The sequence below is a fragment of the Canis lupus genome, chromosome 38 (assembly GCF_011100685.1).
Source record: "Canis lupus familiaris isolate Mischka breed German Shepherd chromosome 38, alternate assembly UU_Cfam_GSD_1.0, whole genome shotgun sequence".
NCBI lineage: Eukaryota > Metazoa > Chordata > Mammalia > Carnivora > Canidae > Canis > Canis lupus.
Window position 1 is genome coordinate 18,126,088 of NC_049259.1, and position 144,179 is coordinate 18,270,266.

Genomic DNA, 144,179 nt, shown 5'->3' on the forward strand with positions numbered 1-144,179 from the left:
CTCCTCTCTGTTCCCACAGCGTGGTGACAGGGCACAGTCGTGTTTCTCCTGTATTATCCTATATGAGTTCAAGATCTGACCCTCATAATAAAACAGAGGGCATCCAATTTTTCTGCTGTGAATTTGCCAGGATGAAATAGGATCCTGTGTCCTATGAACTACTCCTGGGAAATATTTGCTCCTCTCTTTTGCCACCACCTTCCTCAGCTCTTGCCTAATGCACTGCTCCTCCAATGTGCCCCTCCTGGGCCTCTGGCCTCTTGTCTTACCCATTCCAGCTCATCCCCCTCAGCACCACCAGAATGATTTGCATAAACAGTTCCAACCATGTCATTTCTTACCACCCCTTCAACATCCTTACCTCCCCTTCTACTTCTACACACCCAAGGGTAACCATCACACTGTTCTATGGGTATGTGCAGCCCACTCATGCAGCTGTGCTGATGCATTTTCAAATACGTAAATTACATCACTTTTCAACATTGGGATGCAGGGTTGAGGGAAGATGCTGAAGTCATCTTGCGGGCTCAGAGTGGAGAAATTTTAAACTCACTGGTTTTCTATGCTGATCAAGTTCTATTCAGCTAGAAGCAAACAAATCAATCGCATCATTTTTCACTTAATTAGTCTTGAAGCTGCTGGCCTGGGCATTCTCCCTGCCAAACCAGCGCAGGCCATGCCTGCTTCATCCTCCTCCCCATTAGTCAGCAGAAAGTGTTACCCCTCTACTGTTAGCTCCTAGTCCTAAGGCCACTTCCTCAGGGCTCCCGTAGCTCTTTGCTCATGTCTATACTGGAAGCTTCTCTCAGTCTGCCTCACGGACAAGGTATCTGTCTCCCCACCCCATCTGAATTCTGAAGGGGCAAGGGCAATGCTCACTCATGATTTATCCCCAGGACCTGGCATAGAGTTAGTGCCCAATTAGTTTTTGATAAAGGATATCACATCCTGAAGCAAAATTCCCAAGAGCCATGCTTAAGAATTAAATTTAAACTTCTCATTCCACTGCAAAAACTCAATAAGGGTCCTGCTGGGCACCAGTGCAAGGCACTCTCTCCAGCTTTTCTCTTTAAGTAAGTATACAACACTCTCCATGTGTCCAGCTATCAGAAGTTAAAGCCATGGCCCAACATCTGACCAGTAGCTTCAACTCAATCCATGTGGATAAACTCCTCTTTGGGTTGTTAAAAAAACAAAAAGTAGTAATCAGCCTAAGCTCTTTCTAATCTTAGGGGAAGTCAGAGAGTTAAAAGACAATGATAGATGTCGTACAGAACATGAGTATTCTTTTTATGGGTCAGAAGTTGGTGGATGGTCCTAAGAAGAATACAACCCATAGCTCCTCCTTGATGCTAGTCTGAGCATGAGCCAATGGTTGCCAATAATAACTCTGTCTGTATTCCTAATTTAAGGCCAACCCTCAATTTATGCAGTGGATCCTATTCCCTGTCACTTATGGAAGGACACCACTCTAGCAATTTTTCTTATTCTCTCCTGTGTTATTATATTTTTCTATTTACTGGAGTATTTTCATCATTATACAAAAGCACTGTATGGGGTGCCTGGGTGGCTCAGTGGATTAAGCATCTGACTCTTGATTTCAGTTCAGGTCATGATCTCGGGGTTGTGAGACTGAGCCCCGAGTCCAGCTCCTTGGTCAGCGTGGAGTCTGCTTGTCCATATCCATCTATCTTTGCTCCTCCCCTTCACTCATGCATACTCTCTCACCCTCTCTCTCAAATAAATAAATAAATAAATTTTTAAAAAGCACTGTAATATCTCCAGTATTTAAAAAAGAAAATCCTCCCTTGACCCCATGTCTCCTTCTAGCTATATTGTCATCACAAAGCAAAACTTAGAAGAGCTTTCTGTACTCATGGTCTCCACTTCCTCTCATCCTCTTCTTTTCAATCCATTGTGATTGAGCTAATCCCCAACATCACACCAAAACTGTGCTAATCAAAATCACTAAAGACCCCAATTGTGTCAAAACCAATGCTAAAAAACCAAACCAAGACCAAAACAAAACAAAACAATGCTACTGACTGCTCAATCTTAGTTAACAAGACTCACCAGCAGCACTTAATATAGTGAATTACCCCTCCTTCCTGAAACTTCTCTCACTTTGATTTTGAGATACCAATCTCTTGGCTTTCCCCCTCCATCACTAGTTATTCTTTCTTAGTGACCTCTCAGCCTCATTTGCTACTCCTCTTCACCTCCCTAGTTGTTCATATTGCAGAGCTTCAGGATCAGTCCTTAGACAACTTGTCTGCCTAAGTGATCCCATCCAGTCCCATGGTTTTAAATATAATATAGTATCAATGACTCCCAAATTTATGTATCTCTTGCTTTACATCTTCCTTAAGCTTCAGACTCATCTAATCAGCTGACTAATAGACATCTCCCTTTGAATATATCCAAACAGAGCATTCCAAACCTCATGTGACTGCTGGTAACTGACTTAAGCCTATTTGGTCACACATAACACTCTGTTTCTCTTTGGGAAAAAAAAAATTACATATCAGCATGAAATGACAGGAAATTCAACAAATATTGATAAAACAACTAGTTTTTCATGTGGAAGAAAATCAAATTAGAATCACTAAGAGAAAATAAGTATGACATCTTAATGATATTGAGATTTAAAAAACATTTCTTAAACACATAAAATCATGGATCATAAAAGCAAAAAAATCTAACTGAAGTATAATTTAGAACATCTATACAACAAAAGTTACCCACCAACAAGAGACTGAGATGGAGAATAATGAATGAAAGCATAAGTTAGAGGAGGTGATAAAGGAAGGCATTTCAAAATGGTGATGTTTAAGATGAGATTGAAAGGACCATGTGAAGAGCAGGAGAGAAACTGTTTTAAGCAAAAGGAAGACCATGTGCAAAGCCCCATAGGGAGGAAGACCCTGGTAGTTAGGAACTAAAAAAGACCAGTATTACTGGAGGTATAGGCGGAGGAGAGTCATGAACTATAGAGTTGAAGAGATAACAAAGAAAAGTGCCCTGGGGCCTTGTGAGCCACCATGTGAAGCATGGACTGACTTGGGGTGTGACAGGAAGCTGCTGAATTGCTATGAGCAAGGAGCCCCATGAGTGATCATATAGGACAAGTACATACAGTGCTCATCATGACTGAAGCCTGGCTGATAAGGAGCTCTGAAGACTTGCCCACTCCACACAACCAGACCAAAACATAAGGACACATTCTCTGTTGTCAGAGATCTCACAGGAGAAAGAGAAGGTCTCCACAAATGATGTTCCCCCCAAATACATACTTATGAATCTGAGCTTAGTCTGGAGTGTCTGAAAACTCAAGTCACAGAGGTGGGGGCCAGGGCTTAAGGGGTGAGGATTCAGAGTGGGAGGGCTTTGGTGGGTGGTAAGGAACTGGCCTGGACTGTTAGGAATACAGAATATGAAAGTTTAACTAAATTCTGTTAAGATTATTTGAGGGGATTTTGCTATTTAGGTAAATAAATTTAGGTGGGAAAGCTGAGCTCAGGACTCTTGCTCTGAGCCAAACCTTCTAGGTATGCTTAAATGGTCCAGTTTCTGGGCAACCCTTGTCCCCTGTCTAAGAAAAGCAAAAGCAAACCATCTCTGTAATAAACATCCTCATGCTGGGCCTATAGAACCTCCACAAACTAAGATCAAACAATGAGCTCAAATTTTTAAAAGCATTAAGTACAGGAGAGGCTACTATAAGTGAGAATCAGTACTTAAACAATAATTATTAGATTTAGATACCCAGAACCTCAAGGATATGAGAATGTATTTTTTAAGTTATATGTTTACGTTATGTTAAAAAAATAAAAGATCCAATCACAAAGATGAGCAGTCCGTAAGAAACTATTAGGAAAGAAGAAACAACTTTAGGGGGAACAAATAAATGGAACCATTAAAAAATTTTTAAATACATAAAATCAAAATCTCAAAAGACTGGCAAAAAAAGCAATTCAGATGCAATTTAGGAGAGAATTAATGAAGTGGAAGATGTCCAGAGAGATGTCAGAATATAGTAAAGATAAATGAAGAAGAAGAAAATATAGAAGAGGGGCTCAGAGGCAGTAAGAACAGAATGAGAAAGTCTAACTTGTGTGCAACTGGAAACCCAGGAGGAGAGAATGAAGGAGAGGCAATATTTAAGATGACAATGGCTCCATAAATTTGATAGATCTAACGACAAGTAATGATTCCAAAATTGAGAAAGTAAAACATTCCAGATATGATTTAAAAAAAAGGAAATCCATACCTAGCATAGTAGTAAAACTGTATAACACAAAAGACAAAAGACAAGATCTTGAAAGCAGCCTGACAACAGATTACTTACAAGGAAGTGGTCATTAGAAAGACAGCTAACTTTTCCATGGCAACAACAGAAATTAGAAACAGTGGAGTTACCACTTAAAAACGTTGAAAGGAAAGAGCTAACAATTAAAAGTATGAACCCAGGGGCACCTGGGTGGCTCAGTTGGTTAAGTGACCAACTATTGATTTCAGTTCAGGTCATGATCCAGGGTCAAGATATCAAGCTCTGCATCAGGCTCTGTACTGAGTGTGGAGCCAGCTTAAGATTCTCTCTGTCCCTCCATTTCTGCCCCTCACCGCCCTCCTTGCTGTCGAAAAAAAAAAAAAAAGTATGGACCCCACAAAATTATCTTTCAAGAAAGAGAGTAAAAGAATAACATTTACAGAGAAGCAAAAACTGGGAGAGTCTACTAGTAAAAAACTTATCTAAAGGGCATACTTCAAAAAAAAAAAAGAAAAAAATGAAGGAAGGAAGGGAGACCTAAGAAAAACAAATACTAAGTAAAATAATAATCATGTCTAATTTGTGGGATTAAAAAGGTTAGAACTAAAATAATGAAGAAGCATAATATATAAGTTGATGGGCAAAGGATGGAAATATAGGGCTATGAAATCCTTAAAGTATTTGGAAGCTAGGGTCAAGATACTGTTTAATTTGTTTTACTGATGTAAGAGTGGCAAGACTGATGAGAAGAGACATGGGAAGAGCTGACTGTAGAAGTCCAGAAGGGAAATAAGGGTTTCCTGGTCTAAGATGTGACATTGAGGATGAAAGGAAACAGTTTCAAGATTTATTTTCAAGGGAGAAGGGATTGGAGGACCCAAGGATAACTTGTACATTTTGCATTGAGTCACTGGGTATATGGTGGTGCTGAGTGAAATGGAGAAGCCGGGGTCAGTTGGGTAAGTGAGGGACAGGAAGTCAAGTATTCCCCTTGGACAGGATTAAAGAAGTCTGTGAGATGATCAGGAAACTAGGTAATGGTCAATTCTGTAGTTTTAAGTAGAATTCTAAGCTGAAAGGTCAATTTGGCCATAATCAGCATAGAGATGTCTTATTTATTGACTGATTGATGTTTTTTTGTTTGGTTGTTGTTGTTGGTTTTTTGTTTTGTTTTGTTTTGTTTTGTTTTGTTTTGGGTTTGTTTGGGTTTGTTTGGGTTTTTTTTTTGTTTGTTTGTTTGTTTTGAGTGAGAGAGAGAGCATGTGGGAAAGGAGGGGCAGAGGGAGAGAATCTTAAGCAGGCTGCATGGAATCTGATGCAGGGTTTGATCTCACAACCATGATATCACAACCTGAGCTGAAATCAAGAGTTGGACGCTCAACCAGGTGAGCCACCCAGGTGCCCCAAGATATATTTTTAAATTAATGGAACTGGATACAATTCTTCAAGACAAGAATTTAGAGAAACATTGGAAAATGACCCAGGGCAAGTCCTGAGGTTCACTGGCCTCTAGAGGTCAGGTTCAGCAGAAAGAATTAGTCAATAGGCAGGTGGGGGGAAAGCAAGGGAAGAAGAGGAGGGAGGTGTCACCAGATCCAAAAGGGAAGAGTGTTTCGAGAATGATTTCACTGTGGTGGGAGGTCAAGAACGATGGGGACAGAACCAAGTATAACCTTGACAAGAGTTAATTTAGAGAAATGGTGAGGGGTAGAATTGAAGGAGGTGGAAGGAAGCGGGAAATAGCTGAGACCTGTTCATAAGGGACGGGTATGAAATGAAGCAGAGAGATGTAATAGTACCTGGACAACAGTGAGGTCTGTGGAGGGTTTGTTAGATTGGGAGTTGTCAGAGTGTCCCTGTAGAGCTAAGGATGATTCAACAGAGAGACAGCATTTGATGGTGCAATGCTAGAGAAAAACAAATCATCAGACAGGTGTGATCCTTGAGGAATGAGAAGAGATCTAGAGAACAGCGGAAAGATTGGTTTTTAATGGGAAATAAATGCATGCTCTGTTGCTAATACGGGGAAAGAAACTGTGTTTGAGTTTTTGAGATTTAGCGGTAGGAAGATGAAGGAGTTCCTATCTGCCAGCACCCGTTTTCTCAATATGGCATGAGGCTCCGTGATCACCTGGGGGCGAGGAGAAAGAAGCTCCAGTCCTTGAGGGAGAAAGGTTCAAAAGATACCCCCTTCCCTCTATATCACAGCACTCCACTTATCTTCTTTGTGGTAGTTATAACGATCTCCAGAATTGTGTTTATTTTGCCATTATGCATTTATTATCCACCTCCTCTACTAAAATGGAAGCTCCCAGAAGGCCAGGAACCGGCCTGCCTTGTCCACTCAGATCCAATGTCTAGCAGAGTGCCCAGCCACAGGACATCCTGGGGGAATATTAGCTGAGAGCTGAATGAATAAACATATTCGTGTATCCATGCTCAGTGGCTGCTGGAGAACAAAACACTGCTACGTGGGAGCTGTTGTTCTGCTGAGTCCCTAACCAGAGCTGCTCTGTGACCAGGAGGAACATCTGGAACCCTGCTGACAGTGACACGGGCAGCCCAAGCAGAACAACTGCCTTGACTGAAACCAAATTACCCTCCCTGGGAGCCAGAGAGGGGATTTATACCCCTGTCTCCACCTGGCCCAGCACAGCAGCCTCTGCCCGCCCTGGGTGGGGAAGGAAGAGAAGCTACTAATTGCATCAGGGCCCTTTAATCCAGTCACAATCTAATCAGGCTTGGGGCTGTCAGCAACAATGCAGCTTTCAAAAGACACTTTGATCTCCTGAGCTGTCCCTGCCAGAGCTGCCCACATCAATCTCTCTGGAGCCAGAAGCTACCAGACTCATGTACCCATTAGACCAGGGACTGGCAGAGAGGCTAACATTCCAGACACACCAGACCAGATGGGAACAGTCCCCAGATGATGAAATTGGGCACAGGCCCCTTAGGGAAGCACGTGACAAGAGGAGCAAGCAGCTCTCTTCTGCCTCCAGGAAATAAGTATTTTGCCTTATTTCTAATTATTAACACTGATGGCCACGTACACTAGAAATGACAAAATTTTTCTCAATAAAAAGGCAGAAACAACTCCAAGGAGAGTGTCTTCCTTTCTTTAAAGTTAAGCAGGACAAGTACAGTAACTCACCTCCCCAGGCTCCAATTTACCCTGTCTCCAATCCACCCTTCAAAAAATAAATTAACTTGTCTAACAAATCCCATCTGAGCATCCAATCTGTGAACCATTGAGGGACAAGATGAATAAGCCTGGAAACCAACATGAAGCTGACCATTCGATATAATATTGGCAACAATGGGCATGTGAACCTTGGGCACCCAGGAAGTTCAGAGGGTCATGCCACTCTCCTGTCCAAAAGCTTCCAAGCACATCCCATGTCCTCCCTAACTGTAGCAATCAAGATTCTCTTCACCAACATCCTTGTTCTCTTCTTTCCATGTCCACAGTGGCACTGTCCTTCCCCTGCCTTCCCCATGACCATATGACTTCCTTTCATCAATACATTGTAAGTGGAAGTGACATGTTACTTTTGAGTGGAAGCCTTTAAGCACTGATGTGCAAATTTCCATGTCCCCTCCCTCCTACCATAGCAAATTACAAGATTTTAATTGGTGGGAGCTTCACCATCACTAGCCAGAGTGAGGAGGACAGGGAGCAGGTTCCCTGTTGACTGGAGGGGGATTTGTAGCATGAGTTAACATTAAGCATTGTTGATTCAAGTCTCTGTGATTTTAGTCTGGTCCTACAGCAGACTACAGTCCAGCCAAACTCCTCGGGTTGGCATTGAAGGCCTCTTCATGTATCAGAGCACCTACCCTTACAGGCTTTTCTTCAAAATACTTACATGAATCCTACACTCCAGCCAAACTGGTCTATTTACCATGCTCCAACCATATCCAGCAGCATCCGACAAGCAGGCCCTTTCTCATGTTCATCCCTTTGCCTGAAATGCCATCTTCCCACCTCAATCCTACCAGCTTACAAAATCCACATAGCAACAATCTCTTCAAGAGACCCTCCTGTTGACAAAAGAGGAAAGAATATCCACTGGGAAAAGGACAGTCTCTTCAATAAGTGGTGTTGGGAAAATTGGACAGCCACATGCAGAAGAATGAAATTAGACCATTCTCTTACACCAGACACAAAGATAAACTCAAAATGGTTAAAATATCTAAATGTGAGACAAGAATCCATCAAAATCATAGAGGAGAACACAAGAAACAACCTTTTTGAACTTGGCCACAGTAACTTCTTGCGAGATACATCTATGAAGGCAAAGGAATAAAAGCAAAAAAGAACTATTGGGACTTAATCAAGATAAAAAGCTTCTGCACAGCAAAAGAAACAGTCAACAAAACTAAAAGACAACCTACAGAATGGGAGAAGATATTTGAAAATGACGTATCAGATAAAGGGCTAGTTTCCAAGATCTATAAAGAACTTATTCAACTCAACAGCAAAGAAACAAACAATCCAATCATGAAATGGGCAAAAGACATGAAGAGAAATCTCACAGAGGAAGACATACACATGGCCAACATGCACATGAGAAAATGCTCCGCATCACTTGCCATCAGGAAAATACAAATCAAAACCACAAGGAGATACCACCTCACACCAGTGAGAATGGGGAAAATTAACAAGGCAGGAAACCACAAATGTTGGAGAGGATGTGGAGAAAAGGGAACCCTCTTGCACTGTTGGTGGGAATGCAAACTGGTGCAGCCACTCTGGAAAACTGTGTGGAGGTTCCTCAAAGAGTTAAAAATAGACCTGCCCTACAACCCAGCAATTGCACTGCTGGGCATTTACCCCAAAGATACAGATGCAGTGAAACACTGGCACACCTGCACTCCGATGTTTCTAGCAGCAATGGCCACAATTGGTGGACACAATTGACATTCCAAACTGTGGAAGGAGCCTCAGTGTCCATCGAAAGATGAATGGATAAAGAAGCTGTGGTCTATGTATACAATGGAATATTACTCAGCCATTAGAAAGGATGAATACCCACCATTTGCTTTGACATGGATGGAACCGGAGGGTATTATGCTGAGTGAAGTTAAGTCAATCAGAGAAAGACAATCATCATAGGTTTCATTCATCTGGGGAATATAAGAAATAGTGAAAGGGGTTATAAGGGAAAGGAAGGGGAACTGAGTGGGAAAAATTAGAGAGGGAGACAATCCATGAGAGACTCCTAACTCTGGGAAATAAAAATGTGGAAGAGGAGGTGGGTGGGGGATTGGGGTAACTGGGTGACAGGCACTGAGGAGAGCACTTGATGGGATGAGTACTGGGTGTTACATTATATGTTGGCAAATGGAACTTCAATAAAAACAAATGAAAAAAAAAAAAGAGGCCCTCCTGGATGACCTGAGTTAAAAATGTGTCCTCTGATGGATTCCAATAACGCCTTCAGTGTCCCATTTATGGAGTTTTCTAGATAAATTGGTCATTTTTGACTGTGTTCCTGCTAGACTACGAAGTCTTTGAGAACAGGGTTTTGGGTCCCATTGATCTTTGTGACCCACGCTCCATGCAACCCACACTTTGAGTGCCTTACACATCATTTGCACAGGCTGGAACACTCCCTAAAACAGTGTTCATGCATCTAGATAGAAAATATGGTGAATTCTCTTAGTCACATTATAAATCTAAGCCACTACTAAATTCAGCCTTCCAGGCTTTATCTTAAATTTCTATTTTCTGTCCCACTGTCTTAACCTTCACTTTTCCCTCCATCATCAACACTAGTTGTTGCTTTCTTTCAAAGAGGTCATTTTTCATCAAGACACTCACTAAGCTGTTATCATTTAATGAGTTATGATTTCTTGATAGGTTGAGGTGCAAGCACAGATCAGTGAGAAAGCCTCCCTCGCCAGCTCAGTAACTCCCTCTGACCCCAGTCTCTCAGATTCTGCTTTGACAATACCACAGATTGCTGCACCCCATGGATCCCCAGGATGCTCAAGAATTGTTGGAACTATAAGTGATAAATGCTGTAATTTCCACCTTGCAGGGTTCTTGTAAGGACTGGAGATTAGTCTGGGCAATGCTTGGTACACAACAGGCACCAAAGTGACAAGTGGCAGCCATTGTTACAAGGTAGCCTCAGTCAGGTCAGACATGGACACACAGGTGGCCATGATGAGATCTAAGGGATGACCAGTAAGGCCCCTGCTCTCTCACATGCCCCTCCAGCCCTGGTACTTGCATGTATGTGCTTGCATGCACATGCTCTCTCTTTCTCTCTCTCTCTCTCTCTCACACACACACACACATACACACACACACTCACATGCTAGTCGCCCCCACTCCCTGTAAAGTGTCTGAAATTCCAACACTAGAAATTCTATCATTTATGTTTGGAAATATATCTGTCCCAGAAAAGCCCCAAGGAAATGAAAATAAGTTTATGTGACAAGATAAAACTTCATTGTCTAATATCTAATAGATTTGTAACCAGAAGCAAACCTGGGAAATGCGGCATAGGATTAGGCCTACTAACCCATTGTTCAGATAATGGAGAGAGAGAACCAGAAATATGGAAAGAGAATCATTAGCCTTTAGACCTCAAAGAGGACGGAAGACCTTAGACATCACTTAGGTCAACTTCTCATTATGTATATGAGGACTCTGAGTCCCAAGGAGGTGAAGTAACCTGTCCATAGTCCCAGATCCATTAACAAGGATGCTGGGTTCCCTGTCCTAGACCTCCTGACCCCACTTACTGCTCTTCATGCACCATGCATCTCCTGGAGACTGGAGATGGAAGGCTTCAAAGGCCATTTTGCTGGGGCCACCCTGCACTACCATCCCTATCTCTTTCTCCCCCTGATCTGGCTATCTTTACCCCACAAAAGTTCACACACCCACAGCAATGTCCTTTCCTATATTATCATCATTGACAGAAAATTCCAGTAGTTCAAAAAGAAAAGAAAGTTGGTAGGGAGTAGGGAAGAATGAACAAGGGGCTTCCCACATGTACGAAGCCCTGGCAGGCCTCAAGCAAATATACAGTGGCTCTTGCCTTCTGATTTGAGCTATTAGCAGGAATTCCAGAAATTCAGCTGCTAACAGCAGCAGCGGAAGTCTTGTCTGCTCAGCCTCCCACATCTGCTCCCAGGCTCCAGAAGGGGGAGAGGAGCCCAGCCCAGGAGGCCTGCAAGCAGATGGTAGCTCTGTACCCTGCGGGTGACTTCACCGGGGTAATTACGACTGATGAGGGTGTTGGGAAGCCTCCTTGCTGAGGGTAATTAGTCAGGATAAATAAACTGTGCCCTGCTTAGAAGTCTGGGAGAGCATAAAATATTAATAGTAGTAGCTGCTGGTCATGAAGCACCTACTATGTGCAGACACTTCATAAACCTTTTTTTTGGTTAATCCTCTCTATGCCCCTATGAGGTATAGGTTTTGTGATCTCTATCTTACATGGGAAAAAAAAATGAAAGCTCAGAAAATACTAAAACAACATGCCCAAGATCACAGAAGCAGTAGGTAGTAGCTTCAAGGTTCAAACCTTGGTCTGACCAAAGGGGGAACCCATATGTTTTCTGGGGTACCACACACATACCATGTTGCCATGGTGGTCCCAAAATGGGAGTCTCTTTAACCAATATAAATCTAGTCTCTGTTCTGTGACAGACACTAAAATGGCCCTCAACATCGGAAGACAAATAAGACAGCATCTCTCTCCCAGCAGCTCATAGTCTAGAGGAAAAATAAAAACAAAGACATCAAGAGTAATTGTACCATCAAGTGGGAGAGTCCTTCACAGAGGTGGGTAGTCACCTGGATGACATTTTTTAGTTTGCTTCTTTTCCAGTGTCCTCAGAATCCTAAAGTGTCATAAGGGCGATGGATAAATAATAAAAGAAAGACATAATAAACACAGGAAAGAAAACAAGAGAAAAGGGAATTATATATCTATGGGTAAGCATAGGAATCCCCAAATGAAGCTTAGAGGATACAAAAGCGCACTAGTCACAACCACTCAGGTCCTGGGAGAATTGACTACAATAACCAGGGCTTCCTCCCACAGCTCTAAAACATTTATGGCATATAAAACATAACTCAGGTCAGATATCCATCTCCCTATTTGACAAGAGACCCTACGGCTTAACTCATCTCTTCCTACTATTAGTCTCAAAAAGTCCTCAGGTCTCCCCATTGCAATAATCTTTCCCCTAAAAAGTAAGAAAAGAAGTAGAGCAATTTCATACTCCTGTCAGCTACTAGAAAGAAGCAGCTTCCTGCACTGAACAAGTCCAAGGATTAAATAATCTATAAGGTCCTGCTTCACTCTGAGGGTCCTGTGCTATGTAAGGTGATCCCAGGCAAAGGAAAAGATGACAGGAAACCCAATCAAGGTTTTGCAGTTATTGGAAGATGACAAAGGACCAAAAAAGAAAAGGTCAAGAATATAATAGGCCAATCGTACCTGTGAATCTATTTACTGAGCACTCATCATTTACCAGCCAGAAGTTCTTAGAAGCAGTGACCAGCACAGACCAGAAAAATTCACTGTCAAGGCACACACATTTTAGTGGAAGGAGATAGACAATCAGCACATAAACAAACAAAAAAATGTAATAAAGTAATTTCAGGCACCACTAAATCCCAAGAAGAAAATAAAATAGAATGATAGAGAGGCATTGAGAAGCTGCCTAACCAGGAAGCTCAGGAGTCCATTCTCCAAGAAGGTGACATTTGAGTTGGGTTATGGCCAATGAGAAAGAGATAGCTCAGAAAAGATCTGCAGGAAGAACATGCTGCATGACAGAGAAAGGTTAGTATGTTTAAAACCAACACGGCTGGGTGGTTCAGTTGGTTAAGCATTTGCCTTTGACTCAGGTCATGATCTCAGCATTCTTAGATCGAGCCCCACATTGGGTTCCCTGCTCAGCAGAGAGTCTGCTTCCCCCTCTCCCTTTGCCTCTCCTCCTGCTCCTGAGAGAGTGTGCATGCACGTTCATTCTCTCTCTCTCTCTCTCTCTCATAAATTAAAAAACAAAAAAACCAACCCTGCTAAATCTAGGAAACAAGGGGCAATGTGGAGGGAGAGCTAGGTGGGAGTTAAACAATAAAAGGTCATAGAGGTCGAAGAATTTTATCTTATTCCCATTACAATGGAATACTGGAGGTGTTTAAGCAAGAGAGTGACATGCTCTGATTTATGCTATAGAAAGATAATCCTGGCTGTTTTGTGCAGTTTGGACCTCAAGGGTAGAGGCAAGACAAATTAAAATATTACAAACGGGATTTAGTACATCAAAAAATAATCCTCAATAATAAAGCGAAGTTTATCCCATAAATATAAGGTAGTCCAATATTAAGAAATCTATGAGTATATCATGTCACAAAAGTGTAAAAAGGGCATTTGAAAAAAAATTGAATGCATTCTAAATAAACATTTTTAAGATGTGAGACTAGATATGTTATTTCTCAATAGGATAAAAAGATTCTATTTCCAACTGACATAATTATGTATAAAATGCTAGAAGCCCTAAACAAAGATGCCCAGCATTTTTATTGCAGTCTATTATTTTGTTCGTAAAGTTCTAGACAATTCAATAAGACATGAAACAGAAATAAAAGGCATCCATTTGAAAAGAATAAATTCATCATTATTGATAAAGAGTATGTTTCATTTTTCTGCTGAGAATCTAACCATTGGCACAAGCCTACTGTGTGCCAGGTGCTTCTGATATGTGACCTCTCTGAATCCCACAACATGTAAGGGGTGACATCTTTCTTCTCATTTGATAGGTAAAGATAGGTCGTCTTCCTCACTGTTAAGCAGGGAAGCTGAGATTTGAACATAAGTTTGTAATTACAAGGCCTGTGTTCTTACACCATGTTCCCAAAATATCAAAAGATAAAGCCAGAAGCTGCCAGCATTCCTTCTTTCTTGTGGTCCCAGAGCTGTGAGAATTTCAGCTCACCTGCAGGATCAAGGTAGGAGCTAGAGCTCCCCAGCATCTCAGAAGTCTTAGTGCCAGAGGAAGGCGGTACAGCTGGCAGCTGTCTCGTTCCCTGCATCCCATGGGCTGTTCCAACTGGGAAGAGGCCCCGGAACTTCAGCTGCTCAGTATAAATAATGCCGAGGAACTTCATTTAAGTGTGAGTCTTGGCCCTTCCAGGGAATATTTAAATTTTAAAGAAAGAACATTTTTTTTTACCCAGATGAATCTATAATTGGGTGAGTTGTGTGAACAATATTTTAATGGAGGGGAGGGAAGGGTGGGTCTTTGTAGTTTCTCTTGCCTCCTCCATGTAGCTGCCAAAGTCACTTCCCCCTACACTAGTAGAAGGTATAACCTTGGCCCCCATCTCTGGAAGTGCACCAACCCTGCCCAGAAGTCACACGTTACTGCATAATGTGACTTGAAGAAAGAGCCCAGGCCCTTGAGATATGACTGCACAACCTGATTGGTCTCTTCAGACTCCATGGAGGCTCAACCCAACACCCAGGGATGCTGAGAGTTGTCTTAAACCAAAAAAGTCTGCTGCCCAAAGCTCCAAGTTCCTGCTAGGACCACAGAACTTTCTCTTTCCATTTCTGATGACAACATCAGAGTAAAGTATATCTATTCCCATTTTCAAATGAAAACCTCAATTTAAGGAAGTGAGGCCTATTGCATGAACTGACAGCTCTACATTTTCCTCATTTCTCTTGAAATTCCAGTGTCAGGTGTAACAGGCATTCCACTAGCTGCCTCATATCTGCCTGAATCCAAAGTTGGCAGGCTCAAATGGCCTCTTCCTGGTTGCCAGTCACTTTGAAGCTTTTCTATTCCTTTTGGATGTTTTCTTTTCCTCCCACCCTGAACAGCACAATACCCACCTGCAGGCAAGCTGCTTGGCCCTTCTCCCATTCCAGCATGTAGCAGGTGTGAAGCTTGGATATGGTAAAGAGGAAATGGGAGGGACAGATAGGGCATGGGGAGAGGGAGAGAAAAAGAGAAGAAAGGAAGAGGAGGAGTATCTGGAGAAGGGCCAAGAGGGCACCACCAGAAGACTCTGAATCCACAGGGTGGTGGCACATGGCACCAGCTGTGTCTTAGAAGCACAGGTCTAGAAGTGTCCCTGTCGCAGCCTGAAGCACCTGTTGCTGTACCATGAGGGCCAAGCTGTTGCTAGTTGTCTTGATTCATGCTCCAGCCCAGCAGCTGAGCACTGAGGAACGTGGCACTTAGGAAATCTGCCCTCCAGGAGGGCTCCCATTTCCTCCTGAACAAATCTTGCCAGGCCCCCTGGATGGTGGGCCAGCAGTGCCTAAGCAGCCCCGTTCCTCCATCCAGAACCGTGGACAGCTCCCCGCCGCCGGGGCAGCCCATCCCTTTCAGATTGACAACAAGGCTGGGCAACAAGACTTCTCTTGGGGTCCAGCCACCTAAACAACAAAGACAGATTTTTAAATTATTATTCATGAGATACAGAGACAGAGAGAGAGAGATAGAGGGAAAGAAAGAGAGAGAGAGAGAGGCAGAGACACAGGCAGAGGGAGAAGCAGGCTCCATGCAGGAAGCCTGACGTGGACTCGATCCTGGGACTCCAGGATCACACCCTGGGCTGAAGGCGGCGCTAAACCACCAAGCCACCCAGGCTGCCCACAGACAGACTTTTAAAAATAAATTTGGGGCCACCTAGTCCACAAGCAGTCTGCAGAACAAGTCTCTTTAAACATGGCTCCCACGTCCTTCTCGAGCTGCCCCATTTATCATTTATGACAAGATATTTATTAGTAGCAGAGCAGTAAACGGTGAGTGAACATCTGAAAACAGGGCTATAAAATCCTGTAAATCACAACTCTGTGCAGGCAGCCAGCAGCCCTGGGACGACCCCTCTCTCCCCGCCTCTGGAAACCACGGCAGACCCCCATCTGCAGTGAGTCATGTACCCTGTTCAGGTGCTGCGTGGTACCATGTGAATGGTGTTTCCCTAGGTGGATTCACTGTGTCCCCTCCTCACTATGTTTGCCGAGCCCCTACTCTGTGTCAGATGCTGCACTCAGGGCCAGGACCTGAAAATGGCCGCAGCCTCCCAGGAGCTAATAAACCATAAGCAAGAGGCAGAGAGCCAATACCACGGTTGCATCCCTTGCTCTCAGAGGGAGCCAGTCCCTGCTTCTTTCTGTGTCCGATCAGTCACCATGCCCCCTTCATCAGCACAGGCAGCTGGGCTCACTGCGGCAGCTGCTTCTGGTCTCCCTTGTTGCTCCAGGCTCGGCATGGGAGTGTACCCCACATCTCACATGTCATGCACCCCAACCCCCACGCTGCAGGACCTACTGAGTCCCACCGAGCCGCTATGCATACACACTGGCTGGCGCACAGGTTTCTGCTGCAGGCAGGCAGGGAGGGAAGGTGTGCTGCTGCCTCACATCACAACCACAGGCTCTGGCTGCCCCTGCAGCTGCCCACAGGGGCAGGAAACACAACCTGGGAATACAAAGGAATTAAGGCCTCATGGGGTAATCATGGCTGATCAGAGCAGGAAGATAGGAAGGAGACAATGGATCAATTCTTCTCCTTTCCTCCTCCCAAAAGACTACAACCAGACTATTTCTTTATTATTGTTACATGAAAGATTTTATTTATTTATTTATTCATTCATTCATTCATTCATTCATTAGAGGTAGGGGAAGGGGCAGCATGGCAGTGAGCAGACTCCTCACTGAGCACAGCCTAACACAGGGCTCAATCCCAGGACCCTGAGATCATGACCTGAGCCAAAATCAAGAGTCAGACACTCAACTGACTGCACCACCCAGATGTCCCAGACTCAGGATTTCTGTACGACCCCTCTGGAGGCTTCCCATTTGATGGATCAATAGTAATCTTCTTGGTTAAACTGTAGCTAGTTTGGTAACACTCCTCCTCATATTTGCTCTCCCTTCCTCCTTGCATCATTTCGCTTTACCCTCACTCTAACTTCCCCACCGTTGCATTTTGCACCCCTGTGAGCATCAGATCATAAGTTTTGCCTCGGGCTCTGTTTCCTAGGGAACTCAGGCCAAGATCCTTCTCAATCATAACTGACCAAAAATAACTTCCTGACAACCTCCTAACTGCCCTGCTCAGCCTGTCTCCACAAAGCCTGCTTCAGACATTGCCTCAGAGCCAGCTACTTGCTATAGGGTGGACAGGAAACCAGGAATTCTTCAAATGGTGTCACAATGGAAGGTGAAGAAAGTTTTGTCTTTGATAAATAGAGTAAGAGCCTTTATCAACCTGGTAGGCCAGGCCCCTCATGCCCCAAACCAAGAAATTTAGCTTATGACTTACAGAGTGCTATCTTAAGTTCTCAGGGAGGAGAATGGTGTGGGGGGTGGGGGATAATGCAGGGAAACCATAAGGCTTCCTTCCATTTAGGACACCATGAGAAGCCACTTCCCAGCTGGCCTCTGATGGAGCAGTGCTAGCACTGGTGGGTCCTTACGACATGCTTGGCACTTTACTGAAGATACAACAGAAGATTGTTCTTGACTTTTAGAAGCTTAGATTTCAGTAGAGTGCATCAAGCTTCAAATTCAAAAATTCAAAAATTAGCTATCCTTTGCATGTACCCCCAAAACCTTATCAAAACTGATTCAAGGGCATGTGGGTGGCTCAATCAGTTAAGTGTCTGCCTTCAGCTCAGGTCATGATCCTGAGGTCCTGGGATCCAGCCCCACATTGGGCTCCCCATTCAGTGGGGAGTCTGCTTCTCCTTCTCCCTCTGGTGCTCCTCTTGCTTGTGTGCTCTGCTCTTGCTCTCTATCAAATAAATAAAATCTTAAAAAAAAAAAAAACTTATTCAGACCCAAAGTCTCATCTAGCTCCTCTTGTGATAAATGTCATGCTCTTGCAATACAACTGTTTATGGGATCCCTGGGTGGCGCAGCAGTTTGGCGCCTGCCTTTGGCCCAGGGCGCGATCCTGGAGACCCGGGATCGAATCCCACGTCGGGCTCCCGGTACATGGAGCCTGCTTCTCCCTCTGCCTGTGTCTCTGCCTCTCTCTCTCTCTCTCTCTGTGTGTGTGTGACTATCATAAATAAATAAATAAATAAATAAATACAACTGTTTATGATATAAGGTAAAGAGTCCACAAAATGGCCCATTGACTGAGGTAAGGTAAAGGCCACATTTGCAATATGAATTTATTTTTAAAACATGTATTCTGTGCTTATATAGAGGCTAAAAAGTACCATGATGAACAAGACTGAGATCCTGACTTCACAAAGTTTAAGTCTGTTCTAAAGCACCACCATATTCAGTTTTAGTATGATATGCTATCATAATGGAAATGCATATTAGGAGCAAAAAGGAGGATATCTAGTCGAATCAGGAATGCTAGGCTAAGTATTGAGGGATATATAAGAGGCAGTCTGACAAGAGGTGATACAGGGAAAAGGAATGGTATGTGAAAACGCTTGGAAAGGGGCACCTGGGGGGCTCAGTTATTGAGTGTCTGCCTTTGGCTCAGGTCATGATCTCAAGGTCCCATGATTAAGCCCCATGTCAGGCTCCCTGCTCACTGGAGGGCCTGCTTCTCCCTCTTCCCCTGCCTGCTGCTTCCCCTGCTTTCTTTTTCTCTCTTTCTCTCTCTCTCAAATAAATAAATAAACAAACAAACAAATAAAATCTTTTTAAAAAATAAAAAGAAAATGCTTGGAAAAATGAAACCATTCCAGAGTCTCTTAGCAAACATTGCTCCCAACCTTCCCCACTGGGAAACCCCTTCCTGCAGCTGCCAGTGCTGTGACTACCCTACCATCAGCCACATCTTACAAGGGCCTCATCTCCAAATCTATGAGGGATACCGCTTACCTCTGGCCATTTCTCCCAAAGCCTTCATGAGTATTTAACTCTACTTGTACATGGCACAGTGATAGGTCAGACAGATCCATAAGTGGCCTCCACATTCCCATCTGCAATGATGGCTTTGCCAAGCAGTTGACTGTCAGTCTTGGGGGGACAAGTGACAAGGTCAGATATTGGAGTAAATCTGAGGGCATTTACTAGTAAAGCCATGAGGCACTTGCTCGGAAAATAGAAACATTCTATTTCATGATAAGGATGTGGGATGCAGGGGCATATTGATCTGTCAAAATTGAACTGGTAAAATTTATCCATTTCAGTGTATATAAATGTTATAACTGTATAAGGATAATAAAATGGAGTGTAAGTTGAGGAATAGGTAGAGGGATGGATGAAACAAGGGTGGCAAAGTGTTGATAACTGTTGACACTGGAGGATGGGCATGTACACTGTTTACTGCGTCTATGTCAAGACTATATTCTCTGGCATGTGCGGCCACCGACTGGTCTGTTGGCTTGGTGCTTAGCTAGTGATTTGACATAGATGTCCTTAAACACCTGGAGGCAGAAAAAAAAAAGTAAAGTAAGAAAAAATTGTCTGTGGGGCACTTGGGTGGCTCAGTCATTTCAGCTTCCACATCTTGATTTTGGTTCAGGTCATGATCTCAGAGTCGTGAGATCCACGCTCAGCATGAAGTCTGGTTGAGATTCTCTCTGCCCCTCCCCACTCCACTCATGCACATGTATGTTCTCTTTCTCTCAAATAAATAAATTAAATATTGTTTAAAAGATTTTATTTATTTATTTATTTGAGAGAGGGATTGGGGCAGAGGGAGAAGCAGACTGAGCAGGGAGCCCAATGTGAGACTTGATTCCAGGACTCTGAGATCATGACCTGAGCTGAAAGTAGATGCTTAACCATCTGAGCCACCCAGGTGTTCCTAATTAAAATATATTTTCTTAAAGTATCCTGATTTGGGACACCTGGTGGCTCAGTGTTTGAGCATCTGCCTTTGACTCAGGGCATGATCCTGGAGTCCTGAGATCAAATCCTGAACTGGGCTCCCCAGAGGAAGCCTGCTTCTCCCTCTGCCTGTGTCTCTGCCTCTCTCTCTGTGTCTCTCATGAATAAATAAATAAAATTATTTTTTTAAAAAGTATCCTGATTCTTGCATATTGGCTGTGTGTTGCTCCTTCTGTACTCAGCCAGGCATTTACGACTCTGACTTAGCCTTCTCTTCCTATAGGATGGAACCTAAAGGTTACTCAGAGGTGAAAGCTTAGGGTCTTCTCAGGTCTTTCCTGAGCATGGGTCCGGCCCTGTGCATGTGTGTGGCCTTCCAGATGCCTTAGTAGACAGGAGCCTTTTAAAGCCCTTATTCTGTCTCTCCTCCCTCAGCCCTTTTCTTTCTGGGATTTCCTGTCTGTCTCAGCCTGCCCTGACTATCATCTCTTGCAGCAGGTGACTACAGCTACTATATTTGCCTTTTAAAGCTTTCAGCAAACACCACCTAGGGAAGCTGCTTCAGCCCTGAGAGAGCTCAAAAGCAAGAGAAACAAAAGCAAGGCATTCATCCTATCTTCAGGAAGCCACCAGACAGGTCAGAACATCGTCCACAACCCTCTGAAAATAAGGTTCATGGGAGTGCCTGGATGGCACAGTTGGTTGAGTATCTGACTCTTGGTTTCAGCTCAGGTCTTGATCTCAGGGTGGTGAGACTGAGCCCCATGTCAGGCTCTGCATTCAGCAGGAAGTCTGCTTGGGAATCTCTCTCCCTATCCCTCTGCCCCTCCTGCTCATGCTTGTGCTCTCTTGCTCTCTCTCTCCTTCTCTCTCTCTCTCTCTCTCCCTCTCTCTCGTAAATAAATTTTTTAAAAAAAAGGAAAAGAAGAAAGAAAAGAAAGTCTGCATTGCTCCACCTAGCACCAGCAGCCCAGATGAGGAGTGAGGGGTTGGAAAGTGTCTAACTTAACACAACACTGGTCTTCCTGAAATTCAGCAGCTTCTTTCTTCATTTAGCACTCCCTTAGTCATGGTAAGTTTTTTATTAGGGTTCCAGAGTTCTGAAAAGGTAGATTCTGACATTATTTGCCTTCTTGATCATTGCTGTAGTCAAGAAACACTGTCTGGGTTCTCCATTCCATCATTTTTGATGACGTCACTCCTGTTTATTCTGTATGTGTTTCAATTTTTCTATAATAAAAAGCTTTTTGTAAAACCTTCAGGTAACTGATGAATCATAACCACTTCCCCTCATCCAAGCTTTCAAAACTCACTAGTTTAAATGAATCCTGGCTTTCTTCTTTTTGGTTTGAGCAACTTTAACTCACTGGCCCACTGTGGTTGTTTGAGGCTAATCAACCCTAGAACCACCACTCATCAGTGTCCCCTTTGCCCCCCAAGTCTCCAGGCATCTCCTGTTATCCTCTGGGTGGACCAGGACACCCTAGGTAATCCAGCTGTGGCTTCATCTACAGCTCCAGAGAATCAGAAGCAATCAGGCATTACACAGAGTGCACAGACCAGGACTACCCAGCTGGGGCCAATTTTCCTTCCTCCCAATGCCGAGCACCCTGGATTCAGCAATCCTCTGCCCTTCTTCTGTCTGTTTTCTCTTGTGAGAAGCAGCACACAAGAGGAAAATGAGGAAATTGTCCTCTGATAAGCACATCTGCAGTCTCAAGGACAATTCGTTGCTACACCATTTTGTTTTGGTTTTAATGGATGTGGATGTTCCTCACTCCCACTTCCCAGAATCCCCACCAGACCCTTGGCAGATAGGCACCGAAAAGATTAGGCCTTTCTCCTCTTGAACACACTCCGAAGAAATCTTTCCTAATAGTCACAAACAGTGCTAAGCAGCAGAGTACTTTTGAACGCTTTCTCTTTTTATTTTTTTTTCTTTTTCATTTAAACCATTATAGGAGCTGTTTCTGGCCACCTAGAGAGAACTCAAGAACACACAGGTCTCCATGTGCTTGTTTTTCCTAAGCCAGATGCATGCAGCACCTGGCAGCTGAGTCAATTGGGAGAGACGGCTCCTTGTCACAGCTCTCTGCGCTCCACAGCCCAGGGAATCAGGAGGGATTTGGGAAATGGTGGCATGGAGCTTGGCTGGGCCACTTCTGACTTCACAGAACTATGAGGAATGTGAAGCACTGTCATCCTTCTCCTTTTGTACAGCTTCTTGGTTTCATCTCAGGACAAGATGGGAGTACTTTCCTTCTACTTGTTAATTAATGTATAACTCTATATATCATGCAACTCTGTGCCCAAGAGAAACTTCAATACTGCCCCATTGCCAGCAAATTAAATCCAACATCTTTTCAGTTCTCAGGGCAGCTGTACCTGACCTATTTTTCTAATTCCATTTCACGTTGTGTAGGGTGTTGTGCTGCAGATAAAATCAAACATCGTTTGTTTTCTGAACTTGCCCCTCATTATTGCTCCTGAGCAATTCTGTTCATGCCAGCCCTTCCACTTCAAGTCCCCTCAAGTCCTCACTGGGCCTACTGAGCATCTAGCCATCCTACCGGAGGTGGCACTAACTCCAACCAACCGAGAGCTCACCTCCACCTGACCTCCACAGCGCTTCAGGGGTTGGGGGAAATCAGGCAACCGAGGGGTGGGGGGAGGCTTGCTTACTGACTCTCACATCTCACTTCACGGCACAGTTACTGAGCAGTCTGTCTGGATCTTGTACTGTGTTAAAAGTTTCTGCCAGTTAGGGAAGGGAGTAGAGCTGCTTTTGTCACTGACTTGTCTGTACTAGGCACTCAAAACTGCTCTTGCAAATGAATAAGTATTAAGTGAAAGGAAAATGAAACGGCATGCCTGTCGTCTCTCCTGGGCATCGAGCAGCCTCCCAAGTAAAACCACACCAATAACTGCCTCCTTGCGGTCATCTGTTTAGTACCTGTGAAGCTGCTGACCTTAATTCCCCATCCAAGTTCTGACCAGGCAGTGTAGTGCTCATGGAATTGATGGATCAATGCCTAAGGGATTAGAAAAACTCCTTTCCAGATGCACTGCCTCTTTTCTTGCTAATTATCTTCAGTGTCTCCTGAACAAATTGCTCCTTAATCAGTAACTTCATCCTCTGCAGAACAGGAGCCTGGGTCTAGCTTGACCCTCTACCATCTCTACCAGGGACAAGAGGACAGTCAGCAGCTCTGAGAATGGGGTCTCGGCACTCAGTGGGCTGGGCACACAGAAAGGAAAGCTGCAGGAGCCCACAGGGAGCTCTGAGACTGCCCAGCCCAAAGCTCTCCTTTTAGGCACCAGAAAAATAAAAGGGGAGGCTCGGGATGGAGGGGCACTTGTCCAAGGTCATGTGGCTCCGTAAGGGTAGAAATGGGACCAGCACCCCAGAGTCCTGATTCCCGGAACTGTTCTTGCTAATCACTAGGCCAGTGTTCTTCCAAATCCGTGTGGCACATAAATCACCCAGCATTTTTGTTAAGAAGAAAGAATCATCAAAACTTTGTTACCACTGAGTTATTATGGATGATAAAGAATGCAGGCTGAAAGTGACTGAGGCTTCATGCTTAGGAAGCTGGAAAAGAAGAGGGCTTTAAACACAGAACAGGAAACCATAGGCTGATGCTGAGTTGCAGAGGGGAGCAGAGAGGAGCTCAGTTTTGGACACGTTGACAGCTGCCAACCAGGCCCCGAGCTGGACACTGCAGGGAACACAGAAGGGCAGCAGAATGTTTTATAATCTAATTGTTAAAAGCTAGACTAGAGTACGCCATGCCAGTGGCTCAGAGCGAAGCCTTCCTGGCATTTGGAGAAGAAACAAGCGTGCTTACTGGATGATTAGCAAAGGCTTCTTGGAGGAGGTAGCAATGCTTGAGCTAGATAGACCTTGAAGAGAGACCTGGTCTCAGCAGTGCTGTGGGAGCAAGGAGCTGGGGCAGTGGGCATCTGAGATAAGCCATCACCAACAAGCAGTCAGGGAGACTTGAGAAAAATGTTAGAGTCCTTCTCTTGCAGTTGTCTCATCTCTCCCCTCCTCATGGTGCTGCTTACACAGCCTTGCACACCAGCTCCCCACCACCATCCCATGTCACCCGGTATCTGCTCTCAACAACGCCCCACTTGGACCTGTCCTGCCCTAGACAACTCCTGATAGTCCCAACCTTCTCAGCCTTCTCCCCATCTCCCACATAGACCAGACCCACTCTATTTCTGATCACCACTTGGCCTTTCCAAATGGCTGGCTGATTAATTAATACCTATGTGTCGATGATAAAGAGTAACTTAATATTCCATTAATAACCAGTTAACAGGGGATCCCTGGGTGGCGCAGCAGTTTAGCGCCTGCCTTTGGCCCAGGGCACGATCCTGGAGACCCGGGATCGAATCCCACATCGGGCTCCCGGTGCATGGAGCCTGCTTCTCCCTCTGCCTGTCTCTCTCTCTCTCTCTCTCTCTCTCTCTCTCTCTCTCTCTCTCTCTGCGACTATCATTAAAAAAAAATTATTTAAAAAAAAAAACAGTTAACAGTTACTGAGGGCTTCCTATGTGCCAGGGCCTGTGCCAAACAAAGGACATATAGGATCTAATTTAGAACTCACAATTTAGGGGGTGCCTGGATGGTTCATTCAGCTAAGTGTCCAACTCTTGATTTCAGCTCAGGTCACAATCTCAGGGTCATGAGATTGAGCCCCGTGTCAGGCTCCATGCTGGGTGTAGAGGCTGCTTGTGATTTTCTCCCTCCCTCTGCTACTCCTGCCTCCCTCTCAAAAGAAAGAAAGAGAGAGAGAGAGAGAGAGGGAGGGAGAACTCACAGTTTATACTTATAATGGATTATATTATTATTGTTGTTAAACAGAAAAATAAATCGGGTGTGGTACCCCAGATTCTTCCCCCATCAAAGAGGTCCACATCCCAATCCCCAGAACATATAAATATGCTACCTTGCCTGGCAGAAAGGACTTTGCAGATGTGATTAGGTATCTTGGGATGGGGTGATTATCCTGGATTTGTTGAGTGGGCCCAGGATAATCACAAGGTTACTTACAAGAACAAGGTAGAAACATCCAAGTCAGGGAGGAGATGTGATGGAAGAGAGAGGGACTGGAATAGTGTATCTCATAGGTGGAGGAAGGGGCTGTAAGCCAGGGAACGCAGGCAGCCCTAGAAGCCAAAGAGGCAAGGGATTTGATTCTCTTCAAACCACTGAGAAGGATTGAAGCCCCACCAACATCTTGATTTGAGCTCATCAGACCCAGTTCAGACTTCCGACCTCCAGACTGTAATGATAATAAATCTGCATAATTTTAAGCTACCAGGTTTGCATGAATTTGTTACAGCAGCAACAGAAAACTAATACACTGAGTTTACACAACATTCACACTTGAACAGAAATCTTTACTATCTTAACTCAGGGGCATTTCTTCAAACAGAGGAAATCTTTGTCAAATCTGTCAGGCCAGTGGGGGAGATGTGTGAGTCTGGTGTCTGTCTCATGGGGTGTAAGCGGAAGAGTGTTGTAAGGAGGGGCTGTTGGAGTACTTGGATATTCACTGAAAAGGCAACAGTCTGTTCTGCCGGAGAGAATTCTAGGGACGGCTAACACCACACCCAGGATGCTAACACCACACCTCAGACCCCAGTGCCTAAGGAGACCAGGCCAGAATGTACCCCGCAGAGAACCCACCCCTCACGGGGCTCTTGGGGCTCTCTTGTCCTCTCGCTGCCTTTCTACAGGGAACCCATGGCTGCAGTCTTTGTTCTCGGGGAGCCTGCTGCCAACCTGCCTAATTAGGATGGTGCAGTGATCAGAAACAGGAACCATAAGAGGAAAATTGCTGAGCGGCTAGCTGCTCATTAGAGAAGGGCTGTGCCTATCACTCCCCATTAATGAATGGAAGGTGGGACTTTGTGTCAAATCTCAGCTCTAACGGTGCCTAGCTGCTTTCGCTGGCCAAAAGCACTTTATTATGCAAGATTTGCTTTGCATCCAACAAGACAAAGTCAAGTTGTTCCATTGGTAGGTAGCTGGTGGTGGTGGTGGTGCAGTTTGTTTTCTTGGAAAATATAAAGAGTTACGGGGAAAAAGAAGTAAAATCTACCCTATGACATGATGAGAGGTAAGTGACTTTTTACCTCTGTGGTTCTCCACCCCCAAACCCATATCCCAGTTGAATTATGAGGAAAGACATCAGACCAATCCCAATTGAGAGATAATCTACAAAATATCTAACCAAATCTCAGAATTGCTGTATGTATGGCCGCTATAGACACTGCCATCCGCACAGCACGTGAAAACTGTGGTTCATGCCCAGAGGTCCCCCTGTGCCCAGGAGATCCAAACACTGTGGCCTCAGGATCCAGGTGGGCAACTCTCCTATCTTCAGAAATAACCAAAGAAAATGAGAGCCTAGACATTACCTTGAAGGCATGACCTTGAGGAGGTCATCCCTTTCCAGCGCCATCTCCTCCTCTGTAAAATGAGGCAGTGAGTTAGGTCAGTGGTGGTCAATCTCTAACTGCAGACGAGTCACCTGAGGACCTTGTTCAAGGCAGATTCTGATTCGGGACATTTGGGGTGGGGCCTACATCTTCATTTCTACCAAGTTTCCAGATGAGGCCAATGCTACTGGGCCACTGGCCACATTTTGAGAAGCCAGGGGTCTGGGTCCGCAGTTCTCAAAGGGGCAATTTTGCCTCATAGGAGACAATTGGCAATGTCTGAAGATATGTTTGCTTGTCACAACTGGAAGGTGGGTACTATTGGCATCTAGGGGGCAGAGACCAGATGCTGCTAAACATCCTACAAGGCACAGAACAGCCCCATAACAAGACCAAAACGTCAGTAGTGCTGATGTGGAGAGACGTTGGTCTAGATCAGCGCGGTCCAGATCCGGCTTCGTGTGCATGAGAACCACGTGGAGGACCTGTCAAAATGGAGAGCCGGGCCCTCCCCCGAGTTCCTGGTTCGGCAAGCCGGGGTGCAGCCTGAGAATCTGCCTCCAGAACAAGTTCCCAGGTGGTGTTGATGCTGCTGGTCTCAGGAAACACTTTGAAAACCGCTGGCCCAAGCTCCCTACAGCGATGACATGCCTTGCTCCTCCCCTGCCTCACACAGGAGGCAACAGGTCCTTACCCACAACACCCCAACACCATCAGAACTTGTTGATTCCCAGGTAGGAATGGGCATGGTGCCCCGAGACAGCGTTAGAGCTCAAAAGAAAGCAGAATTAAGAGGGTGGACTTCTTCAAGTCCATCTTGAAGAATCGTCCTGATACATCTGGCCTCATGTTTAGGTAGATCCACTTTTGAAAGAAACTAAGGACGATCCTTCTCCAAAGGCTGAAAACAGTATTGGGAGCGCAGTCTCCCCGCAGCTCTACTGGCTCCCTCCATTCTTGTCTGCCAGGAGTGGACCATCAAATGTCAGAAATGTGTACAGGGACTCAGCTCTTGGCCAGAGTTGGCTGTCCATTTAGGAAAAGATCTTGGCGGGCCCATGAGGTGGCACACTGTGACCCAGGGTTTACAAACTGTGAATGAGAATGAAAGAACTACTTTGTAGGGCTATGGTGGGGAGTAGCATCTGAGGTGACAGGTTATGGATCTCCCTACTATATGCCAGCACCATTCTAAGCATTGGTGCTACAACCATGAACAACAGAGAAAAATTCCTGCTGGGCCGGCCCAATGTAGGCCCTCGAAATTGTTTTGTTGAATTTACCCAAGGGAAATGGATGGGGGCATTAAGAGATCTATCAAACACGGTCCCCAGGCCACTCACAAAGTAAAGCTCCAACAGGCAGGACAGCTAAATCAGAGAAAATGCAGCCCAGTGCACTATGCCTTCCCCAGGATGAGGTATTTTTAGCTCAATATGGTACAGGGCTGTGGCAATCTGAGCTTTAAATATTCAGGGTTGCATTATGACTATTTCATTAACCCAAGCAGTACGTTGTTAAGAGACAAGGTGGCTCAGTGTGACCAAGGCAGGAGGTGAGGCTGGCTGGTGTCTGAAGCCTAGTCCTGCTGGGGCCGGTTGAGAGCTCCTGGAGGGCAGGACCATGTCTTGCTCATCAGTGCCATCATGTGGAGCAGGCCCTCACTTTGCGCCAGGCAAGGCTGGGTCCTGGGGACGCGGGGGGCACTCTGGGAATGAGTGTTGAGTGACTGGCTCTGCAGCAGACTCCCAGAGCTGCCCCAGAACCATCGAGCACCAGAGTTCTTTCTGGATGAAGACTTCTAAAAAATGGTTGTGAGCTTCTGGTCAGTCAACATAGCAGACTGGTCAGGACCCAACATCATGGGTTCAGTTCATGGGGCCAGCAGCCCTAAGCCAACCCTGGCCCTTGCCTCCCTCTTGTCCTCCACCACCATTCCTCTTGCAGAGCCTTACCCGGCCCCACCACACCGCTTCTCCGTTACCTCTTTCTCCCAAGGTAAGACTTCTCCCATGATCTGGGCCTTTCTAGCCACATCTTTCGATGCCTCCCCAACTGGTGTCTTTCTCTCTGTCCCTTTCTTGCTGTCAATAGCTAACTAGCTGTGATCAGCTATCCCCGGGGTGGGGTCAGTGGATGCATGTAGCTCCCCCCAGACCCTGACTCAGCAAACATACACAGAACTCGCCTACAGATCTTCTGCAAACGATTTCTGAACCCAAGGGAATAACAAACGTGAACATTGCAGCACCGTATAAGAAATGTAGGGGAATGAAGGCAGGATATGGGGTGGGGGGAAGGCCTGGAGATGCTAGGCTTGCCCAGCTCCACCCCTGAACTCACTTTGGCTCCTGGACCCCAAAGCTGTATTCTGTGGGGGTGGAGTTGAAGCAGGGAGGCTGGTGTTCTCTGCCAGGAAGCACAGCATCCAGGATCCAGGGAGCAACCCTATCTGAGAGCAGCTGGCCCTCCCCCCACCACCCGTGCCCCCATTCAACTCCCCCCCCACCAGTCCCCCGGGGCCTCCTGAAGCCTCACTGGCCAGCTGAAGCAGGTGTCAGCCTCACAGCTGGCAGCAGCTGGAAATGTCAGCCCTCCTGGGTCCCGGTGGAGTCTTAACAGCCATCCTCACGTTGCCACACTGGGGAAATAGGGACGTGGCAGAGAGAGAAGCCGGGCCTCTCCTACACCCAGAGAAGTTTTTGACTCCCCCAGTGCTTTTTTTCTGTTTCTTATGCAAGACTTCCCACTAAGGCTGCCTCTCATTTCTTGGCTGCTGGCGGTGGGAAGGGCTGGCTGGCTTCAGGGCCCCCTGCCTGTCTCTTTTCAGCAAGGCAGCTTAGCCTCAGCTGGGGCTCTGGCTAATGGGCTCCCCTGGCTCTTCCTAGCCCCAGCCTCAGCTGACAGTTGGGGAGGGGTCCCTAGTACCCTTTTTGGTACCTCCCCCCAACTCTGGCCACCCTCCTCCAGCCCAGCGCCACCTCATTCCTCCTCCAAACTGGATTTCTGTGTCTCAGACCCAGTGCCTTTGACTACTGCGTCTCCACCAGCACCAGAGCAGACCTGCCGACGCTTTCCTCCACCCTCCCCTCCCTGGACACATGGGATGACCACACGGCGCCCACACGTGTAGGTAGCAAAATGGAAAGGGCCTGAGGCTCAGAGTCAGCTGGTTCCAGTGTGACCCCCAGCTCTGCCTCTTGTTAACTGTGTGGCCTTACTCGGGACATGCCATCCCTAAGCCTCAGTTTACTCACCTGAGAAAGGGAGAGGAAACTAATGCCTCCCTATCTCACAGAGTTACTGTGAAGGTCAAATAAGATCATGCATTAGGGGGCAAGTAAATAATGCCCCTCCGGAGTTGAGAACTACTGAGAAAAGAAGACAAAGATGAAATCGTTTTGTTTTTTTAAAATCAGGTTTATTGGAAGAGCTGAGGTGGAGAATTTAGACTTAATTTATGGCCAAGGGTGGGGGCCCTACTCGATCCCTCATAGGTCCCCCCTGAATGAGGATGTGGAAGAGGAAGGAGTCTGTGGTTGGCACTCTGGGCCTGGGGACCTGCCCCGCTATCTCCAGTACCACTGACCAGCCCCGAGGCAGGCATGACTGGCATCAGTTACTGATGACGGGACAGGGGCCCCCAAGGATTTGGTAGCTCAACTAAGCTCATGCAATGAGCAAGCCACAGAGCTGGGATCCACAGCCCGTGTTTCACTGCCAGCCTAAGAGAAACCAGGGCCCAGCTAGCAAGAGACTCTCCTGCCCCTGGAGGCAGAGGCTGGGGACAACCAGCTCAACCAAGGGGGAACGCTTCCCCTTCTCAGGCTGATCTCACACGCGTCGCCTCCTTCCATTCATTCACCCACTCAGTAAATACGTACTGCGCAGGGCCGTGCGCCGGACAATCTTCCTGACTCAGAGGCTGCAGCGGGGAACCAGGCAAGCTCCCTGCCCACAAAACCTACGTGCGAGTAAAGAGACAGATCCCGAGAATGATCCACATAGAAGGAAAAGTAGGCAGATGGAGCGGGACCTGCACATGGAGACAATCTCAGCTTAAACGTGACATCAGGGCTGAAGACAGGCTGAGCGGTCAAGGAGGGCTGCTCTGAGCGTCACATCCAGGGGAGACCCAAACGGAGTCAGAAAACATGACGTCCAGGGAGTAACATTCCAGGCAGAGGGATCAGCCAATGCAAAGTCCCTAAGAAGGTGGCAATGCAGGGATCTAGTACTAGCAAGTGAGACATTATGGCTGAGAACTGGCAAGGAGGAGGGTGGCAGGAGGAGAGCTCTTAGAGCTGGGGGTTGGCCGGAAGAGGGAGGTGAGCCGTGGGATGCTCAGCCTTATTGATCACAGGACACATGTGGGGTTTTACTCTTAAGTGTGTCAAAACCTGGAGGATTATGGATGGAACAAGAGGCTTGATTTGACTTATACTCTTTTTTAAGATTTGGTTTATTTATTTGAATGAACAAGAGAGAGAGACGGAGGGAGAGAGGGAGGGAGAGGCAGAAAGAGAAGCAGACTCCCATGTGAGGAGTCACGTGGGGCTCACATTCGGCTCGATCCCAGGACCCCGGGATCATAACCTGAGCCCAAGGTAGATGCTTAACCAACTGAGCCACCCAGGTGCCCCTTGACTTTTATTCTTAAAGTAGGGTGATGGCTGTTATGCAGGGACAGGCTGTTAAGGGCAAGAATGGGAACAGGGAGCCCAGTCCAGTTACAAAGCCACTGGAGGGCTGCATCTGCCGGACAAGGGTGGCTCATACCAGAGGGTAAGGCAGGGGGCATGTTAAGAAATGGCTGGTTTGGGACCGTTAACAGGATTGTAATCCTAACAACCTGCCTGTGAAGACAGGAGGGGTGGGTTTCATCCCTAGGAACCCAAGAGGAAACCCAGAGCCCCAGTGCAGGAAGGGGAGGATGAGCGACCGGTGTGGGGGGTGACCCGTCGTGAGAGCTGAGCCTGCTCTGGAAGCAGCTCCCCCAGCCCTGGCTGAGGACCCCTGCTTTGGAGACACTGGAATCACACAGATTGTCCAGCTGGAGGCCCGGCAGCAGCCACTGAGCCGCCCTTGGCTCCTCAGCCCTCCCTGTCAAGATGGCAGGCCAGATGCACCATCTAACACTTGCTGTGTATTTTTCGGATGACATTTCCCCAGTAGTGAAAACACAGCATGCCACTTCAGTGCAAGATGGTAGAACAAAGGCACCACTCCAGGGGAGGCACTTCCAATCCCTCCCATCCAGGGAGCCGTGCCTTATGTCCCACGGAGAGGCCAATGACGCTTCATTTCAATACACATTCTTGAGCCCCTGCTTGCCCGGGGCTTGCTGGGGTGCCAAGTAGTACCTCACAGGGTGCTGGGTTCTTCATCTGGTGGCGGGAGATGGGGTGCAGGGCCCCCGGAGAAGGAGCAAGGATGGCCCTAGGATTGAGGGATGGAGGCCAGCAGAAGGTCTTCCATATGTGCCCTGAACAAGATCTGGTGACGGAGGGTAGGGAGGGGACCACCGGGCAGGATGCTGCGTGAACAGAGGAGCGAGACGCGCACACACAGCACGGTGGAGCCCCGCCTCTGGGGCTCTGGTGGGGCCTGGGCCACAGCAGCCACAAGAGAAACAACTAATATTTGCGCAGCGATGTGCCAGGCAGGCCCTGAGCAAACCTGAAGGCATTTGCTCACCAGGTCCTCACAGCACCGGGAGGCGAGATGAGTTTAAGTGACTCGACCAAGACCACACAGTAAGAGGAGAAATGTTGACTTTTTCAAATAAAAAAAAATTAAAGATTCTATTTATGGAGGTAGAGAGAGAGAGAGAGAGGAGGAGGAGGAGAGAGGAGGAATGGGGTGGGGTGGGGGAGCAGCAGAGGGAGAGGGAGAAGCAGGGACCACGACCTGAGCCGAAGACAGCTGCTCCACTGACGGAGCCACCCAGGCGTCCCTAAGCAATGGTCTTATTGAAGCACTACACACGCAGAAAAGATTGCAGACGGTAGGTGTACAGCTGGGCGCACCCTCACAGAGGACACGCGTAGAAACCACAACTCGGGTCATGGAACAGCATCTTACCTCCCTGTAGTCCCCTCCCGCCCTCCCCGCAGCCCTTCCCTCCTCCCCAGAGGCAAGTGCTTCAGTCTATCCTGACTTCTGACTCCATACATTTGTTTCTGGAGTTGAGATCTGCACCCAGGTCCCTGGGAACCCTGAGATCGGGATTTTAGTGGGCACAGTAATAGGTGGGCAGACTTCCCGGTCTGGTGGGGTCTGCAGAGCGTTGCCAGCATTGTTTTCCCAACCACGTCTCCATCCGTGCGTTGCTCCCTGCACCCCTCTTGGTAGTCAGTGGCAGCCAGGTGACCCCTCTAAAGGAGCTCTGGAAAGCACCTGCGAGCTGTCCTGTCTCGAATAGTCCCTTCCTGCGCTCTGTGACATGGATGTACACCAGACTGCAGGTCCAGGAGGTTTCCCACTTCCCCTCTTCAGGAAAACGTGATCTAATGACAAGTGTGTCCTTTTGGAGAGAGTAAATCAATAGCTGGCCCCGAGCAGTGTCCTTGAGTAGATTTAACCATATTCTCAAAGCTAAGGGTTTTGCGAAACGTAAAGAAAACTCTGTAGTCACCGCAAAACAAAATACAAGGATTCCAGATTCCCAGCTGGATAAGACGACTCGCCCTACTCCCCCACCGACCACCCCCAGGCTGTGTTCTGGTACAAACCGAAACAACGGCGGCGACAACAAAACAACATGAATTTTGCTAAAAACATGATTAGTCTGGGCCTCTGCCCAAACCCTGCTCCCGGCGAATCTTATTTTTCCTGGGTCCTGTCACCTGGGCCAAGATCAACCCCTGACCTTCCCAGGCAGCGCCTCTCAAGGGCCCGCTCCACACCCCCCTTCAGTCCTAGGTGTTGGAAACGGTCGGTCTAACAGGTAACACCTCCTGCCCGACACATGCCGGGCGTCAATCAAAAGAAACTCGAGGGAGTCGGAGAAGTCAGAGCAGGGCTTTCAGGACTGAGGCAGCTATGGTGCGGCGGCCCCAGGCCGGGATGCTCCACGGGGACCCGAGGCCAGGCCAGCAGCCCGAGGGACCCGTCCCCGCTGGGAGGTGAGCAGGGGCCGCGGAGGGGACTAGCCTGCGGGGGTTCCCCGAAGGCCCCAGGAAGGGGAGGGCGGGGAGCCGGAGCTCGGACTGTGGGAGAGCAGGACACAGGGGAGGCGGCGGGTCGGGGGCTGGGGCGCAAGGCTCGCAGCCACAATAGCAGAGGTCAGACTGCAGCTGCTCCACCGCCGCACTTCACCTTGCCCAGCCTCAGGCCCTTTGCCGGGAAATGACGGACCACGAGCCACTTCACACAAGTCAAGTGCGATTCGAAGCGAGCGGATTTCGCGACGCACAGTCGAGGTTGGCTGAACGGCTGGTGGCCCAAAGGGCCAGGAGACCGCTGGGTGACGCCGCCTGGCGGAGTCCTGCAGCCCAGCACCCTGGACAGCGAAAGGGGAGCGTGGGAGGCGGTGTGACTTACAGGCCGTGTTGTGGCCAGCACACACTCACACACACCCGCGTGCACATGTACCCACACAGTCGTGCAAATATACTCACACACATACAACATACATGCACATGCACCCTCATGCACATGCACTATCATACATCATACATGCACACACAGCCTCATGCACACTCAGATCATACATGCACACTCACAGCCTCGTGCACATACACACATACCCTCATGCACACTCACACAGTCATATGCATCATACATGCACACTCCCACACCCTCGTGCACATGCACTCACACACATCATACATGCACATGCACCCTTGTACACATGCACTCACACACTCGCCTACATCATAATGCACACTCACAGATACATCCTCGTGCACATGCACTATCATACAGTCACATACACCTTTGTGCACATAAACTCATACATGCACTCATGCACATACACTCTCATACACTCACACCCTCATGCACACACCATACACACATACCCTCATACCTACAAACTTATACATATGCTCACTCTCATAGTCACACTCACTCTACATAGTCATACATACACAACTGCACACTCACATGCAATTCATATACACCCTCGTGCACACTCGCACTTTCACTCACACACCCTCATGCAATACTCTCATATACTCACACACACCCCCTCCTACACATACATTCTCACTCACACTCACATGCACAGACACACTCATACCATCAAACTTACACATACACCCTCTCACATACACACATGCTTACAAATCACACACACATTCACATGCATACTCACACATGTACACCCTCATGTACATACACTCTCATACACTCACACATACACACATACATACACAATTACACATATACCTTCACACTCATAGTCACACATGTACACTCACACATGTACACATTCATACCTACATACTCATACTCTCACACGAGCAGAAGCTACCCCTCTGTCAGATCCTCCTCGATGCTACAGCAGCCAAGAGAGGCAACCGGGCATTAACCCTTTCTGCCTGGGCTCACACACACAAAATGCAGCCAAGAGAAAAGTCTGCAGATCTGCGTGTGTCCAGGAGCCATGTTACAGACTGTTAGTAAATTGGAGGATGTTGTTGCTGAGTGAGTGAGCCTTGCAAGAACAAATAAATCTCTGACATAAAGCTCATCAGAACCATCTCAGAGGAAATGCTCACCCATCCCAGCCTTTCCTCTGGGGCCCACTCCCACTCCAGCAACCCTGCACACTCACGCGCGTGCACTCACACCATGTCTGCATGAAAATCTCACTTGAAGTTTTAAAAACACTGGTTGGGATCGAATTGAGAGATTGTTTTTAAAGGAGACTCTAGTGGCAGAAGGACTAGCAGTCTCCCTGGAGCTTCTCTAATGTGGCAGGAGGGGAAGCATGGTGACCTCTCTCCAGGCTGTCCTCCTCTCCGCTTCCTCCCAGGGGCCTTGCGCAGGAGCCTGAAACCTCCCAGCAGCTGGAGAAGGAGTCTCCCCCCTCAAGAGTGAGCAGGGATGGAGAAGTCCCCATTGGCCAGGCAGCCCCTGTATATTAGGACCCTCCACCCACACAGCCTGACTGCACCCCCATCTCCTCTTCCTCAAGGGCCTGACCTGGAGAAGGAAAAGCAGGACCCTCCTGAGGCCTGACACAGGAGCTCCTGCTATGGGAGACACACCGCCTCCCAAATGCCAGCTCCATCCTTCCCGGGGAGCATGGGTGGATGATGCTAATCCCAACACATCAGTGACACACTCTTCTCTCAGCTCTGAGGTTGGTCGGAACCCACCTGGCATGCATCAGTCGGTTCTAGGCCTCCTCTTTTGGAAGAGTTTACATTCTAATCAACTCGATAAACGCTCACAATGGACCCAATGTACCCTGAAGGAATTTTAGGGAAATTTATATGAACAATGCTGAGTGAAGTAAGTCAGTCGGAGAAGGACAAACATTATATGTTCTCATTCATTTGGGGAATATAAATAATAGTAAAAGGGAATATAAGGGAAGGGAGAAGAAATGTGTGGGAAATATCAGAAAGGGAGACAGAACGTAAAGACTGCTAACTCTGGGAAACGAACTAGGGGTGGTAGAAGGGGAGGAGGGCGGGGGGTGGGAGTGAATGGGTGACGGGCACTGGGTGTTATTCTGTATGTTAGTAAATTGAACACCAATAAAAAATAAATTTAAAAAAAATTATTTTAATGCCTCGTAAATGTAGGGCATTAATGAATTTTCAAAGCATTAACCTTTGTTACTAAACATGACAAAACCCTGTGAAGCAGTAAGGACCAATACTGGGGTCCAAAAGTAAAGAAACTGGGGGTCAGGAAGTAGTAAATCCGGGGACAGGCAACTGGTCATTTGCAAAGCCAGGCTTAGGAGGTCTCCAGCGGGAAAAGCTAACGGGAATGTCCAGACATGTTCACATGAAACAACCCCACAAGGGGGTTGCATGAGACACACTAGGGGACACAGGTGCTGGAGGTTTCCTTCTTACTAACCAATGTGGGTTCTGGTGGGAAGGTGTCCATGGTTTCTTGTGACCCTCTACATCCAGGAACCAGAATCATCCCTCTTTGTGGGTGCTCCATCCAGCTTCATACGAGGGCTGTGTCTATACATGAGTGACCACTGGCCACGTATGAGGTCCCTGAGGGCAGGCAGGGCTTGGCGCAGTGGCCAGCACACAGTAAATGGTCAGTATTTTTGAACTGACTGTCCTCCAGCTGTTTTGAAGGTTAAATAAAGCAGGGCTTGACGGTGCTGTGGCTCCCTGCTGCCATCTAGTGGCCAGTTTTGTTTTTTGTTGTTAGTTTTTTTAAGATTTTATTTTTTCATGAGAGACAGGGAGGCAGAGACACAGGCAGAAGGAGAAGCAGGCTCCATGCAGGGAGCCTGATGTGGGACTGTATCCTGGGACCCAGGATCATGCCCTGAACCGAAGGGAGACACTCAACCACTGAGCCACCCAGGCAGTCCTAGTGGCCATTTCTAAGAACCAGATCACAGATGGAGCTGTTTCTCCTGCCAATCTGCCCGCAGGCCCACCAGGGATGCGGTCCACCCTTCTGGCCAAGAATAAGTCACACACAGATTTCCACAACATTCTTTAAAAATATATGTGTATCTCATGCTAGCAATAGTGTCTGGCTCCAAAAGAAAAGTCAGATAAGGAAATCAGCCAACAGGTAGGCATTCATTAGGTGAACAAGTATATGCAAGACTACATATAGGAAAAGCACACTTTGCAATTCCTCACCTCAAAGAGCCTACAGTTTAATTTGGAGTCATAACATCCCACAGCGCAGACATCCCCACACACTTCACATACTTAAGAGCAGCGCAAGTTTGAGAATTCCAGGTAACATTTGACCTACCAGACAATGCAAAAACCTTCTGGGGCAAAAAAATTTGAGAAAAACGATTGGCATACTTTTATATTTTTTTTTTCACCTGATGGTCCAGATAACCAGAAAGCCCTATTGCTACCAAATACCTAGAAATTCTAGATAAAATATTAAAAAGCCCTGCCTAATGCCGAGGGGAGCAAACAAGAAAATTAAGACATGTTACAGGAGCCAAGAATAGGAATGGAAACATAAGGATAAAACACTGTAGAAAATCAACAAGCAGACTTGTAATATGATGAAGTAGTTTTCCTGAAAGCTAAAAATAAAGTCAATGAAATGAAAAACTTGATGGTTAAGTTGTAGATGACAGACTAAACATGGCTGAAGAGATAATAAGGGAACTGGAGCTAGATCTGAGAAACTTTGCAAAAATGTAGCCTTGAGAAGCTGAAAACATGAAAAATTAAAGAGTAAGAGACTGGGGAGAGACTAAAGGGTCCTACATACATGCACCTACAGACCTAGAGGGAGAGAACAGAGGAAGGTGAGTAGACAACAGGAGGAAAGGTAACAGCTATGATTTTCTAGAACAGAGGAAACAGATCTTGCTAACTAGAAAGCACAAGTAAGACAATTTAAAAAAAACCACACCTCAACACTTCATGACAAATTGCAAAACATCCAAGACAAACAGAAGTCTTTGGGGAAAAAAAAAGAAAGAAAGACGGGAGAAAGTAGACAAATATGTTCAAAATATTAAGAGAAAATACATGGCTTGGGGCACTTGGGTGGTGCAGTCAATTAAGCATCTGCCTTCGGCTCAGGTCATGGTCCTGGGGTCCTGGGATCAAGCCCAGCATCAGGCTCCCTGCTCAGTGGGAAGTCAGCTTCTCCCTCTCCCTCTGCTGTTTCCCTGCTTGTGCTGTCAAATAAATAAAGAAAGAAAGAAAATACACAGCTAAATTCTTGCTCAAAAGTGACAGTAAGGGGCACCTGGCTGGTTCGGTCAGTAGAGCACACAATTCTTGATCTTGAGGTTGTAAGTTCAAGCCCCACATTGGGTGTTTAGATGATCTAAAAATAAAATCTTTTTTTTCAAGGATTTTAATTTATTTATTCATGAGAGACACACAGAGAGAGAGGCAGAGACATAGGCAGAGGGAGTATGGGGAGCCTGATGCAAGACTCGATCCCAGGACCCCAGGATCACAACCTGAGCTGAAGGGAGATGCTCAACCACTGAGCCACCCAGGTGCCTCTAAAAATGAAACCTTAAAAAAAATTCTTTTTAAGTGAAGGTAAAATAAAGACATTTTCCAACAAAGTGTGTACCACTGATACCCTCTGTGAGGGGATTGCTTAAAGGATGTATTTTAGGAAGAAAATAGAACCCAGAACAAAGAACAATGCAAAGCCACATAGGAAGTAAAGATGTCAGCAAAACTCTGGATAAATCTAAACAAGCATTGACAGCATACAGAAATAATAATTTTTGAAAAATAATAATTAGCTGAAGGGATATAAAAGAGGAAAGTGGAACTAAAATGCTTGGCAACATGAACATGTCAGATGGACAGTGTGATCAGAGTTACAGCTTCCCAAAGCTCTTACATTGTTTGGGAGGAGGCTAGGGATTTTGTCAAGTCAAGTATGCTAATGCCCACACATTAATTTTAAAAGATAATTAAAAGGAAAAATAGAATACGTAATTTCCAAACCTGTAGAGATGATAAAAGTGAATATAGAAATCTCAAGAACTTCAGGTTAAAAACAATAGATTAAACCACTGTTCTCTCTCTGCTTCCTCCTGGAAACACTTTAAAGATAATATTGACACAAATAAGTGAGTTTAGCAAGGTTGCAAGATAAATGACCACTATACAAAAAATCGTGTGTATTTCTAAATGCTAGCATTGGAACTTGGAATTTTAAAAAACACTATTTACAATAGCACCAAAAATATGAAATGCATTTTAAAAATGTGATAAAAGATGTATAAGACCTGTAAACGGAAAACTACAAAACACTGCTGAGAGAAATCAAAGACCACCAAAAAAATGGAGAGATAGATTTTGTTCATAGGGCAAAAGACACAACATCGTTAAGATGTCAATTGTCCCTCAATTAATCTATGGATTCAACACCATACCAATTCCAGACTCAGCCAAGACTTTTGGTAGAAATGGACAGATTCTAAAATTTATATAAAAATGCAAAGGACCTATAATAGCCAAAACTATACTGAAAAAGAAGAACAAAGTCAGAGGGCCAACACTACCTGATTTTAAGACTTACTATAAAGCTGCAGTAATGGGATGCCTGGGTGGCTCAGTGGTTGAGTGCCTGCCTTCAGCTCAGGGTCCTGGGATCGAGTCCCGCATCGGGGTCCCCACAGGGAGCCTGCTTCTCCCTCTGCCTGTGTCTCTGCCTCTCTGTGTCTCTCATGAATAAGTAAACAAATTTTTTTTAAAATTTTAAGTTGCAGTAATTAAGACACTGTGTTATTGACACCAAAATCGACAATAAGATCAGCAGAACAGAGTCCAGAAACAGACCCACAAACACAAATAGCTGATTTTTGACAAAAGGCGCAAAAGCAATTCAGGGATAAGAGTCTTTCCAACAGGGGTGCTGGAACAAGTGGATAGCACATGCAAAATCATGAACTTCCATCTAGAGCTCACAGCATCAACAAAAATCAAACTGGAAATGGAACACAGACTGCTCTGACCAGAGGTAAAGAAGTGAACACAGTAGGCTTCCGGCTGGTTCACAGGCCCTGCCCCAAAGCCAGGGCCTCTGCGTGGCCGGCACAGGCTTTGACTCCACCAACCGCCTCGCTGTTTTCATCTGCCCTAGTCTCCTTCCTGGCGGGGTACAGACACCGCATTTTCCTCACCAACACATGGCCTGAGTCAAAGTTGATCATTTCTAAATACCATTTTGTCCCACTTACACTGAAAATAAATAACATGCTTTCCGTTTATATTATAGTTTTTACTGTCTCTAATTCAGGGTGTATCTCTTCTCTCCCATCATGTACTAAACCGTGAAGTTGAGGAGGGCAGACGTTACCCTCTCATTTCCCAGATGGAGAGCCTGGCAGGACAAGTGAGGTGACTTGCCAACATGACAGGCAGGCGGGGAGGTTCAGAGCAGAGCGAGGCCGCCTGCCTCGTGCCCGGCCAGCGCTGCCTGCCTGTGCCAGGCCTGGGCTCACTTACGACCCCGAGTGATGGGAAACACATCTGTCTACCTGAGTCACCAGGTGACTTGGAAGGTTTGGGTCTCATCCAGCGGTTCTCAGGCTGAGGATTAAGGACAGAACGACAGAAGGGCAAAATTCAGGCACTCTATGAATTTAAGACTTACATCTTTATCCTCATCAGCCTCTGAAATATTTGCATTTCCTTACATTATGAATGTAGGCAACGAACCACAGGAATATGAGCTGCTCCGACTTCTTAAGAAGCAGTAGAAAGCAGTCATTTTCCTTAACATATTATACTTGTTACAGAATTCCAAAGTGTCACTTAGGTTCATTAATTCCACATAATCCTGGTAGTTCTTAGACCTGACACAGGATCTTGTTACTTGATGGCTTAATAAAGAAGCACATGTACCACCACATCACACATTTGTTTCTATATTTTGGTATGTGTTGCAATAAAATTCACTTCCTGGGGCCTCTGCCTAGCTCAGTCTTGAAGACCTGACTCTTGCTTTCTGCTTGGGTCATGATCCCAGGTCCTGGGATGGGGCCCCGCGACCAGCTCCATGCTCAGCAAAGGGTCTGCTTCAGATCCTCTCTCTCCTTCTCCCTCTGCCCCTCCTCGTTTGTGTATGGACTCACTCTCTCTCTCGAATAAATAAGAAAAATTAAAAATCTTTAAAATATATCTATATCTATATATTTGGGCATCTGGGTGGCTTAGTCAGTTAAGCATCTGCCTTCAGCTCAGGTTATAATCCTGGGGTCCTGGGATCAAGCCCCACATCAGGCTCCCACCCAGCAACGAGCCTACTTCTCCCTCTCCATCTGCTGTTCCCCTTGCTTGTCCTCTCTGGCTCTCTCTCTCCATCAAATAAATAAATAAAATATTTTTTTAAAAAAAGAGAAATAAAACTATATATATATATACACACACAATTTATATTATTTGTATGTAATATATTTTTATATATATATTTATATATAAATTCTTTTTCCTTCTATGTAAATATAATATATAATATAGATATATAATATCTAATATATATTATCTAATATATATACATAATATCTAATAGATATATAATATCTAATATATACCTAATATCTAATGTATATATATTCTTTTTCCTTCTATGTTTTGGGGTGTTATTTCATGCAGGTAAAAACATTATCCGGAGAGGGGGTCCTTAGAAGGCACATTGCTAGAGGGGCCTAGGGACAAAAAGAAATTGAAAACCTTAATCAAGAAAAGAGAGGTGCTTTCATAGGCCCGGGGAACATCCTGAGGGAGGGGACACCATCCTGAAGGGAGTGCCAGGCACAACACAGGCTAACCCACTGAAGGTGCCCAGTGCCCCCTCAGACTCCTCAGCTACAGAATCAGAGGCCATGATATCTGACTCCATTTTGATGCCAGGACTATCCAATACTCACTGTTTTGAGATCTTAAAAAGCACAGCATGAATTTTTCAGATCCATTTGAAATTACTAGATAATACCTATGCATATATCTTCTCTTCCCCCATCCCTCTCTCATCATAGGCCCTACATCAGGGGAGGCATCAAAGTTGATGAGAGGCCCAGGAAGGGAGGAGTCCCAGCTTGAGAGGCTCATAGCCCTGGGGTGGCTAGAACCCTGACCCCCCTTGGGCATGTCTCCACATCAGAATGGCCTATTTTGGTTTTGCTAAACCTTCCTCTGTCAATAGACGAGGCTACCCTGGGAGCAGGGCTTTGGCAACGCTGCAGAGAATTCTAGTTTAGGGATTCTCCCCAAGCCAGCCAGCACCTCCCAGGTTCCCTAAGTTCCAGAGGAGAAACGGCCTTCCCAAAACTCAAGTCCCATCCATGTAGCCCAGTTCCCCAGAGCACAAAACAGCCACCACTCCCTGAGCATCTGACAGCACGCCCGGTCCTGCCTCTCTGTACTCTTGCTCAGTGCTCTGGGCCAAGCAGGGGGCTTTGCCCCTCAGTCACAGCCTGCCCGAGACCACCCAGCTATTATGTGAATGAGCCAACACCTTACGCTGGCCCTGAGGACTCCAGAGTTACTGACCCCAACAGGCTGTCTCTCCTTTGAGCAGAAGCTAGAGGACACGGAAGTCACCAAGCACAGGTGGAACCACCTTCCACGAAACTCAGTTGACTCCAACTAACTAAATTTTTTTTTAAAGGCATTTGATTCTCTCTCCTCATTCTACTTCCTTCTGCCAACCAAGTGAGCATGACTTAGGTCCTTCTCCCTGCCGAAAAGAACCAATCCAAGAGCCGAGATCCACCAACAATGCCTGCCCCTGGAGAAACCCCATGATGAAACCCAGGAGAAAGGAATTCTCTTTCGTAAAAGCCCTAATCAAGGGCACCTGGGAGGCTCAATCTGTTAGCATCTGCCTTCAGCTCAGGTCATGATCCTGGGATCCTGGGATCCTGGGACAAGTCCCCCCATCAAGCTCCCAGCTCCGTGGGGAGCCTGCTTCTCCCTCTCCCTCTGCCTCTGCCCCTCCCTGCTGCTTGTGCACACTCATTCTCTCTCAAGTTATCAAATAGATAAATAAAATCTTTTTAAATAAATAAAGCCCTAATTGAGTCCACGGCAGACCTAGTGCCCAGGTAGTAGGATCCTGACCCATTCACTTTGCCTCTGGACCCTGTTTTCCTCAGCTGTAAAAATGAAGGGCTTAGATTCATGTTAACAAGAAAACTCAGAATTCTCAAGGGAGATGCCCTGTTGCCAACTTTAACCACATTTCTGTTTTCTCTATTAAGATTCAGAAAAGATGTCATGAAGGGTACCATAACTAAAACCTGCTTGAAGATGACTCCTTGCCCACCCCTGAGGACATCCTAAGGAACTCATCTGGGGCAGCCATAGTTTAGCATCTATGCTAGGGTAGGGGTGGGTCTTGCAACCTGAGAGGGCAGTGCTGGGCTTGAATGGGCTTAAGAGCAGACTCAAACCTTCTTTCCAGTCCCCACACAGGCAGAGAAGAGCCTTACAGCACAGGTGACATTTCCAGGAGAAAGTCCTCCCCCCCACCCAGTGCAATGAACACCACGGATCCAAATGTTCTGTATGATGAGATACACAAGGACCCCAGGTTCCAGCCCTGCCTATGCATCTGATTCACCTGCACAGTTTGTTATAGAAGGTCTTCTCCCTAGACCTACAGAATCAGAACTCCCAGGAATGGATCACAGCGATCATTTCAACAAGCCCCCACGGACTGTGATGACCAGCTTGGAGAACCACTTAGGTTCTTCTTGGCAATAGGGAAACCAAGAGGGTCATTTCTGATGGGCCCTAATGAAGGCTCTCATAAAGACCTTCCAGGAAGGAACAAAAGAGAAATCACATCAGCAGTCAGACGTCTGGGGCACTCTGACAACTCTCTTAGAACCGCAGAAGCCAAGCGAAGGACAGCAGCCCAGCCACACCAAGGCCACCCTCCTGTCGCGATCCGGATCCCTCCGCTAGATGGCAGACACGCACCAGACAGCCTCACCTGGCAGGGTGCCTCCTTCCCAGCAGCTTTGGGTCAAACCCCTTCCCTCCGCAGTGAAGCCAGGGCAGGATCGCATGCCTTGCATGCCTTGCAGGAGGGCGGAAGCAAAATGAAGGTGTACAGAAGGCTGGAAAGGTCCGAAGGAAGTATTGCCATGAACGTCGGAAATTTCGCGAACTAAAAAAGAAAGAACAATAAAGAGGAATCTTGAAACCTCCATAGCTGCTATTACCTCACATGAGAGAATCCTGGGGTTTCGGTAGAAAACCCCCAGAGACACGTGAGATTTGAAGGCAGAGGCCAGGGGATCCCTGGGTGGCTCAGTGGCTTAGCGCCTGCCTTTGGCCCAGGGTGTGATCCTGGAGCCCCAGGATCGAGCGAGTCCCACGTCGGGCTCCCTGCATGGAGCCTGCCTCTCCCTCTGCCTGTGTCTCTGCCCCTCTCTATGTCTATCAGAAATTAATAAAATCTTAAAAAAAAAAAAATGAAGGCAGAGGCCACACTGGCTTTCCTTGGCTGCGGGCAGCCAGTGCTCAACAAATACTGCATTGAACCCCATGCCCTTGTCATCCTGCAACACATCAGAGGAGGCAATGATGTAGCCCAAATGGACCCTCAGTATCAGAGTGGAACGCTGAGCAGGGGCTGGACTGTAGGACAGTGTTCGTGCCAGGCAGCTTCATGTTCTCCGGCCCCTCATCTTCACTGGTTTAATTGAGAATCTATGTCTGGGTTTAGTCCTAACTCAAGCTGATTCATTTGGCTCTATTATTTCAGGTTCACAGTTGATTGGGGGGAAGGGATATATATATATATATTTTTTTTTTTTTTTTTTTCTTTAAGTGTATATACAGGGATGCCTGGGTGGCTCAGCAGTTGAGCATCTGTCTTTGGCTCAGGGCCTGATCCTGGAGTCCTGGGATCGAGTCCCACATCGGGCTCCCTGCATGGAGCCTGCTTCTCCCTCTTCCTGTCTCTGCCTCTCTCTCTGTGTCTCCCATGAATAAATAAATAAATTCTATTTTTTTAAGTATATATACAGGCATAGCCCAAGATTTAGCCAGTGAGTTAACTTCATTCTAGGTTAAGTTCATCCTAGCTAGCCATCTGTTTAAACTCAGCTTCAAAAATAGAAACCTTAAACAACAACAACAAAACGGGGCACCTGGGTGGCTCAGTGGGTTAAGCGACCCTCCGACTGTTGATTTTGGCTCAGGTCATGATCTCAGGGTGGTGAGATGGAGCCCCCTGTTGAGCTCCACACTCCAGCGAACACTGCTTGAGATTCTCTCCCTCCTTCCTGCCCCTCCCACCACACCTGCACCCGTGCTTTTGGTCTCTCAAATAATTAAAAAAAAAAATTCTGGGATGCCTGGGTGGCTCAGCGATTGAACGTCTGCCTCCGGCTCAGGGCAGGATTCTGCGGTCCTGGGATCGAGTCCCATGTCAGGCTCCCTACATGGAGCCTGTGTCTCTGCCCCTCTCTCTCTCTCTCTCTCATGAATAAATAAATAAATAAAATCTTTTAAAAAATATTTCTAAAAATTATAAATTTAAAATTAAATTTAAAATATTTGTTTAAACAATAAAATCTTTTAAAAAAATTCTAAACACGTTCCATCAGCAGATGATGATAGGAATGCCTCTCAAAGCAAACCTTCCCAAACCCCCAGGTCCCCTTCTCCACCCCTCTCCCTTCCGTAGAGTCTTTAAGCAGGTTCTAACCGGGTTATTTTCATCTGAACAGAGGAAGGGGTTTGATTCAAGAGCACTAGTCAAACGGGAGTCTGCAAGCTGTGGGGCAGGAGGTTGGATGGGAGGATGTTATGACAGAGGGCGGGGAGACAAAGAGAACTTGACAAGGGCCTCACTGGCCTGTCCCCACTGTCCCTCCGCCTACAAGGGAGCAGGACTGGAATGGGGGAAATGAGCTGGGCCCCAAGCAAAGCTCGAGAGGTGGTCCACCGAGGTCCGAGGCGGTGGAGAGCGACGCAAAGGGAAACAGGGCTAAGCCAGTTTTGCACAACCACTACCTGTGCGACAGCAGGCCCGGCACCTGGTCCGTGACGGCTCGCGTCTTCCCGGGTCTGAAGATGACGATCATGCTGGACGATAATACCAGCTCTTGCAGAAGCACCTGTTATTTAAAAACACAGCAGCCTTCTGAGCGTGGATCCTCTTAAATGACAGTCCCCTCGGATCTGCTACATTCCTCGATGGCTTTGCACGTATCACTGAAGTGTCTGGAAACAGCAGAGTGGCTCTGCGCTGTTGACCTTCAAAATAGAACCGCCAGTTATTTTACTGGCAAAAGATGGGTTTATTTGGGAAGAGCAAAGACCTGCAAAGCGCAAGGACCCAATCAGGGCAAAACCTGAGGCACCACCGCGAAGCAAAGGAGAGGTACGGGCTTTTATAGGGGGGAAAGGGATGTGGACGGCTGTTACGAGCAAGCCCATTGGAGAAAACTGGGGGTGGGAAGTATAGTGGCTTCTCATTGGCTAAGTTGTGCCGGCCTCTCATTGGCTGGGCGGTTGCGGGTCTCTCATTGGCTGAGCTGTGCCGGCCTCTCATTGGCTGGGCTGTTGCTGGCTGGTGAGAAAGTAAGCCTTTCTTCCTCCAATCCGGATGGTCAAGTAGCATCCCAGCACCAGGTCCTCTGCTGTGAGATTTGCCATTGACGAGGAGGGGTTCGTGGGGAGGGGGCGAGAGCACCCCGCGGGACCTCCTAACTCCTGATTCTAGCGTGGTTTCCCTTTATTAATTTTCACGGCACGTAAATGAGGGTGACTTGCTGCCTGGGAGGCAGTGGTAAAGGGATGGAAGCCGAGAGGCCGTGGGGGTCTGGTGGCTAGGAAGGGCACAAAAGCCAATTATTTGACTGTCTCTGGTGGTGGGTGACCTAGGTCTTTAAAAAACAAGATGTAGGGGAGGCCTAAGTGGCTCAGTCGGTAGAGCCTGACTCTTGGTTCCCCTCAGATCATGATCTGAGGTCTTGGGATCCAGCTTGGACTCAGGCAGGTTCTGTGCTCAGCAGTGGGGGGCTGCTGGAGATTCTCTCCGCGCCCCCCCCCCGCCCCCCGCCCATCCCCTGGCTCACACTGGCACATTCTCTCTCTCAAATAAATAAAATCTTTAAAACAGGGAGATGAATGTCTGCATCGATTCCTATATATTCAGGGCAATCACACACACATGCACATGTGAGTTCTCCTGAAGTCGTAATGTAAACTTCCTCCACCCACTCCCATCAAGTTTTCTTCATTTAGAAGGTTGCTTGGGGTTTCAGTGTGGGAGGTGAGGGAAGGAGTGGTGAATGGCTCAGGGCAGGCAGTGACGGAGGAGCTGGCAATAGCTGCATGATGCAGGGCTGGAACATTCCAGAGATCCAAAGCTTCCCAGAAACCTTGGCCCTGGCTTTCGGGGACAGAGACAGGGACAGAAGAGAAATGCACAGGGGCACGTCTCACCAGCATTCCAGGCTGAGGTCTGGGGTCCAGCCCAGGGCTGCAAGGCTTAGGGATAGCAGGCTGCGTGCATGCAGCCCCCTGGTCACATCCACTGAGCTGCTGAGCCCTCACGCCCACTGGCCTCAGTCACTGCTCCTCCTGCCCAAACACCACAAAGGAGACAAGAATTGGCTCTTTTGTTGTTGTTCAGTCTTTATTTACAGCAAAGTACATAGTATGTGGTCATTTTTGTAGCTACTAACAGTAAAGGCAGGGTGGTAGAAAGAAAAGGAGAAGAGCAAGCATCTGAAAGAAAGAAAAAAAGCCTACGTCTCTATTTAGCTACTCACCCTGTTCCTGAGGCAGGACCAGCTATGCCCTCACCACCTCTAAGAGCAGCAAGGAAGCTGAACTGGAACACCAGCCACCTGGCCTAGTAAGGAGGGCAGCACGGGGCCCCAAAAGATTAAAGGGGACTCTGAACTCCACACCGACCCCACTGCTCTCCCCAGCCTGTCCTCTGCCTTGTACTGCACATCAGGCCTGTTCCCCCCACCCCACCCCACCCTGAGGTAGGGTGAAGGACAGTTAGGGAAATCCAGGCAGTCCTTCCCAGAAGCACAGCCCTGCAATCCAGAACCTGCCCTAGCCTGCCTAACCCAGCATGGGTCCCTGGTGCTGGACTCACTGACTGGCAGGGGTGAGACTCCAGAACAGAAGAAAACGCTGCCCTTCCCTCTGCCAGCCTTTAGGTGTTAGCACACATCAAGGGTGCTGAACAAGGACAGCAAAGGTGATACACAAACTGACTGGGCTCCCATCCCTCTTGCTTCCCAACCGCTCTGAGGAGCCTCCAGCCTGACCTAGTGGCCTAACGAGAGACTGGCAATCTGCCCTGGGCACAGAGACAAGTGTTCGCTGCCGAGCCCAGGAGGAGGGCAGCAGCATCCACGTGACCACTGGGCAGCCAAGACCAGAGCAAGTTGTCGCCGGAACCTCTGGCTCTGGAGGATGAACTGGAGACCTTCCCTGGCGACCTCCCCTGTCCTGTTCTTCAGGGATCCCCTTGTCTAACCGCCTCGAGGGTCCATCCTATTCACTGCAAACCAATTTCACCTCCTCGGGTCCAAACACTTGTGGGCTCCTCATACAGACTCCAACAGTCTCTCTGCCCCTATCGGCCTCAGGCTGCCCAAGAAAAAGAAACCCGGGTCAGCACAAGTTCCATTAGCATGAAAGAGTTATGAGGGCAGGCCTTCCCAGGACACAAAGCTTGGATGCTTGTTCCCCAAAACACTTGGGTCTGTGGGTCATGCCTGGGCCGGGGGGTGGGGTGTGGGGGAGAAGCAAGCACCATTGGGCAGCTTTGAAGCCACAGGACTCCCATGCACACGTGGCCAACATTACCCCGTCCAGCTTGTCGGTACCTCCCCCCTGGACCACAGAGGGGACCCAGAGCACTCGGGTCATGGTTTCTGGCCTAGGGTCACGGTGTCTGGTCTAAGGAGCCTACCCCTGACTCTCCAGTGGAACCAGAGAACTAGTGACTCTCAAAATACCAAGCCCAGGATTTGTCATATAGAAAGCTCAAGTTCAGAGAGTTAGCTGAATGCTGGGGTGGCCACACGGGGGCAGAGCTGCTCATCCCTTCCTTGCTCCAGACAGTGTATCACAGAACCGAGGGAGTTGCCGGCGCTGCCCAGTAGGCACAGCCCCGTGCCCCAAGCCAAGCCACCAAGAATCATGGGTGATGGTTTTCCCCGGAGGCCAGGCAGCCCTCGAGCCATTTCCCAGCAAGAACTGGGCTACTCAGAGACACTGGAGGCTTGGTCCCAACACCACAGGTAGATGAGGAAGCAGCTAAGGACGTCAAGGCTCAGAGATGAGAAGACTCCATCTTCCAAGGCAGTGGGACAGACAGCCAAGGCACTAAATGGTTTGGCACCTGGGAGCTTCAAGTACAGTCGAATGAGCTACCCACCGAAAGGCCAAGGCTCCCCCAGACGGGGGTGGGCTGCCCCTGAGCACAGGGAGGCCCCAGCAAGGCCACAGGCCTTGGGTCCTCAGGATCCTAACCCAAGCCTGCCACCCACCCTTCATCTTAGAACCATACAGGGCACGACGACAAAGAGAATACTGGTTCTGAAACTTTCCAGAACGTATTCAACCCGGTGAGCTGACCGGCCTTAGATGGAGGCACCTCGGGAGCCTCCCCGTGCTCCGAGTGGGCAGCGGCTGCCACAGGGAGCTCCCCGCAGAGCCCGCAGCCGTCTCCTGAAAGTCTCGGGTGGGGGAGGCTCTGCGGGGGAGGGGATTTGACTGTTTGAAACAGCCAAACAGAGTGAGAGCTGAATGGAGTCCAGAAAAGGGGGACCAAAGGTGGAGGTCACTAGGTCAGAGGGACAGTTCGGTGTGACTCGAGAGTAGCAGTGTCAGGTTTTCCTGAAAGGCTCCAGTGGGCTAGGAAAGCAATGGAGGGAGAAGGTTCCCCAAAACGTTTCGGGTGCCGGCAGCCCCCGTGGGGCAGCTGCCAACCTGGCCTGGAGGGCACAGACATGGTCAACCAAGAAATGAAAGCCTCTGGCTCATCTGCAGTTAAAAGCGGAGGCTTGAGGACCCTAGCGTCATACCTGCGAGGGCTCACCTGGTCCCACCTCCTCCCCCAAGGATCTGCAGGCATCTGTACCTCTCCCGGAGAGGGAGCCCTCAGGACAGGTGGGTGTCTCTAACCCCGTAACTATGGCCTATGTCAGCCCGCCGGGCCGCTGCTAGGGACCATCCGGCCACCAGTCCCTGCGTCTGGGCGAACAGAAACTCACACTCACTCCCCGCACGGGCAGGGCCCTCGCCACCCTGTGAAGGGTGGTCGCCAGCCGTCCTTCTGCCAGCAGAAGTCCCCAGCCGAAGCCCAGAAGCCCAGACTTCAGAGGCCACCTGCGGAGCAAGGCCCAAGGACTCTGCTGGAGGACTTCCCTGGGAGGCAGGGGGAGCCAGTGTTTCCTCGGACACCATGGCAGGTCCCATTCTACTCTCTCCTTCCCCATCTTACTGGGAAACGAGCCCATCAGATAGATTCTTGTCGGGGAAGGAGGGAGAGGCAGCTCTGGCTTCTGGAGACGCTGAGAAGTGGACGGAGGGAGGGAGGGGCGGGAGCGACCCGGGCAGCCAGAGGTGGGGCAGCGGGCAAGGAGAAAACACAGAAGACTTGTTCTCCTCAGTGGGCCTCTTCCCTGAGTTTGATTTTTGAGCTGAGGTCTTGCCTAATTTCAACTCAAAAAAATTAAAACAATTAAAAAAGGAGAAGAAGAAGAAAAGCAGAGAAAAGAAAAGGAAAAAGGAAAGAGTATCTCTTGTCGACACACCATTAAGTTCCAGCTCCAAGAAGGTGGCATCTGGCAGGGGAGGGGCAACCAAGGCTCCCGACTCCACCGTCCTCCAGCTGCAGAGGCACTACAGCCGTGAGATGTGCCTCCCTTCCTCCGCTGCCCGCCTCCCCCCACACCCCTGCCTGAGCCTGAGCCCCATCCCACCCCACCCCCGGAACACGGCAGCAACGGCCTCTCGGTGAGACTCCAGCTCGAGTCCCAAACACTCAAATACAGGCCCTCCTGCACAATACTTACAGCAAACAGCTTTACAGTATTTGTACATTTACACAAAAATAGATCCTTTTATATATATATATGTATGTATTTATAACTGGTTACACGTTGGATTCATAATTAGGCATCACCAGTAGTAGTTGGCACAGTTTGTCATTTAAGCTCAGGGTCAAATTCGATTTCGTTTCGCCGCTCCAAAGCACAAAAAAAAAAAAAAAAAAGGGAAAAACAAAGGCATGTCATCTCCATGGTGTTTTCTTAAATACAGCAAATGTCATAGGAAACCACATGTACGGATGAACAGAGCCTCTTGATCCCTCCTCCGGTCTCTTGAAGGTAGGGGCCAGGTCTGAAGGAGACAGGGGTCAATGCGGCCGGCTGCTGGACTCCGACGACTGCCTCTTGCGTGAAGGGATGTAGCCGTTGAGATAGCCATTGGTCTGCCGTTTGGAGAGCCCTCCGTTCAGGATGTCCTGAATGTGCTGCACAATGAGGTTGATGGCCACTGTGGGGCACAGAGCGGCCACGTTAGAGATGGTGCAGGGGGGGGACCAGCCTTCCACCAGGGGACCCATCAGCACCACCCCCCCAAGTCCCAAGTAGACTGACCCCTGCAGAAGAAAGCTCTTTCCTCCAAGGAAAATGTGATATGGGGCTCTCTGTTCTCAGCATTAGAAATATAAAGTATACGGCCTGCTTGAGATTCTCTCTCTCTAAAATTAATATATTAACGAAATCTTTTTTAAAAAATTAAAAAAAGAAGACACCATGAAATATATTCATCGCTACGATGGACACCAAATGGTTTAGCCAAAAAAATTAACTGTTTAAGCGGAGGAATGTTGAAATTTATTAAAAGGAGAATGAGAAATCCAGAAGTACCCCTACTTCTCAGACCAGCCAAAACCTATAAATAGATAAATAAACGCAACCAGCTCCCTTTCAGAAGGGCTATCTTGATGGCAGGTCATTCTAAATCAAGATGAAAATGTACTTTTGCTAAAGGGTGGCCTTGGATGCAAGGCCTCGGGGGGTCATCGCTGGGAGTGACAGCCAAGGACAATCTCCAGCCCTCTGCTTTCTGCTGGAGAAGCACGAGTTCCTGTTTGTCACTATGCACGTATGCATGGGGGCCTCTTCCCAAGGCCAAACGTGTAGGCAGAAATTCCTTTCTGGCCCCCAAGAGCAAACCAACAGTGGTTCAGCCACTGTCCATGGAGCCTACTTTGGTCACCACATCCTGCCCCAAGTATGACTGACATAGGGTAGAAGTCATGCCCCATGGGATGACCCCCCACCAGGACTCACCGAGGTTATCTACACCTCTCGGAATGATCACATCAGCGTATTTCTTGGTCTGTGGAGAAAGATAGTCACAAGGCATTAAAGAGGAGTTCCAGAGAAAGCGGCCCAAGTCCCTGTTGAGGGGTTATGAGGAGAGAGGTCAGCCTTCCTACCACTGACCCCAGAGAGCGGCAGCTTGAGGCTGCGAGCATAATATTTTTCACCCCCTTTATCTAAATTACAATAAATCAATCTCTTGATTTTTCATTATTAATGTTTTAATACTGTTCAAGCTTTGGCCTGCACAGAGAACGTGGTCTTTCAAACCCAACTCATAACTGCGCCCTCTCTACTAAGAAAAATGTGAATTAGAAAAGCCCAAATTTAAAAGGGATGTGGTTCACCTTGGACTTCTACACACAGTCTGAAAGGTGACACCACTGATCCTAAAGCAAGGGTAAAGGGGATCCCTGGGTGGCTCAGTGGGTTAGCTGGGATCGAGTCCCACAGTCGGGCTCCCTGCATGGAGCCTGCTTCTCCCTCTGCCTATGTCTCTGCCTCTCTCTCTCTCTCTCTCATGAATAAATAAAATCCTTTAAAAATAAATAAGTAAGTAAATAAGTAAATAAATAAATAAAGGGTAAACAAACCCAGAAAAGACGACCCCCACTGATGACCATTTTCATCAGCTCTGGGATCCCACTTTAAAACAAAAACAAGGACAGCCCAGGTGGCTCAGTGGTTTAGCGCCGCCTATAGCTCAGGGCGTGATCCTGGAGACCCAGGATCGAGTCCCACGTCGGGCTCCCTGCATGGAGCCTGCTTCTCCCTCTGCCTGTGTCTCTGCCTCTCTCTCTCCTCTCTGTGTATTCTCATGAATAAATAAATAAAATCTTAAAAAAAAATAATAAAAATAAAAAAATAAAACAAAAACAAAAGCCACAATTAGATACATTCCCTTTTGCATTTTCTTATTTTACTGAGATTTTTGTGGACCAGTTTACAAATAACTGTGTTCTGGTATATGACCCACATTTAGAAGGAGACCAAATAAAAACTGTCTTCAGAACGTGGGCATCTTCTATACCAAAACCGTTCGAATGTAGCTGTGTCAGGCCCAAATCCAACCTGAACCAGGCAGACTGTTGATCGGATCCAAACTCCTGGCTTATGCAGGAGTGACCTGATCTTCCCCGAGCACAGAGGGGCTGGACTGTGGGGACAAGGAGAAAGCACCCAGAAAATATGCAGAATTCTAAGCTCCATGATAATTAAGTTAATCAGCAGAGAATTGGCAGTTAACGCTCATTTATGCCCAATCATAAGTTTACCTAAGTTCAAAAGAGCAGGAGAAGATAGATAGATGGAAGGATAGAATTTCCTGGCTCCTCAGCTATCCTCTGCCCTCTGCCCAGAAACCTAATCCTGTGACCCAGCGCTCTCCAGGGGAATGAGCAGGGCATCGGCGTGATTCAGGCTGACTCAGAAAGTCCACCTGTCCCCGATTGGAAACAAAAGTCTGGTCTGGTTTGACGCAAAACCTACTCACAGACTTGAAGGAACACACAGTTTGAGATCAAACTTTTCCAGGAGAAAGCAAGACGTTAATTACAATGAGAACCCGAGAAATCCCCACGCCTCGATGCCCTAGGATTCCAGTCCCCCAGAAGAGATCGCCCAAGCTCGGGCTAAGTCCCCATGTCTCCCTGCTTTCTCTCAGAGCTGAATTATAAATCGTTAGGGAGTCGACCTGGTGAAGACACACACACGACACGGGTGCAGGCGTCTCTTGAGTTAAATGCTTCTTCTCAGACGACATCATCTCCTACTTCTTCCTCTACCAGTCCCCCGTCCCCCACTCCACACCCTGGTGCCCCTCAACATTCACCTGCCTGTCCCCATGAAGCTCAAGAGTTTTTCCTGTGCTGTGGGATGATTCGCTGAAAGCTAAAAACTCCCCATATCCCCAACCTTCCTTCCCTGAAGCCACCTCCCCAGAGAGTTCCTAGCTGCCACTGGAGGAAGGAGGAGTCTGTTGCCAGGGCAGAGGTATGGAAGCTTATTCCAGCATGGCGGGACGCTTCCCATATGGGAACTTACACAGGCCCCAAAGACAAGCTCAAAGGGAGGCTCCACGCGGTGGCGGAAGAGGTTCAGAAGCCCTCTGCATGCACAAATACTGCAACTATCACAGACCTTTGGAAGACCCAGATGGCCGAGCCTCTGCTTAGAGATGGCGCACGGTCACAGCTTGAGCCCACCAAGCAAGGGGCGCAGAGCTCGCTGGAGTCAGACAGCAGGCCCCCCGAGGGACCACTCTGCCAGAGATGATGGCCTACAGCTCCTAGAGAACACCCTGGGCAGCACACAAAGCCCCAAAGTCCGCCCTTCCGTGGGACTGGAGGTCAGAGGATCCCTCGGAGAGGAATGAAATCCAGGCTGGGGGGCTCCGTCAACTTATATACCTTTATTTGTACGGGTTAAGTTTTAAATTCTAAATTCAACAAAAAACAAAACCAAGGACACAACTCACTGGCAAGCAGAATTCCTCAAAGGCAGGCTTGACGAACGTAATGTACTGGGATAAAATCTGCTCAAGGTCCCTCCCTCTTTCGCTGATGTCCCTTAATACTATAAGAAAAGGAAAAACAAGAATCAAGAAAATGGTGCATGAGCCAACACGTGTCCGCCTTCCGTGAGGCAGACCCGGCTCACATGGACGCCACAATTACTCTGGATGGATGATTCACAAGCCGGATTCCTGAGAGACTTGACCAAGAGCAGGTCAGCAGCAGCTTCAAGAAAAACATGTTACATTTTTATGGCTATAGTCAAATTTGGCTCTGACCAAACGATCTCTGTCTGGCCCAAGCCAAGAGTCTCTCCTGGCTTCCAGCAGCATTTGACCCAAATAAAATGTCAGTGTGACACAACATAAAAAGCAGGACATTCCTGCAGAGCTTAGAACGGGAAATAGACGGGGCCCAGAGAGGCAGTGGGGCTCCCTGGCAAAGGCCCCCTGCTCACCTGGGTGCCGTCCCCTTGCACTTACTTACCTGTGTGCCGACCTACTGCCGACGTGCCACCTGATTGCGCCTGGCTCCCCCCCACATTTCAGCCCCTACGGGGTGGAGGGCAGGCAGAGGGTCCAGCTGTGGTCAGCCATTCCTGCTAACCCCAAGCACAGAGGATTGCGAGCAGAACACCACTTAGGTGAAAGATGACCACACCACGGTGTTGGAAACGGTGAGCTGGAGGTGTAGGGCCACCTGGATGGGTCCACGCTCACCATCTTCCACCTTCTTCCTCTGGGGCAGTGGTTCAGGGGCTTGCATCACCTTCATTATTTTAATAGAGCCTCTTGTCAAACAAAACAAAACATAAAAACAGAAAAGGGTCTGACCACCACTGAAGGGACTGGAGTCCTGGCTCGGCCACTCTACGCTAACTGCCCTGAGCCTCAATTTCTCCCCCAAACTGGGTAATGAGAGTTTGGGAGGAGATTCTCTCAGTCAAAACACCCCTCCCTACAGATGTTTTGTGAACCTTAGTACCACAGCCGCTCAATCTTCCACCTCCCACCCCAAAGGGGAACCCTGTCCATCAATAACCACTCAGGAAGGCCCCTGGGCTCCTCGAGACCATAGGTTCTGGCGTCAGTGTGGGAGGAAACTCACTGCAAACAAACCAGGGAATGCCTGTGGGTGAATTTCTGGAAAGCCGTGTCTCTAGGTGATTGTGTGCTTCACGTGCGCGTGCACCTGTGCAGGCAGGGGCAGGAAGGAGGGAGGTGCCTGTGATTAGGACTCGGGCTGGCAGGGACCTGGGAGCTCAGACGACTAGAAGACTGTCAGGAAGACCACATTCCAGAGGGTCAGGTGACAGTGCCATAGCAGTGACTCCTCTAGCAGCTCCTCAATCTACAGGGAGATTGCTCTGCTCTGATGAGCCCGGGTCATCAGAGGGTTGGCTGGTCGCTGATCAAGGGTCAGGACTTGCCTCGCAGCCCAGGCTAGCGGCGGTGCCTCCCCGAGCCAGGAGATGGTGTTCTCAGGCATTCTGAGGCGGGGCCCGGCAGCTGGGCCAGGGAGACGTGGCCAAGGAGGCCGAAGAGCCGCCACGTGGCTCAGCCCCACAGGCCTCCAGGGCCCTTGGCACGCCGGCCACCGAGCTCCCCTCAGCCAAAACACACAGCCAGTGTGGCCTCCAATTCTTCACGTCTCCAGATAAAGTACAAAGCAAAAAAAAAAGGAAGCCAGGGCAAAGGGTATCAGGACCAGGGAAAAAAACAAACACAGGCCTGCCCACACTTAGGCAGCCTTTCCTCAGAAGTCCTGCAGAGGCCTGATGTGCTTGTTTCACAGGACACGCTTTTCACACAAGTGCTGATGGCTCTGGCAGCACGGGAACCTTTGTCCAGCACGCACACACGGGCACACGGCCTCTCACGTAGCTCTGCTACTGCCCTGAGCCCAGGCCCGCGGCTCCCTGGTGACCCGCAGACCCGAGAGCTTCACGGGCCACGCCACTGCGGAGGGGAGAGTCACACAGAGTCGGCTCTGGGGGCCCACGGCGACCCCTGGGGCCACCACGGAGAGCACGGCAGGCAGAACGGAGCTGGATTTGAATCCTGACCCCTCCCTCTTACCTCTGTGACCTTAGACAGGTTATTCGACCTCTGCAAATCTCATTTTCCTTAACTGTAAAACAGAGACATGATACAGAGACTTCCTCATAAGGTCAGGAAAACAGGGAGACGTACAGAAAACCTCAGTACCGTGGCTGGTGCATCGTGTGCGTTCATCAACCTGAGCTCCTACCATGGGTTATGGTGTAACAGAATCTGGGAAGCTTCTAGGGAGCGATGGCTCCCTGACAGAGCAGACTCCTGGGAGGGCAGCATCGGTGTGCTCAGGTGGGCTCAGGTGGGCTCAGGTGAGCTCAGGTGGGCTCAGGGGGGCAGGTCAGACCCAGCTGAGAGCTGAGGGAGGGGAGGTCTTGCGGCGCTCCAACACGTGGGAAGACGCAGGGGAGAGGGAGAAACGGGACAGAGAGGAGCCACCCACAGTTTCTACCCCAGAAAAGGAAACAGGAAATGGGTGAGAATGCTGCCCAGATGCTGGGAATGTGCAAAAGCAAAAGGCATCACCCACCTCTGCTCCCCAAGAGCCTTCCACCAAGTCATCACGTTCAGCACCCTGAGACCCCTCCTGAGCTGGGTCGGGACAGCACAAGGCCAGACAGGTCACTGCTCCCCAGTCTCCCCAGTGCCCCGCTCCTCAGGCCGAGTCAGGAAACAGGGCCAAGCCAAGGACTGACTCAACAGGGTCTTGGCACAACCCAGGAACTCCAGGGACTCGAAACCCTGGTCATCACTCTGACTCGGCACATTTGCTCGGAAAGGAAAGGCCCGTTCCGAAGAGGGGGTAAAGGGCAGGAAACAACCCGTCTGCCCACCTTCCCGGCTTGGCTTCCACGGCCGCCCTTCCAAAGCCACCAGGGCTCCTCTGGTCAGCCAAAGCCAAGGATGAGATCTAGAAGGACCCGGACTAAATTACAATTCCTCCATGGCTCAGTCGATTGATTCACTTTGAAAACTAGTCAAGGAAACGTGTTGCCGTAGTGAACACAACAGACTGTCCCAAGGTCCACTGCAGCCCTGACGCTGTGGGAACAGGACACAGAACTAGAGCAGGGGAGAGGGCAGGGGTCAGCCCTCCGTGGCCCCCTCAATTCTTCCCGGCCCCCGAATTTGAGGGTGGGTTAGAGTACATAACACACACGGAGGGACGGTGAAAGCTGGAAGAAGCCAATACCCCCGCAGTACGAGGGGTTCCCAGGGGATGGAGGTCAGTCTTTCCAAGGCTGCATGGCCCCACACGGAGGAGTCCTGGGATCCTGACCCCAGGGGTCGCAGGGCCAGGAAGCAGGACATGCGGTGGGGGTAAAAGCGGGACCCCAACCAAGTCTGCAGGAACTTCTTCTGCCCAGCGGCTGCTCCTGACGAACCCACCCTCCCTTCCCACAAAGCACATGCCAGGCATGGTTTTTGTCCTACGTGGGCAGAGAATGAATTTGTAGAAACAGCATGTGGAGAGGCCCTGCCAAGTCCACCACGGAAGGGACTCGCCAGCAGGTGACACGAGAAGACAGAAGGTCTGCGAGGAAAAGCGGCAGCCTCCCCGGGAGCAGCGGGGATGCGGGGGTGATAGGACCGACCCAGAGAAACCCCACGGGTGCTGCCGTCACCTCATGTCCCTCTCCCCACCCCCGGTTTCACACAAGGATCCCGGGACAAGGGAGCAAGAGGGGGATCTTCTGTGTCATCGGCGCCACGATGATCTGTTTGAATCACAGGCCAAGAGAGTCTGATTTCCAAAGACCCTGAATCCTGTAGTTCTTGAGCCTGGTTCTCACCTCCTGCACCTCGGCTCGCGCGCCCTCCTCCCTCAAACATGACTGCACCGCGACGATGCCATCAGCCCCGCGTCCCAGCTCCTGAGGACGTGGTGACCCCCCAGAGCTTCTGACCAGTCCTGGAGGGAAACTCAGGAAAACAGAACGTCCACTATCTCAGGCAAAGCAGGCTTCTGATCCGACACGCGGACTGTTACCAACCAACGCCCCACCAGGCATTTTTCCTGCGTTTGCCCCTCATCCTCACGACCCAGGGATACAGGTCGGTACCGAATCAACCCGTGGGATTACCCCTATTTGTCAGGTACAAAGAGGTTACGACATAACCTGCCCGAGGTCACCATATCTCTACTAGATGGTGAAATCAGGATTTAGGTCCAGTACATGGGACTCCAGTCTTTTCACCTGGGTGTATCGTGCTGCCTCCCTGATTTGGCAGAGTAATGGGGACATTGAGCAGATCAACCAAGGCAGGACCTGGGTTTAGGAACTAAGGTGATAAACCAGGCCCTGGCGCAGATGCATGAGGGACGGGCAGGCTCAGGCCTTGACTATTAAAAAAGACCATGCAGCTCTTTCCTGGCCAAAGTCACGACCCTAAAAACAGGCCAGTCCCCTTCATATTACCCATTAAGAAACCCGAGCCTGGGACGTCACACGAGTCCCAAGAGCCACCACCAAAGTCCCAAAGCTAGCTGAAGGCTGTGGACTAGAATATGGGCCTGCCACTCTCCTGTCGTCCATCGCGGAGTTCTATCCCTCCCCGACCCCACCTAGGAGCAGAAGTTGTCACCACAACTCACTTCTCATCAAGTGCAGACGCTACTCCTGGGGAGGACAAAACTCAGGGACTCATTCCTCTATATTCTGCTGGTTCTGTTTGTGAGTTCTTGCAAAAAGAGGGCTTAAGTGGATAAACCACAAATTTGTTTCATGAGCCGAGAAAAGAAATCATCACAGGCTTTGAGGTCAGAAGGGCTGGAACTTAAAAAATCCTGCCCATGATTTGCTCTGTGACTAGGAGCCACCCTTGTCACTTCCTGGGTCTCGTTCCTCTTCTGTGCAATGGGGATGCGCGACGGGGACTCGAAGTCTTGCTCACTTGCCTCCACTTCCCTTTCTCTCTTCCTCGCCCATACCCTGCCGTGGCCCCCACGGGGGGTGGGGGGGGTGGGAGGTGGGGGCTGTCATGTTCTGACTCTGCTTGTACCATCATGTCCCTCCCCAGCCCTCCCCGCCCTGCCCAGCCCCACCTCCTGCAGCAGCCCTACCTGCAGTCTTCACTCCCATCTGCTCCATCAGAGTCATCTCCCCAAAAGAGACTCAAGGCCCTTTCACTTGCCCTGCTCAAAACCCCTCGGTAGCTCTCTCCCTGTCTACCAGGGACCAAATAGGAAGCCACAGCCCCTATGATCTGCCCCAAGCAATGTCTAGCATCTCTTTGGTCAGCCTTCTAGGAACTCCAGCCACCTGCTTCCCAGAACAAGCCCTGTGGGTCTGCATTTGCACCGTGATTTCTTGGGTTGTCTACGTCATCACCCTCGCACACCCCCATGAAGCCTCCTGATCCCCTCTAGTAGGAGCAAGTGCTCTGCTCAATGTCCTGCGGAGCTGAATTCATGGGCTCCACTCCCCAGCAAAGGGCAGTTCTGTGTCCTCAGGACACCAGGCAGAGACTCACTCAGGCACACCCTCAGTAAGGGCTGCATAGGAAGCGACCGACCGACCCTGCTCCGCAGCTGGCCGGACAGCATGACAAAACTTCCACTGAGCTTTCTGGAAAAGAAAGGGCTAGAGAAGTGAGCTGCTGGGACAGGCTGCCCCGTGCTGCAGGTACTAGGTATTCATTCCTGCCCCTGGATGGCCTACAGTTAGCTCCTGTCTTGATTACGAAAACCATGAGGAACTGGGCATTTAATCACACTTTTTTCCAGCGAAACCAAAACGTAAACTTCTTATTTCATCTCCGTGACCTCAAAAACCTTTCATCATCCAAAAAAAAAACCCACAGAGACTAATCCCTCCTCAGATGTCACCCAATGTTTGAACAGCAGGACATCCTGGGCTGAACTGACTCAGTTGGACTGGGCCACCCACCGGGGGCACCGGAGGCTCATAGGACGCACCTCTGCGGGAGAGCCGGGTGTCCGCATCTGTGTCCACGAAAAGCTTCATCTGGAACAGGTCTCGCACCTCCTGGGAGTAGAAGGCCAGGATCCCTTCAAAGAGCACCACATCCGCGGGGTAGACAGTGACTGTCTCCTCCTTCCTGCAAAGCACAGAGCAGATGATGGGCTGAACCAGGCAGGGCAAGCACAGGGAGGAGGACACAGCATCTGTCTCTGAGTCTGGGGTCCTTCCCCATACGCGTACAGCAGGACCAAAAGGGGGAGCTCACCCCCCAGCCCTGCTGAGCCCTCGGACCACCAACGAAGACCCGCCAAAGGGCCATCACCACTGGGGCAAAGGTCTCCTCTGACCAGTTCTTCTGAACTGTCTCCTGGGGACAGATAACATGCTGTTGAACGCACAATAGCAACAGACAGAAGCAGATGTGATTTCTTCTTTTCCCTGGAGGCGTCTCCAGGAATGCTCTCGTGCCGGAATTTAAGGAAGCTAAAGCTGAACTTTCACAAAACAGAAACTCACAGTTTTCTCCCAACAACCCCACCCCTCCCCCTGTGCGGAGGCAACTGGTAGGAGGCAGGAAGGGATGGGAGAGGAGGAGGCAGAAAAAGGAAGCTGCGGGAAAGAGGGGAGAGGAGAGGAAGCATCTACAGGGAAGGAAAGCCTCCGGAGCTCCGTCGGGTCTGGCTCTACCACAAGCAGCATTGTGGCCACGGGTCAGGGCTGTGGGGTGCTCCTCCCCCCCCCCACCCTCCTCGATGAGGCAGGGGTACCCATTACCTCTCCATCTACCCCACAGGGTCGCGATCTGATTCTGTCCTAAGCATCACCTACTGCCTCTTGCTCAAAAGTCACTGAAAGGGAAGTAATAGTAACCGCTGCAAGGCTTACGTGGACATTTATGAATAAAACCCAAGAAAACAAATTTTTTTAAGGTTCTTTAAGACAATGGGTTTATCGGTGGAAACATAGGGAAGTCGGCGGCTGCCAAAACAAGAGGATGCGCTGAACTTCCCTCCCATAAACACTCTTTGATTCCTTATTAGCTCAGAGCCTTGGGTTCCTGTCTAAATTCTAAGGCAGGCGCTGCTGGAACGACTACCAAAGTGGCAGAATGTGGGGCAGAAAAGACAACAGAAGAGGACCAGGTGAATAAGAGTAGGAGACACTGTGCAACAGTGATGTTCTCTGGATGCACACAGAATCATCTAGGGAGCTTTTAAAAAACACCTATCGGGACGCCTGGGTGGCTCAGCGGCTTGGCGCCTGCCTTCGGCTCAGAGCATGATCCTGGAGTCCCGGGATCGAGTCCCACATCAGGCTCCCTGCATGGAGCCTGCTTCTCCCTCTGCCTGTGTCTCTGCCTCCCTCTCTCTGTCTCTCGTGAATAAATAAATAAAATCTTAAAAAATATAAAAATAAAATCACCTATGCCTGGGGGCACCTGGGGGGGCACAGTCGGTTAAGAGACCACTCTGGGTTTCAGCTCAGGTCGTGATCTCAAGGTCATGTGCCTGAGCCTCTGCACTCAGGGGGACATCTGCTTAAGATTCTCTCTCCCTCTCCCTCTGCCCCTGTGCATGCATGCACTCTCTCTCTCTCAAATAAGTAAATAAAATCTTAAATTACAAAAAAAAAAAAAATGTATGCCTAGGCCCTGTTCCCACGGGGCTCTGATTTTATGAGTCTAAGGCAGAGCCAGAGCACTGGTCTTTTTTATAAAACCGCCCCAGATGTGTCTAATGTACAAACCAGGGTTGAGGAGAGCCCGTATGGAGGAACATCGCCTACCAGAAAACAGGGTGCCCACCATGGCTCAGGATGAAGAACCTAACTGGGCAGAGTTCAGAAGGGAAATGGGCTAGAAAAGAGGCTCCGTGAGTGAGTAAAATTATGAGCCACTGTGGGCAACTGCCCTGCACCAAGGAGGGGACTGAAGAGTCTCTGCTGGGAAAAAGCAAATGTGTGTATGTTGGGGTGGGGAAGGGCGGGCTCCCGGGGCTCCGTCTGGAAAACACACTACCAGGGAGCACCGTGACCGTGCTAGGGGTACGTAGGCCCACGCCAGATCAAGCGCGGATCAGGACACCCAACAAATAAACACGAACAAGGAACAGATGGTTTTCCAATTCAACAAACATGTCTTGGTCCTAGGAAAGCCAGGGGAACGTAACTGTGCTGTTGTTGCAGCTCCAAGAGGTGGGAATCGATCCCTACCCAAGTGCACATGTACATTTAGAGAGGAGAACCCTTCAAAACAGCCCAGAGCTTAAAAAAAAAAAAAATCTATTGGGCAACTGCCAGCCCAGAACGTACAAGGAGCCACACTTGGTGCAATGTTCCATTTACAAGTTCAGAGTCTGGCTGGGAAGTTCACAGGGTAACCTAATCCCAGCTTCTCATTTGGCTTTTGAGCAAGAGTGAAGCCAGAGAAGGGTATTTACAGCAAACGAGTGTCTTCTCTTTCTCGGTCCAGCATCGGTTTGTGGGTCACCACGGAAGGCCCGTGCCTGGGTTGGGAGCAGAGAACTCCGAACAGCTGAGTGCGGAACAAGTGGCCTGGAGAGCTGGGGGGACTGCTGTGGTCTAAGGTGGTCGGGAAAATGTCTCACAAAGACACAGGCCATGGGCCACCAAACAACAGGGTTATACAATATACGATTTGAAAGGGATCGGGAGGAAAAAGAGAAGTGAATCATGTCTGGATGGGGAATTCTGCTGGGGTTTCTTTTAAGACCTGAATCTGACAGAGGTCAGGATGCACTAGCTGCCCCTCCGCGCCTCCTGCATCTGGTCAGGTCCTGCCTCCTGCCAACCACCCCTACTTCCGCCGCCTGACCTCAGGCCCTTGTGAGTCTCTCACTTGGTACCACTCCAAGGGCTTTATAAATAGCATCGTGGATCCTCTCTTCCTGCCACCAAAAGATCTGCTCCCACGGAACAGCCATCTGTGACTCCCTACTGCCAGCGCGTTCATGCTCCGGCCCCGGCGTCCCCAGTCTTTCCCATCTGAGGCCTGCCTGCCTGCTTCCTAGCCACTCTTCCCGCACCCTGATCCCCATCCTGCCACTCCTCACCACCTCCAGTTCCCCACTGAGCTCATCCCCCAAATCCTGCCCGACCCATTACCTTGCAAATCCCCTTCCCCAACAAATTCTTATGCTTTCCAATATATAGCTTAAATATCATCTCTCTACATATTAGAGAGGTGATAAATATTACCTTAAATATTGTCTCTCTACATCCCGCTCTAAATACTCCAAGCCTGTCCTCTCTCCTTTACACTCTTCCAAGGGCTCTGATTTAGTTGTCAGGCTGCATTTAGACTCTGTAGCAGTGCCCCGCCCTGGACCTGAGAGGTCCCTGGTCTCTTGTGGACTGGACATCACCACCACGCCCTCCTGAGGCTAGAAACTACAAATCCCAGAACCCTTTTCCCTCTGTGGTGCTTTGCCAATGGGAAACGTCAAAGATGATACAAAACCCAGATAATTTTTAGGTCTTACTAGCCACACAAGGCCACTCTGCAGACACTGCACAAGCCCCCCCACCTTGCAGGCTGGGGCCCACAGTTGGCAGCTTTGTGGACTTGCCTCGGACCCTGGTTTCATCTCCAGTGCCCCAGGCTGCAGCCTCCCAGGTCTTAGCAATCCCAACCCCCCTCAACACTCTTATTAGCTCCAATTCCTGTACTAAACCCCTTTATTCCCGCATGGTCTGTGGTGCTTTGATACTGGAGGTGCATCTTGTTCTTTTGAGTTTTGGGCACAGTGGCATCTGGTCCAGGGTAGGACATGCTTCGGAAGATGCTAGTGAGGGGTGGGGGTGAGAAGCAAAGCAGCCTGGCCTTCCAGGACAATGTGTTCACTCTCTTCCTCCTCCAACCAATCTTTGCCACACCCTCCAGTCCTGGGAAAGGCACAGAACGTGTGAGGAAACCCGTGTCAAAGGCCAGCTGAGATATGTACTCAAAGAACACACGGGGCAATAAAGACAGGCTTTTAATGATGGAAACATTTGGTAGTTAAAGATGCATGAAATCTAATTTCCCATTTTAAAAAAGAGAAATAGGGATCCCTGGGTGGCTCAGTGGTGTGGCGCCTGCCTTCAGCCCAGGGCATGATCCTGGAGTCCTGGGATCGAGTCCCACATCAGGTTCCCTGCACGGAGCCTGCTTCTTCCTCTGCCTGTGTCTCTGCCCCCCCCCCCCATGAATAAATAAATAAAATCTTTTAAAAAATTTAATTAATTAAAAATAAAAAAAGAGAAATCCACTCATGAGATTGAAAGGAATCATCAAAAGGAAGAATGAAAGCAGGTGGGAGAAACTTTTAAAACAGCGCAGAGCTGAAAGCAACACATTCAGTGTAGGAGGAACTACACGTGCTTTCTCTGCCCTGTCAGAAGTTTAGAGACGACCTGGGAAGTCCTCAAAGGAGACAGAGTGAGCAAGGGGTCCTGGGAGACTCGAGGGAGCCTGGGGGCCTGGCCGGCTGGAGTGAAGTCCTGCAGGAGCCTCGCGTAAGCACTCAGAGGGAAGGAAGATGAGCCCCCCGGCCCTCTAGGCCTCATCAGGAGCAGGAACACAGATCGGCATAAAGGACATGACGGAGAAACTCTCTTGAGAGTTTAGCGTCTGGTCTCTGGCAGCCTCAGGGCCCTCACACCTTGACACCTCTCTGCGAGGTCCAACCACGGGAGAAGAAAGAACAGTTTCCTTTGTTCTGTTTCCTGTGTCCTCTGCCCAGCCCCCTCACATCATATTCCAGGAGCAAGAGCTCAGGGATGTGAATCAGGACAAATGTATAGTCCCCTCACCTGAGCCCAAATTCATGAACCTGTTCTTCCAGAGTCAGCAAAACGTGATGAGCAGACCATTCCAGGAGGTGCCGGATAAACTCCCCAACTGGTGCACAACACCTACGGCTGCACACGGCCACCCCTACTGCCAACAGGCCGCTATGGGCATGGGGCAGGAGAGGACACAGCCCCGAGGCCCCCAAAACGGGAACAATCTGGGAGCGGCAACCAGCAGCGGCCCAGCCCCCAACAGCTCACTTACCGGGAATGGGAGACAAAGTCATACACAGGAATCTGCACTGTTTTCCCTTCAGTGATTTCTTTGAGGGTTTTGAAGATGAGTTCATTGTCAAAGGCATCTGAAGGAAATCAAACTGTTAAAATGGCTCTTGATTTTAAAATGCTTTCTCCTGTAATCATACACATCTATTTCACCCAGAAGAGCACATTCACCCCCACCAAAAAAAAAGCCAGATGTCTACCCTAAGCAGAAGGCAAACTTCCTGGATCTCAAAATAGAATCGTAATCGAATGCGGTCTGAGAAACTCATTTTTTTTCTACCTATCTCACCCTTGGCCTCAGACATCTATCTCTCCTCCATGTATAGCTGCTGTCTTGGGAACTGGCCTACGATAACCTGGAAATCATTCGCACGACTAGGGGATGTGCGTACACAAGTTTTGATTCCAGGCACCAAGTTTTAATTCCAACAGTTGCAAGAACCAAGACCAGTTAAAGGGTGATGTGCGGATCTGGGACCATCAGAGCATTACTCAGGCAGACATCCTGGACTGTCCATGGTCCTTTCTGCCAGTGGGCTGAGTTTCACACCCTGCCACGTGCAGACACATGTGGGATGGGGGGCGGGGGGAGGGGAGCAGGGGCTGCTTCAGATCACAGGAAGCAGAAGAACCAGCCGTGTTTGTGCTAGCCCGTGTCTGGCCAATCTCAAGGAACAGGCTCACGTGGAGTCACCCCTGTTCAGAGGCAGATGCAATCCATATTCAATAAGCCACACATTGAGTGATGTGTTCCAAAATTCCTTCTTTAGGCCCCACCATAAGCCCGAAGGTATTTATTAATCTTCCATTTTTATTGATAGAAAAGAGATTCCGAGGAGTCAAAGAGCTCCCTCGATCAACCAGCACACACACGCACACACACACACCCTCAAGTCCTGACTCACCCGGGTGATCAAAATTGAACTGGCCCTTCAGGGCTTTGGCCTTCTGCTCCGAAGTGAGGACACGATAGAAGCTATCCTGGCTCAGGATGACCACCTGCTTCTGGCGACAGTCCACCTCATTCTGTCCCAGGAGCTGCACAATCTTAGCGCAAACAGAAGACTGTGGAAAAGAAGAGAAGGCCAAGGATTAGAGGGAGAGTCACCAACTGATGCACACGCCCTATGCAAAGAGCTTCGGGAAGGAAGACTCCAAAGGCTACCATCTTGTCTGAGGGATCAGAAGGCTAAAGGAGAAAGACAGCCTGCTGAGAGGCAAGTGGGGGGTGCGGGTCCTCAGAGTCTCTTCCTCCCCTTCCTAAACACAACTTACTATTCGCAGGTATCTATCTGCAGGGGGTTGCAGCGGGGAGGACAGTAATTTCTGCCTCTTCTTCCACAAAATCTTTTCTAAAGTCCCTAATAACAAAGGAACACGAGGGACACCTGGGTGGCTCAGTGGGTTAAGCACCTGCCTCAGGCTCAGGTCATGATCCCGGGGTCCCGGGATGGGGTCCCGTGTCACCAGCCTCCCCGATCAGTGGGGCGTCTGCTTCTCCCTCTCCCTCCTCCTCCCTTGCTCATGCTCTCTTTTCTCGCAAATAAATAAATAGGTAAGATAGATAAATTAAAAAAAAAATTTTAAATAAACAGGAATACAAACTTATTTATCCCTGCTCATGCCCCAGTACAGACACACATGAAACAGCAGAAAGTGGACAGAGGGCACCCTGACGACGTGCTGAAGGCTCAGAGGGCCCCTGGGTCATGCAGTGACAGCGCATGCACGTGGACTCAAAACCCATGGCCAGGGAATCCGGCCAGTTAGCCGCCAGGGCAACGTCATGGCTTTCATCCTACGTCCATGGGTTCCTTTTTGCTCTAGTGCATATCCATGGACTTGCTCACACTCACAGTGAGCCTAGTGGCCACTTCACAGACGTGTGCCACCTCTTATGGACTAGAAGGACATGGGACTCCATAACACGACCAACGCCTAAAACAACATGGGGTATCCCTGCTCCGAATGGGGCAGCGGGTTCCAGGTGACCGCAAGCCTACACGCTTTGTGTCGTGGTGTGGGCAGTACACACAGCTACCTGTGATATTGCGAAAATGAGAAATACATATTTAGTCCTTGCATTTCTGGCACACAGTTCTCAACATCAATTTCCTAAGTGAGGGGAGCGGCACACCGGTCTTTGTTATGTTAACAAGGAGGCTTCTGGAAAGCACCTAAGGATGGGGCCAGTTGCCAGAGGAACCAACCCTGTGATTAGCAGGTTAGAACTTTCCCTCCTATCTCCCTGACCTCCTGGGAGGGGAGGAGCTGGAGGCTGAAATCAGTGGCCAACACCAACGATATAACCGGTCCTGCTGATGTCATGAAGTGTCCATACAAACCCAAGAGGATGGGGTCTGGTGAGCTTCCTGGTTGGTGAACACGTGGAAATGTGGGGAGAGTGTCCGAGAATTGCTTGTTGATATGGGGAAGCCCCCCCTCAATACACACACACACACACACACACACCTGCTGGAACTGGAATAGGGTACAGAACCTAAAATCTACCTCTTTTTCTCTCCCATAATAGAGTCCCCATAAAAAGAAAAGCATAAAAACAAGCACATTAAAAAAAAAATGAGATAGTAAAGGACAGTATTTATCAAATGGCTTGTTTCTTTTTTCCATTTCATACATATTAATCTAAAAATAAGAATGTCTACATTACAAACACCCACAAGCCGTAGCCAAGCCTCCTTATGGAGCTGGCTGACCTAATTATAAGAGATGAAAAATGTGGCATAGTTAGAGATTTCTGTGGCTCAGTCTTGCTTCACTGTGGAACTTACTTTACCAACTGGTTTTAACAAGGAAAAACCAGGACACTTTTATAAAGTTACATTTCCCATAAATTCTGTATTTGATTTCTCCAAGCGTAAGGAAAACTGGCCATTCCTGTTGCCCTAGTCAATCCACATGAGACTATTTTGCACAATATTTCCTGTTGTACAAAATGTGAGACACAACAAAATAAGGATCTTTGGAGGAATGATATTTTGACTCAATTGTTAATTATTTGAAAACTATTTTACTTTTCTGACATTTACCCGTATTATCAGAACAGCATTTAAAACAGGATTCTGGGAACAGCAGCTATGCCAGGAAAAAAAAAAATTATAGAAAGATAAAACTTGCACATGACTTAAGTTAGATTCAAAAATGAAAATACCACAACAGAATCAAAGGCTCTATACAATTATAAACTATACATTTTTAAACAGGTGCCAGCCCATCATTTCCTTTTCCTAACTCCCATCTGGTTCTTACATCCTAAGGCTACGCAGGGTAAAGTCTATAGATATAGCTTTTATTAGCAGAATTCTAGAAGACCAAAGAACAAAAATGAAAAGAAGGCTTCATAGGGCCAGATATTTAATCTACCTGATTATTCACAGGGTGGTATTTTTTACTTATAGTTAAGACCCGTTAAATATTTTTAAGTATGAATAGCAATCTCTCTACTACCAAAAAAAGTGTATATAACGAGGTTACATTACCTAATTTTGGAGGTAAACAATCATTTCCCTTAACCCAGGTACAACCAAGGACAAATGGGTACAATGGCCAACAAAATCGGGTTAATGAGCACATATAGAAAGCCAGTGTTCATCACAATTTCTTTTTTAAGATTGTATTTATTTGACAGAGAGAGAGAGAGAGGAGCAGACGGAGAAGGAAAAGCAGGACTTTCTCTACTGCGCAAGGAGCCAGATGCAGGACCTGATCCCAAGATCCCTGGATCGTGACATAAGCCTAAGGCAGACGCTTAACCGACTGAGTCACCCAGGCACCCCATCACAATTTCTTATCAAGGCTTAAGTCTTGCTGTTTTGTAGGTCCACAGCTATATGTCTCGGCTACATGTTTTCCATGGGCCTGTTTGGTGACCCTTTTTTCTACAAACACACCACCATCACTTATAACTGATTTATTAAGTCAGGCCCTAGGCCAGTGCTCCACTACAACCACCCCTTATAGTCACAAGCGCTATCCTTCCCCAGATGCGGAAACCAGGTGAAATGACTTGCCCACAAGCCTGCTTCCTTTTTTTTCCCCTCAACCTAAAATGTAGTCAGAAGTCCCAAGGCAGAAGTCCTTTATCATGGAGATAAATACCACTGCATGAACAAGTAAAGAAACACTTGTCTCCAAGTCAGTCTAGATTTTTCTAGTATTTTCTTTCTCCTGGAAGTTGTCAAAAATGGCCCCTAAAAAATCTAGACGGCTGTTGAATCAGGGGCAACAGGTACACAGGAGCTCATTATGCTATTCCTCTCCTTGAGGATAGGTTTGAATTTTTACACAACAGGGAGGAAGGAGCCCTACGGAGACGCCTCCTTGGGATGACTGAATGGTCTTTGCCTTCTTTAACCTCCTCTTCTTTCGCCTTTCATTTTAATTTACCTTTTCCCTAATCCTGCCCTCTTCAACAGGATGAAATGGAACTCCAAGGTGTCTCCTTCTCTCGAGAAAGGAAATAATGCATTAATGACTTAGGGCTGGAGAAGGCAGGCAGTCGTGAGCTTACAGAACACTAAAAGTAGGCAAGGCTGCAATCGCTGTGGTGGGCTAAGACTTAAAATAATTATGTAAAAAAAATAAAATAAAATAAATAAAATAAAATAATTATGTCATAGGAAGACAAACGCCGTAGGACTCCATTTAAAGGAGGTATCTAGGGGATCCCTGGGTGGTGCAGCGGTTTAGTGCCTGCCTTTGGCCCGGGGCGCGATCCTGGAGACCCGGGATCGAATCCCACGTCGGGGTCCCAGTGCATGGAGCCTGCTTCTCCCTCTGCCTGTGTCTCTGCCTCTCTCTCTCTCTCTCTCTGTGTGACTATCATAAATAAATAAAAATTAAAAAAAAAATAAAGGAGGTATCTAGAATAGTCAAATTCACGGAAAGTAGAAGAGAGGTTGCCAGGGGTTGAGGGCGGGGGGAAGTGGGGAGTTGTTCAAGGAGTATAGTTTTACTTTTACATGATGAAAAAGTTCTGGAGACTGGTTGCCCAACGATGTGGCTATACTTAATACTACAGAAATGCACGCCTACATATGGCTATGGTGGTGAATGTTACAGCTGGAGGTGGGCTTCGTTTTACAGGATATCTCCATATTCAGTGCAATGTATCCAGAATATATTCCTTCCTGCCACTTCTGGCACATTATTTTAAAGGTGGGGAGGTGAAAAATAAGCCAGATAGGACTGTGGGTTGCTGTCTGAATATATGGAGTGAAAGGCCAGGTCAACAGGAGGTTAATTTTAGAAGAAGGGGGAGGAAAAAAAATTATATATATGAATTTTTATACACATACATATGGAACAATCAGTGAAGGGGATATACACTTTCTTCCCTTGTATGGCATTTTGAAGACACCATCTCCTTTTAACTCCATTACAATAAGATGTAACTACTTTATCTCTTTTTTATCTAATGAGGAACCAAAGCTTAAAAGCCTTGCTCAAGGTCACAGGCCCGAATCTCAACCTGCAGGTCTTCTAACTCCGAATACCCAATCCTGTTCACTATGCCAGCACTGAAGCCCCAATATTCTCCATAAATGTACTCTACTTCCAGAGGTCAGTGATGGGGGAACGGAGACGGGGAAGGTATTGGTTAGGAATATGCTATGGAAAAAAAAAAAAAAAAAAAAAAGGAATATGGTATGGTTTTGTCCCACTGCATCATGAGACTCAACATAACTGTAAATGTCACTGAATTTCAGATAAGTAAAGGCAGGCAAGTGATATCCGTTATGGAGAAGCTGAAAGTACACACACACACACACACACACACACACACACACACACACGTTCAAGGTATCTGGAACCTAAATTTGGAGTCTAACTGTTAGAAGCCAGCAACTGGGAGCCCAAAGGCTCTGTCGTTCTGGGAACATGCCAGCATTTGACCTGACGATCAGGCCAGGCCACCAGATGTGCTGACCCACGTGCCAGCCTCCTTTCTCAGAGACACACTTCCTATTCGGGAAGCCCCAGGAGCGAGCAGTTGCAGGCCCTCCCAGCTGGCCGATTCCAACAGGGCAGCTGAGCAGCCACGGGGTCCTGCACTGCCATCGCAAGTAGTATTGCTCTAAAACGATCCTTACATAGGACATGGCCCGGAGGGTCCAGACACCATCTAACCCTGCCATTTCGTGTGTGTGTGTATATATATATATACACACACACACACACACCCCTAATCCTTCAGGTCCTCTGTCCAGTCCTAATATTGCTGACAGAGTAAAACTAACAGAGCACTTGAGCTCTGGGTAGCTTCTTTGTTAAGAACCCTCCACCTCGGGGCGCCTGGGTGGCTCATAAATCCAGCTTAGAAGCACCTGGGTGGCTCAGTGAGCATCTGCATTTGGCTCAGGTCATGATGCCCGGGGTCCTGGGATCGAGTCCCACATAGGGCTCCCTGCATGAAGCCTGCTTCTCCCTCTGCCTGTGTCTCTGACTTTCTCTGTGTCTCTCACGAATAAATAAATAAAATCTTTTTTTAAAAAATGCCACTAACGGTGTCCAGCACGGCCCCCCAGACATTACATCACTCCTTTGGGGGCAGGGGTTGCTCCCCACCCAGCTCTGAAGCTCTAATTTACAGGCATGAAAAAACTAAAGTACCAGTAATCTGCCCTGGATAAGGTAAACTGCTGCTTGGATTCCCTGATCAAACTGACCACATGGTAGCAACAGGGACCAGATGCGCTCTGGTCATAGCCGTGAGGCCACCTGACTTGCGGTCCTGCATGCCCCAGAACCTATGCATTGCAGGTAGGTTCTCCTGGCTAGAACAATCACCACCACCCCTCCCCACATACACACATAAATACCTAAGTCAGAAACTCACTACGTTGCTATGTAATAAAAGTGTCTCAGGCACCAAAGGAACAGACACGGGTCAATCCAATAACCTACGAGCCCTGGAGCAGAAAGACCAACTGTGTCTCAACATCTGCTCCTGGAGCCTGGCAGGACTTGGTACCCTGAGGGCTCGCTCAAATGTGTGTCATGATTACCACCAAAAAGGTCTGAATTCATCCAGCAGACCTCCTTTTCCTTTAGACCCGATTTGTAAAAGCATAGCTTGCCCTGCTCATTTTTAGCATCAGCCTTCATTCCATCCTAAAGGACATAATGTAACTCAGGCAGGGACAGCTAGCTGTGCACACCCATATCTCAGCCCTGAGTTTTAGCTGGGCCTTGGCCCCGCTTCCCAGCCTCCCTTGCCCTTTCTGGTGACCATGCTAAGTTCTAATCAATTTGCTAATAAGCAGGAGTGTGAAGTGGCAGCTTCCTGGAATCTCCTTAAAGCATCATTATCCCTGTTGACTCTCCCTCCTGTTGGCTGGAATGCAGGCTGGATGGCTGAAGCACAAGTGGCCACTTTGCAGCCCTGATACCATGTGACTAAAGGTAGGGGAGCAGCTAAGTAAAGGAGTCCCAGACTGCAATGATCATAGAGCTGAGAGAGGAAGGACAGTGAGATAAATCATCTTTAAACACTGTTATTTGAGGCTTTCTGTCCTCTCCAACCAAAATGACCCTAATACTGTGGTCAACTTTCACATACCCAGTAAACCGTGTAACTATCCTCTTGAAAGCTGGGGTAATCGTCATGTCCTGGGCCATGAGGCTACCTTATTCAGCAGAGAAGCCACAGATATCTCAGCAACCAAATAATTTGCATGTGAGTTTTAAAAGGCAGGGTGAGGAGGACCACTTGCCTGAGGACCATTTGCCTGACCAAGGTCCCCAGACCACTAGGCACCTCTCTGCCACCTACCAGCTGTATCTACCCGGAGGTATCAGAGCTGAATTCAACATCCTCCCCACCTTCCAGTACTTGCTTGTGCTACAGGCGAAGCTCCACTGAGGAAGCAGTACCTAGGAGGGGGAAACCCAGATTATAAACAGTACCGGATAAGGAATTCCCCACAAGAGAAGCTCTCAGTTTTAATTCCCGATCCATACGGTGGGGCTGCAAAGGTAGGTTAGCCTAGAAAAACCCAAGTATGAGCCCGCACCAGAAAAATCCTGGTTGATCAACAGTCCCCAACATAAACATGATCCCAGGACTTTTTGGTGAATTGTCTGGCTCCTTTAGCTCCATTCCTAGGAAAGACATTTTAAGAACTCACTTCTGGGTTCGTAAAATTACATGTTTGGCCCTTCTCTCTTTAAGTCATGAGTGCTTACTGAAAAACCCTGTCAAGGAGCACTTCCTCATCAATTTAAACTGCTTTAGCATCAACTGGGGGTATAATGAACAATAGTCAACATTTAAGAACTACACAGAACATGCCAAATGCCAGCAACTGTTCTCAGGACTTTACAGATTACTCCCTAATCCTCAAACCAGTCCTTAGAAGGTGGGTGTTATCATCCCCACTTACACAGTGGGAGATGGGTACAGGGAGGCAGATGACAAAACTAACCCAAGATAATACAGCTAGGAAGCAACTGAACCGCTCTTTAAACTTTTTTTAATTTGAGAGAGAGAGTGCACGAGCTGGGGGAGGAGCAGAGGGAGAGGGAGAAGCAGACTCCCAGCTGAGCAGAAAGCCCGATGCAGGGCCCAATGTGGGGATGCAGGGCTCGATCCCAGGACCCTGAGATCATAACCTGAGCTGAAGGCAGACACTTAACTGACAGCCCCCCAGGCCCCCAGGATGCACGCTCTTAACCAATACACATACCACCTTGCCCTGCCACACCAGAAGTGGAGGGCTCTTCTCGTCCCGAGGGCCACCAACAACCGTACACACACGGGTATAGTGCCAGCAATGAATACACAGGAGCTGCCAGGAGCAGAATATTCTCAGCATGGCTCCGCAATTCATTCTCTGCCAGCTTCGCAAAGCACAGGCTTCCTTCAAAGTTAATTTTTCTGATAAATATTTTACCAGGAAGAGAGCAAGACAAATCACTTCTGATCCCCTACAATTCATTCTTTGGGAGAAAACAGTATTTAAGTCCAAGTTAAAGGAGGCTCTGGGAAGCAGGTGAGCCCATGCAGGTGTGTTCGAGCAGAACTGAGCAAACTCTTTAAAACCTCACCACAATAAAAACAGATGCACACGCGGTGGTGTGTTATGAACTGGCGAAAACCTTCCAGAAAGCAGCAGAGAAAGGATCATTAACATTCCTACCCTCTGACCAGGTATCAAACTTATAGTTGGATCAGCGAAGCTTACAGGAATATGAGATGTAAATATGTAAGCAGAGAACAGTGCAGACTGGTGTGCACGCCAGGACTAGAACCACGTAACAGATACAGCTGAACGTGACAGGGGAAATCTAGAAGGCAAACCGGTCAAAACTGAAAACTGCTGTAGTTCTTCGACATCATCTTAAAGAAAAAGAAGGTGGCGGGGGGGGGGGGGGGGGGGCGGACAGGGTGGTGCCCAATCTCTTCACGTAAAGCCAAGTGCTGGTTTCATCCACAGCCCGGTAAACAGCTGCCACCAAACAAGGGCTAAACATCAGGCAAGACAGGACTGTGCTTGTACCCAAGCAGCAACTCAGCCTCACAACTGGATTAAAATGATTCAGTACAAAACAGTGACTGATTTGTTTCCTCTTGCCGAATCTGGGCCTGAATACGGATTTTGTGGATATGTCTTTGTATCCTCCACAGGATAAGCACAAAAGGCACCCCCCCACACACACACAAAAGCAGCTAGAATCATGGCTAGCTTTGCTGATTCTGCTGCTTATGAAGCCCTCTTGGAAAGGTGGGAGCAAAGAGGAAGACTACTGGAGGGTCAATTCTTACTGTCTTGTGGGTGCAAGTGAGGTGGGAACTATTCCCTCCCCCCCACCCCTTTTTTTAACTTCAGGGTTTGGAGGCAGGTTGAGACGGTAGGGCCCAGCAAACCAAGCCTCTTGTACTAGGAAAAGCCAAGGATGTCTTAGGACAAGACATACCCAACCCCTGCCCCTGCTCCCGACACACACCCCTTGCAGTCTGGCTTACTGAGCGGAGAGACACAAAAAAGAGAGTTGACTTTCCCCTGTTTAAAAGAAAAAAAAAAAATGGAATAAAGGGGAGCACAGTGTGCCAGCTGGATCCTCTGTTGAATCTTCCCAAACTGAAGGCCACATGTGGGTAAACATAAGACGAGGACATCACAGCACAATGGTGCTTTGTCGTACAGGCTGTATTTGGGTTGACTCTTCCTTTCCAGCAATGCTTATCCACACTGGAAAACTAGAAATCAAACTATCTGGCTATCAAAAGATTTATTTTTTTTAATTTCCTCTTTAGGTCTCTTCCAGCATCCATGCCTAAATCCAGAGCAGCAGGGAAAGGAAACTGAAAATATGTGCCAAGCACCCACCTTCCTTCCTTTTTGAAAGTCTCTTTTAGTGTCTTTGAAAACTCAACTTAATATTTACTCTTCATAGCATTAAAGAAAGGGGTTCAAATCCTCCTATGAGCAGACTCCATTCTTTCCAGGCGTTCCTACTAGATTCTGATGGATTCATCACTTATCAACCACCTCCTAGGCCCTCAAAACTCCTCTGGAATAAAAAAAATAGATAAAAGAACTCCCATAGTGACACAGACCATGTTACCCTATAAAGGATGGCAAACTGACCACACTGAAAGTCATCAAAAATTATTAGGGCTAATCTGCTGGCAAATATGAGGAGTTAAAGCAAGTATCCCTTGAAGAGAACGATTTTCTCTTATTCATTTGTGGATCTGAAGCTATCAGTAAATACAGGCCAAACTTCTGTTTTACAACCACACAAATATGTCCCAGTGATTTGACAGAGGCACAAATGCAATTCCGCGGAGGAAGGGTAGCCTTTTCAAGGAATAGTACTGGAGCAACTGGACATCGATGGGCAAAAATATGAACTGTGACCTGAACTTCACACCTTATATAAAAATTAACTCAAAATGGACCACAGGCTGGGGCACCTGGGTAGCTCAGTCAGTTAAGTGGCCAACTCTTGATTTCAGCTTAGGTTGAGGTCTCAGGCTCTGTGCTCAGTGGAGAGTCAGCATGAGGATTTTCCCCACTCCTTTCCCCTCCCACACTCACACTCTCTTTCTCTCTCAAATAAACAAATCCTTAAAAACAAATGGACCGCAGGCTTATGTAAAGCAAAAATCTATCAAATTTGGGGCATCTGGGGGGCTCACTAGGTTAAGTGACTTCAGCCCATATCCTGATCTCAAGGTCCTGGGGTTGAGCCCCCTGGTGGGCTCCCGACTCAGCGGGGAGTCTACTTATCCCTCTGCCCCTCTTCCCACTCATGCGCTAACACTTTCTCTCTCAAAAAAATAAAATCTTTAAAGAAAATCTATCAAATTTATTAAGAAAAACACAGAAGAGAAAGTCTTCAGGATCTAGTGCTTGGCAAAGTTTTCTTAAGCTTGATACATAAAAGTATGATACATAAAAGGGGAAGTTGATAAGCTGAATTTCAACAAAAATAAAATGTGCTCTGTCAAACAGCCTCTCTTAGAACAAACAAACGAGCTACAGACGGGGAAAATATACTTGTAACACACATGTCCAACAAAGGATTAGTATCCAGAATACATAAAGATTTCTGAAAATTCAACATTAAAAAAAAAATCAATTCCAATTAGAATATGGGCAAAAGACATGAAGAAGCATTTCACCCAAGATGATACACAGCTCTCAAATAAGCACCTGGAGAGATGTTCAACATTATTAGCCATTAGGGAAATGTAAATTAAATTAAAATCAGGACATGTTCCTACACACCCATCAGAATAGCCCTCCCCCCCAAAAAAAGTGACAACACCAAATGCTGATGACAATAGAGAAAAAAGATTGGTCATACACTGCTGTTAGAAATGGAAAACAGTTCAACTACTCAGAAGAACAATTTGGCACTTTTTAAAGTAATCTCTACACCCAGTGTGAGGCTCAAACTCACAACCCCGAGATCAAGAGTTGTATGCTCTACCAACAGAGCCAGCCAGGCGCCCCCAACAATCTGGCACATTCTTAAAACACTAAACGTGCAACTACCATAGGATCCCACCATTTGTACTCCTGGGCATTTATCCCAAAGAAATGCAAACATGCTCACCCTGAACATTACACAAATGTTCCTAGAAGCTTTATTCATAACAGCCAAAACTGGAGACCACTCAGGTGTTCTACAGGGGTAGATGGTTAAACAAATTGTGGTGCATCCGTGCCACGGAACTCTACTTAGCAATGAAAAGGAATAAATTACCACCTGTATAAATTTCCAGATAATTTTGCTAAAGAATACATGGGCAATCTCAAAAGGTAGGATTCCATTTATAGAACATTCTAGATAAGACAATTACGGAAATGAGGAGGTTGGTGGTTGGCAGGGATTAGGGACAAGGGGGATGGTAGCACGGAGAAGGCAGCGGTGACAAACAAAGCACAGCCTGGGGGAGCGACCCTGCAGTGGGGAGAATGTTCTGCTTCTTCACTGTATCAGGATCAATACCATTTTGTAAGCCATTACCACTGGGGAAACTAAGGAAAAGCTACTTGGATCCCTCTGTATTACTTCCTACAACCCTATGTGAATGGACAATGATCTCAAAAAAAAAAAAAAAAAAACCACCCCACCAAATTAATGCCCATCTGTCTTCTGCAATTTGTCTTTATTTTTTATTTTATTTATTTATTCATGAGAAACAGAGAGAGAGAGAGAGGGAGAGAGAGGCAGAGGGAGAAGCAGGCTCCATGCAAGGAGCCCAACGTGTGACTCTATACCGGGTCTCTAGGATCATGCCCTGGGCCGAAGGCGGTGCTAAACCGCTGAGCCACCCGGGCTGCCCAATTTGTCTTTAATTAGAAATTTAAGCTCTCACCCTTCAAAATTCTTTCTATCCTCACAAGCCCCAAGTAATCAATGGATATGGAGGGAATGTATTCTGTACGTGGCACAGACATGAATGAACCGCAGGGGGGCCGCAAAAGAACAGACTGCTGTGGGTTTAATTGTGGCCCCCCAAAAGATAGGACTAAGTCCCAACTTTCAGGGCCTCAGAATGTGACCTTGTTCAGAAAAAAGGTCTTTGCAGATGTAACTAAGGTAAAGGATCTCAAGATAAGATCATCCTGGATCTGGATGGGTACTAAACCCGATGACAAGTGTCTTTATAAGAAACAGAAAAGGACAAGACACAGAGACGCACAGGGAATACCATGTGAAGACAGGGGAAGGAACCAGAATCTCTAAGCCAGGGAGTTCTACCAGCAGCCAGGAGAGAAGCACAGACCAGATTTGCCTTCAGAGCCTGCGAAAGAAACCAACACTGCCAAACCCCTAGATTTTGGGGTTCTGGCCTCCAGGACTGTTAAGAGAGTAAACATTTTTGGTCTTTTTAAGCCACCACATTTGTGGCAATTTGTTACCGCAGCCCTAGGAAGTGAGTGCACCTGTCATCTCTAGTGGGCTTGACTTCTCTTTTTTTAATCACAGAAGATGTGAACACTTTCTTCAACTTCTATTTTTATATACTCCTGGACACATTTTTTCCTTCTTCTTCCAGAGGATATATACCATAAGGATGTACTGTTTCACTTTATAATCTTTTCCTGCAGAATTTATTTCCTGGTGTTTCTCTTTGTTCTAAGAGTAAACTATTGCTAGCTGGCATTATCGAGTGTCTACGTCTTCAAACATCCTGGTTAACCATTATCACGGACCCTAAAGAGATTCAACCCATTTTTGAAAACTTCGATGACACTTAGAAGTAAAACTGCACAGCACTGAACCTACTCTATGGGTTGCCTGGTGGCCAAGGAGTTGCTTCTAGGTCCGGCAATGGGCTTCGGGGCCTTTGAAAAGGAGAAGCAATTACTAGGTTGCAGATGTGTAAAAGTGCCATTCAAGAGAAATTTTGTGTTTTGATAGAAATGCCCAATAAACTTCTGAGCAAGATAGATTAAAAAAAAAAAAAGACAAAAACTACCCACTTAGCACAAAGTTCTAAAAGGCGGAAAGTGGGTCTTCTGGTATCAGGCTGGGCACACAGGACCTGGCTTGACTTCTGATACTAGGATAACCAGGGGAGGCAACAAAACCTCTCTGATGGTTATAACTATTACCAACTGTGAGCGCTGATAACCCCCCCGCCCCCCATGAATGGGTGCTAAGTGTTAACAGGCTGATGCACAGGAGACCGTGGCCAGCACAGCATAGGTGTCCAAACTTTCACCATTATAAACCTCTCTTGGAAACAGTCTACTGAGGAGCTTTGATTTTGTGATTCACTGAAGACATTGGGATTCAGGCCCCGATGTTCGATTTTCTTTATATCTATAAGGCTATGAAATAACATCCTCTAGCTCAGATCTCTGTAATTTTTCTCAGCTTCACTGTTCCATCTTGGTGCTCTAAAATCTGAGCGGAGGGACGTCTGGACGGCTCAGTGGTTGAGGGCTACCTTTGGCTCAGGTCATAATCTCAGGGTCCTGGGATCAAGTCCTAAATCGGGCTCCCTGCTCAGCGGGAAGACTGCTTCTCCGTCTCCCTCTGTCCCTTCCCCCTCTGCTCAGGCTTGCTCTCTGGTGTGCACTGTCTCTCTCTCAAATAAATAAAATCTTAAGAAAAATAAAAAGTTAAAAAGTTAAAAAGCTTTATGTAGGGACATAGGTACATAGGTACATATCAGTAGGATAAGCTTCTAGTGGTGGATCTGCTAATGTAAAGAATCTGCATTTTTAAAAATTGTCATACATAAGCCCAGAGAGCCCCTGCCATCAATGATTCACATACACTCTACATCCTCTTTTAAGAATATCTAACTTAATGAGATCTCTCTGACTTACCGCTCTGCTTTAAGTGAGGATAAACATCTTCAATATGCCTAAAAGCCTTCTGTTTTTCTTTTTCTGAAACCTTTCTGTTGATAGCCTATCCTCATTTCTCTGCTCCATTATGGGTCTCTTCTTACTGATTCACAAAAGCTCTTTACATACTAAGAAAACTGGCTGTTTCTCATTGTATCACAAATAGTTTTTCAGCCTACTGTCTTTTTACTATTTTTTTTTAAGATTTTGTTTATTTACTCATGAGAGACACAGAGTGAGAAAGAGACACAGGCAGAGGGAGAAGCAGGCTCCATGCAGGGAGCCCGATGTGGGACTCGATCCCAGGACCCCGGGACCACGACCTGAGCCAAAGAAGGGCCCTCAACCACTGAGCCACCCAGGGGTCCCTGTCTTTTTGCTTTAAAGTGGTGTTTTCTGGGAGATAATTTTTACTTACGTAAACTGATACATTGCCCAGTGTTTCTTTATGTTACAGTTAGAAAGGACTTCTTTGCACAGAAATCTGTAATAGATCCCCCTATGATTTCTTCTCCTCTATGACCCTCACACCCTTTCTTTGCCCTCCACTCCCGAGATCCCGCTTGGATCAAGGGAGGACCAGGAGAGGCCACGAGGGCACCAGGCCAGCAGCTCTCTGCACCAACAACTTCCAGCCAGCCAGCCAGGGCCACGGATGGCAAGCAACTGAACGGAAGTGAGATGTAGCACTGCGGGTTGTGGGGAACTTCCTGTGCACATACAAGCAGTTACAGAGAACCCTGCAGCTGTGTCCCTCTGGAATTCCTCCGGAAAGAGACCCAGGCTCTGCTCTCAACCCTCAGGCCCACAGCTGCACACAGGATAAGGGATCAGGCCAGTGGCACCAGTTTAAGAGCAGCAGGAAATCTGTAGCAGGTTTGGAGAACGACACAGACCAAGGCCATGTGGAAAGTTTTCTTTAAAATACAAGGTATATGTTTTCCCCACCCCCTGCAGGATACTCTGTTGAGAGTATGAAATCCTGTTTTCTCCCTACCATGGCCAACAGCTAAAAGAAGCACATACCCCCACCAATAAAACACCAACAAACTAAAGACTCATGGGGAGTTTCAGTCCAAACAAGCCTCCTATACTGATACTTATGTAACTGAAGACAGAAAATTAGAAGCACATTACATACCAGTGTTTATAATATCCCACCTTGATAATCTCCTTCTTTCCCCTCCCTAGCTCACTTGAAAATGCTCCTGCCTATTTCTAGAAGACAGTACTCAGTTCCCTTGGGGAAGCATCCTGTAGTGTGCTGTGTCTCCAGAATTGAGTGAGAGGCTTACATCTCTTTTTCCCACATCATTCAGACAGGACCCTCCTGCCAGGGACTGGCTCAATAACCCCAGTGAGAAGCAGCGAAGCATCTTCTTTCATATGTTAGGATTATTTTTAAAATCAAATTAGGAAAAAAAATAAAATCGATTAGGAAAACTGGATATCCACATTAAAAAAAAAAAAGAGGCTGGAACCCCACCGTTCACAATATACAAAACTTAACTCAAAATGTATCAAAGGCCTAAATGTAAGAGCTGAAACTATAAAACTTCTAGAAGCAAGCACAGGAGAAAATGCATCATGGCATTGGATCTGACGATTTTTTGGATATGATGCCAAAAACACAGGCTACACTGGGGTACCTGCGTGGTTCAGTCGGTTAAGCACCTGCCTTCAGCTCAGGTCATGATCTCAGGGTCCTGGGATCGAGCCCCCACGTCGGGCTCTCTGCTCAGTGAGGAGTCTGCTTCTCCCTCTCACTCACTCTCCCTCTGTGTTCTCTCTTTCAAATAAATAAATATTAAAATCTCAAGAACACAGGCAACAAAAGAAAAAAAAGTAAGACAGACTTCATCAAAATTAAAAACTCTTGGGCAACCCGGGTAGCTCAGTAGTTTAGCACTGCCTTCAGCTCGGGGTGTGATCCTGGGGTCCCAGGATCGAGTTCCACGTCAAGCTCCCTGCATGGAGCTTGCTTCTCCTGCCTGTGTCTCTGCCTCTCTGTCTCTCTGCGTGTCTCTCATGGATAAATAAATAAAATATTTCAAAAAAAATGGACTCTTATGCATCAAAAGACATCATAAACAGTAAAAAAACAACCTAAGGAACTGGAGAAAATATTTGCAAAGCTCATATCTGATAAGAGATTAGTATCCAGAATATATAAAGAACTCCTAAGAGTCAACAACAACAAACTGATTTAGAAAGCTAACAAGGCAGGAAACAACAAATGTTGGAGAGGATGCGGAGAAAAGGGAACCCTCATACACTGTTGGTGGGAATGTGAACTGGTGCAGCCACTCTGGAAAACTGTGTGGAGGTTCCTCAAACAGTTAAAAATATACCTGCCCTACGACCCAGCAATTGCACTGTTGGGGATTTACCCCAAAGATACAAATGCAATGAAACGCCGGGACACCTGCACCCCGATGTTTATAGCAGCAATGGCCACGATAGCCAAACTGTGGAAGGAGCCTCGGTGTCCAACGAAAGATGAATGGATAAAGAAAGCTGACACAAGTCTTGAACACATATTTCACCCAAGAATATATACAGACAGCCAATTAAGTACGTGAAAAGATGTTCAATATCATTAATCATTGGGGAAATGCAAATCAAAACCACAATGAGGGATGCCTGGGTGGCTCAGTGGTTGAGGGCCTGCCTTTGGCTCAGGGCATGATCCTGGAGTCCCGGGATCAGGTCCCACATGGGGCTCCCTGCATGAAGCCTGCTTCTCCTCCCTCTGCCTATGTCTCTGCCTCTCTCTTTCTGTCTCTTGTGAAGAAAGAAATAAAATCTTACAAAAAAAAGGGGGGGGGGGAGAAAAAAAAACAAGGAGATACCTCTTCATATCCCCTTAGGATGGCTATTATCAGAAAAAAACAAACAAACAAAAAACAAAATAAAACACGGAAAATAAAGGTTAGTGAGGATTTAGAAAAACTGGAAACTTTACACTGCTAGTGGAAAACAGTACAGCAACTCTTCAAAACATTAAAGGCAGAATTACCATAGAGCCAGCAATTCCACCTGTGGGTATATACCCAAAAGTTCACAGCAGCATTATTCACAATAGCCAAAAGGTGGGAGCAATCCAAGTGTCTATTGACAGATGAATAAATAAACAAAATGTGGTCTCTCTATACAAAGAAATGGCTATTCAGACTTAAAGAAGAAGAAAACTCTGATCCATGCTATACCGTGGATGAAACTTGAGACAATTCCCAGAAGAATTAAGCCAAATGAAACAAGCCAATCACAGAAGGACAAATACTATTTGGTTTCCACTTTTATGAGGTACTGAGAGTAGTCAAATTCAGAGACAGAAAGTAGAATGGTGGTTTCCAGGGGCTAGAGACAGGGGAAATGAGGAGTTATTAACAAATACAGAGTTTAAAAATGGAGAAGATGACAGTGATGGAGATGGATGATGGTGATGGTTGTACAAGAATGTGAGCGCACTTAATGCCACAGGACTTTATACGTAAAAGTGGTTCCAATGGCAAATTTTATGTTATCTATATTTCTCACAAAAAAAAAATATATATCACATATATTCCTACTCTCTTCTCTACCACTAAATCAAGGGTAAGGGTCTCACCTCATCAATCTTTATACACCCATCCCAGTGCCAACCATTCAACAGAAGTCACATTGTTCAGAGTCTCTAAAACCAAGACGCCTTCCAGGGTCCAGGAACACAGTCCTTTGATCTAAAACCATGACGGGGGTGGGGGGGAGGTTGGGCAGGGCAGGGAGACACCTTATCTGATAATATAACCTTTTTCTCAGTTACAGAAAGCAATTCTCGGGATGCCTGGGTGGCTCAGTGGTTGAGCGTTTGGATCAGGTCATGATCCCGGGGTCCTGGGATCGAGTCCTGCATCGGGCTCCTGGCAGGGAGCCTACTTCTCCTCTACCCTCTGTGTCTCTCATAAATGAATAAATAAATAGATCTTAAAAAAAAATCATTTTTTTTCATCAAGGAACACTAAATGAAAAAAATTCAATTTTTTTCTCTATTTCTAGTTACCAACCTCAAACCATGCTCTGAAAGGGTACCTACTTCCTGGTATGTGAAAAAACGCAAGCTGGCACTTTAATCTCCCAGAGTTAACTTCCTCTTCCAGGAAGATTTAAGAGATTTCTCCTTGCAAGCACCTTTGCTCCTATTTCTTCTTTTCTTCCTCTCCATGTTCCCCATCCTAGCTAACCACTCATTTTCCAGCCCCACACCAAATAGGTGTCAAAGAAACAGGTTAGTGAAAGAGAATTTGAGCTTTTTGCCACCTTTATAGAACCAAGAATGCTGGCATGACTTCTGTCGCTCCTGATGGGAGCCAAGTCTGATTACGGGTAGTCTGTAATTAGTTCTTTCGTGGTTATTCTAGTTAACCATGCCCCTTCCTCCTCCAAGGGTTCTCATGGGGTCCCGGGCAAAGATCACCCTTACTATGTTCTCATGGTAAGCACTTTGAGGAACTTCCTGCTGAAATGGACTGGATAGCCAGTGGCTTACTTTTTAATGGGGCACAGGTTTAAAAAGACAATGTGATGCAAGCCGATCTTTTTACATGAAAAATGTAAGAAAAAGGGCAGTCCTGGTGGCCTAGTGGTTTAGTGCCGCCTTCAGCCCAGGGTGTGATCCTGGGGTCCTGGGATCAAGTCTCACGTCGGGCTCCCTGCACAGAGCCTGCTTCTCCCTCTGCCTGTGTCTCTGCCTCTCTCTCTCTCTCTCTCTCTGTGTCTCTCATGAATAAGTAAATAAAATCTTAAAAAAAAAATAAGAAAAATGTAAATGGGGCCAAGTGAGAAAGAACACCAAGCTCCCCGCTTCTCTGCAAAAAAAAAAAAAAAAAAAAAAAGCAAGAGCAGAAAATGTTAGGAATGACAGTTCCCCGGGTGTTTTCTCCAGTGGCTCTCGCCGCCACACTCACCAAGCCTGCTGGGGGAAGTCTTACAGCCTTGCTATCCTGGCAACACATGGCTTTTGGGACCAGCTATCCTGGGAAACCACTCCCAGTGCTGCCAACAGCAAGAATTTTGCCCACCAGGCAAGAGTAGGAAAAATGTTCATCCTTCTAACCAATAATTCGACTTTTAAAAATCTATCTTAAGGAATAGAGAGGAATAAAATGTCCATCACTGCAAAACACTTGATGACAACCTACAGAGCCAATAATGAGGGAGGTGGGATTTGTTAAGTCTAGGCACACATAAAACACAACCAAGTCACGTTTGCATAGAATATTTGGTAATCTGGGGGGCGCCTGGGCAGCTCAGTCAGTTAAGCTTCTTGACTTCACCTTGGGTCATGATCCCCTGGAGTCCTGGGATGGAGCCCTGCATCAGGCTCCATGCTCTTAGGGAGTCGGCTTGGGATTCTCTCTCTCCCTCTCCCCCAACCCCTGCACCGTTGGCGCTCTCTCTCTCCCTCTGAAATAAAATCTTTTTTTAAAAAAGAATATTTGATAATATGGGAAAATGCTCAGGAGATGTTAAGTTTAAAAAATTATGATACAAAACTATTTTTTCCTAGTCTCATCCAAAAAAATAACTTTCATGGATGTATATATGTGTATTAAAGTTCAGAAAGAAATATAACAGTTTCAACAAAGATGAAAAAAAACCACAAAGATGAGGTCTGGGTGGTGGAAGTAGAAATCACGTTTTTCTTCTTTACAGTACCCTAATTATTTTTTATACACCAAACGATATGGCTCAAGCAGAAAGAGGTCCGACCCAAAACCGCATACACGAGATGCTGATGCTCATACAAATAATAAAATGACATTTGGGTCTGGAATGTTATTTTTAAAAATTAGTCTGTTTATAATGCTTAAAAATGACTTGCTAAGAGGAAAAGCAGTGCTCTCTGATGAGGTTTCCCATCCATTATCGTTAGGATACACAGTGCTTGGGTGGAGATGGAAAAATTTTTGTGGTTTCCTACTCTCATTTGGCACCCTGAGTCTGACCACTACAAAAGCCAAAGAATGCACAAAAACAGGTGGCAGATCCAGAACCATGATACGTGTGGCCATTTACCTGGTAACTGGAAAAATCAAGGCAGGAACTATTAAAAAGATAAAGGACATGACTTTTTAGAGCACCTGCAAGGGGGCCACCACACTTAGCAAATGCATAACGTAACTGACATACCATATATACTTTATTTCTTTTTTTAAGATTTTGTTTATTTGAGAGAGAGAGAAAACGAGCACATGAGCACAAGCATGGGAAGGGGCAGAGGGACAAGCAGACTCTCTACTGAGTGGGGAGCCTGACCTAGGGCTCAATCCCAGGACCCCGAGATCATGACCTGAGAGGAAGGCAGATGCTTAATCGCCTGAGCCATCCAGGCGTCCCTTATATATGGTTTCTGTAGACGTTTTGAAGAACCTAATCATCAACAGCCAAACCAGTGTGCAATCTGGCAGTTAGGAAGACTAGATGATCTCTCTGCCTCCACAGTTAATATTCTGCATTTCTAGAACAACCTGTTTGGAGGTTATTCAGGATCAGCCCTATCAATTCCAAAACTAATTTAAGGGCGCTTGGGTGGCTTGGTCTTGATTTTTCAGCCCAGGTCTCCATCTCAGGGTTATCAGTTCAAGCCCCACTTTGGGCTATACGCTGGGCATGATGCCTACTTAAAAACTAATTTCAAGAATGCTTTTTTACGAATCTGGTTCCAGTGACAACTCCCCTATAACCCATGGAAGGCTCTGGCTCTGGCTTCAAAAGAAGGTCTCCTCCTCTACAAAATACCCTACAAGTAGTTCCCAACTTACAAACACACTGTCATCTGAGAGTTCACTGGCTGTGCAAAAGCAGCATCACATTTTTCCGGGCAAATGAGTAAGGATTCGGTCCCCAGCACAGCTTCTGATGTAACTTGACCTGTACTGCTCACAAGATAGTCTGTCTACAAAACTGGAAAAAAAAAACAATGCCACTGCATTTGTCAACTTTGAGTAAAAAAGAAAATCAGTACAAGTGAGTAAATGCTGGTACTTGACGAAGAAAATCAGTACAATTGAGTAAATGCTGGTACTTGACAATACAGAAAGACCTGTGTTTCTGAAGCTTTTCTTCTTCAACGAGGCTTGTTCAACACACAACTGGCCCACCTCCTTCTGGACTTCTCTACTCCGTGCCTCTCTGTCCCACCATATTTCTGTGCCTCCCCAAAGGTAAGCCCTCAGGTGCATCACACCTTTTAGGGTCAATGTGCAGACCTTTAGCATGCCTGGCGCCAGGCCCAAAAAAAGGGCAGCACCCTCCGAACAGACATTCTTGTAGCTGTGCATTAAGCCCAGAGGCCAGCATGTTATTCCATGTTTTTATGTTCCAGAACTGGCTGGAGCAGTTGAGATCCAGATAATAATAATGATAAAAAAAAAAAATCCTCTCTAAGTAGCAGAATGCCTATCAAGGTCCCTAATTTAAATAAAGCTTTGGCTTTTTTTCTACCCAGGGAGATCCTCAATTAGAGATTATTTATGCGCCTTTTTTTTAAACACACAAATCTAACAAGCTGCTCTTCCAGATTCCAAGTGAAAGGGAAGGCAACCATTGTTGAGTGTTCTCTGTATGACACTATTTTATTCTCACTGAAGGTTTAAGTGTCTTGTCAAGGCCACTCAGCAATGACATTAAGGTCTGTGAGCTGAAACTAGACCCCACCTGGCTGGCGCTGAAGTCAGTGGAGGCAGAGTCGCTGCCAGCAGCCAGCAGCCACCTGACTGTACTATTAAGACAGAAAAGAAAAAAAAAGCTGACCTCAGGCTCAGGCTGTAGCTGTTCCATTCACTCACTGGCCCTTACGGAAACAAAGGTGGTGCTTGGAATCCTTTCCAAGCATTTCTCTCTAAAACTCAGTCTTCGAAGGTGTCCTGACACTCGAAGGAGGCTTATGTGAAACATGCTGGCCTGGAGGTTCCAAGGTGCTGGGGGGTGGGTTTCACTCCAGAGGACCTCACCTTGGAGCAGTGGAGGTGTGGCCAGAAGACAGCCTGAGGGTGTCTTCCCTCCTGGCCCCCGGGATGCCTTAGCAAGTTAGGGATGCCTTAGCAAGTCAGCACATGCAACTTCACTCTTCCAGAGTGTCCTGAGGCAGCAGGAAGACACACTCCAGGGCACAGGTGCAGCACGGCTTAGCTTCCTGCAATTTTCTGAGACTGCTTGGCAGGAAGCGAAGATGAACTCTAAGGGACTCCACGTGAACAGAGAGACTACCCAGAGCACAGAGCAGGGAACTCGCATGTTTCCTTCAAGTATCTGGTGAGGGTCTCTGCCAAGGCTGATGGGAGGACTGAGGACTTTCCTATCAACGAGCAACGACCTTCAAGTGGGGGCCATTATGGAATAAAAATGATGGGGAACCCCCAGCCCAACCCCCTCTATTCCCACGGGCCACCCAACAATTTTCAGTTTACCAAAAATGGGACATAATTTACAGATATTACACAGGAAGTTGGTATTATTTCCCTGGAGGAAGGGAAGCGTGATGAAGAGAAACCAGGCTTGAGTTACACAGATCTGTGCTTGCATCCAGTGGTGGCTGGGTGACCTGGTGCAAGGTGGTTAACCTCCTGTGGCCCAAGTCTCTCCTCAGATGGCCAGGTTGGGGGACAACCTGGGTGGCTCAGCGGTTGGGCATCTACCTTTGGCTCAGGGCGTGATCCTGGAGTCTCGGGATCGAGTCCCACATCAGGCTCCCTGCATGGAGCCTGCTTCTCCCTCTGCCTGTGTTTCTGCCTCTCTCTCTCTTTCTCCCCCCCCCACCCCGCCCCATGTATCTCGTGAATAAATAAATAAAATCTTTAAAAAAAAATAAAGATTTTATTTATTTATTTATTTATTTATGAGATTCAGAGAGAGAGTGAGAGCAGGAGCCTGATGTGGGACTCGATCCCATGACTCCAGGATCATGCCTTGGGCCGAAGGCAGGCGCTAAACCGCTGAGCCACCCAGGGATTCCCAGTAAATAAAATCTTAAAAAAAAAAAAAGAAAAAGATGGCCAGGACGGGGACACCTAGCTCACAGGCACGTACGATGTGGTCAATAAACCATAGCTAATCTGCTTTATTGCTTGCTGTTGACACAAGCTGTTTTTCAGAAGGGTCTTTCACTTTCAATCCAGGTGACTGTTGTTACCAGGCACTACTGAGGTCTGAAACACTGGGGAAGGTCCAGAGATGGGACCCAGAGGACAGGTGACACTTGCTTGAGAGCTCAGGCACATGTAACAAGGAGAACAGATAAGAGGTGGCAGCAGAGGGCAGCTGAGGTTATCCACTTCGGACAGTAGCTGAGGATGGAGGCAAGGGTCTCCAACACAGGAGGAAAGTGACAGCCACAAGCCTGTCCTTAGGCATCGCACAAATTCAGGGGTAGCCACGGGCGTCAAGCTCCACTCTCCAATTGCCATCACCTTCCTTGGCAGGGGAGGATGGCACCCACTCGCACATCTGTCCCAGGATGTTCAAAATGCATGCGAAGAATAAGGTCATGAGGCACCTGGGTGGCTCCACCCGTAGAGCCAACTCTTGCTCTCAGTTCAGGTCTCATCTCAAGTCTCGACCTCAAGGACTTGAGTTCAAGCCCCACGTGGGGCTCCGTGCTGAGCATGGAGCCTACTTTAAAAAAAAAAAAAAAAAAAGAGAGAGAGAGAGAGAACAAAGAACAAAGCCTCTTCATATAGACCTCATTATAGTCCTTCGCTCCCTGTGTCAGAACTCGGTGAACTGCCTTTATCTTGTTCATCCTTCAAAACATATGGTTAGTAAACATGTTGTAGCAACAAAAAGCCACGCCAGCAGACCTTACCCAGCAGATGCCAATCCAAAAAATTTGATTCATGGTTTACTCAATCCCTTTCAACACTCGCTTTGCTAACCTAACAGTCCCTGGAGGACTCAGAGGAGTATTGAATCAGCAGCGGCTCCCACCATAATCTTTGTTGCTCTGAACACAGCTGGAATGCCTAGGTCACCTCAACGGCCACTCATCTGTTCTTGCACGGCTCGGCCTCTGTGAACACCTTCTCAGAGATAAAGAAAGGAAGGGAACATTCCTCGGGCACAGGTGCAAAGTCGCTGAAACGCTCCCTCCCGAGGGTGGTGCTCTCCTGGGCTGAGGGAGGACTCCCTCCCAGGCAGGGAGTCAGCACAGGAAACACCTGTTCGCTTGCAGAATGGGAGATGAACTAGGTATTGCTGAGTCAGCAGACGCTGCGGCATGCCCAGACATTTCTGCTGCAAAGCCTGATATAACCTTCTTGGGACTGGCCCGTCTCCCCAGGGACAATTCCAGAGCCTATCAGAGCAGTCAGCTGCTCATTTGTTCATCTGTCTGCAAAACCGAGCCTCGTGGGCAAGGCTGCCAAGCGGGCAGACAAGGAACCACAGTCACTCACTGCATGACACCCAGGCCAGTGCCAACAGACCAGTGACACACACAGGAGGGGCAGGAGGCTCGTAGGAAGAATTGGACAGACCCACATGTGAACCCTGGGCTCCGCCCCTCACTGGCTGAGCAACCTTGAGCAGATTACTTAACCTCTCTGAGCCTCTACTCTCTCCCCTGACACAGAAGACCAATGCCTCACACCTCAGGACAGAAGTAAACGGGCACCTTTTAATCTGTATGTGCATCTTGCCAAGTGGCTCAACGCTCAGGAAATGCTGGGGGTGCCTTCCACGCCTACCTCACGCACAAACCTGGACATAGCCTAACTCGAGATGTTTTTTGTGATGCTCTGGATGAAGCAACCATTCTTCTCCACTCCTCCTACCATGCTCACCTGCCTCACTTCCTCGGTGTTAATTCTAGAGGCCATGTTCCTTAGAACCCCTCTGTACCATTCTCTCGGTCCCTCCAGCAAAACAGAAGGAAACTCTCCCCAACGACAGGGCTGGCCTGGTGACGGCATCTAACCCTTTAGGAGTAACCCTTTATGGCTTTTTGTTTTATAAGATTTTATTTATTAGAGAGAGAGAGAGAGAGAGAGAGAGAATAAGCAGGGGGAGTGGCAAGCAGAGGGGGAGGGAGAGGGAGACAGACTCCCCGCTGAGCAGAGAGCCCCATGCAGGGCTCGATCCCAGGTCCCTGAGATCATGACCTGAACCAAAAGCAAGAGTTGGACGTTTAACCAATCAAGGCACACAGGCGCCCCCAGTACTAAGGCAGAAGGTGAGGGATAAGGACAAAGCTGCGGGGTAGAAGGGTGGATAAGCAGAAGGACCGTCAGATGATAGCCAGAGCAGCAGGGGAGGGACACGTGGAGCAACAAGGCACCATCCAAACACCTGGGCGTGGCACACAGGGCTGTGGAGCAGGCCACACACTGCTCTTCCCACCCCTCCGTTTCTGTCTGCGACGCCCCCTGCGTGTGTCCCCACCCGCCTCTCCACCCTGGCTAACTCCTGCTCGTCCCTCCTCCTCCAGCTGGGGCGTCACCTGTGTCACCTGCCCCTGCAGCTCCACACACAGCGTGTCGCACCCAGCACCGGGCAGCTCAGTCTCTGCTTCTGTCCGTGACCTGTCCTCTCCTCTTGCCTCCCAGGGTGCTGGATGTCAGGTGCTGGGGACGCCGCAGGGACTGCGGGTCCACTGATTCAACTAGGGACTCAGGGGGATCCCCAGGGAGGACAGGGGTCAAGTACCACGTGCTGGCGATGTGTGCCCAGGAAGACACTTTCCTTTGCGTGCCTTAATTTCACCACGTCAAAGGAAGGAAGACGAACAAGGCCATCTACCCCACACGACTGTGGTTGACCTCAGGATCGCTAAGAGAAAGCAGGCGTGAGCAAAGTCAGGTGACGGCCAGCGCTCTGTTCTGTCTGCAGAGAAGGAAGCCACAGCACAGGCATGACTGGCTTCTGAGTCCCGTCCATGTCAACACAGGACCACACGTCAAAAAGAAAGCCCCAGAACCTCGGAGGGCTGTACTTAATATCTGTCCTTAATTCTCAGGCCCTAGTACTGGTCCCTGCTGACAGCTGTAGCTGCTAAAGGGGTGACATTTGACTCTCGAAGTGTTTTCCAATTGATTCATCTACTAAAGCCTTCCAGCTCCCACTACATGAGCCCAAAGCTGGAGCTGGGAAGGCTAACAGTTAAATCACCACCTGGCTGACTGAACACAAGCAAGCTGACACATGTCACAACTCCTCGCCTGCTCACTGAAGTCATTCCAAGTCTCTTTTCCTAAGAGACACCCCTCTGGCCAGCTGCAAGACAAATAAATCTACATGGGAATGTCAACTAAGAAATTTAGACTATGAAACATGGGTGGAGTGGTTAAAAAGAGGAAAGCTTTTTTAAAGCCTTTAAAGCTCACTGCAACTTACTTAAGGGAAGAAATTCTTTAAAAAAAAAAAAAAAAAAAAACACACCAACAAACAAAACTCACTCAATACCTCAAATGTCAGGTATTAGGGATGCAATAGGCACTTAACGTTTGCTGAATAAATTAACACATTAACCAGAAGTTGCCTACTACTTCCATGGACCCTAATCAGTTTAGTAGAAACCAGGTTTCAAAGAGAAGATGAAGGATTGGCTATGCCATGTACTAGTTGTGTGAGCATGGGTTAAGATCCTTACTTCTTTTTCTTTTTTTAAGATTTTATTTATTTATTTATTTGTCCGAGAGCAAGAGCTCAAGCAGGGGGAGCAGCAGAGGGCGAGGGAGAAGCAGGGTCGTTGCTGAACAGGGAGCCTGACGTGGGGCTCCATCCCAGGACCCCGGGGTCATGACCTGAGCTGAAGGCAGACGTTTGCCAAAAGACAGCCACCTAGGTGCCCCAAGCCTCTTACCTCCAAAGCCTTAGTTTACCACTTACTGTAAGTGGGGATGGTTACACAATTTATATAATGTGTAACATACTGTTTATAGCATGTAACACACAAAACCCCCTGCACTGGAAGACACACACCCATGTATCAAGGGAGAGGTCTTTACACGTCAAAAACATTTTCATACCTATTTTCACATTCTATTTTCTCAACACCTTGGTGTCATAGACACCTTCCATTTACAGAGAGGATCGAAAATTGTGGAGGTTGGCTGGCTGGCCCCAGGGCACACCCGGGAGCTGAGCAGGAGCAGATCACAGCATTCTGACCTCTCGCCCATGATCACAGCAGCCAAGGCAGGGAAACAGAGCTCCAGGTCTCCCAGGGCCAGGGTAGCTCTGGGATGCAGCACAGGCTCTCCAGCCTCACCTCTGCACCCACCAGCTGTCCTGGAACCTTCCTGCTCTCCATCGCAGGGGGGCCCCTGCTTCTGCACACCACCCTGTCACACATGGTGACTCCTGGCACGTCACCCGAAGTTCAAACAGCACGTATTTTACAGCCCTACAGTATGTTCAAGGGCAACAGAAAGTTCCCCTGACAGAGGTTATGTGGGTCCCAGTTAGGACAGAAGAAGCTGGCAATGGAAAATGCAGGAACTGGGAAGGGTCTGCTATCTATGTGAAGACAGTTTTACTTCCTCCCATGGTGGATTCTGTGCCTGTTAAAATGTGTTAACGGTGCGCTGTTCTGAAACAAGATGGCAAGGATGTAGGATCTGTTGCTATATATAAACACCTTATTTTGGGACATCTTTGCTGCAAAATAAATGGGAGTTTTAGACAGGGACTAGAAATAGGCATTCAATGAGGATGAATTCAGGAAGCCTGACTTGTTGCGACCAATCTTCACATGCCAAGGTCCTACTACTTCTGGAAAGAAGTCCTAAAGAGAATGAGCTGGACCCTGCCAATGACAATCGTGTGTCATTCCAGAAATGAAGACTGTCCTTCTCGTGTATTTATCTGACAAGCGTCCATCCAACCAAGGTAGATGAGTTCAAAACAGAGGGGAAAAACCCCATAGGCTGCCAAACGCTCTGCAAGACTTACTGTCCCAGGCTAAAAGAAATGGCAATCCCCATTTCCTCCAGTAGGGATTCTCTACAGTTCTGTGCCTTCTCTTTTCAGGGTCCATGTGTTCAAGATATTTAGCAAACTGTTAGAAATACCTGTTAGAAAGGAAACCATGGGCCCAATATGGAGTCACTTGGGCAAGGCCTAACCTAATTGCAGTCTCCACCCTCCCCAGAAATGTAGCCTTAACCTGTCAGTAATTTTCTGATGAGCACCAATGAGGGACTATGTCTCATGGGCCATCTCCACTCCCCAAAGAAAGCTCAACCATCCACCCGATAAGACCCCCAGGCCTTCCCCTAAGGGAAGGTGTCCTTGCCTGGAATAATCTTTTCTCTTCTCTTACTAATAACTTCTTTGCCCTCCCTCCTTCCTATAAAAACTTCCATTTTTGACAACTCCTCCAAACTCCCCTCGACTCTTGAGAAAGGATGCTGCCCAATTCATGAATCCCATACTAAAGCCAATGAGATCTTCAAATTTGCTTGATTGAATCCTTGTCCTTTAATATACCTTCAGAGGAGAACTTATTTAACTTTTCAAACCCACTTAAAATCTTCTGAATTATGTGTTCCCAAAGTTGGGTGCAGTTATTGCCGGGGATCTGTAGGAAAAACAGAAGCACAAAGGAAAGAGTCTGAAAACTAGAGTAGAGAAAGGCAGTACCTATGTACTAGAAAAGATGTGGTGTAGGAAGAGCTAAGTAGGGAGCTGCTTCAGAGCGAAAGGCAGAACAAAAATCAACACAAACATAAGACAGATTTTTTTAATGTAAAGAGATTCAAAAAATCCATAAAAATAAAATCCTTAAAAAAGAAAAAGCCCAAGGGGCACCTGGGTGGCTCAGCCATTTAAGCATCCAACTCTTGATTTCAGCTCAGGTCATGATCCCAGGGTCATGAGATCCAGTCCCATGTTGAGCTCTGCACTCAGCAGGGAGTTTGCTCCCTCTCTCCCCCTCTCTCTCCATCTCCTTCCGCCCCATCTGCGCACGCTTGCTCTCTCTCTCAAAAAAAAATAAAATGAAGATAAAATAGAGATCGAGTTAGTAATGAACAGTCTGAGATCCCTGGGTGGCGCAGCGGTTTGGCGCCTGCCTTTGGCCCGGGGCGCGATCCTGGAGACCCGGGATCGAATCCCACGTTGGGCTCCCGGTGCATGGAGCCTGCTTCTCCCTCTGCCTGTGTCTCTGCCTCTCTCTCTCTCTCTCTGTGTGACTACCATAAATAAATAAATAAATAAATAAATAAATAAATAAATAAATAAATAAATAAATAAATAAATAAATAAAGTAATGAACAGTCTATAAGAGAGTTAGGGCCTGGGGGTGGGGATATAGTTCAGGGAAAAAAAAGGCCACAGGCACGCTGCCACGGTGGTACGCAGGTACACCTGCCCACGGGCACACAGCTGCACTGGTCAGGTTAGTAACGGGGACTTATACTACCTGTCGGTTCAGTTCTCTGCAGTATTCGAGTGGTCAGGTCCTAGAGAGAAGCCACAGTTTACCCTCCCATGGCATGCATGGAATCCCCTGAATGAAGTTAATGAATATCCCAGGACCAGACAGCACTTTTTCCCCATTCCCTATTACAAGGCTGGTTCCGAGGCCAATCCCAGTCTTTGCATGAGATGGGATGGCACAGGGTCTCTCAAGCCTGTCACCATGCTCCAAGGTTCCGGGGCAAAACCAGTCCAGAACCCTGTTTCACTGCTTCCCACTCCTCCCCTCAGGGCTGAAGGTAAGGCAGTTGTGTAAGGGGCCTTAACTTGCACACTTTCCAGAGAGCACAGAATCCTGATTGCATGCGCAGCTCCAGCTGAACAGGCTGGAGGAAGCTCAGGACCCCAGATGCTAAAACCGCTAAGGAAGAAAATTTAAAAGATGAAAAGCTTTATACTCAAGTTCACTAACTACAACTGCTCTCACAAAACAGACATTCCAAAAGCCCCGTGTTTCCAGAGCCTTGGGCCTGTGGGCAAGTGAAGGGCTCCCAAGAAGCGAACTCATTTGTCCCGAGTTTTGAAATACCCAAGAAGAGAGACACAGGGTGTGGGGAGGAAAATGAGGCGGTCCCATGACATCCCTGGTACCTAAACCTGGTAAACACTGGGGGACGGTTCTGGGACATGGAGAGATCTCAGGTTCTCTGCCATTCCCACCATTTCTGGGTCACCCTCGTCAGATCTCTTACCTGGTAAGCCAGTCAGTCTGAGTCATGGTGTTATTAATCACCCTTACTTTATACAGAAGATGACCAAGTTGCAGAAGCTTATGACCTGCTAGCAGCTATTGGGCAAATCCTGGCAGAGGCTGGATGCAAAGTGTGGAGCTGAGGCACCGCACCGAGGCGAGGAAGGGAAGGAGAGCGACCTGGGACAAGAAAACTCTCTGCTACTCATTCCAAGGGACATGCTTTCCTGTCTAAAACCAGCTTTTCTCGTTTTTACAGATAGTCCAGATTCCCTCGCTCCCATCAACCTTTGAAACTGGCCACTAACTCCCAACACAGAAAAGTTTAGAGCCAGAGATGGGGAAAGAACCGTTGGACGCAGACGTTAATCTCATTTTCCTCCGTCAATGTTGTCTCTTATCAATTTTGTTTAAAACTATCATCGGTACCCAAGCACTGGCTTTCTCATCTCACTCCTGCACCACCTACCCCACCCCACCCCACCGCCCTGCCCTGCCCCCTGGCCTCCAAACCCCAGAGGCCAGAAAGTCCCAGACCAAGTTCACTCCAGGACATAGTATCACATTAGTGTCATTAACGTGGCTCCAGAAGGAAATTCTGCTTTGTTCTGGGTTCCACACCCCCCGACCCGACACACACTCCTCCCCAGATCCAGAACCCACAGATTTGCCAGGTACTGCACAAACGCAAGGCTTTGCCTCCAGATGGGGATTCTCAGAGCCGGACACCTGACCTCCTCCATCGGGCTCACTGGTAAACGCAGGAGAACCACAAAACCACACCCCCCCCCCTTTTCCGTATCCTCTGCCTCTCTCCCCACCCTGGTAACCTGCACCGAGGAAAAGTCAGTCAATATTGACATGCCAACCACAAGAACCTGCCTGGTCCTTCCATGGAGGCACTTTTAAGACTCTGCTCTTCCCTATTATCACACTTACTCTTCACAGACACATTAAGCTGCCTTTTCCCACATGGGGTTTCTTTTGTTCTACATCATCCGAGGCAGTCCTATGTCTGTGCCTTCCTGTGACCCACCAGGAGGCCAAGGCTAGGCTTTCTATCCACAGATGACGTCAGCCTAAGTTGGTCAGAAAACATGAAGGCTGACACAGACCTAAGGATTATCCCTTTCAACTCCAAACTCCCAGTCTGTTGTAACCGCCACGTTCCTTCTGGAAGCTTACCTTCTACCCATTCTTCCTGAGATTCTAGAATGGTTCTTCCAACAGATGAGGCCAAAGAGGAAAAAAATGAGTGTGTCGCAAAAGAAACCAAAATCGACAGCAACCATGTGGCCAACTTTGACTTCACACGTCACTGAAGGCAAGTCAACAATTCCCCATCCTAGTTTTCTTCGACTCAGAGCAATGCAGTTCAAATGTTCGTGAATGGTCAGCACCCTCCCACGTGATCCCGTGACTCGGATGCAAACAACATTTATGTGATCAGCATGTAGAACACCACATGTCGCTCCAACATAACAGGATATGATTACATTACAAGAGACAAGTTGTGGGGAAAGGGAAAGTTGTCACTTAAAACCTCATCATCAGGGCAGCTGAGTGGCTCCATGGTTCATTGTCTGCCTTTGGCTCAGGTCATGATCCCAGGGTCCTGGGATCGAGTTCCACATTGGGCTCCCTGCGAGGAGCCTGCTTCTCCCTCTGCCTGTGTCTCTGCCTCTCTGTGTTTCTCATGAATAAATAAATAAAATCTTTAAAAAAATAAAATAAAACCTCACCATCTACAACGGGGTGTCAATAATGAATGCCTGATACTGAGAGAGGGAAATCGGAATAACACCGTGTGAATGTGATACGGAGACAAATCAGAAGGAGAGAACAAAAGAGCTGAAAGTGGCAGTCTCTGGAAAACGGGGTGGGGTGAAGGAGGAGGGTCTCACAGAGGGGGGTAGCGGTCCCCAGTGTCGTCATCACCGTCCAAAGAACCAATAACACTAACTGGTGATCTCCCATTTGCCAAATGGCATTTCAATTGCTTTCTCTGTATTATTTTATACACACCCTTTAAGAGGTGGGCACTATTTTGTACCCATCTTACAGATGAGAAGAATGAGGCACACAGCAAGTAACTTGCCCAACGTCACATACTAGGGAGTGGCACAGCTGAGGCAATACTATCTTTTCATGCCACATACTTTTTTAAACATCTACCAAGTAATAATAATAATAATACAGGTTAAATCCTTTTTTGGGGGGAGAGAGAGAGGGGCAGAGGGAGAGGGAGCGAGAGAATCTCAAGCAGGCCCCATGCTCAGTCCAGAGCCTGCGAGGGGCTCCATCTCACTCCCCTGAGGGCATGATCTGAGCCAAATTCAAAAGTTGGATGCCTAACCGGCTAAGCCACCCAGGCGCCCCCACGTTAAATTTTTAATCGTAGCCTTGCACACAAGCCGCGGCATTTGGAAATAAGAATAGCCAGTGAGATGTGAGGGTGTGAGCTATTTCCAGTCTCTGTGATGGAGGGCTCAGAGGGGGACAAAGCGAGCATCACAGTGCTATCACACCAAAATGTGATTACTTAATTTAAATAGGTGCCTCTGCCTCCCCCTAGAACGGCCTGAGCCCATATATCCACCCAATGCGAGACAACTCCTGTGACCTAGCGAAGAAAAGTTCAAACTGCCCTCTCCAGAGGCTGACTTACACTCACTTCATTCTCTGGGACTAGAAAGAAAAGATTTCTAATCTTTAAACCAAGCCAGCTTCCAGGATTCTTACAGCCTGAGACTGAGAGTGTGTCACTGCTCATACCAAAGAGGGCTCTCGGCCGTCCTCACGCTCACCTCTGGGATGGAATCCTGTCCCAGCAAATTGTACACACTTGACAAAATTCTGTGTAAAAGTTTCATGAGATTGATGGCCCTTCTGAAGCCCATCCACAGACCCCGGGCCAATCTTAGAACCCCTGCCCTACAGGACAAGAACCCCTGCCCTACAGGACAAGAACCCCTGCCCTACAGGACAATCCTATGCTCCCACTGGAGGGGGAAGAAAAAGACAAGACTTAGCCACCTCCCAAATATTACTATAAAAGATTGCCAAAAAAAAATATTTTTATGGGGTCTTTTTTCTCATCAGTCAGTCCAATTACAGGAACCAGGAAAATACCACAGTTGGTATCCCGGATGCTCAAAACTCCAAATAAGGTACGTGCTTAGAATTCGGCGACATTAATTTTCTTTACAGGGATGACATCTACCAGTAAAACTTACCAGCAAAGACACAGCAGCAGCCATCTGCAAGAGCATCCCTCTCCCCAGGATACTGCAGATGAGGCTAAAACGTTTGCCAAATCTCAAGGAGACTGACATTTGGGTAACATAAATTGACCTCAGATCCTGTTAATTGTCGCAAAGTTAAGATAATGTTACACCTCAAGGGACGTGGTCCCCAGGGAGTCATGGAAAAAAAATATGTTTCCCAAGAGGGGCAACATTTATGTAAAAAGGACTATGTCTTTGTATAAGTGTATGTTTGTAATTGAAAAAGAAAGAGCTTTTCGTTGGGGAAACAACCAGATTGTATGGAGGACCAGTGATGCAAGGTTCTACGCAGACTCAGTGGAGCAGAGTGGGCTCCAGAGAGGCAGCAAAGGTCTAAACTATCACATGCTGTCTGCATGAGATAGTTACTTCACTTCTCTGGGCTGCAATCTCCTCATCTGGAAATTGGGGATAATCATAGTAATTTACCCCTTGGGGCTCTTGAGGAATTAAAGGGGCTGGTGCGTGTTAAACACTTAGAACGACCTAAGTGGAGCACCTAACTATGATGCTCAGGAAGTGAGCTATTGGGAGTAGGCGGATTTTGAAAGGAAATAGATAGTAAACACACATATAAATAATTTCAGATGGCATTAAATAAGGAAAATAAAAATAAAATGAGGCAGTGGAACGTAGAGGTGCTCCAACTGGTAGTATGTCAGTGTTTTGCAAGAGCATGTCTCACTTTTGATTGAGAAAGAAAACTGGCAAAAACATGATTAGGAGTTACTTAATCAAAATAATTAAAAATCTGCGCCACCCCCTAAAATACCTCAATTCAAACGTGAAACTCAAACATCTGCCTAAAAGCCCAATAGCCATGGCTTTTACTATAAATGCACGGTTCATTTTTTAAAATATTTTATTTATTTATTCATGAGAGAAACAGAGAGAGAGAAGCAGAGACACAGGCAGAGGGAGGAGCAGGCCCCATGCAGGGAGCCCAATGTGGGACCGAATCCCAGGTCTCCAGGATCACGCCCTGGGCCAAAGGCAGGCGCCAAACCGCTGAGCCACCCGGGCTGCCCGCACGGTTCATTTAAAGCTGACTTTTCCACACTTACACACAAGGACTCTTCACACAAACTAATAGTTTTTTAATCTCACAAAGTCAAAGTCTTCTGCACCAGCCCTGTGCTCCAAAGCAGTGGTGACAGTCCTTCTGCCATCCCTACGCCTACGCCTATCCCCCTCAACCTTCCACACACCTACACGCTCACAGGGCCCAACTCACAAGGCAGGCAAGGCAGAGAGCAAACCATTCTCAACGTAAACAAGCGTGCCTCCTGCAAGAACACTTCTTACCCACCCTACCCTAATGGTCAGTGCTGCAGACAGCAACCACCACGAAGATCAGGAGCATTATCAACCAACAACTATAGATGTGAGATTAACTTTTCAGATCTCAAATTCAAAACAAAAGCAAACAATTACAACAACAACAAAAGCAAACAAAATAAGCCAGAGGAAGCCAGTACGTAAACCAATCCCATGCTCATGGCAAAACACCACCACCTCCTTACAACCCCTCAAGTATTTTTGAGCACCTATGATACTGTGGGTAGAGATGAACGACGTTGCTCTTAAAACTCATGGTCTAGGGGCACCTGGGTGGCTCAGTGGTTGAGCATCTGCCTTTGGCTCAGGTCGTGATCCCGTAGTCCTGGGATGGAGTCCCGCAACAGGCTCCCCGCAGGGAGCCTGCTTCCCTCTGCCTATGTCTCTGCCTGCCTCCGTGTGTCTCTCATGAATAAATAAAATCTTTTGGGAAAGAAAAAAAAAAACCTCATAGTCTACTGGAAAGACAAACAGTGTACAGCAACACTCGGTGCCGCAGGGAGGAAAACACAGAATAGGAACCTCAGTTCAGATTGCAGGGGCTGCCAGACACTTCCTTGGACTTTGAAGTGACCAAACGGAAGAGGAGGGGACAGCATGTGGAGCAGGAGCAGCAACATGTCCAGAGGTGCAGAGGTGAGCGCTCGGAGACCTGGGTACAGGAAGGAACTGACAATGAGTTTGGGGGACGACAGGATGGCATAGGGAGGGCGGCCCTCCCTATGGAGGGAAGGAAAGGCTGGAGAGATTATGCTGGAAGGCTGGGGGGTGAGGCCAGGGAGGGCGGCAGTGCCAACGACAAGACCCAAGACAGCAGGTGAAGGAGAATCACCAAGAATTTTAGGGGATTGACAGGTTTGACCACACTTGTTTTTTTTTTTTTTTTTTCAAAAGATTGTTCTGCTCTAACAGCAATATGGGGAATGTTTTGAAAAAGGGCCAGACTGGGGCACCCGGGTGGCTCAGTGGCTGAGGGTCTGCTTTCGGCTCAGGGCATGATCCCGGGGTCCCGGGATCGAGTCCCACATCGCGCTCCCGGTAGGGAGTGTGCTTCTCCCTCTACCTGTGTCTCTGCCTCTTTCTCTGTGTCTCTCATGAATAAATAAATTAAGTCTTAAAAAAAAAAAAGAAAAAAGGTCCAGACTGGCAGCTGGGAAATCAGTCAGTGGAGAGTTATCCAGGCAAGAAATGATGGATGCTGGGAAGAGAGGTTCATTTCAGGAGAAAGCGGACTTGACCGGACCCCAGCGGCGCCTGGATGGATGAGGGAGGATGGAGGAGCGCTGGCTGGATGCCAGGTTTCGGTGCCATGCCTTTGGGTGGAGAGAAAACACAGACGGCACAGGTCTGTGGACAGACCAGGGGAGTTAATAGGACCACCAGATGAATGGACAAGGAGGAAAGGATTCAGGACAAGAAGGAACGTGGGGAATCATCAAGAGATGGAGGATCCAGAGACGAAGCCAGAGAAAACCACCAACCCAAGCAGGGGGTCCGGAGGCACAACACATTCACAGGTAGACAAAAAACCCAGCAAGAGGGCTGGGAAAGAACAGGGAGACAGAAGGCCAGCCAAGAGCGGGGAGGTAAAGAAAGTTCCCTGGAGGCAGTGGTCATTGTCAAATGTTACAGCAAAGTAAGATCTTTATCAACAGCTTTAACAGGACCTGGGGACCAGAGAACTACTGGTGACGGTGGCAAGAAAGGCCTTACCACAGCCATTCATAGGCTCCCACTCCTCTTACTGACTACACTACTCACATGGCCCTTGTCGAGCGTGAGAATCAGAAAAAGTCCCTTCTGTGCACAAGGCTAAGGGTCCAGAGGTAGACAGCCTGCGATCCAGGACCCGGGAACCCAGAAGTCACAGATCTGCAGCCAACCACAATGTAGGAGGATGGATGCTTCCAGAAAGTAAGGAGAAGCTATTTAGTTGGGTTTGGCAGATACTTATTAAACACCCACCACATGCTCAGGCACTAAGCTAGGCCCTGGGTTGGCAGAGATGAGTCAGACCTGGACGTGTAAGCTCCTTGAGGTCAAGAGCTTCATCTGCTGCACTCCTGTTCTCCCAGCACCTAGCAGGGTGCTTGGCACTTGGTAAGAAATCAAGTGAGCATTTACCGGATGAACACGTGAATGGAAGACATGACCTGTTCTTTCAGGGACAAGCAAGGGTAAAAGCTTTATTGGTGTTTTTTTTTTTAAGCTTTATTTATTTATTTTAAAGACAGTGTGTGTGAGAGAGAAAGCAAACGGGGAGGGGCAGAAGGAGAGAATCCTCAAGCAGAATCCCTGCTGAGCGTAGAACCTGACGTGGGACTCGATCCCAGGACCGTGAGGTCACGACCTGAGCTGAAACCAAGAGCCAGATGCTCAACCGACTGAGCCACCCTGGCACCCCCGAGGGTAAAAGTTTTAGGAGACACTGGGATCTGGATTTGAGAAGCCATCTCTAGGCAAATGATGATTGAAGTTTTTATGATGTATTTTCTGTACAAGACCAAGTTCCTAGAGCCACACAAGTCTTGGTAACCCTACAGCCATAAAACCTACCTTGTCTCTACTAAGTCAACAAACCGCTGACAGAAGGGGCAGTGACGGCAGTAATGACAATGGGCTGGCTCCCTGTGGTGCTGGTCACACTCTACTCCTCGGTGAGCACTTCCACAGGTGTTCGCTTTGGGATCCTTCACTGAACCCTACACATAAAATCTGTGCATTTTCCCACAGGTTCTATTTTTAATTAGGAGGGTTTTTTTTTTCTTTCTTTATAAAAAACTATTTTATTTGAGAGAGAGTTCACAAGCAGGGGGGGAAGAGCAGAGGGGGAGCAGACTCCCCACTGAGCAGGGAGCCAGAGGCGGGGCTCCATCCCAGGACCCTGAGATCATGACCTGAGGGGTAGACACTTACCCGACTGAGGCACCCAGGTGCCCAGGAGGGTTTTTATTTTATTTTATTTTTTTTAATTTATTTATGATAGGTACACAGTGAGAGAGAGAGGCAGAGACACAGGCAGAGGGAGAAGCAGGCTCCATGCACCGGGAGCCCGATGTGGGATTCGATCCCGGGTCTCCAGGATCGCGCCCTGGGCCAAAGGCAGGCGCCAAACCGCTGCGCCACCCAGGGATCCCCCCAGGAGGGTTTTTAAAAAGGAATGTTAGTAAGCTGCTCTTTCTTCCCCTCACCACCCATTAGAAAACAAGTCCACTTCACTCTTTTCAAGAAAAAGGTCCAACTTGACAACTTCAGAGAAGGACCAATAAGAGAAGAGACGCGGGAAGGGCAGCCCACGGCAGGGAGTGGGCAGTGGCTGACTAGCTGCGGCCTTCTCAGCAGAGAAGGGCCACTGCCTCGAGCAAGTAACATCACGTGAGTAAGTGGGAATCAAACTGTCCTAACAGGTTGTCCTCGCTCTCAGTGGCACCACACCTGGCCAGCACAGGGCCCGGAGGCTGGGCTGCTGGGGATCAGCCAGCCAGGTGGCTGGCACACCTGCCCAGAGCACAAACGCTGGTCCCGCCCACAGCAGAAGTGTCACGGTGGAGAAACTTCTGCGTGCCTTTTGTGACTGTGTCCTACCAGCAACTCTCCACAATGGACATTATCTGCTCTTCACAGATGTAGAAAGGGTTCAGAAGAACCATTAAAAGTGGTCGAGATGGGTCAGGGGGTGGGTGGGGAACGCCTGGGTAGCTCAGTCGGTTGAGCACCTGCCTTCGGCTCAGGTCATGATCTTGGGGTCCTGGGATTGAGCCCTGCACTGGACTCCCTGCTCAGTGGGGAGCCTGCTTCTCCCCCTCCCTCTGCCTGCTGCTCCCCCTGCTCTGTCAAATAATTAAAATCTTTAGGGAAAAAAAATGGTCAAGGTGGGATGTGAACACAAGTGTGGCTGACTCCAAAGCCCATGTTTGTTCCACCCCATCAAGCTGTCTGGACTTAGAGCAAGAAAGCACTTTCCAGAAGAAACCAGGAAGTTGTACTCCAATCCTTGCTTGAAGCAGAGACCTCATAAAGCCTCAATTCTATCATACCATGAAGACCTTAAACCCCACAAACACTCACAGAAGCAGCCTCGTGGCAGGCCTGGGATTTAGCTCTTCTTAGAGGACACATCCACAACACAAGCTTTTCCACATCAAGCATGACCTCTCCTGATGATGGCCTCCAGAAGCCAAGGGGCCCATCCAGCGTGCACACAGGCTTGTGTCCTTCATGGTGAGCCACGGAGAGCCCCGCTGCTTGCATTTCCCTCCAGGAGAGTGAGTATTCACTGCCTCTCTCGTTCAAATACTCTTGAGTTCAATACTATGTGTCAAATACTATTCTATTCTGTTTTCAAATATTTACTCTCTACCAAGGAAGTGGTGAAAAATAAAACCATGACTAGTCAAAATATGCCACACAAGAGAAACACATCCTCAGAAGCCCCCACAGAGACAAAAGGCAGTTCTGCCACACCTGCTTCAATAAATGTCTACTGATTCCAGGGCACCTGTTGGCACAGATGCCAACCCATGAGCCACACAGATGGGGCAGGCCACCCCTGGTCCCCTGGGTATAGCCCTGGGCTCTGAGTTCTATTCCTGTTCAGAACTACTTCTTATTTAAAAAAAAAAAAAAAAAAAAAAAGAACTACTTATTACCAATCCTATCATGAGTTCATTTCAACAGTAAAGACCGTAACGACTCCAGTTTACAGTGTTTGCATTTCTTTTGTCAAAAAAGGAAAATATTTTCAACAGCAGCATCTCACATCTTAACACTGCAGTGTTACAAAAGAAACTAAAGCTTATAGTACGTGTAATTATATATCATCTGTGTGAATGAAAGGAAGAACATTAATAATCCTAATGGACCAATAGCTTTGGAAAATGTCTTTGTCATGTCAAATCTCTACAACTTAACAAGGATATACTCTCTTCTGCACAAGACGCACTGAACTCAGAAGAACCTAAAAAAGCTACAATGTCCCCAACCGTAGTTCTGCTCAGTGCTTTCCCGGCTCCAATCCAAGCTACAGAAGGTCTATTCAGACTCATGCAAGCTGCCCCCAAGTACAGACAGCTTTTCTCCAAAGATGATAGATCGATCTTCCCCTAAGATAGGGAAGATAATCATGTTGGTTTAAGATCTACTCGTCTAGCATCTCTTGAGTTAAAGACCAAATTCATATTAACAAGCACCTAATCAAATAAAATAGGCAACATCTGTAATAAGAATTTGATAAGACGTAATGGTTACCCTCCAGATGATTTCATATTTTAAAAAATGCACCATTAAACAGGCACCACCTAAGCCACCTAGCATGTACGCCTACACTGAGCTCTGGGATTGACCTTGTGCCAGTAATCCTACCCAGGTAAAGGGACCCCAAGAAGTACAAATATAAACAGCCATGGGACTGCGGTCCACATCTCCCCACAACCCGCCAAAGCAACCAGGTTTAAATGCTGTAAACCGTATTATTAGAAGAGAAAACTGAGCAAAGAAGTAATGCATTCTAAAAAAAAAAAAAAAGAGAGAAGTAATGCATTCTTCAACCACTTATTCAACAAATAATTGAGGGCCTAGGGATCCCTGGGTGGTGCAGCGGTTTAGCACCTGCCTTTGGCCCAGGGCACGATCCTGGAGACCCGGGATCGAGTCCCACATTGGGCTCCCGGTGCATGGAGCCTGCTTCTCTCTCTGCCTGTGTGTGTCTCTGCCTCTCTCTCTCTCTCTCTCTGTGTGTGACTATCATAAATAAATAAAAATTAGGGATCCCTGGGTGGCACAGCGGTTTGGCACCTGCCTTTGGCCCAGGGCGCATCCTGGAGACCCGGGATCGAATCCCACGTTGGGCTCCCGGTGCATGGAGCCTGCTTCTCCCTCTGCCTGTGTCTCTGCCTCTCTCTCTGTGTCTCTCATGAATAAATAAAAATCTTTAAAAAAAAAAATTAAAAAAAATAATTGAGGGCCTATAGTGTGCAATCTTTATTTTTTAAAAGATTTTATATATTTACTTATTTGAGAGAGTGTGAGAGAGAACACAGCGGGAGGGAGGGAGGGAGGGAGAGAGAATCTGATGCAGATTCCACACTGAACACAGAGCCCAACACGGGGCTTGAACCCACGACCGTGAGATCAGGACCTGAGCCGAAACCAAGAATTGGACACTCAACCACCTGAGCCACCCAGGTGCCCCTGCGATTTTAAACAATGTGACCATAAGGAGGTGAGAGAGCCAACCATACTGATACCTATCTGAGGGAAGTGCTAACCTAGCAGAAGAAACAGCCAGTGCAAAGCCATCTTGGGGAACCTGCGGATCTTTGCAGGGACTTTGGGTTCTCTACTGGGAGTAAAATGGGAGGGAAGTCACTGCAAGGTTTTAAGAAGAACAGGGAAATTATTATCCAACCTTCATTTGAACAGGATCCCTCTGGCCACTGTGAGGAGAGTAGAATGCCCAAGGACAGAGGCGGGAGAGGGAGAGGAGCCTGGATACTATGGCAATGACCCAACTCTGAGATGCTGGTGGCTTGGATGGGGGCTTGGAGCAGTGGAGGTGAGTAGGGGCCGACGGAGGACGTGCCATGATACCAAAGTGTTGGTAGAACCAACAAGACCTCTTCGTGGACTGGATACAAATGAAAGAGTAGTTAAGAATGACTCCAAGGTTGAGGTCTGAGCACCCAGAAGGATGGAGTCATCAGCAGCCGAGATGGGAAAGAGTGCAGGGTGAACACACATGAGGGTAAGATCAGGAGTTAAATACTGGTCATCCTGAGACTCCTGCTGAGATCCCAAGAGAAAATGGCAAGGGTTTTTGAGAAAGAGGTCCTTAATATTGGGCTATTTTACAAATATTTGTTGAGGACCTACCTAGACTTTTCAGCTCACATGTTAGCCTTGAGAAAGAGTGAGGAAAAACAAAGCCTCCCATGTCTCCCCTGCTGTGACTCAGTCAGGAGAGAAGGGCAGACTCAAGGAGCAAGGGCATCACAGGGTGGGGGAAATCCTATGGCTGCGGTCTGTTGGGATGCTTTAGCAACATAGAAGAGGGACACCCAAGCACGCCTGGAGGACTTCCCAAGAGAGGCCATGATAGAACACGCACAGAAAGATGGGCAGGCGTTACCCAGATAAGGAAAAGGAAGGTAGGTGGAAGCTAGGAAAAGCAGCAACATCTATGAGAGTAAGATACGGGGTCCCAGGATCTATGAGAAACCCGGTTAATACCCAGTTGAAGTGAACGTTGGCACGGGACAGGGTTAACAGCCTTTTAGGACCCCACCAAAAGATCACAAATGCCAACTGCAGGTGCAGATGGGAGAAGTACATGGTGTGTGTGAGCCATGGTAAGAAAACAATTCTAGAACACTTGCGGCTAGCCACAGAATTGAGAAATGTTAAAGCATGAAAGGAGCCTCTCCTGTGGATGCACATACAGATAGCTAGTAAGTACTGGCAAAGCTAGGCTGGAAGCCACATCCCCTAAATTAATGGCCACATGAAGGGGCAAGGTGAAATAATAGCACTGATACGAAAAAGTGAATGGCTAATGACGTCACAAAATCCTCTCACAAATCTGAAGGTCTCCAGCTTTCTGCTTTTGACAAAATTACAGGAGGTGAGCAGCAAGCTGGTTGATTCATAAAAATATTCTGGGTTCTGACACATATTTTGAAAGGTAAAAACTGAGTGACCTTGATATAACAAAAGCCCTTCTGCTCCCATCTACTTATGCCAACAGGGCTTCTCAAAGTTTCTAACTACACAAGAGAAAAATCTTATTCTAGCATTAAGTAGTAATAATCCACCAATTCAAGACATACTTGTGAGGGGGGGAAGCTCCATCTATCCCATCAAGTTGCCTTCCAACCAAAGTCTACTTTTTATGTTTAAGTATTTATCAAAATGTTTATCTACTTGTTTTGATTACCCTGTGACAACAGCCACAGTAATAGAATCCAAAATAAATTAACACCAAAGAGACAATAGGAAATAAAATCATTCCTATGTACAGGTACGTTTTTGTTGCATAAGAATGATAGAATGATCAATAAAAGGTTTTCTTTTTTTTTTTAAGATTTTTATTTATTCATTCATGAGAGAGACAGAGAGAGAGACAGGCAGAGACACAGGCAGAGGGAGATGCAGCCTCCATGCAGGGAGCCTGACGTGGGACTAGATCCCGGTACTCCAGGATCACGCCCTGAGCTGAAGGCAGGCGCTAAACCGCTAAGCCACCCACCCAGGGATCCCCAATAAAAGATTTTCAAGCATAAAAATAGATGAGCTTAAGTTACTATGTTGTGGGGAAAGTGGAATTGAAATGTGATTTCAAGGAGGAAAAAAAAATTAAGCTTTCTGGCTCAAATTACGAGCTTATTCATGTATTTTTTTAATGGATGACAATAGGCCAAATTATTACAGTATTTAGAACCCACTAGATACACTTAAAAGAATGAAACAATTATTGTTTCAGAATGTCAGTATGTACAATATATCAGGATATATCCTTTGCTACTCTTTAGCCATGATGAAAAACACTTACATCAAAAATAGAGGGGTGGGTGGCTCAGTGGGTTAAGTGTCTGCCTTCGGCTCAGGTCATCATCCCAGGGTCCTGGACTGAGCCCTGCTCAGCAGAGAGTCTGCTTCTCCCTCCCCCTCTGCCCCTCTACCTGCTTCTGCTCTCTCTCTCTCAAATAAATAAAATCTTTAAAGAAAATAAGTAAATAAAGTTATGATTTGCTGTTTTATGTAAGAGTGAAAGAAAACAATTACATTTATTAAAGGAAGATGATCAAATTTTCTGTTAGAGATCTAAAAATGTTTCCATGGTTAAGCAACTCCGTTGCCAAAACCTATGTGTGCACCTATAAAACCTGTAGACAGAAACATGTAAAAATTTGCAAAATATTCCAAATAGTGACTTTCAGTAGAGTTTGAATCTGCTAGTTAACAAATCTTTAAATGGAGCACCCTGATTTGCAAAAACAGCTGATGGATGACAGAGGGTGAAAATTTTCTAGCTGGTTTGGGGGGATGGGACTATTGTGATTTGGGTAAACATTGCAAATGGAGAATTTCTTGCTCTTGGATCTCTTAAGGAGATGACTTTTTCAAGTATGATGGTTTTTAAATCAGGATTCAAAAGACTAAACTTAGAACCATACCTTGAGCCTCATAGTCACCAAGACTATCATCACCAAGATCATCTGAGATCCATGAATCACCACGTGTGAAACAAGATTTTTAAAAGTAAAACACTCTTGGGTGCCTGGGTGGCTCAGTCGGTTAGGCATCTCCCTTCAGTTCAGGTCACGATCTCGGGATCTTGGGATTGAGCCCCACATCCCATCGGGCTCCCCTGCTCAGTGGGGAGCCTGCTTTTCCCTCTCTCTCTGACAGGTGCTCCCCTTGCTTGTGCTCTCTCACTCTCTCTCTCAAATAAATAAATAAAGTCTTAAAAAAAAAAGTATTTTAGGGATCCCTGGGTGGCGCAGCAGTTTAGCGCCTGCCTTTGGCCCAGGGCAAGATCCTGGAGACCCGGGATCGAGTCCCACGTTGGGCTCCCGGTGCATGGAGCCTGCTTCTCCCTCTGCCTATGTCTCTGCCTCTCTCTCTCTCTCTCTGTGTGACTATCATAAATAAATAAAAATTAAAAAAAAAAGTATTTTAGCAACAATCAAAAGGTTTTATAACATTAAAGAAACCACCATTTTAAGTGTTCCATTTTACTCAGTTTTAAAATTTTTATTTGTGCTTTATGGAGATTAAACTTATGTAATTCATATATAGGTATACATGATACATTACGATAAAGAGATGGTCGGAATGCTTTAGTAAGCTGGCTAGTAAGCTGGCTTAATGATATAAATGGTTTGATGGACAAGAAACTGCACCCATGCACACAGACATGGAGAGCACATCCTCCGAGCTTTCTCACTGGTTTAAAACATTGAGACGCGCATCTCAAAGACCTCAGAGATCTTGAATAATCTAACAGCACTACCTCAGAGCCCACCAGCCAGAAAGTTCCTCAGCAGCGACACTCCTCAGTACAATGTGTCCCCAGCCCGGAACTCCCTTAAAGCAAGATTCAACAAAGAAATGAGGACACCAAGCATTAGATCTCAGCAAATGCCACAGAGGGAGCTGGAGTCGGGTGACCACAAAGAGTGAGCATCAGAAGCCACACTTCAAAGACTTGGAAGCAAGGAATGTAAGAGGAGGCAGCTGACTACAGGCACAGCTGGGAAGACGAGCAGGAGAGGAACATACTGGATGCTCAAGACGGGCTGTCACTTCTTTCTTCTACCAGGCACCGCACTAGGCGCTGGCACAGCCAACGAGAGAGTTTCCGGCAGAGCCAACGGTCTTCCTTGGGCAGGGGGAAAGCCAGGCGTGCCGGCAACACAGAGAGAGAGGGGTAGAGGGCAAGAGGCCAGCAGGGCCAGACCATGCCAGGCCTTGATGGCCGTGGCTGCCGTCTGGGATGGGAGAAAGCACACAGCACCGGCTTTGAGAAAAACAGCAAGGACCAAAGCGGTCCCACGGTTCTGGGAGCACCCAACAGAAGGAAGGTGTGGAATGAGCAGTCTGGCCAGATGGGGATGGCTGCTGAGGTCCCAGGAACAGGGGGACGGAGCCAAGGAGACGCAGGCCCACGGCACATTCCAGAGTGCTCCAAAAGCAGATGCTGAGTCACAGCCAAGCTGAGCTGAGGTGACAGCCCACACCTCTGAGGGGACTGCAGTTTCCTCTCTTGGTCTGTATTACTCATACACAGTCAGACCAACCTCTCCCAAAATACTTCAGAGGACCGCCTGCTGCCTGTGAAGACAGCTCAGAACTGACACAGATTGAGGAAAGGAGGGGAAAAAAAAAAAAAAAAAAACCTGGATTCCAATCCAAGTTGTATCACTTACTAGCCACGTGACGTCAGGCAAGTCAAAAATCCTCCCAACCTCATCTTCCAAAGTTAGCCATCAATGGGGGAACGCCATCTGACTTCAAAGGGAAGAGATAATCAAACGCTTTAAAGATAAACTGGCTTGGCGGCACCCGGCTGGCTCGGTCAGAGGACTCTTGATCTCCAGGTTGTAGGTTCAAGCCTGACGTTGGGTACAGAGATTATCTCAAAAGGAAAAGAAAATTCTTAAAAAAAAAAAAAAGAAAGAAAAAGGTAAACTGGCTTGATGGTGAAAGTGGTTCAAGGAAGTTTTAACAGTAAATACTAACAGAGACTTTCTCTCAAGTATCCTCGTATCCTGACTTCTTGAAAGCACTTAATACAGTACTTCGCACAACGACATCCACTGAACAAGTACCTATTTAGTACCTACTAAAAAAATGCAAGGCTCTGGGTTTGTTTTTTTTTTTTTTTTTTAGATTTTTTAAAAAATTTATTCATGAGAGACACAGAGAGAGAAGCAGAGACACAGGCAGAGGGAGAGGCAGGCCCCACGCAGGGAGCCTGACATGGGACTCGATCCCGGGAACCCAGGATCAGGCCCCGAGCCCAAGGCAGCGCCAAACCGCCTAGCCACCCGGGCTGCCCAAAAATGTGAGGCTTTGGATAAGCAATACCAATGCATTAGGGCCCAGGGGTGAGGGTGGGGGCGCTTTTTATATTTGGGGCACTGCAACATGAATAACAGAGTTAAATATGGTTTCAATTGTGGCTTCAAATCCTAATTCAAATAGTCTTATAAATTAAATAATCAAAGAATAGGGGCACCTGGGTGGCTCAGGGGTTGAGCGTCTGCCTTCGGCTCAGGACATGATCCCGGGGTCCTAGGATGGAGGCCCACAAGGGGCTCCCTGCAGGGAGCCTGCTTCTCCCTCTGTCTGTGTCTCTGCCTCTCTCTCTGTCTCTCATGACTAAATAAATAAAATCTCTTAAATAAATAAATAAATAAATAATCAAAGAGTAATTACAAATTTTGGTCTGCCCTAACTCAGTTCAACGAACACTAAACACTAATGCTGAATCAAACACCAAAAAGGACACAAAGACACAAATATGTGAGATGCTCTTACAGAACTTCTATTATGGTGGAGGAAGTAGTCAACTACAAGGCAAAAATGCGGTGAATGCAGTTAAAACTATGGAAGCATTAGAGACAAGAAGTAATTCTAAGGAAATGAGTAACAGAGTTCCCTGGAGGAAGTATTTACAGAACTAAAGGCTTAAAAGGATTATAGGTCATGCCAGAGAAGACCCCAAGAGCAAAAGTGTAAGTGAAAGCAGTTCCACAGATGTGTCTGGGTGCATTTGGGTAGAGACAGGAAGGAAGAGGGGGAAAAATAAAGTCTGGGACCACATTTGGGGGTCAAGGGGATTTGCGCTGTGCTGAAGTATATGACCAGCAGTCTGGGCAACGGAGAGTGGCCCAAGATTTCCAGAATGGAGAGTGAGACAATGAGAGCTACAGCCACGGAGGCCCACTCTCATGGCCGCGAAGGTATAGGGTAAGAAGCTATTTTAATTGGACAAGGAAGAAGTCACAGCAAAAAGGAAAAGGGGATTGGCGCCAACTGTCATGGACATACATGCAGGTGGAGAAGTTTATACTACTTTTTTCCTCTTCCAGTTTGACTTCCTGCTTTCTAGACCTGTCCTTTCAAAGGAAAGGTTGAGAACCTGGTTTTTAACACAGATCAGAACAACTTTTTCAACCCCCTGCAATTTCAAGATGACTTTGGAACAATGACTTGCCATGCCGGACTAGCAAAGCCGACTCTAAAGTTCTAATTCATCTTTACTTCGAAGACTAAAAATATGTGATATATGGAGCCACAATTACTATTTTTGCCTTCTACATCCAAAATAATTTAGCTAAGGTACAATACTTGTACCTAGGGCAGCTACAACATTGAGACAAATTAGAGCACTCAAGAGAAGCTGAACAGGGAGTGGTTTCTTCTCATAAAGGAGGGGTTAGGGTGGGAATAATCAAGATCTACAGGGCTGGGCCCAGGGTACAAAGCAATCTACATTTCCATTTCCCTTTGGATCAAGTACTTCTGAAACCATTCCACAGCTATGTCCAAGGTAAAGGCTGTAAAACAGGTCCCCCCAACCCCCCAACCTTAGTCTTAACTTTTCCTAAGTCGATTCTGCCTTGACCAAGGAATAGCAGGGAATGAACAGCACCAGTCTAGAACCTGGGGCTTCGCTGGGAAATATGTGACCTGACTACGATGTTTTTCTCATCTATAAGTGATGAGACTAAGTGTTGGACTCCAGGGACTCTGAGGTTCCTTCGAGCTCTAAAATTGTCCTTTTTGATCCTTTTGTTTCTTCCAAATTCTATTAACAGGCACATAATAAACACCCAGGGAACACAGATCAATCTCACTTCTAGATCCTCTTGCACTACTATGTTCAGGTTTCCAAAGGAGGTCCAGCCTGTTGACACTGATCACCCTCTTTAAAACAAAACAAAACAAAACCCTGAAACTTTGAATTCCTTGCAGGAAAAGCACTAATACTAGATAAAAGAACCATGATGTTATCACAGCAGATGGACTACAATATGGAATTACAGAAGTCCGATGCTCCTTTGGACTTTTTTAAATAACAACAACAACAACAAAAATGATTAGGGCAGGGCAGCCCGGGTGGCTCAGCGGTTTCGTGATGCCTTTAGCCCCAGGTGTGATCCTGGAGACCCGGGATCGAGTCCCACGTCAGGCTCCCTGCATGGAGCCTGCTTCTCCCTCTACCTGTGTCTCTGCCTCTCTCTGTGTCTCTCATGAATATATAAATAGTAAAATCTTTAAAAAACAAAAAAAGGGAATAAATGTTACTTTAAAAAAAAAATGATTAGGGTAGCCTGGGTGGCTCAGCGGTTTAGCACCGCCTTCAGTCCAGGGCCTGATCCTGGAGACCCAGGATCGAGTCCCATGTCGGGCTCCCTGCATGGAGCCTGCTTTTCCCTCTGCAGGGAAGGTGTCTCTGCCTCTCTCTTTTTCTCTCTCTCTGTGTCCCTCATGAATAAATAAATAATATTTTTTAAAATGATTAGAATAATCTTAAACAAGGACATAGTATTTTTCAGAGCCCAAAGTGTCCAACATGTTTAATGCTGTTCCTTTTTTCTCTTCCAGTGTGACTTCTGGCTCTCTCTAGACCTGTCCTTTCAGAAGAAATATAAGAATCTGTTTTTTTGTTGTTGTTGTTTAAAAAAAAAAAAAAAAAAGAGCCTTTCTCCAGAGTTTCTCTAATCTTCTCCTTGATGAGAATCCCAGGTGGGCAGCCCTGGTGGCTCAGCGGTCTAGCACCCGCCTTCAGCCCAGGGCCTGATCCTGGAGACGGGGGATGGAGTCCCACACTGGGCTCCCTGCATGGAGCCTGCTTCTCTCTCTGCCTGTGTCTCTGCCCCTCTCTCTCTTTCATAAATAAATAAAATCTTAAAAAGTAAATAAATAAATAAAAGAATCCCAGAGACCGGGTTCCTACTCCCATCATGGCTCACGACCAGCTCCCACTTGACACATTACAGAAGTAACACTTGGGACTTGCAGTGAGTATGAACTGAGACCAGGTGATGACCAGGGAACAGATTTACTTCCCCCATCGGGGTCTCAAGTTTTCACTTCTGCGGTGCCCACACCATGTAGGCGATTGCCAAGGTCATTGTCTGTAAAAGCCACACTCCTCTGCCCTTGTGAGCCTCCCTCCCCCAGGGGGTCTGGACCTCGGGCAAATACTGGGGGGCCGACCGGGTGTCAGGCGTCGGGCTGGGAGCGCTGGGAACACAGCCACGGACGAAAAGGTCCCGCGCAACAGGCATATGCTGCGGAAAGAGGGGGCCGGGGATCACCCCGAAAGGCCAGGGAAAGCTTCTGCAAAGAACTGGGCATCGTGGGTTTGCTTTTAATTACTAGGAACGGCACCAGCAGGGAACACCTAACAATTTGGTAAAGGGGGAAAAAAAAAAAAGAGGCAGTCGGCCCGGGGCGAACGCCACATCGGCTCCTGCGCCGCGACCCCGAGCCCCGGGAGCCGGAGAGCCCACCCGCTCCACCGTCAGGAGGCTCGCGGCGGCCCCACGCCCCGCGCCCCGCGCCCCGCACCCCGCACCCCGCAGCGCGGCCCGGGAGGGGGAGCCCGCGGCGGCGGACCTCGTGGCGCGCTCCTCATGGCGCCAACGGCCTCCCCGCGCCGCGCATCCCCTCCCGGCGCCCGCGCCCCCGCGCCCCCGCGCCCCCGCGCCCAGGCCGCCACACGGGCCGCGTCCCGAGGCAGCCGCGGGCACACGGAGCCGCTGCAGGACGCCACCCGCCGCCGCGGGGAAGCCGGGGTCGCGCCACGAGCGCATCCCCCCCCCCGTCTTCTCCAGGCCTCGCCGATAAAACAAAGAGCGGCGCGGGGGCGGCGCGGGGCGGGGGCCGGACACCCAGGGGGGCCCCCTCCGCGGGGCCCGGGGCGCGTCCTCCCCGCGTGCGGGAGCCCGAGCCCGCGCAACTTTCTCCTGGAAGCCGGCCGCGGCCCCCTCGCAGCCCGGACGCCGACGTCCCCGCAGCGAGCGGGCGCCAGGATTGCCCCCTCCCCTCCCCTCCCCCTCCCCCTCCCCCTCCGTCCCGCGTCCCCGGGACGCCGCCCCGCGCGCCCCGCCCGCCCCGCCCCGGGGTCCCGGGGTCCCGGGGTCCCGGGGGAGGCGGCGCATCGGGGCCCCCGGCGCCCACCCCGCCGACCGACCCGCAAAACAATAAGCCTCCGCTTCCCCGCGGGTCGCCCCGAGGAGCCGCCCGGGACCCCGCGCGCCCCCGGAGCCCGCCGGCCGCGAGGAAGCCCGAGCGCTGGAGCGCCGCCAGGAGCGGGGGCGCGCGGGCCACGCGGCGGCCGCAGCCCCGACCGGCCCGGGCCGCAGCCCCGCAGCCCCGCCGCCCCGCCGCCCCGCCGCCCGCCCGCCGCCGTACCTTGCCGCTGGCCGTGCCCCCGCTGACGCCGATGAGGAAGGGCTCGCCGCCGCCGGGCTGCTGGTGGCTCTGCAGGGTCTGCTCGCTGTCCCCGGCCATGGCTGGCGCCGCCCCTCCTCCCGCTGCCGCCGCCGGACGCACGCTCCCCGCCCGCCCGCCCGCCCGCGCCGGGCTCCCCGCTCCCCGCGCCCCGCGCCCCGCGCCGCGCCGCTCCCCGCGCCCCGCCCGGAGCTCGGCCGTGGGGCTGCGCTTCCCGGAGGCGCCGCGAGGCTGCTCTGCCCGCAGCGGCCGGCTCGGCTCCCAGCCCAGGCGAGGTCAGCGTGATGCTGCTGCTCCAATCCGGGCGGGCAGCGCGCTGCTATTCGCCGAGGCGGAGGCGGCAGGCGGCAGGCGTCCCGGCCCCAGCCTCCGCCCCTCGCGGGCCCCGCGCCGCCGCCCGAGGTCTCCCGGAGAGGTGTGAGCCCGGCCCTCCCCCCCCCCCCCCCCCCCCCCCCCCCCCCCCCCCCCCCCCCCCCCCGCCGGCTTAACCCTTTCCCCGGCGACCTCCGCCGCTGCGCCGCCCCGTTTCCAGGGGGATGCGCGGCCACGGGGGCCGCAGGCCGACGCCCCGGGTTTGGGATGCGAAATTCGAGCACTCGTGGGAGACCAAGACGAGGCAGAGAGTTCATGACATTGACCCACTATTCAGGCTAAAAACTTGTGTTTTCCCCAGATGAAAATTTTTCCCCCTCCCTTTTGCCAAAATATGTCAGACGCCGGCTTTCAATATTTCCTCTCTTGGAAACACCATCCTCCTCAGTAGGCGACTCCCTAGAGTCCTTGTCCCCAGAGAAGGGTAGTGGGAGGGGCTTATCTGAAGGGCTCACTCCCTCCAAAAGGCAAGGCCCCTTCAACCCATAGTTTGAGATCACAAATGCTGAGGTTCCTGTGGAGTTAGGATTTATGCGAACATTAAAATAGTGATGGATGCCACTTTGACCCATCAATACCTTCAAGTGAACTGGTTTTTGAGAGATGGGCATTTAGTCACTTGATTAGAAAGGCGGGATCTGCCGGTGACTCAGAGCAGCCCCCACCTTTGAAGGCAGATTTCTGCATGCACACCCATGCAGCTAGCTCCATGAGCGAGTTACATAATCTCCCTGTGCCTCAGTGTTCTCATCTGTTACATGGGAATAACAATGGCAACCCTATCCTAGGATTGTTGCATTAAATGAATTGTCTTATTCAAAGTTCTTAGAATAGCTGCTGGTACGGTCTAGGCCTTATGTAAGAGTTGGAAGAGGCCCCCTACAAAGCTGGGACCCCAAAGGGAACTTTTGTGGGGCTACACTGGGTGGAGGTAGGACTAGATAAGTAGCTTCCAGCCTCTGCCCCTGTGAACCTGCAACTGATGAACTGATGGGCACCTACAGTCTAAAAGACAGCTTACTTAGGTCAGTAGCATTTTTTCAAACTTAGTAAGTTACCTTAAATTCAGAATTTTTTTTAATTGCTAGGAAAAATTAAGAGTATTAGCACAATCTTCCTTTCACCTCTGAAATATTTCATGTCCTCATCCAAAACCAAATTCCACAGAAGCTTCTACAGGAGGCAAAGATGGAGAGAGTGGCTCCCTGGTGGTAAAGGCAGGCATTTAGGAGAGGTCAGCTAGAAGGAGGGTGTCTTGCCACATGGCTGTGGGGTGAGTGAGTTTTACATGATTCATGAGGCTGCCTCTCCTCGCCAACATCTTTTCTCCACTAAAGAGATCTAACAGTCTTCAAAGACTTTTGCAGAGCTCTTTATAGCCCAAGATAAACCCTGTTGGAATTTGGAAAACTTGATGGACCCAGAGCTAAGGGGATATCAGGTAGCTCGAGAAAGGAGAGCGGGATAAAAGGAGGCCACATCCTCTATGAACTTTTTCCAAGTCCCCACCTTCTTTATTTCTATAGCTCTTTTTCCATGATATTTCATCATAAAAATTTTCAGGGGAGCCTGGATGACTCAGTTGGTTAAGATCTCAGAGGCCTGGGATCTGGCTTTATTATGTTCCTTGGAGCTGGCTCCCTGCTCATTGGGGAATCTGCTTCTCCCTCTGCCCCTTGTGCTCCCTCTCTCTCCCTCTTTCTCTCTCTCTCAAAATCCTTAAAAAATTTTTTTCAAACAGAGTCTGAAATATTTTACAGTAAACACTGATATAACCACCATCTAGAGTCTACCATGAACATTGTGCTATACTTGCTTTATCACACTGGTCATCTACCCATCACTCTTTCCAGCACATTTTAATTATACTTACCTGCCTTTACCTTGTTAGTTTGCAGTGGTTTACTCCAAGCTGGTTTATACATTTCTTGCCTTTTTATTATTATTATTATTATTATTATTATTATTATTACTATATCCCCAACACCTAAAATAGTTTCTGGTACACATAGGGCCTTAACAAATATTTGTTGAATAAATGAAGAAACATCAGGTCTTGCTTCTACATTCCCAAGGCCCACTGTGCAGAAGGATTAGCAAGGAGGAAGCATTCAGTACGTGTTCATTGTATTGAATGAACAAATGAAAAATATGGAAGAAGTCAAAAAGGACCACATATAAACTTCACCGCCACCATTTTAGAATGAAAGGTGGTATTCCCTACATGGTATTTACATGGCTACTAGTATTTCCAAATGTTTTCTTTTTCTGGCATTCCAAATAACTGTCTACATCTAGTCTTCTGTGTCCATCTATTAACTAGTTGAACCAACTCATTAACTGAGCTAACAACCCATTATACTTATCTGTACCTTGTTTAAAGATTTTTATTGTTTTTTTTTTTTTAAGATTATTTATTTGTGAGAGACACACAGAGAAAGGCAGAGACATAGACAGAGGGAGAAGCAGGCTCCCTTCAAGAAGCCCGATGCAGGACTCCATCCCAGGACCCCAGAATCACACCCTAAGCCAAAGGCAGACAGACACTCAACCGCTGAGCCACCCACGTGTCCCTAAGATTTTGTTTTATCTTTTATTTTTTAATGTAATCTCTCCCCCTAACGGGCTCAAACTCACCACCCCAAGATCAAGAGTCACATACTATACTGAGCCAGCCAGGTGCCCCTTCTGTACCTTGTTTAATAATGTTGGCCTCTGTGCATAAGTTAATAGACATAAAAGTGCTCTGGAACAAACAAAAGCTGTCTATATAAGGTAAGGCCTAATTAGCAAGGACATCCAGCTGCACTCTGCACTCCCTGTTTTCACTATTGTCCCTAGGGCTGCCTTACCTACCCGTAAGGAAGTTATCCAAGTCCATTTAAATTAAGGGTATTCTCAGCACCAGTGACCTCTACAAGGACTTTTGTATTTCGGCTCTCTATAAAGCCAGGCAGGCTGTCTGTGCTATTCCCTGTGCTGTGTCATCCTCTCTCAGGAGCCTGGTCACCAAATCCCATAGCTGGGGATGTTCAAATCACGTTTGAGTCTCCCGTAGCAATTACACTGCAGATTCTGAATTAAGTGATTTCCAACTGTCCTCCTTCCCCACCCACCAAGCCAAAAAAGATCAAACGTGTTCAATAAAATCAGAGTTAGAACAGAGTCAAGGAAATACATTTTCTCGGTGTCTGTGATCATTTTCTTTTATAAACAGATTTCAGCCTGTTCAAGTTCTGGCCTAGTTAACACATGGGGGTGAAGTCAGCATGAGTGTGCAGCTGCAGCTGTAGCCAAAGAACAGCAAGAGACACTGCCGCTCACGGTCCTCTGTCTGCCTGCCTGCCTTCTAAGTAACCATAGGTCCAAACTAGACAAGGAACAATATTGTCTCCACCAGAAAAGTTCTACCACTAGGCGCTTCATAAACCATGGCTAATTCTCTAATTGCTTATCACATTTCCAAACCGGAAAAAAAAATGTCATCAAACTTTAGCTTGCCACTGAAACATTTTCATTTTCTTTATTGCCTTTCATCAATCAGCAATTGCCTGGACAGATCATGAGTACTACTGTTCTGAAAAGATGGCCAGATGACATTAAAGCTCCTTACATTTGGCTCTGTGATCCTAATCACATTCTCAGATACTGTTGGCAGCCTGATAGAGCATAGTCTCAAACCCCAGCTGTAGCAGCATCTGGGAATGCAAAAGCTTGGGCCCCATCCCACAGCTAAAGAATCCAAAACCCTGTAGGTGGAGCCCAGCAATCTGTGTTTGGTAAATATTCCAGGTACCTCTAGTGCCCACCAGAGTTTGAGAATCACTGATCTCGTGGAAAGAGGACAACGAGCTCTAGTTGGGAAAGCCAGGTTTACACCCGGTGCTTTACTACTTTGTACCCTTTGGCAAGTTACTTAATTTCTATGGGCTTCAGTGTCAACTGAAAATAAAGACTATATGTTGATATGTAGCAGCTTCCTTCCCCTTCTATTCATCACAGAAATCCCACCATTTAGGGTTTAGGAGCTCCAAAGATAAGAATTCCTAATCCCCAAGGTCACTCAAAGGTAAAAATTAAAAGGTAATATCCAGAACAGGTACATCTTATAGAGATAGAAAGTAGATTGGTGGTTGTCAACAGCAAGGGTGGTTGGGAAGGAAATAAGGAGTGGCTGCTAGATGAGTTAAGATTTCTTTCTATTTACTTATTTTTAAAAGAGACTCCACACCCAATGGAGGGCTTGAACTCATGACACTGTGATCAACAGTCAATGCTCTACCCACTAAGCCAACCAGGTACTCCCAGGATTTCTTTTTATTATTTTAGAGAGAGAGTGAGGGTCAGAGCAGATGAGAAGGGGAGGAGAATCTCAAGCAGGCTCCCAAGCTCCATCTTACAACCCCGAGATCATAGCCTGAGCCAAAATCAAGAGTCTGCATATAACCCACTGAACTACCGAGGTGCCCCTCTTTTTAGATCAATGGTCTAAAATTGTCTTGATGGTTACACAACTTTGGTTGTCATTAAGAACCACTGGATTGTACAATTTATATTGGTGAGTTGTATGGTATGTGGATTATATCTCAGTAAAGCCGTTTTTAAAAAGTTTCAACCAGCAGGCTAGGAGAGGAAAGAGATTTTTAGGAAGTGGGAACAGAAATGAGCAAAGGCACAGAAGACTGGATTAAAAAGAATGTCAGGAGATTTTGTAACCTATAAAATGTTACATATATGAGTTTGGTTAATTTCGTTAAATTCAACATATTGATTTTTGCACATACAGCTTTCCCCTGCAAAGATAATAGTCACACAAGAGCCTTTATTTATTGGGGGAGGGGGAGAGGCAGAGGGAGAGAGATTCTTTTTTTTTTTTTAATTTTTATTTATTTATGATAGTCACAGAGAGAGAAGGAGAGAGAGGCAGAGACATAGGCAGAGGGAGAAGCAGGCTCCATGCACCGGGAGCCTGATGTGGGATTCGATCCCGGGTCTCCAGGATCACGCCCTGGGCCAAAGGCAGGCGCCAAACCGCTGCGCCACCCAGGGATCCCGGGAGAGAGATTCTTAAGCAGGCTCCATGCCTAGTGTAGAGCCCAACATGGGGCTCAATGTCATGACCCTGACATCATGACCTGAGCCAAAATCAAGAGTCTGACACTTAACCAACACAGTCACCTGGGAACATCACAGGCCTTTACGTTTTAGTTTGCCCAACTTTAGAAATACCATATGCCCTAAGCCCCTTTCCCACACTTAGAAAAGGTTAACATTCAGATTGCCATTCTGTAGAGATTTTCCCAGTTTGTCTCCTGTCCCCATACCAGGATATACCAGACACTACTGGAACCCAGTAAGAGCAAGCTCCTGGCAACCTCATTTCATTCACTGTCTATGTTCTAAGCCATTTAGCTTCATCCTGTTCACAGGGCTTTTCCCAGGCCTGCCTCTGACCCCTCACTTCTTTCCCTGTCTCCAGACTAAATCCTTGCTCTCCCACTTTTCTGCAGTGACTTCCTTCATCTCCCCTATTTAGCTCCAGGTCATCTTTCCTGTAAATGACAACATCTCCACCCTCCCTTATCCTGACACTAACGCTCTTTCCATCACACTGTCAATGATACACTGTAGTTGGTGATGTACGGTGACTTGGATTTGATGAGGGAGATCCCAGGCTGCAAAATGTAAGAAGGTTCTCGCTTTCAGATGGAGCAAGTGCGAGTATAGGGGGAGCCTTGAAAACAAGCCTCTCCTTAAGTGTTGGCTCTAAGGGCCTTCTTGCATCATCCCAGGCCCAGGCCTGGTGACCATCCAGAAGTGAGGCAAACGATGGTGCAGATGATGACAACTGCCTCGGAGGAGTACTTAGATTTAGTCTGGTGGCTTGTATTTACGTTGGTGGCCCAGGACGGCAGATTTGACTGTCCTTGAGACGATGGGCTGAAGCGCCAATTGGTGTTGGAGGCCAAAGGAGATGAGCAGATCCAGCAGATTAATCTTTGCTTAGGGTTCAAGTGGTATTTTCCTTTCCTTCTTCCTTTTTTTATAAGTGGGACTTTTCTATAAAGTTATTTTGATATGCCAGAGTGAATTCTCCCCAGGTCATTAGGAGGGAAAATTACTTCAATTCTGCTTTGCAATGAAATTACTATTCCTGGTGGGAAGGAGCCCTAAGGCTTAAAGGGAGGAAAGCTAGTGTTTCAGAAATATTTTTAGTCACAGACTAAAAAAACAAAAAAAAACAAAAACAAACAAAGGCAACAGATTTCCCCAGGAAAACATGTGCCCACACATGCACACAAGTAGAATTTTTACTGTAATTTACCCAGACCTTACATAACCCCAGTTATCAGTCTGGTAGCCAGGAGATGCAGAAGTAGGGGTGAGGGCAGCTTCAGAGCAGAGCATCTCAGAACTGTCAGCTCCTCTTAGGGAATATAGGCCCTTTTGCGAGCACAGAGGGTACCAGAGCATGGTGGTTGCACAGGCAATATCCTCAAAGGCATCCATCCAGATGTCCCTACTCATATTTCAGGATCCTCGGTTTTTGTCAGGAAGGCTCTAACAGTCCCCTACACCTCCTGCCGTGGCTGACCAATGAAAACAACTGCAGAGCTCTAAGGCTCAAACAATTTGTTTTTCAGCCTGCTGCTCAAATGTGCCTGTCCTTCTAACTGCAAGACACCGGGGCCTCTTTGGAAGCTACCAGAGGTGCTCTCTCACACCCAGCCACTGCTTGCCAACAGCAGAGTATCATTACCACTTAGCAGCAACAAGCCAACTCCAGTGTCTGTAGGCTTTGGGTCCTCCATATCTTTGAAAGGCCTGAAACACTGTACCTGCCACAACCTTTCTCCTCCACCAGGACATTTTCCCAGGTCACCATGAGGGAAATCTTTACCCAGTGAGCCACCACCTTGTGCCATGTCTCATTTCCCAAGGGCAGGGCAGCATTCTCCTCACCTGCTGGGCAGCAGATAAGCCAGTCCCAAATCCTCATCTGACCACCAATTTTCTTGGACCACTCTTGATACCATTGGTGCTAATCTGAGCCCCCTAGGAAGCACCTGCCAATAGGAGTAAGGACGATGGGAAGTGGCTGTGAGAAGAAACAGGAAGGAGCTGGAAAAGCCTGGGAGAGAGGTCCTTCAGACCGCAATTCAGACTTGACCCCATCTATGGGGGAGGCACAGAGACAGTGAAGGGTGGGCGGAAGCATTCTAGACAATGATGCAGACGGAGAAGGTTCAGCCAAGCTGCTGTGAGTCCTTATGTCTAGGTTGTTAGCGATCAGAAGAACCCCATCATCTGTAGGAATGGACGTGCCTCAGTAGTCCAATGACGCAATGGCACTGGCTGTGAGAGCCTACGGGAAGCATGGCCAGGGAGCAAATGCAGCATGTATTTCAGAGCGCATTAGCTGGGGCGCTGGGTTCATTATGTTCTTTGTAGGTAGAGGTCTTTGAGGCACTTCTGGCCATCACATGCTGACAGCAAACCAAAATATCCAACCAAATTGTTCATTATCTTTTGGGGAATGCACTCAAAGATTCAGCCAGTTCTCAAGGCTCCCCTCTATCTTTAGCCTTTTTTTTTTTTTTCTAAAGTAGGCTCCATGCCTAGAGTGGGGTCCAACTCAGGGCTTGAACTCACAACCCTGAGATCAAGACCTGTGCTAAGATCAAGAGTCAGATGCTTACCCAACCAAGCCACTCAAGTGCCCCTGTTTTGGTTTTTGGGTTTTTTTTTTTTTTCTTACATTTACCATACCATGAATTCACAGGGACTGGGTTCCAGCAGCTCAGATTCCTTTCCACTGGCTCTCACAAAGTGCACTTCTCTGGGTGGGGCAGGCTGGTCTTTAAGGTTCCTTCTTTTTCTGATCATTTCCTTTACCCGCTTCAGGGAGCTATCTTGGCTGTTTGGGTGCTTAATATGCTCAATACATTAATTCTTTGGGCCAGGATCTTGCCCTTCACTTGTTTGTTAACAACCATGCCAAGAGCACTCTGGGTAACATGGAAACATTTGTGAGGCATTCCTCTCTGAACAGTGCCCATTCCCTTGATGGAGCCAATATCACCTTTCTTGTAGATTCGCTTGTGTGTGGTCAAAGGAACAACTCCATATTTTCCAAAAGGCCTAGAGAACATACAGCAGGTACCTCTTCCCTTTCCCTTTGTATTGGTCATTTTGGCGAATTGCTGGAAGATGGTGGTTCTGGCTGAAAGGCTGTCTTTTTCCTCTGGCCTCTCCAAGATCTCTGAGGTCCCCTCCACCCATGTGTAGTTATCCTAGAAGCTTATCTCAGCCATTCTGTGCCTATCTTACTTCCAGGATTCCCCTGCTAAATTGCTGGCTGTTTCACTACTTGTTCTGAACCAGAACCTCACCTGCAGGCTGGCAAAGCTGCTTGAAGGATTTTCCCCATTTGTGCCTAAGTCCACAGTGCATTGCTGGCAAGGCTGTGGGGCTTTGCCCCCCCCCCCCCCCCCCCCACCGAGTGACTCTAACACCTCTTGCAAAATTGAAAACTTCCCAGTGAAATAAAACACAACAAATATTCTAGGCTCTGACACTTTCACCAGCAGATTCTACCAAACATTTAAGGAGAGTTAATACCAAGATTACATGGCCTTCCGCCAGAGAGAAGAAAACGATGGAACGCGTCACAACTCATTTTATGAGACCAGCATAGCTTTACCACCGACGTCTGAGAACATATCACAAAAATGGAAAATTAAAGGCCAGAGTCTCTCATGAGAACATATAAAAATCCTGAACACAATTTTAACAAACCAAATCTAATATATGATCACAACCTAGTCATTTATTTTTTAAAAATATAAGGTTAAATATTTGAAAAGTCTGTACTTTAAATAATATAGATCTGGATCAAAAACAATGTACAATGATCATTGCATCTTTTTAAAAAATATTTTATTTATCCATTTGAGAGAGAGAGGGAGGAGGGAGGAGCAGAGGGAGAGGGAGAAGCAGACTCTCCACTAAACAGGGAGCCCGACTCGGGGCTTGACCCCAGGACCCTGAGATCGACCTGAGGTGAAGGCATTTTTTTTTAAGATTTTATTTATTTATTCATGAGAGATACAGAGAGAGAGAGAGGCAGAGACACAGGCAGAGGGAGAAGCAGGCTCTATGCAGGGAGCCCGACGTGGGACTCAATCCCGGGTCTCCAGGATCAGGCCCTGAGCCAAAGGCAACGCTAAACTAAATCGCTGAGCCACCGGGGCTGCCCTGAAGGCAGACATTCAACCAACTGAGTGACCCAGGCTCGCAGATCATCGTATCTTTAGATATGGATAAATCCCATCATAAATAAGAAGGGTAGGGCCCTTCATTACCCCTCACTATAAAAAGAACTCTTTCTTGAACACCCTAGAGCACTGTTTCCCAAAATACATGCCTTGAAACTGACTCTGGGAGGAAAAATTATATTTTCCAAATAAATTTGGAAAAACCTGCACACTGCTGTGTTTCTACTTCTTGGAGAGTCACCAGGTCTATCAGCACATTTAGCACCCTGGGAAATACCATCATTAAGAAACTTACCTATATTTGTTTAAATCAGTGTTTTACCAAAGTTACCCAACCAGAGAGAATCTTTTTTTTTTTCTGGTTTGCCTACAGCCAAGGGGCAGAACCAGTGTTCTGTGGAACTCACCCTAAGAAATGTGTCTCGAGGGATCCCTGTGTGGCGCAGCGGTTTGGCGCCTGCCTTTGGCCCAGGGCGCGATCCTGGAGACCCGGGATCGATTCCCACGTCGGGCTCCCGGTGCATGGAGCCTGCTTCTCCCTCTGCCTGTGTCTCTGCCTCTCTCTCTCTCACTGTGTGCCTATCATAAATAAATAAAAATTAAAAAAAAAAAAATTTTAAAAAAGAAATGTGTCTCGATAGTAACCAAGTGTCAAAACAACAAATTCTCTCTTACAAGGAAATAAGCAGTATTTTGTTACTTTGGAGGTCTTAAGAGACCTATTTACATGGAGAAGGATACTTAATGACTTTAGCTTTATATTAGATAGACGTCTCATGCTTATTTTTAAGATTTTATTTATTTATTCATGAGAAATATAGAGAGAGGCAGAGACATAGGCAGAGGGAGAAACAGGCTCCGTGTAGGAAGCCCAATGTGGAACTCGATTCCGGAACTCCAGGATCACATCTTGAGCCGAAGGCAGATGCACAACCACTGAGCCACCCAGGCATCCCCAGACGTCTCATGTTTAATATGCAGTTATTAATAATTTGTTATAATTGTTTTCTGGCTTAAAAAGTTGTATTTAGTATAAAAATATAAAACAATGCAGAATTGCTTTTATAGAATGTGAACATCCTCTTTAATTCCCTCCCTAAGAGCTAATCAGTATTAGTGTTATTATTCGGCTTTGAATATTCATAATTGCAAAGTATTTTAGAATAACTGCTCACCAGCAGAAGAGTTGGTCAGTTTTCACTATCTACTGAAAAAATGCACATATTAATATTGTAAAACACTTAAACTTTCAAATAAATATGAAAATATTAGAGCTTTGAAAAATATGTGAGAAAGAAGAATATTAAAAGTTAAATAAAAAGGGGAGGCTTTTTTTTTTTAAGATTTAATTTATTGGGATCCCTGGGTGGCGCAGTGGTTTAGCGCCTGCCTTTGGCCCAGGGCGCGATCCTGGAGACCCGCGATCGAATCCCACGTCAGGCTCCCGGTGCATGGAGCCTGCTTCTCCCTCTGCCTGTGTCTCTGCCTCTCTCTCTCTCTCTCTCTCTCTCTCTCTCTGTGACTATCATAAATAAATAAATAAATAAATAAATAAATAAATAAATAAATAAATAAATAAATAAATAAAAAGATTTAATTTATTTATTCATGAAAGAGGCAGAGACATAGGCAGGAGAAGCAGGCTCCCCACAGGAAGCCTGATGCAGGACTCAATCCCAGGATCCTGGGATCATGCCTTGAGCTGAAGGCAGCTGCTCAACCACTTAGCCACCCAGCCATCCCAAAATTGGAGATTAAAGAAGAAACAAACCCTCAAGAAAAGAAGGTTGACATCTGATAACTTCCAACATGAAATAGGACACAATAAAGATGTGAAACAAAGGATTTATTTATTTATTTTAGGATACTCAAAGTATTTACTTTCAAAATATTTTACTTGTCAGAGAATGAGAGAACGAGAGAGAGCACAAGCAGAGGGAGAAGCAGACTCCCCACTAAGCAGGGAGCCTGATGGGGGACTCAATCCCAGAACCCCGGGATGATGACCTAAGCTGAAGGCGGCTGAGCCACTCAGGTGTCTCAAAATACTTACCTTTTGAATGCTCTGACAGTATCATAAAAACCAGTTTCCTCTATGGCTATTATAAATCAAGACACACTTACAGAGGAAAATATTCAGAGGCCCACAAGAGAAAATGAATAAAAGACATGGGTAGTTTACAGTTATAACTGAAGGGGGTATCTCTCATCCATAATGACACATGACTTGGAATGAAAGGAAGATCAACAGAGGAGAGGCCTCCAAGTGTGTCTTCCTATTACCTGAAGTACCACGGTCACCAGAGAAGAAAACGAGTAGGCATGATTTCCCCCTCCATTGGTGGTGTTTGTAGGTATTAAGTGTGCTTTACGATGACAAGAAAAAGAATTTTGTAAATAAGACCATATAAATGAGCATATCGGATCAGTCGCATGGATCATTTAATTCGTGACAGAGTGTCTGACAATAGCGTCCATAGGTATTTTGTGGAAGGATTTCATTATTCACTCTGCCGACAACTTAAAAGTTTCAGGAGCGGGGCGCCTGGGTGGCTCGGCTGGTCAAGCATCTGTTTTCTGCTCCCATCATGATCGCAGCGTCCTGGGATCGAGCCTGGCATCAGGTTCCCTGCTAAGCGGGGAATCTGCTTCTCCTTCTTCCTTTGCCTGCCCCTCTCCCTGCTTGTGCTCACTCTCATTATGTCAAAAAATAAATAAAATCTTAAAAAAAAAAAAAAAGGTTTCAGGTGCAGAGCCAACAGTTACATTTTCTTGTAACAATTCCATCTGAAACATCATAGGGTGTTTATCCTGTTCTCAATCTTTCAGTTAGATCAATTTCACTTCATCCTGTGGCCCTCCTCTGGCTTTAGTGTATTTTTCCTGTGGTACTGAGACAGAACTACAGACAGTATTTCAGGCGTGAAATCCTGTTTTGATTTATTAACAATGCCATTCCTAACGACTCCCCAATTTTTCTTGGCCTTTGTGGCTGAAAAAGGAATCTTGAACCAGTGTGTTTGAAGAACAAGATTATCTCTGTTCTTCCTTTCCTAGACTTAGGTGATAGTCAATCCTTCTTTAAGTTTAATGGAAAGAAAACTAGACCAGCAGATTGGGAGACCTGGCCCACAGTCTAGAATTATCAATAATGAAATATACCACCTTGTAAGTTATTTAAATTGTATGGATTTCAATTTATTCATCTATTAAATGAAGAGATTGACTTTTGAAGTTCTGTTCCCTCCCAGGTCGGAATTTATATAATTGTGACATTGTAGCCTATCTGCCACTTTCTCTACATTCTGACTCCTCACATGGACTTTTAGTAGTATATTCCTCTCTTAGCACTTCACTTACTGGAATTGGTTGGTGTCAAGTACAAACATAAATATTTCACCTTAAGTGCAAATGCACCTTAAATGTAACATGCACTTCAAACCTTAAATGTAACGCATGCTTCTCTATCAATGTGTAAGGAACAGTCTCCATTGTGCATTTTAAAGCCCCTGCTCTTTATGTCCCAGCTCTAAATTGGAACTGTATCTATCCATTCATTTATACATACTTTCATGAAGCACTGAGTTCCTATGATGTGCCAGTAAGGCAGACATCATTCCTACTCTTACTGAGTACAATCCGGAAAGAAAAACAGGTCCTTGAATAAGCCATGACAAAAGATAGGATACTAAGGAGAGTACTAAGGAATATATAGGAGAGACATCTATAGCCCACTCCCAGGGCAATTTCAATTTGTTAAAATAACCTTTGGCTTCACTATTAGAATCTGGGGAAATTTAAGTAAATTACATCTGTAGTTCTACTTTAGGATAAAGTAATTTAAGTAATAACATTTATAAATCCTCCTTTCTGCAGAAAAGTAGCTATGCTCTGGCATCTCTGTATCAATAATACCTTACAACCCAGGAGATTTTCCAAATGGCTTCATATCTCCTAATAGCTGGGAACTGCTTCCTCCCTTTCATATGGTAAGTAGCAAACAACAAAACATTTTCTCCAAGTGTTGTGCAAAAGTGGCATGACATAGGCAAAATGAATCAAATCCAATATAACGTATCCATCATTCACAGGAATGTTTCAGCTGTATTCTAAATATCCCACAAACCAGTGTACTGCATTTGCTACAAAGGAACATAATTGGCCAATACAGACAATAGTGTTTTGTGTATTTATTTTTTTTTTAATTTTTATTTATTTATGATAGTCACACACAGAGAGAGAGAGAGAGAGAGAGGCAGAGACACAGGCAGAGGGAGAAGCAGGCTCCATGCTCCGGGAGCCTGAAGTGGGACTCGATCCTGGGTCTCCAGGATCGTGCCCTGGGCCAAAGGCAGGCGCCAAACCGCTGCGCCACCCAGGGATCCCCTGTTTTGTGTATTTAAAAGAGTAAGGCTTCATTGTTGCTGTTTTTGTTAAATACCTTTAAATCTTAAACTTCATAGTTTTAACCTTTAATATCTCCATTATACAGGTAATATAGAATTATAGATGAATTAGAAATTCTTAAGTGAGTAGGGGATCCCTGGGTGGCTCAGCAGTTAAGTGCCTGCTTTTTGGCCCAGGGTCTGATCCCAGAGACCTGGGATCGAATCCCATGTCAGGCTCTCTGCGTGAAGCCTGCTTCTCCCTCTGCCTGTGTCTCTGACTCTCTCTCTCTCAATCTGTGACTCTCATGAATAAATAAAATCTTAAAAAAATAAAATAAAATAAGAAATCCTTAAGTGAGTAAAAAGAAAACAACCACCCTTAAAGTTTGTGTCAGAGATAACTACTATTAACAATCTAGCATATAACCTCTGGGATGTTCCCCCCCTTTCCTTTCCTTTTTTTTTTTTTTTAAAGATTTATTTATTTATTCATGAAAGACACAGGGAGAAACAGACACAGGTAGAGGCAGGGAGCCTGATGTGGAATTCGATCCCAGGACTCTGGGATCACTCCCTGAGCCAAAGGCAGATGCTCAACCACTGAGCCACCCAGGCACCTCTCTTTCTTTTATTTAACAGACTTCAACTGCACAGATCTGAAATGATCATGACCCTTATTTTATAACACAATCTCATCATTGATCGCTTTTATTTAATAGGCTAATTAAACTGCCACTCTATGCAAGATCTAGAATATGGATTATAATTCACAAGTTGTAGATATTGACTAAGTGTTTTTCTATGCATCATATAACTTTTTTTAAAGTCCTTTTTAGCCAAGGTTGTTTTTTTTTTTTTTTTTTTAAGATTGTATTTATTCATAAGAGACACAGAGAAAGAAGCAGAGACATAGAGAAAGAAGTAGGTTCCCTGCAGGGAGCCCATTGTGGGACTTGATCCCAAGACCCTGGGATCACAACCTGAGCCAAAGGCAGACGGGTCAATCACTGAGCCACCCAGGTGCCCCAAGATTTTGTTTTAAGATTTTATTTATTTGAGAGAGAGTATGAGAGAAAGAATGAACACATAAGTGGAGGGGGTACAGAGAGAAAGGGAGAAGCAGACTCCTTACTGAGCAGGGAGCCTGAGTTCTGGGCTCAACCCCAGGATGCTAGGATCATGACCTGAGCCAAAGGCAGACACTTAACCAACTGAGCCACCCAGGCACCCCTTAGCTAAGATCTTATTAGTCAAGACTCCATAGTTAAGAGACTGCACTAAAAAAGCAACGTTCGCCTTAATACATACATACCAATGAACCACTGTAGTCACATAATATAGAATGAACTTGCAGTGAAATCAATATATTTATGTAATTTTAAATACTGAACAGTATTGCATTGCATACATGTGTTACAATGTATCAAACAGTCCTCTTTTTTAGCATATAGATATGTTGCTTTTTTAAAAAAGATTTATTTATTTATTTATGATAGACAGAGAGAGAGAGAGAGAGGGAGAGGCAGAGACACAGGCAGAGGGAGAAGCAGGCTCCATGCCAGGAGCCCAATACGAGACTCAATCCTGGGACTCCAGGATCACGCCCCGGACCAAAGGCAGGTGCCAAACCGCTGAGCCATCCAGGGATCCCAGATATGTTGCTTTTTAAAAATTTTTAAATTTAAGGCTATGAAAACATCCTTAAAAATGCTTCTTGGCCCATCCTCTGATCACAGAGTATGCACATCGTTAAGGCCTTTGAAACATTATGATAAATTGCTTTTAAAGTTTAAACTCAGGATGCTGGGATCCCTGGGTGGCTCAGTGGTTTAGCGCCTGCCTTCGGCCCAGGGCGTGACCCTGGAGACCTGGGATCGAGTCCCACATCAGGCTCTCTGCATGAAGCCTGCTTCTCCCTCTGCCTGTGTCTCTGCCTCTCTCTGTCTCTCATGAATAAATAAATAAAATCTTAAAAAAAAAAAAAACTCGGGATGCCTGGGTGGCTCAGTGGTTGAGCGTCTGCCTTTGGCTCAGGTCACGATCCCAGGGTCCTGGGATGGGGTCCCACATTGGGCTCCCTGCAGGGCACTTTCTTCTTCCTCTGCCTATATCGCTGCCTCTCCCTCTCTGTCTCTCATGAATAAATAAATAAAATCTTTTTAAAAGTAAAGTTTAAACTCACAAAGGCTCCAATGGCAAAGGCTTCTGATGCCAGAAAACATCAGGCAGCTGGAAGTCGATGGAGTAAATACAAATGGTTAGACCCAAGGGTGAGCAGAGCACTGGGAGAGTCTATTATGCTTTAGGAAGAAACTATATATAGATCATTTAATTTGGGATATTTGGTCATATTTTAGGTTGTATGTGCAAGAGTAACCATAAAACTCATGATGGATGAGAGGCACCTGGCTGGCTTAGTCAGTGGAGTGTGGGACTCTTGATCTCAGGGCTGTGAATTCGAGCCTCATGTTGCATGTAGAGATTACTTAAAAATAAAACCTTCAAAAACACATACCAAAAATACCCCATGATAAATGAAAAGTCACAGAAACAAAACTTAGAATGGCCAGAGGTGAAAGGGTCTCTCAGAAAAACCAAATTATATGACAAGGAGTGTGGAAATCACTTAGAAAAACACTAAGCAGAATTATTAAATCCCATTCAATTTTTATGAATCCGTGACCTTTAGTCTAACTGGAAATATGCAATATGTAAGTCTTCAGATAGATGAAGACAAAGAAAAAATATTTTTAAACTCTTACAGACTTGTACATATTCATTTTCACATACTTTTCTAACCTGAATTCGTAATATCCCAACGTCATTCCAGTCTTTCTGTTCACCAGTTATTTTAGGTTTCAGAAATGGTAAAAACTTCACAAAATAAAATGTATAACTATATTTCTACATCTATGTAGAACAGGTAATATAGGCACAAGATAAAAAAAAAAAACTAAGCAATTTGAAAGAGTATACGGTAAAAAAGTAAATCTTTACCATGTGTATTCCCAGTGTTACTACCCAAAAGCAGTCATTCTTACTGGTTTCTCACATATCCTTAAGATAGTCTAGGCATAGGGGCACCCGGGTGGCTTAGTTGGTTAATCACCTGCCTTTGATCTGGTCATGATCTTGGGGTCCTGAGATGGTGACTCGTGTCAGGCTCCCTACTCAGGGAAGCCTGCTTCTCTCCCTTTTCCCCTCCATCTGCTTGTCCACTCTACCTCAAATAAATAAATAAAATCTTAAAAAAAAAGATAATCTATACATAAAACAAATACACATATACACAAAATACACACATACACACAAGCATGTGCACGCATGTATGTATTCTACCTCCAATTTTAAAAAAAGTAGTATATGCTACAAACCATTCTGCATTTTGTTTTTTATCACTTTATCTTGGAGAACATTCCATATCAGTACAAATGTATTTGCCTTGTTAAAAAAAAATTTTTTTTAATTAAAGGCACAAAACACAACAGTTTCATGGCCTAAAAGAAATTACTTTTGTGGAAGACTAATAGATAATCTGAGATGTGTTATCATAACAAGAAAAAGACAAGGAAGATATCCATTTATTCATTACTTACTCACTCAACATGTTTTGAATGTTCATCATGTATGAGACACTTATTGAGTATCAGAGGCATAAAGATGAATTAGAAACCATTTCTACCTTCCCAGATTATTAAGAAATACACGCATATAAACAATTAAGCAATCAAAATACTATGTCATGTGGTATTATTGTATTCCTTGGCAACACAAAGAATTAAGTAATCAACCCTACCTGCGTCAGGAACAAATGCTAAGCACTTCACATACATTATCTCATATGAAACTCACTGGAACCCTACTAAATAAATGCCTGCAGGGGATCCTTATTAGTCAAGGTTTCATTAACTAAGATAGATCCCCACAGTTAAGATTTTGCAGTAGGAAGCAAAAGTTTCCTTATCATATATTTACCAAGTGAACTAATCATTTATAAAACGAGTCATCAAACATCCGTCCTCATTTAACATATCTTTCTGCTCCATTAGTCTACTTGTAAATTCAGTCCAAAGTGTTGGCAAAGTGAAATTGCAAATCTCTTGTAAAAGATGTAGGACTTCCATAAAGTCATGGGAAATAATAATGGAGAACCTCTCTCTCTCTCTCTCTCTCTTTTAAAGATTTTATTTATTTATCCATGAGAGACACAGAGAGAGAGGCAGAGACATAGGCAGAGGGAGAAGCAGGCCCCCTGCAGGGAGCCCAATGAGGGACTGGATCCCCAGACCCCAGCTGCCGAAGGCAGATGTTCAACTGCTGAGCCACCCAGAGGTCCTGTGGAGAACCTCTCTAATTATAAGCAAAGCCACCAACAAAAATAAGAATGTTGTGGAAGTACAGGAATTAATCATTAGAAAAGAGAAAACCAACAAGGAGAATGGTATAAACAAATACTTCACAGGAAAATTCTTTGAATGCAAAAGGATTTAAAAGCAAAATATCAGTTTTATATAAGTCTCATGGTAATCAAAAATCTATAAGCAGATACAAAAAAGATAATAACAGAAGACTGTAAGTATACCACTACAGAAAATCATCAAATCACAAAGAGAACAAGAAGAAATAAATAAAAGTTTTAGGAAATAGCTGGAAAATAATGAACAAGATGACAATAGTAAGTTCATAACTATCAATTACTTTAAATGTAAATGAACTAAATTCTTCAAGCAACAGACATAAAGTATCTAAATGGATTTAAAAAGAAGCCCCAACTATATGCTATGTACAAGAGACTTAGTTGAGCTTTAAGAATACTTGTGGACTGAAAGGATGGAAAAAGGTATTCCATGCAAATGGAAATCAAATAGACTTTACGGCAAAAACTTTAATAAGAAACAAAAAAAGGTCATTATATAATGTACCCCAAACATGGTACAACATTTGCAATATCTATGTACCCCACGCATAGATATTTTATATGCATCTAAATATATACAGTAAATATTAACAGACCTAAAGGGAGAATGAACAATCCAGTAATAGTAGGGGACTTCAGTAACTTACTTTCAACAATGGGTAGATAATAGGAACAGAAAATCCATAAAGACGCATTGCACTTATACTACATGTTCTACCAAATAGACTTAGACATTTACGCAACATTATATCCAACAGCAGAAGAATGCACATTCTTCTTAAGTGCACATGGAATATTCTCTAGGAGAGATCACATGTTAGGTCATGAAACAAGCCTTAATAAATTTAAGAAGATTAATATCACATCTAGCATCTCTTCTGACCACAGGGTATGAAACTGGAAAATTCAGAAATATGCAGCAATTAAACGACATGCTACTGAACAACCAATGGTCAAAGAAAAACAAAAGAAAAATTAAAAAATATCTTGAGACATATGAAAATGGAAACACAATATAACAAAACTTACAGCGTGCAGGAAAAGCAGTTCTAGGAGGTTAAGTTCATAGTGATAGCACCTACATTAAGAAAAAAGAAAGATCTGGTGGAAACAACCTAACTTTACACCTCAAAGAACTAGGAAAAGAAGAACAGGCTCTGTTCAAATTACTAGATGGAAGGAAAAAACACAGTTCAGAGCAGAAATAAATGAAATGAAGACTAAATGAGAATAGAAAAGATCAATGAAACTAAAAGCTGTTTTTTCCAAAAGATAAGTAAAATAGATAAAATTTCAGCTAGATTTACCAAGAGAAATGTGAGAGGACCCATATAAGTAATATTAGAAATGAAAGAGGAGACATTAGGGATGCCTGGGTGGCTCAGCGGTTGAGCATCTGCCTTTGGCTCAGGGCATGAGCCCAGGGTCCCAGGATGGAGTCCCATATTGGCTCCCTGCATGGAGCCTACTTCTTCCTCTGCCTCTCTCTCCCTGTGTCTCTCATGAATAAGTAAATAAATTCTTTAAAAAAAAGAGGAGACATTATAACTGATATCATATAGATACAAAGGATCATATGAGACACTATAACAATTATACATACACCAACAAAGTGGACAACCTAGAAGAAATGGATAAATCCCTAAAACATACAACCTACCAATAATGAATCTATATGAAATAGAAAAATCTGAACAGACCAATTACTAGAGTAAGGAGGTTGAATCAATAATCAAAAACCTGGGATCCCTGAGTGGCTCAGCGGTTTAGCGCCTGCCTTTGGCCCAGGGCGTGATCCTGGAGTCCCGGGATCGAGTCCCATGTCGGGCTCCCGGCATGGAGCCTGCTTTTCCCTCCTCCTGTTCTCTGCTCTCTCTCTCTCTCTCTCTCTCTCTCCCTGTCTATCATAAATAAATAAATAAATACATAAATAAATAAATACATAAATAAATAAATACATAAATAAATAAATAAATAAATAAATAAATAAATAAATAAATCTTAAAAAAAATAATCAAAAACCTCCCAATAAACACAAGTCCAGGGCCAGATGGATTCACTGGTGAATTCTACCAAACATTTAAAGATAAATAAATCCAATCCTTTTCAAATTCTTCCAAAAAGTAGAAGAAAATACTTCCAAACTCATTTTATGAGACCAACATTACCCTGATACCAAAACCAGACAAGGACACCACAAGAAAAGAAAATTACAAGGCAATATCACTGATTAACATAGATACAAAAGTCCTCTATAAAATATTAACAAATTGAATTCAAGAATACACTAAAAGGATCATATACCATGATTAAGTAGGATTTATCCCTGGCATACATGAGTGGTTCAACATCAGCAAATCAATGTGATACATCTCATTAACAAAATGAAAGAGAAAAATCATATGATCATTTCAAAAGATGTAGGAAAATCATTTACAAAAACCAATATCCATTCATAATAAAAAAACTCTCAACAGGTATAGAAGAAATGTACCTCAACATAATAAAGTCCATTTATGACAGGTCCACAGCTAACATCAAAATCAATGGTGAAAAACTGAAAGCTATTACTCTAAGATCAGTAATAAGAAACATATGCCTACTCTTGCTACTTTTATTCAACATAGCACTAGAAGTCCCAGCCAGAGCAATTAGGCAAGAAAAATAAATGAAAGGCATCCAAATTGGAAAAGATGTCTCTATTTGCAGATGACATAGAATTATATACAAAAAATTTAGAATAAATGAATTCAGTCAAGTTGCAGGTTACAAAATCAATACACAAAAATCAGTTGCGTTTCAATATATTAACAACTATCAGAAAGAGCAATTAAGAAAACAATCACAGAGATTCCTGGGTGGCTCAGTCAGTTAAGCGCCTGACTCTTGATTTTGGCTCCGGTCATGATCTCAGGGTCATGAGACTGAACCTGCTTAAGATTCTTTCTCTCTCTGATCCTCCCCGCACCACTCACATGCTCCTTCTCTCTAAAAAACATACAAATAAAAAAATCATGTTTACAATTGTATCAAAAAGAATAAAATGCTTAGGAATAAATTTAACCAAAGAACTGAAAGATCTGTACACAAAAAACTATAAAACAGTGAAGAAAGAAACTGAAGACATAAATAAATGGAAAGATATCCCATGCTCATGGATTGGAAGATTAATATTGCAAAAAATATTCATATCTACCCAAAGAAATCTAAAATTTAACGTAATCCCTTGGCATGCCTGGGTGGCTCAGCGGTTGAGCATCTACATTTGGCTCAGGGCATAAGCCAGGGGTCCCGCATCGGGCTCCCCACAGGAAGCCTGCTTCTCCCTCTGCCTGTGTCTCTGCTTCTCTCTCTGAGAGAATAAATAAATACGTGTTTCTCGTGAATAAATAAATAAAATTTAAAATAATTTAATGCAATCCCTAATCAAAATTCCAATGAAATCTTTCATAGAAATAGAAAACACAAATCTTAAAATTTATATAGAACCACAAAAAGACTAAGTAGATAATCTTGAGAAAGAACAACAAAAGTGGAAGAATCACACTCCTTGATTTCAAACTGTTTTACAAAACTAAAGTAGTCAAAACAATATGGTACTGGCATAAAAAGACACATAGATCAATGGGACAGAATAGAAACCCAAAAAATAAATCCATGCATGTATTATCAACTAATTCATACCAAAGGAGACAAGAACAGGCAATGGGGAAAGAACAGTCTCTTTAATAAATGCTTGTTGGGAAAATTTGACAGCCAAATGAATGAAGCTAGACTTCTATGATACACAAGAATCATTTGACACTTGGGTGGCTCAGTGGTTGAGCATCTGCCTTTGGCTCAGGGCATGATTCCAGAATCCCAGGATTGAGTTCCACATCAGGCTCTCAGTGGGGAGCCTGCTTCTCCCTCTGCCTATGTCTCTGCCTCTCTCTCCGTGTCTCTTGTAAATAAATAAATAAAATCTTTTTTAAAAAAGCGAAAATGATTTAAAGACTTGAACGTAAGAGCTGAAACCATAAAATTTCTAGAAGAAAGCATAGGGGATAAGCTCTTTGACACTGGTCTTATGATGCTTTTGTGGATTTGTCACCAAAAGCAAAGACAACAAAAGCAAAAAAATAAGTAAGACTACATCAAACTAACAGCTTCTGTACAGCCAAGGAAACTACTGATAAAATTAAAATGCAACATACAAAATGGGATAAAATATTTGCAAATCATTTATTTGATAAGGGGTTAATATCCAAAATATATAAAGAACACGTATAATCCAATAGCAAAACAAATTTTAAAAACTCAATCCAATTAAAAAATGGGCAGAGGATCTGAATCAACATCTTTCCAAAGACCTAAAGATGACCAATAGGCACATGAAAAGATGTTCAACATCACTCATCAGGGGACTGCAAATCAAAACCATAATGAGATATTACCTCCTATCTGTAGGAATGGCTATCATCAAAAAGACAGTAAGTAACTAGTTTTGGCAATTGTGAAGAACAGGAGACTCTTGTGCACTGTTGGTGGGATGTATATTGGTGCTGCCACTAAGGAAGACAATATGGAGTTTTCTCAAAAAAAATAAGACTAGAATTACCATATGATCCAGCAATCTCACTTCTGGGTATATAACCAAAGGAAATAAAAATAGGATATTAAAGAGATACCTGCACTATCATGTCATTGCTGCATTAATTACAATATCCAAGATAGGGAAACAACCAAAATGACCGGAACAATTTATATATATATATATATGTATATACATATATATATATATTTATATATACACAAAACATATGTATATAACTATATGTAAACGTTGCCCTTCCAGCCACTCTGTGTCAGGTTTGTGCCCATACAGGTTAAAATCTAGAGATGGATTTGCCAATAAGGTAATGAAATGTAAGTTTCTGGGATCCTCACTTGCACTAGCCCCTTTCAAATAAGTATTCACTTTTGTATCTAATTTTGATTTTGGCATATTGTTTTTCATAAAGGGATTCCCTAGAGTTGTATAAGCTTTGGGTCACATAAAACTTAGAAATACTTCTGGTAGAGGGGTGCCCGGGTGGCTTGTCAGTTGGGTGTCTGCCTTTGGCTCAGGTTGTGATCCTGGAGTTCTGGGATTGAGCCCTGTGTCAGGCTCCCTGCTGAGCAGAGAGCCTGTTTCTCCCTTTCTCTGCTGCTCTGCCTACTTGTGCGCTCTCTCTCTCTCTCTCTGTCAAGTGAATAGATAAAATCTTAAAAAAATAAAAATAAAAACTCCCGGTAGAAACCTTAGAATTATTGAAGTATTCTTATTTACTTTATTTATTTTTATTTTTATTTTTTTAATTTATTTTTTATTGGTGTTCAATTTACTAACATACAGAATAACCCCCAGTGCCCGTCACCCATTCACTCCCACCCCCCACCCTCCTCCCCTCCACCACCCCTAGTTCGTTTCCCAGAGTTAGCAGTCTTTACGTTCTGTCTCCCTTTCTGATATTTCCCACACATTTCTTCTCCCTTCCATTATATTCCCTTTCACTATTATTTATATTCCCCAAATGAATGAGAACATATAATGTTTGTCCTTCTCCGACTGACTTACTTCACTCAGCTTTTATTTATTTTTAAATAAGCCTTGGCATCACGACTGAGCCAAAGGCAGATGCTCAACCGCTAAGCTACCCAGGCTGCCCCTGTCTCTCTCTCTCTCTCCCTCTCTCTCTCTCTCTCTCTCTCTCAAAAAAAATTTTTTTTCTTGGCAGCCCGGGTGGCTCAGCAGTTTAGCGCCGCCTTCGGCCCGGGATGTGATCCTGGAGACCCAGGATCGAGTCCCATGTCAGGCTCCGATGAAAAAAAATTTTTTTTCTTAAAGATTTTGTTTATTCATGAGAGACACATAGAGAGGGAGAGAGAGGCAGAGACACAGGCAGAGGAAGAAGCAGGCTCCATGCAGGGAGCGTGACATGGGACTCGATCCCGGGTCTCCAGGATCAGGTCCTGAGCTGAAGGCAGCGCTAAACCGCTGAGCCACCCAGGCTGCCCTAAAACAATTTTTTTTAAATAAATAACTTACCATCAAGTAAAAATGATACTCTAGGAAAATGTCACATTTCTCTTGCAACCTCAAGCACCCTATGATTAATTGCCGCTTTTGCCTGGCATTTAAGCATCTCAATTTTAGAAGATCAGTGGTAGTGGAAAGTCACAAAAATATTTTGAGCTTGGATGGGAATTCTGCAAAATAAGCAGTGCGTCTGTGAAAAAAAAATTAGTCTGGCAGCTTTACACAGGATAGATACATTTTTGAGAGAGATTGCAGTCAGAAACCAACCATTGGGCCATCATCATGATGCAGTTTTCAAGTAAGGGAGACTTGAACTAAGTAGTATCAGCAGAAATTGGGCTAAACCAAGAACCTTTTGTAGGATGGAAGAGTAAGTTTTAGAATTAAATAAGATGAATAAGGGGGCCTGGATGGCTCAGTTCCGACGTGTCTGCCTTCAGCTCAGGTCATGGTCTTGGGGTCCTGGGATCGAGCCCTGAGTCAGCTCCCTACTCCCTGGGGAGTCTGCTTCTCCCTCTCCCTTTCCTTCTATGCGCATGTGCTCTCTGTCTCTGAAACAAAATCTTTAAAAAGAGAGAGAGAGAATAGGTGGACAGGCAGAGGGAGAGAGAGAATCCTAAACAGGCTCCACATCCAACACAGAGCCAATACGGGACTCAATCTTATGACTCTGAGATCAGGACCTGATCCAAAAATCAAGAGTGGGATGCTTAACTGAGTGGGCCACTCAGGTGTCCCCACATTAAGTAATTTAAAAGATTACTCCTCAACTCCTGCACTTTATTCTTCTTACTTATAACAAACAGATATAGAATTGAAGACAAAAATAATTTTTTTTGAGCTCAGATGCAGAGAATTAGATTCATCATTATTCTTGGTTCATGACATATTCTCATCAATGGTATGTTCAAGGACCTCAAGCATTTACTCAGTCTTTCATTTAAAATAACAAATATCGGGATCCCTGGGTGGCGCAGCGGTTTAGCGCCTGTTTTTGGCCCAGGGCGCGATCCTGGAGACCCGGGATCGAATCCCACATCAGGCTCCCGGTGCATGGAGCCTGCTTCTCCCTCTGCCTGTGTCTCTGCCTCTCTCTCTCTCTCTGTGTGTGACTATCATAAATAAATAAAAATTAAAAAAAAAATTTCCTTTAAAAAAAATTAAAAAATAACAAATATCCATGAAATCACCACCAACTGAAAACTGAGACATGAATTTACCCTTACATCCACCTCTTTGATCCTCCATTGCATCACTTATTATTATTACTGTGACTTTTATAGAAAATCTACCACATGCTGTAATTCTTAAGGACTTACTCCTTCCACTTAATAATATATTGCTAGGATTAATTCACACTGTGGCATGTGACTGTAATACATTCATTTGGAGTGCTGTTTAAATACACTCTATTTATTTATTCCTCTACGGGTAGATAGGCATTTGTTTTCAGGTCTTGGTATTAAAAAGATGTTCATGTGGGGCACTTGAATGGTACAGTTGGCTAAGTGGTGGATTCTTGGTTTTGGTTCAGGTCACAATCTCAGGGTCGTGAAATCTAGTTGAGCTGGGCTCCGCACTTAGTGTGGAGTCTGCCTAGGATTCTCTCTCCCTCTCCCTCTGCCCCTTCCTTCTACTCTCTCTCCCTCAAATAATATAAATAAATCTTAAAAAAAATAAAACTATGGTAACATACATATAACATCACATTTACCATTTTAACAGGTCTAGAGGTGCAGTTCAGTAGTATTGAGTACATTCACATTCTTGTGCAATAAAATCACCTACCAAGATCCATCTCCAGAACTTTCTCATCTTCCCAAACTGGTACTCCATACCTATTAAACAGTAACTCTCCCCCTTTCTCTCTTCCCAGTCCCTAGGAACTACCATTCTGCCTTCTATCTTTATGGATTTGACTACTCTAGGTACCCCATATAAGTGGAACCATGCAGTATTTGTCCTTTTGTAACTGGCATATTTTACTTAGT

At 46.6% G+C, this 144,179-nt stretch overlaps 1 protein-coding gene across 1 annotated transcript; it reads right to left on the bottom strand.

Moving 5' to 3' along the window:
• Positions 1-51,225: 51,225 nt before the first annotated feature.
• UCK2 (uridine-cytidine kinase 2) lies at positions 51,226-117,776 on the bottom strand. The gene is made up of 7 exons (XM_038586213.1): positions 117,634-117,776; positions 66,997-67,156; positions 66,072-66,168; positions 61,009-61,151; positions 54,999-55,096; positions 52,490-52,538; positions 51,226-51,686 (listed from the first exon to the last, which is right to left on the bottom strand). The coding sequence occupies exons 1-7, from the start codon at positions 117,730-117,732 to the stop codon at positions 51,547-51,549; spliced, it is 786 nt and encodes a 261-aa protein (XP_038442141.1). The 5' UTR covers positions 117,733-117,776; the 3' UTR covers positions 51,226-51,546.
• Between the last annotated feature and the right edge of the window lie 26,403 nt (positions 117,777-144,179).

What these genes read in the sequence shown, in the direction of transcription:
- UCK2 (XM_038586213.1), bottom strand. Translation starts at nt 117,732, where the DNA reads ATGGCCGGGGACAGCGAGCAGACCCTGCAGAGCCACCAGCAGCCCGGC. An exon ending in GGGGCACGGCCAGCGGCAAG is followed by an intron (nt 67,157 to 117,633) that starts GTACGGCGGCGG and finishes TCTTTTCCACAG; the next exon opens with TCTTCTGTTTGCGCTAAGAT. An exon ending in TTGAGGAATTCTGCTTGCCA is followed by an intron (nt 52,539 to 54,998) that starts GTGAGTTGTGTC and finishes CTTTCTCCACAG; the next exon opens with ACCAAGAAATACGCTGATGT.